General features: G+C 50.2%; 2 protein-coding genes, 1 long non-coding RNA gene and 3 pseudogenes across 5 annotated transcripts; 2 read left to right on the forward strand and 4 right to left on the reverse strand.

Annotated features, from left to right (window-relative positions):
- Positions 1-19,217: 19,217 nt before the first annotated feature.
- On the forward strand, positions 19,218-82,959 carry LOC140502747 (glutathione hydrolase 1 proenzyme-like). 3 transcript variants are annotated; one of them, XM_072606716.1, is made up of 16 exons: positions 19,218-19,491; positions 30,411-30,716; positions 67,477-67,554; positions 70,469-70,620; positions 70,896-71,063; positions 72,575-72,705; positions 72,881-72,967; positions 76,569-76,761; positions 77,083-77,240; positions 77,995-78,144; positions 78,529-78,665; positions 79,623-79,810; positions 79,962-80,089; positions 80,478-80,590; positions 81,979-82,092; positions 82,646-82,959. In XM_072606716.1, exons 5-16 carry the CDS (start codon positions 70,900-70,902, stop codon positions 82,790-82,792), a joined length of 1,710 nt encoding a protein of 569 aa, XP_072462817.1. In that variant the 5' UTR covers positions 19,218-19,491; positions 30,411-30,716; positions 67,477-67,554; positions 70,469-70,620; positions 70,896-70,899; the 3' UTR covers positions 82,793-82,959. The 3 variants fall into 3 exon arrangements, with proteins under 3 accessions (XP_072462817.1, XP_072462818.1, XP_072462819.1); XM_072606717.1 differs by having other exon boundaries at positions 70,469-70,549; XM_072606718.1 differs by lacking the exon at positions 19,218-19,491 and having other exon boundaries at positions 30,525-30,616.
- Positions 23,679-25,171, reverse strand: LOC140502754 (heterogeneous nuclear ribonucleoprotein K-like; annotated as a pseudogene).
- On the reverse strand, positions 72,904-76,569 carry LOC140502783 (uncharacterized). Its single transcript, XR_011966565.1, has 3 exons — positions 76,367-76,569; positions 73,595-73,704; positions 72,904-73,013 (listed from the first exon to the last, which is right to left on the reverse strand). It is a non-coding gene; the product is annotated as an uncharacterized lncRNA (long non-coding RNA).
- A 3,195-nt stretch (positions 82,960-86,154) lies between the features above and the next one.
- CHCHD10 (coiled-coil-helix-coiled-coil-helix domain containing 10) lies at positions 86,155-88,608 on the reverse strand. Its single transcript, XM_072606761.1, is given in 5 exon segments — positions 86,155-86,313; positions 86,491-86,632; positions 87,967-88,141; positions 88,341-88,500; positions 88,503-88,608. Coding segments are annotated over 5 exon segments (588 nt in total). The 5' UTR covers positions 88,594-88,608; the 3' UTR covers positions 86,155-86,293.
- A 12,801-nt stretch (positions 88,609-101,409) lies between these two features.
- On the reverse strand, positions 101,410-106,353 carry LOC140502773 (small ubiquitin-related modifier 2 pseudogene; annotated as a pseudogene).
- A 7,212-nt stretch (positions 106,354-113,565) lies between these two features.
- LOC140498794 (uncharacterized) overlaps positions 113,566-117,780 on the forward strand; it is a 10,598-nt pseudogene continuing 6,383 nt past the window's right edge.

Here is a 117,780-nt window from a genome sequence, read left to right on the forward strand (position 1 = left end):
GGGTCACCCCCCCTCCCCCAGCACTTCCTTGGCTGTTAGACCAGCCCCAGCTCCCCGCTCTGTCTGGTGCCTAGTCCAGCTCCCAGAAGGTATCTAGGCATCTAACCAATTCTGCCTGAGGCCACTGAGCCAGCCTCCGAGCAGCCCTACCCTGGTCCCAGTGGGCTCACAGACAAACCAGAGAAGGCTGTGGAGTTCTTGCAGACCTGTGACTTGATGCTTTGGGGTGAGGGCTCATTTGGTCAACAAGCACCGCCACTCTGGTGGCACACGATGGATGAATGAATAAAGCCAGTCCTGCTCACAAGGAGCTGAGATTCTAATGGGGGAGACTACAAGGACATAGAACTGCCGACAGAATCAGAACTGGATAATTGGGGACAGGGAGAGCCATCAAGGAAGGCTTTGTGCAGAAGATAGCGCTTGAGTGTGTCTTAAAGGAAGAGACAGTAGAGTGTGGAGGTGAGGAGGGAGTGCTTTCCAGGCGCAGGCAACAGCCAGTGTGAAGACTTGGAGGTGGGAGGTGTTGTGTTGGCTAGATCACTCGCAGTGCTGCAAAGATGTGTGAGGTTGGGTAGTAAAAGGTGGACCGGTCTGGGGAGGCCGGGTTAGCCAGGTCACTGAGATTTGCTGAGCTGCCCAAGGCTCTGGAGAACCTGGGGCTGGTGGGCAGCTCCTCACTGAGCACTGTGCTAGGCACCAGTGAGGCAGGAGTGAAATTTGGCTTCTCTCAAGGAGGTAAAACATGTATGTGGATGCGTTTAAGTACATACCTGCATGCAGTCATTTTAGATAAAGCAGAAAGGTGAGGTTGGGGCAGGCTCTGGAGGGCTTTAGAAACCAGATGTATCCATTTGAGCATCCATTGAAGCTGGTTTGGAGGCCAGGCGCTCGGTTAGAGCGGCCTTAAAGGAAATTCTTTATGTGCTGGCGTGGAAGATGGACTTGTGGAGGGGAGACTGAGGCAGAGGGATGAGGGCAGGGAGGGAGGGGAAATATGCAGACAGTGACAGGGTCAAGTCTGGGGGCCTGGAAGATGGGCATAAAAATGGCAGGTCCTCAGGAGGGGATGCTCCCGACTTCCAGCACAGATGTCGGGCTCGTAAGGGCATGGGCGTAGCCAGAGACAATGCTCAGAGTCAGTCGATGGAGGCAGTTGGGAGGCCGGTGCCCATGGGTCTGAGGAAGCTGTAAGGAGACTGGCAAGGTGGGGGGGGGCAAGCTATGAAGGATCCTGGAGAAATGGGGAGCCATGGAATGTATTGAGTAGGGGGGGTGACATCATCAGACCTGGGCTTTGGGGGGTTGGGGAGTAGGGAGGGACTGAAGCTGGCAGACCCCCCACCTCACCCCAGCCGCATAAGGTGGTGAAGGCTGAGTGCAGAGTCAGGGACCATTTGGGAGGTGCTGCAGAAGGGATGTTCACAGACCTGGACAACCTCACACCTGGAGATATGCCAGGCACTGTGCTGAGGATCCAAAGGAAGGCCCAAAAACAGCCATAGAAAAGCAGCAGTCTCTGAGAAAAGTAATGAAGTCTGGTCACTCCTAGATTGGGGGCTGGAGGGTCTAGGGAAGGGCTGTCCCTTTGACTGATAAGGAAAGAAGGCAGCGTTTGGGATCTGTCTTGGACACACTGGGACGTCCAGTTGGAGATGCGACACTGGAGGTCACCAGAGAGGTGAGGCAGGACAGGCAGCTTGGCCACACTGTGGATAGAGCACCAGCCCTGGAGTCAGGACTGCCGGTGCAGTAGGACAGAGGGAGAAGAGGATCATGGGACTTTCTCAAAGGCTGCAGGGGGTGAGGATGCTAACAAGAGGCCAGGAAGTCAGACTTGGGAGGGTCCAGGGGAGAAAGTGGGTGTCAGCAGCTGAGGAAGAAAGTGGGAACTCAGGAGACAGAGAGGAACGCCAGCCCAAGGGAAAGGGTGATGGCAGACCTGGCCAAGTCTCACTGTTGGGAGAAGGACTCTGTCCTCCCGGGGGCTCCTGGATCACGGGTGAGGGGGGTCAGTCAGCATCACAAGTCCAATCCTACATCCTAGCCCTCCTGCTGGACCCCACCTACCCAAGGCAGCCCTCCCTCCTGAGCAGGGCCTCCATCAAAGCCCACCCTGATCACTCTCAGGGCTGGTGGCCAGAAAAGGGGGAATCCTGCCTTTGGGACCACAAAGGCTGCTTCAGCAGCACTGAAACATCTCACCAGAGGTGGGCTGGTCTGGCCAGCTGGGGGATAGACAGTTTCATCCTTCTTCTGAGTCATGACAGAAGAGTCCAGGGCTGATGTTCTTCACTCCAGAGGATGGAGCTGGGAGCTGCTGGATGTCAGCAAGTCCAGAGTTGGAGAGGCTGGCGGGGGAAGTGGTGAGCTCCCTGTACTTGGAGGTCTGCAAGCAGGCTGTGAGGGGTCTGGGTGTTGTGGAAGTGGCATCTGGCCTCCAATCCAGTGTTTTAACACTAAGTGCTCATGTGATATCAAGCCTTGGGGTTTTGCACCAAGTCTGAGGATTCACGCTTGTCCAGGGTTCACAGTCTTTGGACCCTGATGAAACCAGCTCAGCTCAAAAGGTGCCTGGATGCTCGGTTCCAGTGTCCTTCCCCTTCCATGGCACCTGCTCTCTATATGGTTTGATTGACCAGCAGCTGCCCTACCGTGGGCTCGGGCCTCTGGACCAGTGTCCTGTCAGCCTGTCCTTGGCCATGCCTGGGCTGCTAGTCCCCTGGACACCCCTGCTGAGCTGCTAGAGAACAGGGGCTCCTCCAGTGAGGTGAAGGCAGCACTGGCTGGGGACATACCATGTACACCCTCATCTTCTCTTCCATGAATGGGCCTTTCTCCAGCCAGTGAATCCCATGCTTCCTCTCTGGGTGACCCTGGGGGCCAGCCCATGAACCTGCTTGTGCTCATCTGTAATGGGGCTGTCCCCTGGCAGGGCAGGAAGTGCTCCCCTCCACAGAGCCCTGTGCCAGCTGGCTGCCCATCAAGGGGCTTGACTGTCCAGCCTGGGGAAGAGGCAGGGAGGCCTCGCACTTCCCTCCACAAGGCTCCAGGTGTCCCTCTCCTTCCCTCACCCCACCCCAGGCAGTGCAGCCTACATCAGTCCCAGCCTCCAAGCATGCCCCCATCCTCCTTCCTATCCTGTTCCCTCCCAGGTCATTCTGGGTGCAGCCCATCCTGTTACTCAGTGACGTTCCTAGAAGACACTCCATCCTTTTAGGGCCCCAGCCAGCTGGGCCCGATCATGCCATGATTCCCCGAGCTGGCTGGAGCTCAGGTCTGAGACCTTGAGTCTACCCTGGTTGCTGAAAGGCTGGCTCCCAGCCTCTGCCTTGCCCTGCCTCAGGACTGAGACCTTCAGCTCTTTGGGGCCACTGGGATACTGGCCTCCTGTGTCTGGCTTGCTGGGGCTCAAGCCTGGGCCTCCCCTGCTTTATAGGGATGCTGAGACATGGGTGGCCTGCCGACAGGGTTTGACTTGACTTAGACCTGAGAACCCTGCCCCTTCAGGGCCCTCTGGACCCCTGTCTCTAGCTTGCTGGGGCCCAAACCTGGGCCTCTGACTTCTTGGGGCTGCTGGAACGGTGGGTCAATTCTTTGGCCATTTGAAGGCTCACTCTAGGCTGGGCCTGCCAGGTCTACAGCACAACCCTCCTCCGGTCATTGCTGAGGCTCTCTGGGATTCTACTGACCCTGAGTGTTCCTGGGGTTGAGGGAAGAGAGCCTTCTTCCCCTCCAGATTTCTGCAGGAGACACTGCCCAGCCAGGCGGGAGGCGGGACTCCCTGGGGCCACCTCCCCAGCAGGGGGTCAGTGGGCACAGGAGGTACTGGACAGACCTGAAAGAGGCCTACATTCCGCTAGAGCCTGGTGCCTTCTCCCCCTCAGAGCCTGGTAAGTGGCCCTCTCCGAGCTTATGGCCCCAGCTTAGGAGGCCCTGGCTGCCTCTGTAGAGGGATGGAGGCCCAGAGAGACAGAGGGAGGACAAGAGGCGGGGCCCAGGGCAGGAGAGCTGAGGTGCCAGCCTCCTCCTCCTCGGTCCCCAGGGTCATTAATAAAGCGTCTGTGTCCCAGCTGAGCCCCTCCTTCCCTGCCCCCTCCTCCAGCCTGGCTCATGACCGCCCTTTTGTTTCCCTCTCTTCCCACTGAGTTCCCTCCTCCGCTGCTGCTGCTGCCACGTCCTTGGTACCCGCCTGGCTGGCCTGGGATTGATTCACTGGGCTCATTGCTGAGCCACATGCCGAGGCCTGGGCACCAGGAGAGGCCCAGATGGGGCCCCGACTGCTGCTGCCACCTCCTGCCAACACACACAGTCACCCCTGCCTCTCCGTTCCTCCTGCCCCCTGGGACTGTGCCAGGACTTAGCACTGGCTCCCACAAAATCAGCTGGCTTCTCAGGGTGGCATGTGCTGGCAACTTGGCCCAGAGGCAAGATACCTTCCCCTCTTGTGGCCATCTTAGCCCAGGGGCACACCTTGCTGCCTCTTCCCTCTGCTGCATCTGTGGCCAAAGCACTGCCTTCTCTGCACCTCTTTCCTCCTCTGGAGGATGGGGGCATTTTCCAGCTTGAGTTCATATTTGAAAGTAGCCCAAGGATGCTGGGACACTGTCTTAGCATGACTCCTGGGAGAGGACACCTGTGGCAAGCCTGGGCTCCCTGCCCTGTGCTGGCAGTGCCAAGGAGGGAGGTGGAGATAAACCTCAGGGATTCCTAAGTGGGCTTGAGCAGCGGAGCCCAGTGGGATGAGGGAGGGGCATCCAGAGACCTGGGCCCTGGCCCTGACTCCTGTTCCATCGCCCCCTCCACCCCGGGGCTCCTGCAGAAGGAAGCTTGGGGAGGGAATTAGAAGGAGCTGAGAAGTGTGAATTCGCACCCCCCCCCCCCCCCCCGCTCCCCCAACTTGTGTGGTTTCCCAGCCAGAGGGCTGGGTTTCCTCCTCTCAAATGGGGGTGAGGGGGTGGCCTAGAACAGAGCCCGGAGGGGCCTCAGCGGAGGGGATATCGATGAGGGGACGGTCTGAGGAGGGCGGGGATTACAGTGGGCCATGAGGGGGAGCACGGAAAATGCTTGATTGCAGACGGTAGACAAGACCCGGGATTCTGGGCTAAATGCCGCCACGCGATGGTGGGTATGTCACTGACGCTGCCTGTGCCTCAGTTTCCTCATCTGTAAAATGAGGGGGTTGAATCCATGACTCCGCATAACCGAGTGAATGACCAGCGACTGCTGGGGCTGCCAGCCCGGTGCCCCGTGGGCCAGGTGGAGGCGCCAGGATCCAGTGATTCGCTGCGAGCCGAACCCCGGGCAGCCCGCCTCCTTATTTGCCTCCCGCCCGGTAAGGGAAGGCGCCTTTCGGGCTCTCGCGGGGGGCCCAGGCAGATCCCTGGGCACTACCCACACCTGCCCACGGAGGCGGTCCCCGTGAGGCGGGGGCCGGGAAAGGGAGGGGGCGGGGCAGCCGCCTTTGCCAGGCTCTGTGGCACTCACGCACCTGACAGATCTCTCCCTGCCTCGGGCTCCCCTCCATCCCTGCTGTCCTTGGTCCTGGTCCATCTTCCCCTGGGGCTGATTCTCTTTCAGAACCCCTTCCCCCAGCTCTGTTTCCAGGGCGTTCAAGGCTTTCGCGTGTGGCCCCCAGCCTCCTCTTCATTCCTGCCCGTTGGGCACACCTTTACCCAGTCCTGGTCTGGGTGAGGCCCAGGGGATGAAGCGGGACCCCGGGTCCCTCCCCTGCTCTCCACCCTACCCTCCCTGCACCCAGGAAGCTGGCCCAGCCTGAGGGAATTGAGCGACCTGAGAGGGAGACGATGCAATCCCGATGGCAGAAGAGCTGGGCTTTGAAGGACAGAGAAGGAGGGGTGCATTCTGGGTAGAGTGTTCCCTGGGGTCGGGAATGGTCAAGGCAGCGGCGGCCCTATCATGAGGGACCTTGTTTCCCAGCCCCCTTCCCGGCCTCTTCTCCCCACCCCCTTCCTGGGGCCAGCGATCTCCATAACTACCTTGGAGGGAGGGGGGAGGAGGTCGAAGGAGCCTCCCCACGAGGCTCATGGGAAACTCATGCCTTCTTCCTCCCTGGCCAGCGCCCCGCCAGTCTGCCACGAGGCAAGCCTGGGCCTCTCTGCTGCTGTCTGGACTTTCCAGGGCCTGTGGCCAGGTGGGCAGGCGGGCAGAAGGGGCGTGAGCAGCCAGAGGCTGCTCTGAGAGAGAGAGAGGGTATCCCAGAATCCCTGCCTCCATATGATGGGGTTCTGTCCCTGTGCATGTGTGTCTGATCACCCCTAAGGCAGACATTGCAATGAGATCTGTGCCCACTCCACAGAGGAGGACGGAGAGGCCAAAGAGAAAGGGGCAGGGCTGTGCGTGTGGGCTGGAATGCTCACTGAGGAGCTAATCTAGAGGACAGACAGTCCCAGCCCTGTGGTGGGAATTCTGCACAAGAGACTACTTGGTTATGCTTGGTGCCCTCCCCACAACCCTGGTACCCTGCTGGCTCCCCAAGAGACCTCCCTGCTGTGGATGCTCCCACTATACAGCTTGGAGCTTTGGGGTGACCCCTTGTAGGGAGCTGCTTCTGAGGTACCTGCCCTTGCCCTCTAGGCCTGCAGGTGGGCAGAGGTAAAGATACCAGGGCTGGCCAAGTTCTGCCAATGGCGGCTGTACTAAAGGTGTTATGGGGAGGCCTGTGCCTCCAGTTTACCTGCAGGGAACAGCACAGGCAAAAGCACAGAGATGGGAAATGAAGTGGCATGTGTGTCGTGTGTGTGTGTGTGTGTGTGTGTGTGTGTGTGTATGAGAGAGAGAGAGAGAGAGAGAGAGAGAGAGAGAGAGAGAGAGAGAGAGGAGAGGAGAGAAGAGAGAGAGAGAGAAAGAGAGAGAGAGAGAGAGAAGAGACAGAGACAGAGATAGAGAGGTAGGGGGAAGGGAGAGGGAGAAAGACAGAGTAAGAGAGAAAGGAGATAGTGAAAGAGAGGGAGAGACATAGGAGAAAAGGGAGAAAGAAACCACAGGAAGGCCTCTCTGGTCAGATCTCTGAGTGTGGGAAGGGGAGGGACTAAGGAATGATGCTGGAGTATACAGAAGCCCAGCTGGTGTAGGCTTTTCAGCCAAACAGAGGAGGTTGTCCTCAGTCCTGAAGTACTACGGAGCCATAATGGTTCATTGAATGGGGAGGGATATCTTCGGGAAGATGCCTTTGGGGTCTGGGTGGAGAGTGGGATGCAGAGGCTCCCTGGGGAGGAGCTACTGTCAGGTATTTGAAGGCATGGAGAGGAGGAGAGGCAGCCCCAGACTGGAGCAGATGAATGTCCTGACTTTCAGAAAAAGGAAAAGAATGGCTAGGTGGGGCAGTGCAGACCTAAAGCTCTAGGGTGTGTGATGGAATGCATGGTGAGGGAGCATCTCAAGGAACCAGCCCAGGTCAAGCCAGAGGGAGGGAAGGGCATGGTTCTGGCCATTTGGGAAGTCAGTGCCTCAGGAAAATAGTCTTGTGGAAAAGGAAAGATGTGGGTTGGGCCAGGGGGGCTTAGACCTGACTGGAGGATGGTCACACCCAGAGGGGGCCCTTTACAGCTAAGAAGGTGCGTGTGGCAGGGGGTCTGGGGGATGACCCTGCACCAAAGTGGGCAAGGAACTTCATCATGTCAGTAAAGTGGCCAAGACCCAGAGCCTGCGAGTGAACAGACCTCACTGGACTGAATTCAGAGGGTAAAGTCAGAGGAAACCACAGAGATTTTCTCCCAGGCTTGGAACAAGTGGGAGGCCAGAGGCTGGTGGGTCAGTCCCAAGGTTCATGCCTCGGGTCAAGTCATTGGAGACTTGGAGTTGGCAGAACACTTGGCAGAGCCTTGAGGGGCAGGATGGGAACTGTCACTAGTCCCCTCCAAGGAAGCCTCCCACAAATGTGCAATCAGTCTCTCACCTGTTAGAGCAAGGGCTGCTCAGATCAAATGCACATTGGCAACATCTCCTCTCTGACCCCTGTAAAGAGGCTTCCACACCAAAAGGCAACCTTGATAATTCATGTTCCTTCCAGAAGTTCAGGAGTTCTCATTGCCTCCAGCCATGTCCCCACTCTGATTGCATTGGTAGCTGAGTCCTCAGAGGACAGCTGACCACTGCTACCCTTGGGTTCTAGGAGTAACCCGTGAAGGGCTCTAGCTCTTTAGCATCATCACTCACGAGCCCCCACTGGTGTGCTTCCCATGGATTATCAGCCAGACTCAAGAAGCTTTTAGAAAGGGTATTTACTAAGCAGGAACAGTAAGAAGAGTGGTTCTAGGACCAGTGTCCCCAAACTGAGTCCCTTGCACTCACAAGGCTCCTGGGGAGTTTGGGTTCAAACCATAGTAGAATAACAGTAAGATGCACCTATAGGAGGAAGCCTGTGTGGCCAAAGGGAGACTCAGTGCTTGATTAGGGATGTTCTCATCTCCTTTCATGGAATCCTCATGAATCTCCCCCTTGATGTAGTTTTCTGGGGGCTCGTCCTAGCATTCTGAAGTCGTTTGTCCTTGTGTTTAGTATGTCTCTGTTGTCCCTCAGCTGCCAAGGCAGAAGCTACTGCTGCTCCAGGGTGTGCAGTTCCCAGCTCCATGACAGAACCTTTAGGCCTTCTGACTTTCCAAAGTCCACAAGGTCATAAACTGATTAATTATGACTCTGGAAACTCTATTGACTTCTCAGGGCTTATCTTTGCCCTTGGCATGTCTCTCTCTACTCCCAGCTGGATGTCATATTTCCTACTAGTCATGGTGAATGAGTATGAGGGTAGGGGGTAGGAGGAGGGTGCTCTTTCCTCCCTCCTCTTTCGCAGGGACCTGGAACCCTCAGCTCCTGAATTTGAACTATATCAACTGGCTCTGAATTAGCTTGTTGCCTTACTCGGCAGACTAAGAAGCAGGACTTGGTCTCCAATCACTCACAAGGTGTTCCCTGCTTCTAGTAAATCAAAACCCCTATGGTCCTCTCAGACTGATGGAAGATCTCTTCGTACCTACTTTCCTTTGATTTGAGCCATCGTACTGTCTCTCTGTGGCCGTCTTGGGCTGCCCTTCTCCCTCTCTCCTACTTCTCTGGGTGATCTCATCTGATCCCCATTTAGTGGCCATCTCTCTGCTGATTTATCTAGTCCCCTCCTCTCCACTGACCCTCAGCAGAGAGCATCTCCCACCAAACATTCCAGGGCTGACCCTGACCTCAGTCTCTTTTTCTCTAAACCCTTCCTCTTCCTGTCTTCCCTATTAATGTCAGTCAATCGGTCGGTTGGTATTGATTAAATGCCTACTATGTGCAGGCACCGTGCTAAGTGGAAATAGAAAGAGGCTAAAGGCAGTCCCTGCCCCTAAGGGGCTCAGGGAGTAGTGAACTGGCTTTCTATGGAACAGCCCCACACTCCCATCCCTCAGACTGCCCCCTCTCCTCCCCCCTTCCCCCCCATTCAAAACCTTGCCAAGGCCTGTGGAATTCCCTTTTGTAGCCTCTCTCAAATGTGCCCCTGCAAGGCCATGAGTTCCTCTGCCTGGGGAACCCTGTGCCTCTCCCACAAGCATGGGGCATTCTTGATGCACTATCTGAGTTTAATCAATCATTATAAATCTTACAAATGGGGCAATCTGGGCCGGCTCCCAGACTGTTCAATTGGTCCCTGAAAAGAGCCCAGGAAAGCCTGGTGGGGTCAGAGAGCAAAGTGTCACGAAGTTTGGCAGACTTTCTGGATTTCTGCATAGGAAGGAGCTCCCTCCGAGCCTGGGCTTTGGTGAGCCGATGTTGGCATGTAAATGCCCAAACATGAGGTGGTGTCCAGGTTAGAAAATGATCACACACAGGCTACCGTCTTCTTGTTATATCTTTGACCTGATGTGTTACCAGAGTGATGACTCAGCATCTGAACTGATGATTCAGTATCTGATTTATGATCGCTAATGGTCACCATGACTTGGCGTCTTCCTCTCACAGGGTTTAAGTTGAGGGCTTTTCACTCCCTGCTGAGGTTTACGGCTTTTCCCTTTTCCCTCTCCTGACACTGGCCTGGAGCAGGCCCTTGGCCCCTCATCCCTGCACCATGGCAGTAGCTGCCTGCCTCAGTCTCTCCTCATTCCCCTCCTGTTCCTCCTCCATTCAGCTCCCAGAGTGATCTCCCCAAAGCCCAGGTCTGACCATGTCACTTCCTGTGCATTAAGCTCTGGTGGTTCCCTGTGGTCTCCAGAAGCACAGACAGAATGCTTTCTCTGGCCTTTGAAACCCTTCCTAGCTCCCTTCCCAGTCTCCTTACTGCAATCTGGCAGCCCCAGCCTCCTGGCTGCTCCATGAATAAGCCTCTCTGTCCCTTAGCTCTGGGCCTGCACCTCTCCTCCTCCTTCACTCCCACTACCAGCCTCCTGCCTTCCTCCAAGTTCCATGAAAATCCCACCTCCTCCAGGAAGCCTCCCTGACCCTCTTCATTCTAGTACTCCATGGCTCAGTGGATAGAGTACCGGGCCTGGAGTCAGGAGGACCTGAATCCTCAGACACTTACTAGCAGTGAGACCATGGGCAAGCCCCTCTGTCTGCCTCAGTTTCCTTACCTGTAAGATAGGGACAATAATGGCACTTACCTCCCAGGGTCGTTGTGAGGATCAGAACAGGGCCTGGCACTTAGTAGGCACTTAGTCAATCCTTGTTCCTTGTGACACTTGCTTGAGGGCACCCAGCACTCAGCACAATGCCTGCCATGCAGTAGGCATTTAATAATGTCTGTTCCAAGCTGGCCCACCTCAGAGGGAGGGCATGACACAGGGTCTATGCTGGTCTAATTGAGTGGATGATCCTTTAGGCTGGACAGTGTGCAGGGACATCTTTTGAAGTCAGGGTATGTAAGAAGTGATGCAAAGAGCCAGCTGTGGTTGGAGGGGCAGTGGTGCTGGGACATTCCAGTCGTCTGCAAGTCTCTGAAGTCTCTGGGGAGGCTTGGCACCAGAGGACAGACCAGGGCACAACATGGCAGACGGAGGATGGAGGAATTGATCAGGGTTGGAGCCTGCATTTCAGGTTGGGGAGATTCCTCCACCCCCCAGGGCTGTCCCAAACTCTCTGGGGAGGGGGGTCAGGTGGGCCAGCCTTTTCTTCCTGTCCATGTGGCCCAGGGGTCCCTCCCAGGCCTGAGATCCTCTGATTCTTTAGGGGGTGGGTAGGTACTCTGAGCAGAGTCCTATGGTCAGACACCTGAGGCATGTGGAGGTCACCTCCCAAGGCAGATGGTTGTTGGGGGTGGAGTGTTGGGGCTGCGTTCAGCATCTTGGGGGGAGGAGGAGGGAGGCATTCCTCTCTAATAAATTAGCTAGAAGGGTGATACATTAACTCCTGGTGACCCATTAAAACACGGGACTGAGAAGAGCAGAGCAGTGTCCTGGGCAAAGGACCTGGAGAATCCAGGGAGAGTCAGAGTCTCCGACTCCTTGGAGGGCTCCACTCAGGGATTTGAGCTGAAGTATGGGCATCAACCTTTGGACTGGGCCTCAGCAGCCACATGGGAGAGATGGGGAGAAGTCATTGGATGCCCTGGTCACAGGCCAGCTGTCCCCCAGCTGGACCTATGCCAGAGGTACACTTTCCTCTGCCTGCCATGCCATGCCCAGGCAGCCTTGGACTAGGCCCCCCCCCCCCCCAGGGCCTCTGATGTGATCACATTCACTTTTCTAAAGTGTCTTCCTGACTACCTAGACACAGCTAGTGGATAGAATATTGGACCTGGGGTCTAGAGGGCCTGAGTTCAAATCTCCCTCAGATGCTTCCTAGCTGGGTAACCTGGGTAAGTCTCTGAGCCTCCATCTATCTCAGTTTCCTCATTTGCAAAACGGGGATAATAATAGGACAACCTGCCAGGGTTGTTGTGAGGGTCAGTACCTGGCATGTAGTAGGACCTTAATTCATGCTTATTTTTCCCCTTCCTCACCTTCAGGATGGCGGGAGGATGTACATTTGGGGTGAAGGTTGCCCACTGAGGTTGTAGGTGGAGTCCTCCTTGGGGATGATTCTGGCTGGGCAGCTCCCCCAGAGAGGTGGTGCTCTCTACTCCCAGGCTCCTACAATCAACCCTGTGAGTGTTTATCTTCCTAAAGAGGGGCTCCTAAGGCCCCTGGTTGGTCTGCTCTCCTTGACAGCCTGTCACTAGATTTAGCTCTTATAAAATATCTCAGATTATCCTCATGGAGACAATTGGGAGATGTGGCCTAGGAGATAATACAAGTACACAGCATAAGGTTTTCAGTGGAGGGTCCCAGGGATCAATGCAATGCTGGTTTTAGGCTGTTTAGTACTTTTGTCAATGACTTGGAGGGCTTAGTCATATAGTTTGCAGATGACACCAAGCTGGGATGGATAGTTAACACCCTGTATGATGGTCAGGACCCAAAAGGCTCTTGATTGGCTGGAGCTTTTGGCTGAAAAGAATAAGGTTAAATTTGGCAGGGGTAAATGTAAAGTCAGGTATGCTTAAGCTGTGTAAAATCAGTTTCACTAATATTAGACGGGGGATGTCTGGATAGATATAAGCTGCTTTGAAAAGGATCTGACATGTCAGTGTACTATAATCTTAGTATGGATCAATAGTGTGGTGGCTGTAAAGGTCATGTCCCCAGGCCACCCTCTGCCCTGGTTAGACTTTATCTAGAATCCTTTCTTCAGTGTTGGGGGGGGGGGTCATCGCTTAAGAAGGACTTTGGGAAATTGCCATATCCAGAATAGGACCACCGGCACAGGGAAGGACCTTGAGTCCACAGCAAGTGAGGATCAGGGTGATGGACCCGGCATGTTTGGGCTGGAGAAGAGGAGATTCCTTGGGTACATGATGACTACACTTCGATGTTTGGAGGGCTGCCCTTGGGGCAGAACCAGGAGGATGGGGGGGAAGCTGTAAAAAGGTAGATCCAGGCTGGCTATCGGGAAAAGCTTCCTCCCAAGTAGAGGCTGGATGACTACTCATCAGATGGGTCATAGTGGGAATTCCTCTGGCATGTGGGTTGTATTCAACGTCAGTGAGGTTGGTTCCTTCCAACTCTCAAGGTTGAGAATCAGGAGAAACAGAGGAAGGGCCCCAATACTTTGATTGGACCCTTTGTGATGAACTCATCAGAGGCCATGGATCTATCCCCCACTATCCTCTCTTCCCCCATCCTTATACCCCTCTTTTGAGTATGGGAAAGCCACTGTCCAGCAAGGCCCAGGTTGTTTTTCCCACCAATTCTCAGAGGGCATTCTCCTTGGAGGGGCAGAGGACACCAAACTGGGAGGGGGAGTTAAACCATGATGGTTGGGCTTCAAAAGAAGGCGCCAGGTTCAATGGAGACCTTGCATTGTGACGCCTAGTTCATTTCAGCCATGATGATCATGGTTGTTCAGTCTTTTTTCAGTTGTGTCCCACTCTCTGTGACCCCATTTGGGATTTTCTTCGCAGAAATCCTGGAATGGTTTGTCATTTCCTTCTCCAGCTCATTTTACAAATGAGGAAGCTGAGGCAAACAGGGTTGCGTATCTTGCTCAGAGTCACTCATCTAGTAAGTGTCTGAGGCTGCATTAGAACTCAGACCTTTTTGCCTCAAGGCCCAGTGCACCACTACACATGGGGTGTTTGCATAGAGAAGATACTAAGCACTTTACCAGTCTCTGATGATGCTGCCTATGGCCTCCTTCCTGGGCTCTGGTCTCCTGAGCACTTCTGAGCTCTCACCTGCTTCCTTGTTCCATGTCATCTCTGAGGGATCCAGCTTTGGCTCCCTCCCGTTCCATTCCCTTGTCTGTGCTCATGCATAGCCTTTGGGTATGATGGCCAGCGGAGGTTACTCTGGAGGACAGTTGAGATGGGGAGTCCTCCCCACTCCAACCCTCCTGCCCTTTTGACTGAATCTGATTCCACCCCAGGTTCCTGCCTTGGCCCTGACCTTCTCGTGAGGTCCCCATAGGGGGAAACTGAAAAAGCTCACTCTGGTACAGAGCCATCTGTATGTTTAGAGATCATGTTATTAGCACATCAAGGTTTTCATCTGGAATAAAAGCCTCAAGGCCACCTGGCTTCCTTTCTCTACAAAACTTTATTTTTAAAGTGTAGAATACACATTGAAAATCAAATCCACAAATTCTTGGAGCCTCCAGGCAATCTACTGATCAGCAGACTCTCAGGCAGCTGAATTCAGTGGAACAGTTAGACACAGATTTCCACCCTCCTGCCATCACACAGAAAAGACACTAGGGATACTAATCAAAATATCCCGTCTTTATTGAGTAAGCCTTTACTTCAAGATGTAAATAATTACTAAGCAAAATATAAAATAGCAAAGAACTTGTTAGCAGTGAACCTGTCGCCTGATCCAAACTGCCACCAAACCACAGGGAAACACTGAGACCAGACTCCTCCAGCTACTTGTTCATCCGTCTGACCATCTGATCATCTGAAATCCACGTTCCAGGAAGGCGTTGTTACCTCGGGTGTTGTCAGCGTGACAAATGCCTTCCACTTGATAGCAGTCCTGCCTTGATTTTATTACTTATTTGGAGGACAGACAGCTGTTTCTTCTGGACATGGGGAGCTAGGGAGGAGATGAGGAAGATCCGTTGGAAGAGCCAGGCTTGTTTATCCTGGAGAAGAGAAGACTTGAGGAAGACTTGAGAGCTGCCTTTAAGTATCTCAAGGACCATCATCTGGCAGCAGGGTTAGCTTGGGTCTGTGTGGTCCCAGAAGGCAGGACAGGGGCAAGGGGCGGCTGGATGCATGGCAGGAAGAGCTTTCTCACAATGAGAACTGTCCCAGTGTGGGAGGGACTGCCCTCTTTGGAGGCCTTCAGTCAGAGGCTGGACACCCACTTGTTGGGGCAGGACTCTTTGAGGTGATGAGAGCTGGCACCAGGGTGGGGTCAGGGACAGAGGAGAGAACAGGGCATATCTGAGAGATGCTGCAGAGGTACAATGGACAGGCCTTGGTACCAGATTAGGGATGAGAGAGTGAGGAACCCAGGATGACTCCAGGTTGGGAGCCTGAGGCACTGGGAGGATGAGGGTGCCCTCTACAGCTATAGGGAAGGTAGGAGTATGGCAGGGTTGACCAGAAGCCCCCAAGGCCATGTCCAGCTCTGTGGTTCTGCTCTTCTGGGCCACTGGTAAGCTGGAGTGCAGGGTGGCATGGCTTGAGCTCTTTGACTGTCATCTTTGGGGGAGGGGAGCCTGGGTAGCAGGGGCAAGAATGGGACAGGATAGAGACGTCCTGATCTCTGCACTCCTGGGGAATGAAGACCCTCAGTTCTTGTCCTTCTTCTCAGGTATTTCCTTGGGACATTTTGACAAGGATAGATATCTACTAGTGTTTGAGATACAAAGAAGAGGGTTGGGCCAGGGGATGAAGGGATCCCTTCAGTGTGTGGCCCAGAAGGAGGGTGGGTGACTGATGGGTCTTCATCTGTGTCTCCTATCCTGGACTGTAACAGAAAGAAATAAGTGATAATGGAGGGAGGGGGCACCGTCAGGGGGATGGTATGAGCAAAGACACCAGAAGGGAGAGTCCAGACAAAAATGAGTGGGGAAGGTGGATAAGGGGGCAGAGAGTGTTGGAGCCTGAGCCCAAAGGTTTCAAAGCAACGGTGTGTGAGCAAAGCAGTGATGTGGTCTGAGGAAGGCCTTTAGGAAGGTGCCATGGGCCTTTGTCAGAGAGGGGGAGTGACATGGAGGGGTTAATGGGCAGTGATGGCTTCTCATTGGTAGACCAGTGTGGTGACAGGGCCTTCTTCCAACAGTGTTGAGTGATACTGCTTCCAGATACCAACCAGAGATAACAACCATCCAGCAAACATTCTCTATGGTCCTATGCCTTTTACAAGGACTTGGGCAGGGGAGGGAGAGGGCATATGGGAGGGAGGGTAGAGATCATGAATTTCACAGCTCTGGGGGAGGACAGAGGTGAAAGCGACAGATAACTGATGCAGACAAGAGGCCGGGGTCCTAAGATCACTGACTACCACCATTTTATCAGCATTCTTAAGAGACTAAGGGAGGCATCAAGGGGTATGACTAAGGATGTAGCCTTCACTGACCTTGTGAACCACAGTCATTACGGGCAGCCCTGCCCTTCAGTGAACTCTGTACCCAAGATCACACAAGCCCAGGCACAAGACCTTCCTAGGGACACACCCAAGGCAGGAGAGAGGGCATGGATGACCAGACTCTGAAGAGGCACCATTCCCTTCCTTCCAGAGCTTCAGCCTGGGCACCCTGGCTTTGACTTTCTGTCTACAAGAAACCTCCTAGGGGCTAAAGAGACTGAGGCCTTTCATAGAGCACTACTCATAGCAGTCCCTACCTTCCATCACCCACAGCTTTATGGTTCTGCCTCTCTGGTTAGGGTAACCTACCTAAGGAAGGGAGGAAGAAGTCAGCGTTGGGGTAGGGGTTGTTAGTGCAGGCATCCTGAAGAGGAGAGGGCTTGGAGCAGAGTCCTCCTAGCATGGAAATTGGCTTAGTAAAGGCTGGATATTGGCATGTCCAGGATATGACTGGTGTTGCTCACAAATGGACCAAGATGGTATGAGTCTGGGGAGACCTCAGAGGAAGAGGAGGAAGTCAAACCTGAGAGTATGTGAAAGGCCTTGAATGCCAGGTTCAGCTGAAGAGACATAAGCCACCCAATGCCAAAACTCAAGGCGTGGCTTTGGTTGGGATATCTGTAGCTCCCACTCATCAAAAGGAAAAGGGCCTGCTAACAACCCGCTCTGTGATTTAGGCTCTGCTCTGCCAGAAACAGTTGTGTTTATTCTAGATCTGAGTTGTTCCTGCTTAGGGAGCCAGACAAAGGAGCTGAGGCCCTTCTGCCTCTGTGAGACATCAGTCATGGAACAAGCATTTAGAAAGTGCTTGACCCTACTGTACTGGGCTTACCAAGACAAGGAGGAAGAAAGACAGCCCTTGCCCTCATGGCCCTCCATCAAATGGGGGCACACTGTGCAAACGTACTCTGTACATGTGGAGGGGAGGCTGGGCAAGGTCTTCTAGGAGGCAGGGCTTTGGTTCAGGTTGGCACCTGAAGGAGGCAGGGGAGGCCAGTTGGAGTGCCAGAAGGAGGGCATTCTGGGCATGAGGGACAGGTGGAGAGAATGCCCGGAGATGAGGGACTTGTTCCTGTTAACTATGAGTCTGGGTCACTGGATGGAATGATACATGTTAGGGAGCCACATGTGAGAAGATTGGAATGGTAGGAGGTGGCCAGGTTGGAAAGGGCTTTGAATGCTAAGCATCTGGTGGTGCAGGGGACAGACATAAACTAGCTGTGTGAGCCTGGGTAAGTGACTTAGTGCTCCTTGCCTCAGTTTCCTCATCTGTAAAGTGGAGATAATAATGGCATCTGTTCTCTCAGGATTGTAGTGAGGATCAAATGAGACAGTAATTGTAAAGCATTTAGCACAGTGCTTGGCACATAGTAGGCACTCCATTACTGTGAGCTATTAGAGAGAATGATGGCACTGAGTAGGGAGTGACATGGTCAGGACCAGGCCTGAGTGGAGGGTGAACTGGAGGGGGCGGAGACTGGGGCAGACAACCCCCACCAGCTACTGACATATAGTCCAGGGGTCTATGCCAGGGTGAGGGCAGCGGAGGGGGAGTGTTGGAGACAGGCTGCAGAGGTGACATCAGCAGGCCATGGTGCCATATTGGATCTGGGGGGTGAAAGAGGAAGGAGCCCGGAATGAGCCTGAGGGCCCAGGAAGATGGGGGAGCCCTTGACAGTGATTGGAAGGTAGGAGCAGGGAGGGTCTGGGGATAAGATAGAAGGTTTGTTTTGAACATATTGACTGGAAAGTGTTCACTTTCACTGGATGTCCAGGTGGAGATGTCTGAGAGGCAGCTGGAGACAGGAGACTGGAGGTCAGCAGAGAGGTCGAAATAGGAGAGGAAGACTTGAGAGTCAGCAGCACAGAGCTGGTCATTCAATCCATGGGGGCTGATGAGACGACCCAGAGCAGTGGGACAGAGGGAGAAGGGCAGAAGGCCCAGGACAGGGCCTGGGGGTGGTCCGTAGGGTAGGCGCAGAGTCAGGGGAGAGGCCAGAGCAGAGGGATCCTCCAGGGGAAGATGTTTTTGTGGCCTGCCTGAGAGAGAGGCTAGGCTGGAGCCAGGCCTCATTTCTAGGACTCTTGGATGAGGGAGAGACTCTAGTTGGGGAATGTCTTTCACAAGAGTTCCCCTCTGAATTCCTTCCTTCCAGGCACCTATTCTTAGCTCACATTTCCCATGGATGGAGCCTGTCCCCAGGAGGGTCCTGGCTCCAGCCTCTCCAGGTGGGTGCCCAGTGGGGCATCTGGCTGCTGCCCCCTTCAGGCCAGAAGGCAGTTTGGTGACGCCCTTACTCTGTCCTTTTTTTAAGTTTAGTTTTAGTTTTAAACATTCACTTTTATAAGATTTTGAATTTTAAGCTTTCTTCTCCTCCTCCCCCTCCTTCTAGCTCCCCTTTCCCTTCCCCTTCCTTCCTATCCCTCCCTCCTCCCCCTTTCCTCCCATTCCCCTTCCCCTTCCCTCCTCCCCCTCCCCAAGATGTACAATCCGACACAGGCTCTCCAACTTGCCCCATTCCAAAGAGAGACCCTCGCCTTTGTTCCATCCATTTTTCCCAAGGAAAAAGCCAGGAGGCTGTCAGGCTAGAGCAGTAGAATTTCCTAACAAATGAAGGGTTGGGTTTTTCTGCCTTGTAACAGGAGCCATGCAAGGACCAGGACAATAGACTGAGGGCTGGAAGGCTGCTTAGACATCACTAACACCCTCATTTAACAGATGAAGAAATTGAGGCAGAGAGATTTACTGCCTTGCCAGGGTCACAAGTGTAAGAGGAAGGATTTGAACTCAGATCCTCCAGACTCCTAGTCCTGCACTCTAGGCATCCCTCCTCTTCCCCTTCCTTCCTCCTCCTGCCCCTCCTCCACACTTGCTGCCCCCAGGCCACCAGAGATGAGGTTGGAGTCGATCTTGTGTTCCTGGCTGCAGTCCTAGAGGCCGAGGGGCACCCTTGGGGTGTGGAAGGCCAGGCCTTTGCCATGGGCAGCTAAGTCTGGCAATTGGTTCAGTTCCCTCAGTATCTGTTCTGCCTGAGTTTCCAGGCCCAGGCAGGACAGGACAGGACCTGATGGGACATGTCTCCATGACCACCCATCCATGACCACAAACACACACCTGCACTGCCTGGGCAGGAGATTGTGGAAAGAGCTGGAGGGAACCCAGGACACCGAGATCCCTTGGCAGAAGCACTGACCTCTCTAGCGGTACTGATAGTGGCAAACCTGGCTGAACCCCACATTCACTACACTACATGTAATTATCACCTGCTGCCAAAACCCCCTAGGGCCCTCTACCACCCTTGGGCAGAAGACTGACATCTTCCTTGGACAGCTCTCTGGGAGACCTCCAAGAACGAGCAGTTCACCACCTGATCGAGCAGCCCTCAGAGGGCCCCAGCTCCACAGTTGGCATCATCCCATCAGGCAGGAGGTTAGTCCGTTGAGGGGCCCTGCGAGCCAGGCAGGGGATGGAACCAATGGGATGGATTTGGCCACCATGAGAAGGGGACAGACAGAGTGCTAGGGAGCTCAGGTTGTGCTCTTGCTGGGCCAGCGGTGCCAATCCTGTCCCCTCCATCACTCTCAGACCCATGTCTGTAAATTATGAATCAGCAGCGTATGGAGGCAAAGTTTGTCTGAAAAAATCTGGGGGCTTTAGGGGCCTATAGACTCCATGACTCAGCAGGGTAGGGTCTCCCCCAGTCTGCCTCTCTTCCTTTTCCCATGCCTGGTGGATTCCATAGGGCTAAGGCAGCAGAAGTTCAGATCTGCTGGGTCAGGCCAAGACATGGACTGTTCCTGTTGTTCAAGGACAAGCTTCAGATGGCAGGAGGCCACAGATTCTGCGGTGAGCTCAGGGAGGCTTCATCCCAGAGGACTGGCCTCCAGGGGATGCAATGCAGGAAGCCGCTGCTAAGTCCTGAGTGAAGGAGGCAGTAAACCTCAGGCCCTTGGCAGCTTAGGCCTAAGCTTGGGGGCTGGTCTGGCAGAAGTCTAGGTCAGTAGTGAAGGGAGGAGTGGGGAGGAGGAGGAAGAGGCAGCCTGATGTGCTCAACTCTGGGCAGGGGCCCACAGACACTTGCTCAGTTCTGGACCCCCAGTTGTGGAGGAATTCTGATATGCAAGGAAGGGTCCACAGGAAGGTGGTGGTAGGGAGTCCAAGCTGAAGGTGCCCTGCAAAAGAGAAGGCTGGAAAAGTGAGGCTGTGATGGCAGGTAGTCCTGTGGTTCTGCTTGTTGTGTCTGAGAGCTGCCTCATCTTCCTGAGTTCAAATCCACCCTCAGATACTTACCAGCTGTGTGACCCTAGGCAAGTCACCTAACCCTGTGTGCCTCCGCAGTATCTTTGCCAAGAAATCCCCAAGTGAGGCTGTGAAAAGTTGGACATGACTAAAATGACTGAATAAAAACTAGTCCAGCGCCTGACATACAATAGGTGCTGGAAGGGGCAGTCCAAGGAGAAGGTGACTTCTCCCTCCCTGGAGGATTCAGAGCAGAAGCTGTGGATGACCCTTCTCAGGTGCACTGCTAGACGTATGAGAATTCTTGTTCAGGATCCTTCCTATGTGGGGTTTCTGGGATACCTTTATTTGTGAGCAGAATTTCTAGGGTGCCCCCCAAACCAAAAGATATGGAGCCTGACTTTGGGAGCAGGAGGGCTATTCTAGCCTTCCTTATGTAACAGGGACTCATGCCTATGAGGCAGATTGATGCTTGAATTCAGGGTGATTCTACATTTAGAAGGACAGTTATGAAGTGAACCGTGCTTGTGTCCCCTAGTTAGGAAGAAAAACTCTCTGATAATGAGCTAGGGGTTGGGCTCCCTCCCAGCCCTGTGCTAGGAAAGGTCCTTCTTTCCCATTGTCTCTCCTGCCACAAACAAAGGGTCACCTGGCAACATGTGGACAGGGTGGGCCACAAGTGACTAGGAGAAATCATATCACATCTGGGAAATGTACTCTCTGAGTAAATTTAAGGAAAGCACATATAGAAGTAAGGCTGGGGTGGAGCAGGGCAGGGCAGGGTTTGCTTTCCCTGTTCCTCTTTCCTGGCTTCTGCCCCTTAATGAGGAGTGCTCCAGATGAAACAGATGCCCAGTCTAATCTTGAGTTAGGTCTCTCTCTTCCCAACCAGGAAGAGTCACTGTCCCTGAGAGTTTTGTGGCCCTTACCTTGGGGATGACATTCCTCCCCGGAGTTTGGTTTTTTAGTCCCCTGCAAAATCAGCTTCCATCAGGACTGGTGTCTGTATTTGTGTAGCACTCAAAGCCAGCCCTCCAGGAACTCCCAAAGTTCATAAACCCAAAGTCAAGTCATGTGCAGAATATATGAGCATGTTTCACAGTGGCATGTTTGTGACAAATAACAGCAAATAGCATAGAAATGGTCACATAGAAAAGCACCAGGAGAGACCAAATAGCAAACTCAGACAGTTAACAAGCAAATAGGATTCTATGCCAAGCCAGAGCTCAAACTCAAGAGGCAAGGGATTGCCAACATCTGCAGCTCTAGCCAAGGCTCACTTTGCAAGAGAAAACACCATCCCTCTTGTCTGGTCACTTGGGACATCCTTAGGAACTCACCTTGACCCTACACCTGTGCTAGTGGATGGGAGGGGCTGGTCTTGTCCACGCCCACCTGCCCTAGAAAGGGCTCAAGCTGCCAGGAGCATTGCCTAGGGACACCCCTGGGGAGGAGGGAGGACCACAGGGCACAGAGTTCTGGGACTAGAATCAGGAAGACTTGAATTCAAATCCAGCCTTGGACATTTACTAGTTGTGTGACCCTGGGCAAGTCACATAACTCTGTTTGCCTCAGTTTCCTCAACTGTAAAATGGGAATAATAATAGGGCCTACCTCCCAGATAGTATGAAGCTGTTGTGAAGTCAAAGGGGATCATAATTGTAAAGTGCTTAGCACACAGTAACCAAGATGTAAATGTTAGCTACTGTTGTGATGATAATAGTGATGACCCGATGAAATTGTCTGTCTCCAAGAGAAGGCCTTACTTGGGCTAAAGTCTTAGGCACAAAAACGTGTTACTACTGATTTCAGTTGTCTCCCCTCACCTTAGATGATTACTGGGGCGTGGGACAGAGGGGGTCTTCTTACCTTGAAACGTCTGTCTGTCAGACTCTTACAGTCTTCTCATGACTAGAAGGTGAACTCTTTTTTAGAGTCCATTGAGGTAAACGTCTCCCAATCTCAATCTGCCCATCTGGGAGACCAACTCACTCACCAACTGGCACCAAATGGGAGTGATGAATTGTCTTTACTGGGCCCCCACCACTCAGGGGCCACTTTGTCAATGGGCGAGTTCCATTGGTCAGGGACCTGCATGTTCCTCGAATGCCAAGATGTGGGAGTAGGGCTCTGTTAGCTGGGGGCAGGGCTCGACAATGAACGTGAGCATCGGATCGCCATCTATTTCTTTCAGCATTTTCTGGCTGATGATGAAGCTAGGTGATGAGCTTCTTGTGATCCCTCTCTGGACTTAGGGACAGACTGGTCTGTCCTCAGAGACCCCAGAGCACAAATCAACAGGAAGGTGGTGGTCAAAGACCAGCAGACGTAAAGCCCATGGTGTTCTTGGTAGGATCGGAGGCAGGTGCCGTTCTGGTCCCTAGTTATGGGTCCCCTCGAGGATGGCACAGTGTTGTCCTGGACAGCTCAATGCCAGTCAGAGCCAATATCTCTCTGCATGTTGTATTTCCCGAGTCTCTCCCTTGGTCTGAGTGAATCCTGGCAGGAAGACCATACTGAGAGAAACTTCTCCCACGATCCTTGCCCAACATTGGAGACTTTCTGGGTCGTGGGGGTTGTTTGGGGGTACCTGTAAAGTGTCCATTGCCACCAGTCTATGACTTATGTTCTTGTTGTCTCTGTCCAGAGATGGGAAGTCAGGCAGACGAATTCTAGAGGTTTGCTTTTAATTGCGTTCTCCAAGTAAGCACTGGCGTCGGCAGCTCTTGGTGCACCGGGAGCCCAAGCCTCCGCCTCTTGGTGACCCCCTCTCCCCACCACATCCAGGTCTGTAACATCTGTGCCTTGTGCTCATCCCAGATTCACACGGAGCAGCAGGAACGTGAAGAGGAATCCACCCAGTATGGAAGAGCTTCCAGACACTTTTATTTGGCTTATTTATTTTTAGGTTCACTAAATTTATTTAAGAAGTCATAAAACATTTCTTACAAAAGAGCATTACATTCTACATACTGCTCTGAATGGATGCCAGGGACACCTGGGCTATTGATATGCTTTCTCCCCTGTCTCGCCCTGCCTTCCCTCCCCGCCCAAAAAATTATAGTGACCCTGAAGCAAGATGTTCACAATAGTTAGAGGAGGGGGAAAATATACTTTTACCACCACCAATAAACAAAAATAAAATTTACTCTCTGCTGCTGTTTCAAATGTTAATGTTAGTTTTGTACGCCCTTCCCCCCTCTGCCCCCTTTGTAAGGAACTAAAACATTACATCTGGGGAACAGCAAAGATTTCACTGTGCCTCAAATGCAGAACACCTCGGAAGCAGAGGAATGTTGGTTTCTTAACAGAAGCAGATAAAAAAAAAGATGCAGAACTCCTTCAGTTCTTCACTGGTCTTAGAAAAACTTCCCAGGACACCACTTTACACTATAAAAAAGAAAAGCTATCTTGTACTAGAATCCTTGGGCATCTGCATACTGCTTCACCCTGTTTTGCAGTAAATACTACGCATTCTGCATCAGGTCCTGTGTTCCTGTAATGCTAATCATTCGATCCTCAGATCCCTCCAAAGGCTCATCAGTTTTGATTGACGCTCCACATTCATGACATATTTGTTTGATTTGCCAAGAATAGATCCAGCCACATCTTTGGGAATAGTTATTTGTGTTGTCATGGTTACACCAAGATCACCGTGTGAGCCGCGGAACCCTGCATAGGAATAATTGTATCCAGAGCCTCTGCCATTCAGAAGGACTCCATGTATCCATTGCGGAGTCCCAAGACTCATCATCACTAAAGTCAACCACACCATCGTCATGATCACTGTGTCTTCCTCTTCTGTGATAAGTCATAAAATCTCCTCCTCTAGGGGTTGGTGGAGGAGGATGACAAAGACTTCAAGCTCTGCTACCACCCCTGCCACAGGTCCAGGAGGAGTTGTTGGGGGTCCTCTGCAAGGGCTCAGATCATCATAATTTCTTCTAGATGGGGGCATAGGATGCCCACCATGACCTGGGGGCAATTCTCTCAAAGCCTCCTTTTCCCTGCATGGGAAGTCCTGTGGGACATCCTCATCAATCATCAAACATCGTTGTGAAACCACCATAGTCATAGGTTTCATCACAGAAACTGGGATCATGGGGTGTGTGTATCCTTTGATGGGAGACTCAGATATAAGATCGAGTATTTCTGCACTCCACAAGCCTCTTGGGCTTTCTACAATTAAGCATGACTCTATTCATGTAATGAGGAAGGAATTGCTGGAAAAGCTTGATAGTTGTCTGAGTGTTTTCTTGAAGTTCTTTGATTCTTAGCACCTTTGACCCCAATAATTCCTCCTGCCAGACTCTGGTGAATGAACGGTCTTAACCCACAGCCAGTCATGTCCTTGATAGTGCTGGTAATTTAAGCATTTCAGAGCATCAGATTTGAGCAGGAGCTGGCTGCTTGCAGTGATGGCAACTGCAGGCCTTCTTCCAAGGTATGGATGATTTTCTTCAGAACTTACTTCTCCAGTTGTTTCAATATCTGCCCAGACACTCAGTATGTGCTTGGAGCCCCTGCTGTCTGGGACTGAAACCCTGGCCTTGAAGTCTCTACGAAACACTTTAATATTTTTGTCTCCTTTCTCAATCACTGCTCCAGTGTCCTTGCTTTGAAGCAAAATGTGCACTACCATCTGGTCAGTGTTTCTAGATCTTTTAAAGGCCTGCTTATCCTCCGTATCTTACCAAATTCACCATTGGCTTCAGTATTGGGGAAAGTTTCCTCTGGCTGCTCAGTCTCCATTTTCTCAGATTAAACAGGTAGACAATCTATAGGTTTAAGAGCAAGAGAAATGCTAGCCAACAGAGGTTGATGCTGTAGAGAAACACAGAGGATGATTCTAGATGCTTTTAGTGACATGAAGAATAGACCCCCTGGAAAGTCATATGCAAATGGTCCAGGAAGCAATGGTCAAAACATGGGTGGCAGATACAAGGTGGAACAGCAACCGTAGGGATACAGAAACTACAAAGAAGGGTATGAGGATGCTTCTGAAGGAGAATACCAAGGACAGCTCTGGTTTCCTTGGACCTGAGGCACATTCACCGTCATTTGGGGAAAATTAGGGTTACTGACTTGACTTTTGTTACAACTGAGGAGAAAACATCCACAGCCGGGCTAAATACATTGGAGAAGGGATTCAGAGGCAGAGTTCAGCCTGGGCCCATCAGGCATTGACAGTGGCCTCATCAGCAATTCCAGTGAATTTTTTTTCCCTGCCTGGTATCATAGGACCTCACACAGGAACAGCTAAAAGTTGGGAATGTGTCCTGGACAGTGAAGCACAAGTGGTCACTGTGTCTCAGTCATTTCATGAGACACAGATGAAGAAAGTCTCTTTTCTGCTTCTGGGAGGAGCTGGCTTTGGAGGATTCAATCACAAAAAATGCCCATATTTTAGAGACATGGACGTAGTTGTGGAATTTCCTGAAGACGTTGCCCTTGCTTTGTCCAGACCCTTTGAGCGGCAATGGAATATCAGCACTAATTGGAACCAATTCCAGTCTGTTCAGAATAGTGAGTATAGCAAGCAGTACGCTAGGCCTCATTTTGACCATCCACAAAGCCTGCATGGAGTGCAAGGAGTGGTGCTGTCAGGGGAAGCTTTTCTGCCTCATCCAGCGGCTGCTTCTCTTCTTCATGCTGAGAAGAGCTTTCACTGTGTGACTCAGGGAAACTGGATCTATCTCTCTGCTTTCCAGTGACCTAATGAGACTAGCTTTGGGTTGTTGTTTTGATGCCACAGTTACATCCTCCCCATGACTTCTCTATGGCCTCACTGTCCATCACTAGCGTGGCTGCTATCTGCTGCAGCTGGTTCAGGTTTTCCTTAACCTCTCGAATAGGTGAGAACCTAAATATCTTTTCAAGTTTGAGTCTTCGTTGCTCCTTTGGCTCATTGGAGGCACCATTTGATTAAAGCCTTCCTCCACCTCACCCAGAGGGCTGAGGGAATGTATGTATCACAAACTCATGTCCAATAACAATTTCTTCTCTGATGTCTTCTGGTAACTTGTTATATTCCTATGGTTCTGAGCATTCCCATGGCACATCCATAGTGGGTCAGCCTAACCCTAATTCTTCCAAGGTGGCCTAGCCTTCTGCCCCCTAACTCAGTGACACTGATCTCTCCAGACAACTCCAGTACCCTTAGCCCTATACACAGGCCTGATGGACACATCAATATTTTTAAGGTGACAAGAAGATCTGGCCAATAACAATGGGAGTGTCGCATTCATAGTGCCAATATTTAACTAATTCCCCAAGAACACACAGCTGACTAAACAGTCTAATCAAATCTGGCATCCAAAAGTCCTAGCAAACAGTATTGGAGCAACAGTTCAGAAAATCACAGAAGTCATCAACCGTGTGGCATTCTCACCAGGGGGCCAAATACGAAGCATCACCATACACAGATACTTGGGCGTGGCACAAGGGTCCTAATACATGAGGTTAGAAAACAAATGGATTCTAAACCAGCAGCAGAGAAGACAAATGACCTCTGGTCAAGAAGTAAACCCAGCTGGCAGAGTGCTCCTGATACCGTGATTGGCACAAGGGAGGGTCAGAAAGCTGGCCCCAAAGTTGGAGGAATGAGTCAGCCAACAAGCATGGATTAGGTACTTCTGGTGTGCTGGGCACTAGCTAAGAGCTGGGGATACAAACACAAGGAAAAACAGAAGAGCCCTGCTCTCAGGGAACTTATATTCTAATGGGGGAAGACATAAAAGGAAGATATAAAGGTATGGGGGGAAAGGGGCCAAAATGAGTGGGGGCAGGGTAGAAGAAGTCTGGCGTGCCACCTAAAGCTGAGTGGACCTCAGTGGCACTCTCCTCAAATGGAAGGTCTGGGTGGAGCCATTGCTTTAGGGGGAGAGGCCTCAAGGCTGGAGGGTACCCCCAATGTGTGAAGTACAGGGTTGGAGCAAGGCTTCAGCTTGAAGAACAGGGGCCTGGGCAGAAAGAGTCCTGAGGGTCGCCTTGGCAAGGATAGGGATCCCTTTTTCCTTGGGAATAAAGAGTGAGAAAGTGAGGGAACACGCTAGTGGGATGCCAGGGGAGGAGGAAAGACTTGGGGGGAGGGGTGGGAAGCTTGAGGTAGGAAGTGTGGCTACTGTGGTCCTCATGGTGGGCAGGGGGAGGAGAGGGCTCCGGGAGAGGCTAGAGGAGAGACAAGGGGGCCAAGAGACCCAGATCCAGAGATTTTAGAAACAGCCATGCAGGGAGGCCCAGACCCAGACTTGGCTCTTCATTATTATCCTGAGTTGTTTGGACACTGCTGTTCCAGGGGGAGCAAATTGTCTGTCTATCCTGCAAGGGTCTTTCCACAGAAACCCCGATTCCTGCTATTTTACTCAGAGTAAAGCTGCGGGGCTAAAATCAGTTTGGATGTTTGGGGAGAGGAGGCAGGAGGGGGACAGAGAAGCCCTTTCCAAGGGAAGTCCAAGCCTGGAGCAAGGAGGGAGACTATGAGTGGAGGCCATCTGGCCTCTGGGAAATGTGGGACTCAGGAGACAAAAGGGAACTTTCTTGTTGATTTAGGCGCCAGCATTAGTGTTCTAAGAGGTTTTCTGCCCTTTCTGTGGAGTGGAATGACGGCTGTCCTATCACCAGTATATTCACAGTTACCTTGAGTGCCTTGCATGGGTCTGAGAACTCTTAGTGGCAGAAGTTGAACCCAGGTCTTTCTGATAACTAGTCTGGTTCCCTGGTATCCAGGTCAGGTTAGCAGCTACTTCCAAGCAAGAACCCAGTTCCACTACTCTGACTTGAGGTTTGGGCTCAAGATCACAGAATGTCTGAGTTGGACAGCTTCCCTGCTGTGGTCCAAGGGTATCCAGCCTCTACTGGAAGCTTTTGAAGCAGGGGAGCTCACCACCTCTCCAAGCAGCCCATTAGCCCTTTCCATTTGGGGAGAGTTCCTGTTGGTAGCCTCAGTTTCCCTCTTTGTCATTGTTTAAGGATCTGGCTTAAGATCCCAGCTCTGCCATTCACAAATTGCTTCCTGCTGGGGGCCTCAGTTTCCTCCTTTGTACACGAAGCAGGTTGGGACAGATGAACTTAGAAGGCCCTTGCAGTTCTGATCTTGGATTCTTTGGTTCTCCCTGAGATGCTCAGGGCTGCAGCCTCCAGGCCCTTCCCCTGCCTGAATACCCTCCTGTGGACACTCTCTAGACAGGGAGGAGAGGGGTTGGGGGCATGGGTGAGGTGGGGGCGAGGGTGCTCTTCAGGTGAAGTCTGAACATCTTGATGACACTAACTGGTACTTCAGGGTTGGCCAGGCCTTTGCAGATGGTAACTTGGTCAGCCATCCAGCACTGAAGCCTGTAAATATGCCAGGTGCTGAATGTGCTGAGCTCTGAATATACAGCCACAGGCAAAACTGGGCCCTGCCTTCCAGGAGTGCAGACTGAGGACAGCCCAGCAGGCATCCCACCTGCTCAGCCCTGGAACCTGGGTCCTGAAGACACTAACAGAGTGCTGGGTACCACTCAGACCCCCAGATCTTCTTCAGAAATGCCAACCACTGATGGGTTCTCCCTCCAGGCTTTCTTTTTCAAGTGGCTCTTTTGAAGCCAAGGTCAGACTGAACCAGAGGGGGACCACAGATCTCTGGAGGTCTCTGTCTCCCTGGCACATTCTTAGCTACCAGGATCTCTTCCTACCCAGGCCTACCCCTGGGGCTATGGTCTGCAGGAGGGCTAGCAACTGGGTCTTCCTCTCTCCTCCTCCTACACCTTTAGCCTTCTTTCCTGTGGGGAAGTGGAGAAGCTGGTTTGGCCACTTTTCAGGCCCAACCTGAGGCTAAATGAGCAAAATGGGGTGGGGGGGAGTTCTAAAGAGCCTGGCTTGACAAGCGGTCAGTTGGCAGCCTCTGGTTCCTTATTTCCAAGGTTCCTTCCCAGTGGCCCCAGCTCCTCACCCCCAGTGACTCCCTCCCCATGCCCTCCTCCCTCCAGGGGGCCGGGGCTGAGATGCTGAGTTGGCCAAAGTTTGTCACACGGACACTTGGGAGGGAGATGGGACCAAGTGGGTGCTTGGGAGGGAGCCAGGACAGTGCCGCTGGGGGGGTGGGGGTGGAGGGAGGCAGCTCCAGCACTAGCTGGCCTCAGTTTCCTCCTCACTCACATCCAGACTTCAAGGGATGACCTCAGGGTGGTCTGGGCTCCCTCTCCCTTCTCCTCCCCCCCTTCTTTGGAGAGCCTGGAGGGGGTGGGGTATCTGAGGGCATTTTGGGAGCCTTGGTTTTCTCCTGGAATTGGGAGACCTACAAGAGCCTGGGATCTTTTTTTAATCAGTTTTTCAAATCCAGAGGATTGCCAAGGAAACCAAATATATTGGAAGAGACATTTCGAAAAGCAATGTCAGCTACTCCAGGTAAAAAATCCAGGGTCTGGACCCTGACTGGCCCTCAGATTTCAGGATCTCCACGCCCCCCCGGCCCTCTCCCCCCGCCCCCGGCCGCCCCGCAGGACCGCTGTTTCCCAAATGCTGCTGCACTGAACTCCCTGGCGAGAATCAGAACAGCACAAGTGGGAGGGACCATCTGCCCAGAGATGGAAACTGAGGCCCCAAAGGGCCTAAGGTCACTAGAACCCACACCTGGAGGGTGGAAGCCAGACCCCTTCCCATGGCACCAGATCAAACTTTGCAAAGTTATACTTGGAAGGAGGAATGAAGAGGAGGGAAGGCAGGGCCAAGACTGGGGGGGCGGGGAAGGGCAGGGCAACCCCCTCCTGCAGGCTGGCTAGGGCCTGGGGTCGGAGCACGGAACATCAGGGAAGACCTGAGGGAGGACGTGTGACTTGGAATAGGCCTTGAAGGCCATCACAGGCTCAGAGAGGAAATCTTGCAAACAGCCTAACTCCGAGAAGGAAGCAGGTGGCCCGGAGGGGGCCACCTGTGTCCGCGCTCAGTCCGGAGGGGGTGGGGGGTTAGTAGCGGAGCCAGAAGCGGAGGCGGCGCTCCGTCCCGCAATGGACTGGAAGGCACCCTCTTATCTCGCCCCTTCCCCAGGGCAGGGCCAACCTGGCCCCGCCCCGCCCCGCCCCTCTCCCTACCTGACTCCGGCAGAGCTCACGAAGCACTTTGGTCCCCAGGGCGGAGGAGAGGAAACCTTCCAGGACAGGAGGCAGCCGGTCACCAGGAAGGCTAGACACCGGCGGACCTCGCGTGCCTGCGAATCCTGGCCGCAGTGGGAGCCCCAGCAGGTTCCAGGGAGCGAGCCAGCCTACGGCCGAACCTCCTACGCTTCTCCACCGACGGGACTGTGCGCCGGGTGCTGACTGTGAGCGGCCAACCACAGGTGACTCGATCCGTCCGTTCGTCCTTCCCGGGCCCCCGCCGTCCCAGCCCTGCGATCAGTGGTTAGGTCTGTCCCTTCCCGCCTCCGGCTCCTGTTGTAGGTAAGTGCCCCCTCCCTGCGGCCAGCCACAGGTGCCTCTTCTCTCCTTGCCTCAGTGCGTCTCTCCCTTCCCGGGCCCCCAGCCTGGCCGGGTCGCCCTCCCTATCCAGTCCCCGGGGCGTCCATTTGTGCTGCGGCTTAGTCGGCTGGTTCATCCTTTCCCACCTCCGCGCCTATTCCTCTCCTTTCAGTCCGAACCCCCTGTCTGAGCGCCCTCATCCACCCTAGCCTTCCCCTCCCTATCCCGGCTGTCTGTGTCTGCCCCCGAACTCTTGATCCGCCCCTGCAGCTTTCTGATTGACCTTTCTCCCTTCTCCTCCCTTCTCTCCCCTCCCCTCCCCTCCCATGTCCTCCAGTCTTGCCTGCCTTGAGCTCCTCATCCTCAAGCCCACTTCGGGCCAGCCCAGCTGCTTGAGGGCAAGCCTTCCCAGCCTTCCCCCCAGTCCGCTCTTCTGGCCACTGCACGTAACTGAACATCCTTGCTTCTCCTCTCCTCCCAGGCAGGGTTCCTTCAGCTCTGACAGAGGCCCCTTGTAGGCCCCTGGCCCTGGCCTATTTACTCCACCCTCCTTCTGAAGGTAGAGGAGAGACTGAGGTCTGGTCCCTTCCCCAGGGAGGGGTTAGCCCTGGGCTCAGCCTGGCCTCCGTTGGCAGGATCCTCGAAGTCTGTTATTTGTGATGACCAGCAGCCTCAAGAATGAAGGACTGGCTGGGCCAGACTGGGGGCAGGGGCCTGGAGCAAGCCTGATTTAGCCATCCCCCCTTTCCCCCTTCCTCACCTCCTGTGAACTGCCGCCTGGAGCTGGGGGATTTGCTGAAATCTGTTCTTGGCGGTGGGAGTAGGGTTGCCCTGGGGGCTCCAGGTGTATCTTGTGTGCATAGATATCTGAGGGGCTCTGTGTGCGTCTCATCCCAGATCCTGCAGGATGATCCAGGAAGGAAGTAGCCTAGTTGGGGGCTGAAGTCAAATTCCAGATTCCTGGAATGTTAGCAAGGAACAGACTAGAACAGTGAAGGAGTAGGAGGGCAGAGAGAGAGAGTGTGCCATCCCCCCCCCCCCCCCCCCCCCCCCCCCCCCCCCCCGTCGTTAAGTGGCCATCTGTCATGTCTCCCCCACAACAGACCCTTGGGTTGAGCCCTGTGTCAAGAGGGGGATAGAGGCCTGCCTTTGAGAGACTTACATTCTGCTGGGTGTGTGTGTGTGTGTTTGCATGAGTGGGTATATATGTGTTTGTGCATATGTGCATTTATATGTGTGCATGTGTGTACATGTGTGTACTTGTGTGTTTGCATGTGTGTATTTCCAGGTGAGTATTTGTGTTCCTGCACTTGTGTTTGTATTGTGTATATGTGTTTGTGTGTATGTATATATGTGTATTTGTATGTGTATGTGTGCATTTGTGTGTATTTGTATGTTTGTATATGTGTGTATTTGTGTTCAAGTGTGTATATTTGTGTGTGCATTTGTGTGTTAGTATGTGTGTGCATGTGTGGCAGGGGCAGGATAGGCCAAATACAGAGAAGTCAAGTGCTCTTCCTTGTATCCCTGGAGCCTAGCCCAGTGCTGGCACATAGTAGGTGCTCAATAAATTCCACGGATGGATGCTACGTTAAAAAGGAACACCCAAAGGCATCTGCTGGGAATGGGAAGGGGATCTGGAAAGGTTCTTGGGAGGAAATGCCCCTTGAGCTGAGCCCTGAAGGAAGTACAGAGTTTCAAGAAGAGAGAGAAACCTTTGTCATTACTTGAGCAAATATGGAATCAGCCTGGAAAGATGAGAAGCAAAGACATTTAGGTTTGACCACAGTTGCAGTAGAGAGTCATGGAAGCTTCAGGAGCAGGAGATCAATGTGGTCTCACCAGGAAGACAATGTTGACAGTGACTGGCCATGTGCAGTGTATCGCCAGTCTGATGCTCAGCTGGGTCACACTGAAGGACAGAGCCAAGCTGGGAGCTCCAATGCATAGGGTGCCCTGGTGCCCTGAAGAGGACTAGTGGGATGGGCTCAAAGGCTGAAAGAGTGAGCTCTGAATTTGAAATGCTCATGGGACATTCACATGGAGATACCATTGGAGAAGGCCATTGGAGATGTGGGGTTAGTGTATGAGGGAGACGAGGGTGCTCATTCATTCTCTATCTAAGACCTCCTCTCAGCCAGCTCCCCTGCCTGCAGGTACATGTCCTAGGCGATTAGCAGAGTGCCTGGCCTGCAGCCAGAACTTACATATTCATCCTCTCTGCCTCTGCCTGTGTCTCTGTCTCTGCCTGTGTCTCTACCTCTGTCTGTGTCTCTTCCTCTGTCTGTGTCTGTCTCTTTCTTTCTGTGCCTCTGTCTCTGTCTCTCTGTCTCTGTCCATGTCTCTGCCTCTGTCTGTGTCTGTCTATGTCTGTGTCTCTTTCTTTCTGTGTCTCTGGCTCTGTCTGTGCCTGTCTGTGTCTCTGCCTCTGTCTGTGTCTGTGTCTCTTTCTTTCTTTGTCTGTGTCTGTGTCTCTGCCTCTGTGTCTGTGTCTCTGCCTCTGTGTCTCTGTCTCTGCTTGTGTCTCTGTTTCAACCTCTGTCTCTGTTTCTCTCTCCCCGTCTCTTCCTCCCTCTTTTGCCCTGCCACTCTCTGTCTTTCTCCCTTTCTCTTTTCCTCCTTTCCTCCTCTCTCCCTATCTCTTCTTCCTTCTCTACCTCTTTCCCCTTTCCTCTCCCTTTTTCTCCATCCCCATCCCTTCACTCTCATTTCCCCCTACTTTCTCTCTCCCCCCCACATATCTCTACCTCTATTCTTTTATCTAGGAGTCAACTGCAGAGAGGTGCCAGTTGAACCCATGGGATCACCAGGTGAGAAGGTACAGAGAGAATGGGAGGCCAGGCAGAGCTTCAGGAGATGCTCCTGGTTAGGAGGCAGTAGTGTGGCTCATGAGCCAGCAAAGAAAACTGAGCAGAAGCAGTCAGACCCAAAGAAGCGAGAGGTGTGGATTTTTGGCCATTTTCTTCTGGTGACGAGAGAGAGAGAGAGAGAGAGAGAGAGAGAGAGAGAGAGAGAGAGAGAGAGAATCTTGATTAGATAGAAATGAACAGTTAAGATACAGATGGCTTCCTGGAAGGATCTGCTTGAGAAGGGGAGGACAGCTCCAGTGCTGCAGCCAGAGGTGGGGGGAGGAAGCTTCTTGAGGGCAGAGATGAGCTCATTCCTTTTTTGGGTCCCCAGCACCTAGCACCAAGCAACTAGGTGCTTGATTGCTCAATTGATTGTGGATTGACTAATTGATCTAGGTGGTTTGTAAGCAGCCTGGGAGGAAAGGGTGGATAATGAGAGACTGAAAATTGCTGCCAAAGGGAAATGATAGAAGAGGCAAAGCCCTGGTAATGATGAGAGGCATGAACAGCAAAACTGGCCTTGGCAAAGACAAGGCCACCTCATACCCTAAGATTGGATAAAGGAAGGGAGAGAATGGGAAGCCATGTTGAGAGGCTAGGGAGGAGAAGGTGGTCCAGATAGATGGCCTTAACACCCCCTTTGGGGTGTGTGTGTGTGTCTTTGTGTGTGTGTGTGTGTGTGTGTGTGTGTCTGTGTGTCTGTGTGTCTGTGTGCTTACTCTCAGGATTCTAGGAGTAACCATGTGGCACTTCATTCCTAACACTGTAGCTCACAAGCCCCCGCTGGTGTGCGCTTTGTAGACATGTCAGTAGACAATTAGATTTTAGGAAAGGCACTTACTATACCCTTCCCCTCCCTTAAAGCATAGGGAGCACTCTCATACAAATATGTGTTGCATGCATGGAAAGTCAATCCATGTGGTCAGCACCAAAATATGATGGTAGTAGGATTCTCATTGTCATTGAGATCACATAGAATTCCTGCTCCTGGAAGTTGTTTCTCCCTCCATGGAGTTGTGGAGTAGCTCCCATTGGGTAGAGCTCTCTGCTGGGTGGACCATTCCTAATGTGCTTCCTCTTGTGCCCATGCCCTTCTTTCCACTATGATAGGGCACACTCATTGAAGCACTGTCTCTTGCATTCACATTTGTCCTCCACATGTCTCTTTGATCCTGACTAGATTGTCTCTAGGATCTCTCCATCAAAAATAAGACCACTGGTGGGGAGTGGGACATATAACACCCTTCTCTGGGCTCCTGCCTCCACCTCACCATTACCTTCTGGTACTGATAGAATGGCTTGTCTTCAATCTTTCCCATCTGAGGTCCTTCCACTAATGGGCTGCCCAACTCCCTCATGCTCTTACCCTGATGACAGTAATTCAGGTGGTGGTGGAATCCTTACTCTTACAAAAGGATGAGGTGAGGTCTTGTACTCAGAGGGGATGGAAGGGATAGTGTTAGTGACTTGAGGGGCAAAAAAGATGAAACTTAGAACAAGGTTGTAAGAGTCAAGCAAAGAACAGGAAGAACATGGAGGGCTCATTGGAAGTAAGGTCCCCTGTGCCTGGGTGGACCCAGTAGTACCATTGAGCGGCTTGTTCCATCCAGGTTCAGAAGTGCTGACAAAGGAGAGAGGGCTGGATAGAACAGCAGCTGTAGTCAGATAGAGGAATGTCTTAGGTCTTACAGACAGGTAATATTTGTGGGCAATGACAAGATCGAGGGTAGGAACCTCCCTGCACATGGCTGGACTTCAAGGAAGACGCAGGTACTACATCATGAGTCAATCAGTAACTATTTATTAGGCATCAATTATGTCTTGGATGCAGACTAAAAGTGAGAATGGTATTGAAGAGGATATCAGCAAGGAAACTGTAGATTGTGGAAAATGGACGGAGAATGATATGAGGACCAGGATCCAAAGAGGACCAAAGGAGAATGTCTCTGGAGGGAGAGAACCCCAAAGGCGAAGAGGTTGTTGAAGCCCTGTGGAAGTAGGGGGTCTGGGAGCAGCAGTGACAGAAACAAGCAATGAACCTGTTCTTCCTCCTGAGCCTGTGGTGGGTTTCTGGAAAGAAGGGAAAGACTTCAGGGAGTATAGAGGTCCCTGTTCTAGGTCTTAGGGAAAGCGACTAGGGGGTGCTGCAGAGGATAGAGTGCTGGGCCTGGAGTCAGGAAGACTCATCTTCCTGAGTTCAAATCCAGCCTCACACACGTCCTAGCTATGTGACCCTAAGCAAATCACTTAACCCTGTTTGCCTCTGTTTGCTCAACTTTAAAATGAGCTTGAGAAGGAAATGACAAACCCCTCCAGACTATTGGCCAAGGAACCCTAAATGGGGTCGTAACTGAGGGAAGCCTGGATCTCAAAAGGTAGCTGACCAACCAACCATGGTGGGGCTGATACCCACTCTTTCTTGGAAAATCTGGCACAAAGATTTCCCTCCCTTTTGGCCACTTCCTTTCTTCTCCCAACCAAAGGAATCTATTTGACCTTTTGTGATTGTGTCTGTCTTTTGTTTGGTTAGGAATATATCATTTCCCTGTAGTTGAGAGAAGTACGTGATCTATTCCTATTCAAATTTTTTTTATAGCGTGATCTTTAATATTAAGACCACATATCCACTTAGAACATACTGAGGAGTGTGGCATATAAAGTGTTGGTCAAAGCCTCATTTCTGCCAGACTGCTTTCCAGTTTTTCCAGCAGTTTTTAAGAAAAAAGGAATTTATTTTCTAGGTGATTTATGTCTTTCATTTTATCAAAGATTGAGTTATTGAGTTCTATTGTTTCTGGATCTCCCTTGTCCCATCTGCTCCACTGAGCTTTCTCTCTCTTCTTTCAACCATTCTGGATGGTTTTGATGACTGCTGCTTTATAATAGAGTTTGAGTTCTGGAAGTGCTTTTCCCTCTTCATCCCTACCTCTTTTCATCATTTCTCCTTCTATTCTAGATATTTTGTTTTTCCAAGTGAATTTTGTTATTATGTTATTATCTTCAAGGTATTACTTAGTAATTTGATTGATATTGAATTAAAAGTATAAATTCATTTAGATAGTTTTGTCATTGGCACAGCCTAGCCATGAGCACTGAATATTTCTCCAGCTATTTAAGTTGTTCTTTGGTTCTTTAAGGAGCATTTTGTAGCTGAATCTATACAAGTCTTTCATGTATTTTGGGAGGTTGATCCCTGGATATTTTATACACTTTGTCATTATTTGGAATAAGACTTGCCTTTCTATTGCTGCTTTTTAGGTTTTGTTATCATATAGAAATGCTGTTGACTTTTGAGGGTTTGCTTTGTAGACTGCAACTTGGCTGAAGCCATTGTGTCAATTAATATCTTTGCTAATTTCCTGGGATTTTCCAAGGAAACCATCATATCATCAGCAAATAGGGATAATTTTATCTCCTCTTTGCCTGTCTTTATGTCTTTCATTTTTTTTCTTTTGTCTTATTGTAGCTGCTAGCATTTCCAAAAGGGGAAGGGAAAGCATTTATATAGCACTTACTAACCCTAACCCTAAAAGTACTTTTTGCAAGTAATATCTACTTGATCCTTACAACAATCCTGTGAAGTAGGTGCTGTTATCCCGATGTTACAGCTGAGAAAACTGAGAGATAGGTTAAGTAGCTTGGCCAGGGTCACACAATTAGTAAGTATAATTATATCAAATTATAGTGGGGGCAGTGGACATTCTTGCTGTAGTACTATATTTACTGGAAAAGATTCTAGTATATTCCCATAGCATATGATACATGCTTTTGTTTTTAGATACATGCTTTTTCTGATTTTAAAAAAGTCCCTCTATGTCTATGCTATGCAGTGTTTTTAGCAAAAAATAGTGCTGTACTTGGTCAAAGAATTTTTCTTCATCTATTGATAATTATCTGATTTTGGATGTTTTGGTATTTAATATGATTAATTATGCTGATTTCCATAAAGTTGAACCATCCTGGCATCCTTGATATAAATTCCAGTCAGTCATAATGAATAATTTCTTGAATAAATGTTTGAAATCTGCCGGATAGAATTTTGTTTAAAAATTTGTCATTAATTATGTTGGGAGAGGGAATGAGGGACAATTTATATGTATAATTATATAGTTTTCCTTCTATGTTTTAATCTTTTATGATTTAGGTATTAAGACTGTATTTGTGTCATTAAAGGATTCTGGCAGGGTAATTGCTTTCTCAATTTTTGAGAATTATTTGGGTACTATTGGTATTTTAAAAATTTGATAAAAGGGGCAGTGAGGTGGTGTAGTGGATAGAACATAGGCCCTGGAGTCAGGAGGGCTAAAGTTCAAATTCACCCTCAGACACTTCTTAGCTGTGTGACCCTGGGCAAATCACATAACCCTGAATGCCTCCAAAAAAGAAAAATATTTGATAAAATTTTCCTGTTTGTTCATCAGAGCCAGGAGATTTTTTTCCTTCTTAGTAACTAGATCTATTTCCTTTCCTGAGATTGTGTCATTTAAGACCTCTATTTTGTCTTCTGCAAGTTGGGGAATTTTATATTTTTTTAAGGTATTTTTCTATTTCTTTTATGTTTTCACTTTTGTTGCCATGTAAATAACTATTCTGATTAGTCTGTTTCTTCTGCTTTTGTTATGATTTTACGTCGCTGATTTGCTATTTTATTGATTTTCTTTTGTCCTGTTCTTTTTAATCAGATTAGCCAAAGGCTTATCCATTCATTAGTCTTTTCAAAGAACCAGCTTTTAGTTTTATTTATCATTTCTATGATTTTTGTTTCCAATTTATCTATTTCTCTTCCTCATTTCAATATCTCCTACTCTGAGCTTATTTTATGTTTATTTTTTGGCTTTTTAATTCTTAAAAATGAATGTTCAGTTTATTGATTCTCTCTCTTTTGTTAATGAATGTTTGTAGGGATATGAGGCCTGAGTTAGCTGCATCCCAGAAATTTTGGCATGCTGATTCCTCATTATAATTTTCTTTCACATAAATATTAACTGTTTCTTTGATTTGTTCTTTGACTCACTCATTATTTAAGATTTCATTGTTAAGTTTCCATTTGGCTCTGGGTCTTTTGTTTGTGGTCCATGAACCAATGGCTATTTTTATTACATTATAGTCTGCAAAGGATGTATTTGTTGTTCTGTCTTTTTACATTTGTTTGCAATATCTCTCTGCCATAAGACATGGTCAGTTTTTGTAAATGTTCCATATGGCTCTGAAAAATATGTATATTCTTTGCTGTCATTTAGAAGATACTGTAAATTATTTAACTCTAGTTAGAAGATACCATAAGTCTTTTAACTGTAGCATCTCACCTCAGACACTTGACATTCACTAGCTCTGTGACCCTGGGCAAGTCACTTAACCCCAATTGCCCTATCCTGGGTCATCTCTAGTCATCCTGATGAATATCTGGTCCCTGGATTCAGATGGCTCTGGAGGAGAAGTGAGGCTGGTGACCTGCCCAGCCCTCCCTCACTCAAAACAAAGTCAAGTGCAAGTCATGTCATCATTGCTCTGATGGCATGGTCTTCTTCGGCAACGAAGGACGAACACACACTCCAGTTCATTCAGTTCTGTATTTTCCCTTTTGTTTCTCCTTGTGTTAGACTTATCCAAAACTGAGAAAGGGATATTGAAGTCTCCTGTCATTTTGGCATCACTGTTTATGTCTTCTTAGAGCTCAATTAATGTTTCATTTGTGAATTTTGATGGTAGGGCATTTGGATCAAAGAAGTTTATTGCTGATACTAGTTTGTTCTCATACTTTTAGCATAATATAGCTCTCTTGTTTATCTCTTTTTATTTTTTTAATGCTTGTTTTTGCTTTGGCAGATAGCATGATTGCAATTTTGGGGGTTCACTTGATGCATAATAAGTTTTTTTCCCCATCATCTCAATTTTATTTTGTACATGCCTTTGTTTTTAAATGTATTTCTTGTAAGCAACAGATTTTTTCTTAGTTAATCTGTTACACCTTTTCCTTGGACTGTTTAAACCATTCACATTTGAAGTTATGAGAATTAGGTTTCTGTTTTCCTCCATTTTTCTCTGATGTTGATTTTTTTTCAAATTATGATCCCTCCCCCCAATTCTGCTACAAACGCAGTACTGTTTTTTCAGTTCCTTTAACTTAATCTTTTTTATGATGTCCCAATTCCCACTTACTCTCTCTCCTTCACCTCATTTCCCCTCCCATTTAAAAAATCCCTTTCCCTTTGGAGTTTTGTTTATTAGTTCCTTTTTCTTTCCTGCTTTTATCTCATTATTTAATTCTTCCCCTACTTTTCCTCTCAGTTAATAGGTTCCTCCTTCTCCCCTTCAACTAATTCTGTTCATTAGTTTTTAAAATTTCATTTTTTTGTACACCTTTACAGAAAGGATTTTTCTCACTCTTTTTTTTTCCTTCCTTCCTTCCTTCCTTCCTTCCTTCCTTCCTTCCTTCCTTCCGTCCTTCCGTCCTTCCTTCCTTCCTTCCTTCCTCTCATTCCTAGACCCTCATTGCCTGATTCATGACCACTCTAATTATCTAGTCTCTCTCTAGTCTCAGTATTCTTTATACAATCAAAGCCTTGCAATCTCCGTTCTTGGTTCTCACCTCTAGGCAGTTTTGGCCACTACCCTGTAGGGCTTGCTCATAGATTCCCCTTTTCCACTGTCCCTCACTCTCAGAACAATTCCAATTTCTGCAGGTAGCAGAGAGGACACTGCCCCATGGTAGAACTCCCTTTCCCCTCTCTTTCCATTTCCAGATTATTCAATCTATCACTGATCTATACCATTCTCCTGGTTACCTTCTTTCCTAATTTGCCTCAAAATCTCCCTTGGCGCTCCCCAGGTGCCAGTCGTGTCCAGGAGCTCCGTCCTCCACCTCCTTCCAAGGTGGGACAAGTAGAATTTTCAAATTCATCTGACTACCCCTAACTCAAGATCCTCATCTGTCTTTATAGATCATCTTTCTACTCACAGGAGGATTCATTAGTGGAACTCCTTCCCACTGCCAAAGGAAGCCCTCCCACTTCCCCCACCATGATTTTTTCCTCTTGACCCATTCTCTTGGAGCCTTTTCTCTTCCTGAGAGACCACAGGATCAACTTCCCCTTATTTCTAGCCCTTGATTCCACCCAGACATCACACTCCCCTCCATCTGCCTGCTTGTCTCCCCCTTTCCATGCATCCTCCCATTGTTTCCATCTGACCTCCGTCTTCGCCCCTGTTTCCATATGTACTGTTGACCTGAAAATTTCATTTAAAAAGGCAAACAGGCTAAATGAATATTGTTCATTCCCTTAAAGCTAGCAGTTTCATGTCCATGGAGCCAGAAGGAAACTTCTGATTGCCTGATAGTAGAATGACCAGGTGTAAATACACTTTACCATGAGAAAGGAATTTTCTTAGTTGTATTAGTTGTAAATTCAGTGAAACAAGGCAATTAACAAGGTAACTGACAAGAGTCAGTTGGAAATCAAGATCCTAGAATGTCTGTTTTCTTCTGTCTCTATATATCAAGATAAGAAAAAAATCCCACCATTGTGGTTGTAGGCATCCTGTCATAAACAGGTCTTTGAAACTGCTGACACAGGAAAGGGCATTTTTAGAGCCAACCAAAGCAGTCTGATTGATTACTTCAGATTCTGGCCCTTATTAAAAGTCCAAAGATGATATTAAATGTTATAATTTCCTCCTTTTAGTCAAAGGCAAACTAAAGGCTTCGGTGGTAGACCAAAAAAGGTGTGGAAAAACCTCTAAACAACCAATCCTGGGTATGCAAGGGGCTCAGATAGGGAAGGAGCTGTTCTTCGTGCAGGTCTTGTCTGAACTCTTGGGAAAACTGTCCACATCTGATGTCGTCTTTTTCAGGATCCTTTGAGATTGGAGGTCTCCTGTGGGAGATGTCCACTCAGGATCAGGGGCAATGGATGTGACAGATGGATCCAAGAGTACATATAGTCAGGAAGACCTGACAGGGGCTCCCAGAAAACTTATGATTTGCTAAAGAGAAAAGAGCACTACACAGATAACTCTAAAGGCAGATAGGAATGCTTAAGTTTCCAGCCACACAGGGCTAGGTTCAAACAGCACAATAAAGTTTTTCTCAAACATTCACAAAATTGCATTTTTACATTAAGTCAAGTACAGATTAAACTTAGATGGCTCCGAATAGACTAGTTTGGAGAAGGGAAATGTACATGTTACCAATATAAACAAGAACATTAAACATGAACCATACAAATCAATGCAATCATTATTTCCAACATTAACTAGCATTAAGTTCCTTATATCCCAGTAATCCATTCTTAATGTCCAGTTAAACATCACTTTTTGAATCCCAGATGTCTCATGTAGCTATCTGGTGCCTATATATCCTTTCTTTGACAATAGGTTTTATTCTTGGGACAGTTCAAAAGGGGAGTTCTGCTTCTCTGGTTCAGATCTAGGAGCTCCCAGATAATTCTCGTAATATAAATTAGTACAATCCCTTCAAATTGGTTCTCCATTTTTGAAACTCAGAGAATTTCAGCTTGTGTATCATCTACTGTTCTATCCTTACCTAAATCCTGAACCTAGAATAAGAATCTTTTGAAATGTGAGAATTCAATCATAAATGAACTCATCTGCCTTTTAAAAATATTGGACAGATACTTTAACAAAGAAGAAATAATTTTATTTACTTTTCCCACTATCTTATACAATTTTTGTGCAAAAATCCAAATTTGAGAGCTTATTAACAAAACATGATAAATTCTAGAAGTCCGTCACATACTTCTGTATATAATTCTTAGAGGAATCGGTCTGATCCTGTTGCTTTTCCTCGAAATGTGCTATCCTATTTAATTTGATATCTATCACATTATATTTTTGTCTTAGTACCTGGTCTAATTGTTTCCTCCCTTGGAGGACGTTATCTCTATATTTATTTATTTGACCAAGATTATAGGCTAAAATTGTAAGCTGTTCATTTTTGTATCCCATTACAGTAACTCAGAGACATTCCAATTTCCTTTTGTTATTTAATAGATTTAGCCTCGTAGTTACAGAACTTAGAAATTTGCTATAAAAGAAAAAGAGGGACAATGTCATATATCGTATATCTTCACAGAAGGAAAGAGCTGTCTTAGCTCTGTTTGATTCCAGGAGTGAGTCATTATCTGACAGCCAGTCGTGGTCACTAGGTGCTGAAAGCAGGCCTTAGAAGTAATCAGGTGGGAAATTTTCCTTTTTCAGAAAGAAAATAGTGAAATTAGGAAATAGAGTTAGGAAGATCCTACCTAGGCCATGTCCAAGGTCATCTCCAAAACCTTTCCAGGCATCCATTTTTAGCAGTTCTTAGCTTGCAGTACATGCCAACTGGCTTTATGATAACTTAGACAACTATTCCTGTAATCAGAGCTAAAACAATAGTCAACTGCAGTCTCAGTTTTAAATAGCAAATATTGGCTGGTATCCTTCAGATAGGGCCATCTCCAGTTTGATTGAGCTGTTCATTATCAAAGCAATTTCTATAATTTTTCTTGTCTTCATAAAATACTTCCTCACACTCTCTAAACATACTTAAGCAATCTAAAACTGATCCAAAAGTATCCAGAACAACTATCTAGGGACAAGAGGGGTTTAGATAGCTCACCTTTGTTCCCAAGCCTTATCTGCCTTCTATATTTTAAATAAAAACTTTATTTATCTTTCCAAATCTCTCAATCCAGATTATCCAGCTTTCCTTTAAATCTTAACCATAAAACAAGATACTTCATAAGTTGTTACTTTTTGCTAACATAATTGTACTGGAATTTCATTCCAGCTTAGATAAAGCAAAGAGGTTAATGGCTAACCTTATAGGTTGATGGGTTTGTGTCTTTGTTTCAGGAGTTTGTTATTTTTCCCTAATTATACTCACTCTGGAAGAATGAAATACTTTAGGAATGAAATCTTCTACATATGATAAGTTCAAATCCTTTTTTTTAATTTTAAAAATTTTAACTCTTGCTTGACAACAAATTCAGATCAAAACAGCAAAATCTCTTCTGCTTTATAGCTCGTTATGTTAATTTAACAATGAATTAACTTAAAAACTTAGCAGACCTAAAAATCACACAAGATTTTTCAAGGTATTTCTTCTGAAAGTATTTCCCCTTCTTTAAAAAACAGTTTAAAATTTATTCTGATGTTCACTAAACTTTTATGAAGAAAATTAGTTGGAAACTTTTAAAATGATAGATATCTCTTTCTTCCTCCTTAAAGCAAAAATAAACCTTTAAAATTGGAATTCATCAAAACTAAGTTGGTGTAAAGTAACACAAATTCACAAAGTATTATAACAAAACTAACTTCTTAGTTATTACAAAATTCCTGGATATCACAAAGTTCCTTAGTCAAAAAGGTGTTTGTAACTGAAAGGAGATTTAGTTTCTAGAAGTCAAGAATGACATATCCAATTAATCTAGCCTTATCTCAATAACAAATTTTCCTTAAATATATCACTAGAAATTACATACATTCTGACATGTCGCATAGATAGTTTGTAAAGCTTCAAATGAATACATGTAAATTTATCTTTTAGGTAAAACAGGCTTGAAAATCACACCCCTATTTTTTAAAAAAGGATTCTCACTTGCTCAATAGGAATTCTACAACATAGAAACTTTTGCAGTTTATAAGAACTTTAGGTTAATGCACTTCTAAATCACTTTGCATATTATGTGGAAACTATAACTTTAAACTGCTATATATTTTCATAATAGTCAAGATTTCAAATGGAAAAATCTGCTATCATGGTAAATATCAAATTATTTAATTTCATCACATCCTTTTAAAAGTCCAATTCATATTCAACAAGATCCAAATTAAAATTACTTTGACAACATTTCTACCTCACAGTGGTCTCTCAAATTTCACAATCTAAGGGAAATTCAGAAATACAATATTAGAAATACAGTTTTAGCACAAGCAATAGATTATAGATGACATCAATTGCATTTCCAGATTATCACATGTAGAAATTATTCATCTTATTAATTCTGGTAACTAAAGCCACTTCAAAGTTGACAATTACATTAGAGAGATAATTATGTTGTATGTAACCTATGCCAATCATTATGTTAAGCATTTTACAGTCATTATACCATTTTGATCCCATAACAACAACCATTGTTATTTTCCCTTTACAAATCAGGAAATAGGTCAAACAGAGATAAAGCACATTTTTGCCACTGAAACTGAGAAGTGTGGAGTTTACCTAGAGCAGAGAGGCTCTCAGTGGTGATAATTCTTGTAGGCGGGGTGTAGGGAATGCTCGCCACAGGCTGGATACATTCACCTGTCCCTTCTCCCACAGTGGCAGAATTTACTGAGGCCAGGGCGGTTTGCAGCTACTGGGATAGGGTGGCCAGAATGTATAGGACCTTAGTGACGTTTCCAAGCTTTACCTAGAAAGGGTGGGCTGCCAGGTGCCCAAAGGTACAGGACTATTAGAATCACTGCCATTCTAAGAATTGCTGCCCCTACACTTCCTTTTGCCAGTTGGGGAAGGGTGATTTGTTTTCCCTAAACTTCTCCTGCATTCTCTTCTCTTAATCTGATCTGGGATGGGAGGGATTAATATGAACCCTTGTGGCTGTTAAAAATCCCCATTCTGAGATACTCGCTTAACTCTGGGAGGGAGTGGGGAATGCTAAGTGATCAGGATTGGGAAGGGTTGTTTTAGCAAGGTGAGCTCCTGGACCCACCCACAGTCTCAGGAATTCTTTCCAAGTAATTTCAGATGATCAGTTTCCAAACTTTTTAATGATTAATCCCAGAACCTACAGAATCTGCTAAAATATTTTAGCTAAGATGAACTACCTTTCCATTGTAATTCCAACTTGGCCAGACCAGAACAACACGGAAAAGTCTTAAAATTTTGTTTGTTTGTTTCCCTAGCTGCAACCCTTACAAGTCTCTGACTGTTGGCATTTTAAATTTTACAAGACAACAGACTCATTCACAGCACACATGACATAGACAGAGATGTACACTGACAGACAAATTGACAATTAACGACAGGACAAATACAAGCAGAGTTCACAATTAACAACAGAGACAGGGGGAATCAGAAGCTTGTTAGAAATCCCCATCATAAATTGGCTATTGTTATTCCGAGGAAAGGGAGTTGCAAGGATTCAAGACCTGACAGAATAAGGATGGATCCTGCAACCTTCGCTTGGAGCACCTCTATGGTCGTTGGAGGGGGAGCCTTGGCACCCCCGAAGTTTCTGACTGTTTTAAAGGGACAGGCCACAAGGGAATAGGTTCAGGCTTCTTGTCTGTAGGTGGATTGTAACTGTCCTCCTCAAGACCAGAGCCCTTAAGGAAAAGTGGGGAGGAGGAAGGAGGAGGAGGCATTGGAGGTTGAACAAATTTATCCTCCTCAGAGCTAGAGCAGGTAAAGGAAGGCAAGGATTTAGGGTTAGCAGTCATCCTCCCCAGATCTAATCCTTTAAGGAAGGGGGAAGAAGGAAGGAGGTGAGGAGTAGGACTGAGGGAGTGAAGAGGAAGGACAGGCTAGAGCCTGTCCAAGAGAGGATAAGAGAGGAAGGTGTGGTAGGGGGAATTAGCCAGTACTCAGCTGGTGCTGAAGCAGCTTTGGGAGCCTTAAGGGAAGAGGCTCCTGTCTTTTGTTCTCCCTCAGCCATTTCCACAAGCCCAACATGAAACACTGCCACTGCTGGCTAGACATTTTGTTGGCCTTTAAACCTAATTTGGTTTAAGATAAAGTAACTTTGACCAGTCTAAAAGAGCCCTATCGTGGCCAACATAATTTGGGCTATCTTTAGTTAATTGACACTAGTGCTAGCAATACTTGTACTAACTTTCCTAAGATCGATAGTCAAAGTCAAAGGAGTGCTAAGTACTGCAAAGCAATTTAACTTGAATTGGTCCCTGCCCCAAAACTAGCTTAAAGGGAATTTGCAGACTTCAACGAAAATAGTGGGAGTCCTTTGGAAGCTGGGAATAGGAGGATTTACCCAACCCCATCCAGGTTAAGGCTCCAGGAAAACTGAATCCTGAGGTGCCTGAGTCTTTGGTGTTGGCGAGGTGCGGAGCTGTTCTCTCCTAGTCCTTCAATTCCATCTGAGTCATGGCACCATAACTGTCGACTGAAAATTTGGTTTAAAAAGGCACAGCCAAACCAACGAGTGAGCAGGACAGAAACACCGGCAGGGTGTCCACAGCGGCAAGCTTCCCCAAAGGGCCAAAGACAGAGTGACAGACGGGGAATGTAAATACACAGAAGTGGAAGACAATCTAGAAGAAGAGATGCAAAAGCAGTTTGGCCATTTTGTTTATTCCCTTAGAACTAGCAGTTACATGGAACCCCTGACTGCTTGATAGGATGACCAGGTTTAAATACACTTTACCATGAGAAAGGAATTTTCTTAGTTGTGTAAGTTGTAAATACAGTGAGACAAGACAATTAACAAGGTAGAGTCAATTGGAAACTAAGATCCCAGGATGTCTGTTTTCTTCTCTCTCTGCATATCAAGATAAGAAAAGCATCCCATCACCCTGGTTGGAGACATCCTGTCACAAACAGGTCTTTGAAGTTGCTGACACAGCAAAGGGTACTTTTAGAACAAATGAAGCAGTCTGATTGATTACTTCAGGCTTTGACCCTTATTAAAAGTCCAGAAATGATATTAAATGTTATCAGTACATTTAGAAAGGAGTCTCTTACTGATCACTTGTCATTACTCTTGCTGTCCTTGGCTGTTGCATTTATTCACTCCAGCATTTCTGTTGTTTGGGGTATTTGAGAAGCAAATCACATCTTTTGGGCTTGCTTTTTTAAAGATATGTTTCAAACATCTCTTTATTATTGAACCTCTTTTCATTTATTATTAATATCAGATTTGCTGAGTAGGTCACCCTGGGCTGCATCCTGAGCTCTGCTGCTCTTCAGAACACGTTATTCCATTTCCTCCTACATTTCCTGGTGGGTACAAAATAAATTTGCATTATTCAGATGTCCTTTCCTTTGCATTTGGAGATCTTTCTCCTGCTGGCTTTCAGAACTTGTTCCTGAATTGGATTATTAAATTTAATCACTTTGTGTCTTGGAGTTTGCAGCTTTGGTTCTTTTTTTCCCTGGAGGACATCTGTGAGTTCTTTCCATTAGAGTTTCCTTTTCTATGTTCCAGAGTTCTGGGGAGCTCTCTTGTGCTGTTTTGTCCATCACGGTGTAAAGGTCTTTTGTCCTGTTGTGTCCTGGGAGGTCTGTGATCCTCAGGCTGCCTTCAGGAGCCTGTGCTTGGCTTGCAGAATGAGCATATTTTCTTTGATTGTTCTTGTTTTTGCTTCTTCTAGATTGTCTTCCACTTCTGTGTATTTACTTTCCCAGTCTATTGCTCTGTCTTTGGCCCTTTGAGGAAGCTTACTGCTGTGGACAGGGGCAGTGTTTCTGTCCTGCTCATTCATTGGTTTGGCTGTGCAAGCCAGAAACTCTGCTCTTGGAATCCTCATTTCTCTTTAAATCTCTCAGGAACAGCAGGTTGCGGTGCCACGTTCCTCTCACGTTTCCTAGGGTCCTCTGACTCAGTGACAGCTGGATCATTTTCCTTTTTCTCTCAGTATTTTTTCATAGATTCCTGACCTTGTTCCTCTCTTCCCCTGTCTCAAGATCTGTGCCTTGTGGTGGAGGGGCTTACATAGCATAATGAGACTATGAGAACCACAAGGAGAGATAAGAAGATTTTCTTAAGTGAGCTATACAAAGAAATAGGAGTAAACAATAGAATGGGAAAGACTAGGTCTCTTCAAGAAAGTGAAAGATCAGGGAAAACTTCATGCAGAAATGAGCAGGATAAAAGACAAGACTGGGAGGAACTTAACCGAAGCAGAAGAGATTCATTAAGAAGAGGTGACAAGAATACACAAAAGGACTGTACAAGAATGAATTTAACCCACAATGTGGTTACCAATCTAGAACCAGACATCTTGGAGAAAGAAGCCAAATGGGCCTCAGGAAGCATTGCTAACAACAAGGCCAGCGGAGGTGATGGAAGTCCAGCTGAGCTATTTAAAACCCTAAAAGATGACGCTATTAAACTGCTGCACTCAAAACCCAGTAAATTTGGAAAACTCATCAGCGGCCACTGAATTGAAAAGATCAGTTGATTTCCCAATCCTGAAGGAGGACAATGCCGAGTAATATTCAAATTACTTAGCAATTATACTCGTTTCACACACCAGCAAGTTTATGCTTAAGATTCTGCAAGCAAGGCTTCAGCAGCATGTGAACCAAGAATTCCCAGAAGAGCAGGCTGGTTTTTAAAGAGGCAGAGGAAGTACAGACCAAATTACCAATATTCACTGGATTATGGAGAAAACGAGGGAGTTCCAGAAAAAACATCTACTTCTCCTTCATCGACTCCACTAAAGCCTCTGACTTTGTGGATCACAATGAAATGTGGCAAATTCTCAGAGACAGGAGGATCAGGTCATCTTACTGGGCTTCTGAGGAATCTGTATGTAGGTCAAAAAACAACAATTGGAACCAAACATGGAACAACTGATTGGCTTAACATTGGAAAAGGAGTATGACAAAGCTGTGTATTGTCACCTTATTTATTTAACTTATATGCAGAGTACACCACGTGAAATGCCAGATTGAATGAATCAAAAAGCTGGAACTGAGGTTGCTGGGAGAAATATTAACAATCTTAAACGTGCAGGTGATAGCACTCTGATGGCAGAAAGTGAAGAGGAGTTAGAAGCCTCTTGGTGAGGGTAAAGGAGAAGAGTATAAAAGCTGACTTGAAGCTTAATATTAAAAAAACTAAGATAAAAAAGAGGAAAGGATCTATTTGTACAAAAATATTTGTAGCTTTTGGTGGTGGCTAAGCATTGGAAACCAAAGGCACACCCATCCACTGGGAAATGGCTAAACAAACTGTGGTATGAGAATGTAATTGAATATTATTGTGCTATATGGAATGACAAGCGGGATGATTTCTGAAAAGCCTGGAAAGATTTACATGAACTGATACAAAGTCAAGTGAACGACTCCAGGGGAATGTGATACATAGCAACAGTGATGTTGTTTGATGAAGAATTGTAAATGACTTAGTTATTCTCAGCAATACAGAGATCCAAGGCAATCTCAAAGGGCATACTACCCACCTTCAGAGAAAGAACTGCTATGGATTGAATACAGACTGAAGCATGCTATTTTTCACTTTCTTTTTTTTCCTTTTATTTGAGTCTTCTTGCACAGAATATCTAATATAGAAAATGTTTTACATAATTACACATGTACATCTTATATCTGATTGCTTATCATCTCCGGAAGGGGGCAGGTAAGGGATGGAGAGAGGGATAGAACTTGGAATTCAAAGCTTTAATAAGAAATTTAAAAAAACAAACTAAGATCTTGGCAACTGCTCCCATCACTTTCTGCAAACAAAGGGAGGAGAAATGGAAGCAGTGTCATGTTTTATATTCTTGGGTTCAAAGATCACTGCAGATGGTGATTGAAGCTATGAAATGATAAGATGCTAGCTCCTTGGAAAGAAGACTATGGCCAATCTGGACAGCATCCTGAAAAGCAGGGATATCACCTTGATGACAAAGATTCATGTAACTCAACCTATGTGTGCTTTTTTTTATTCCAATGTATAGCTGAGAGAGTTGGATTATGAGAAAAACCGAGTGCCACAGAGTGAGCATTTTTGAATTGTGGTGCTGGAGAAGGTGTATGAGAGTCTCTTGGACAGCAAGGAGGTCCAGTCAGCTAATATTTAAAGAAATGAATTCAGGCTCTTCACTGGAGGGCTGTTGTGTTCGTCCTTCGTTTTGGAAGAAGACCATGACATCAGATAAATGATGACATGACTTTTCACTTGACTTTGTTTTGAGTGAGGGAGAGCTGTTCAAGGTCACCAGCCTCACTTTCTCCTCCTGAGCCATCTGGATCCAGTGACTAGATATTCATCAGGATGACTGGAGATGGTCCAAGATGCAAGGGGAGACCTTGGCCTTTTTAGGCTAAGGCCTTTTCAGGTAGTCACTTAGAGGGAGGTAACACCCATTCAGTGAATAGGCCTCTTTAAGAATTAGTCAAGAAATGGCCCCTTTAATGAGCAAAAGGAGAAAGAATAACTAGATCAAACTGGGAGGGGAAGAGAAACAGTTACACTTGTTAATCACTCTAAGCCAGAAGGGTCCAGAAAGCACCTATTAAGTGGAGCTTGTTGTCCTCCGCTTCCAATCCTGAAAGCCATCAGTTGTTCCATGTTCAGTTCTACCTGTTGCCTCTTGGCCCTCAAACAGATTCCTCCAGAGACAAGTAAGGTGATTTGGTGCTCCCATCTCTTTGAAGATGAGCCACATTTTGTTGTGATCCAAACAGGCCAAAGCATTATGATGGTCCATGAAGAAGAAGTAGATTTCTTTTTCTGAAACTGCCTGATTTCATCATAATCCAAAGAATTTAGGGTTAGGTTTGGCAATTTGGTGTCTACTTCCTCGGCTTCTTTGAAAACCAGCCTGTTTTTCTGGTAATTCTTGGTTCACATTTTGCTGAAGCCCAGCTTAAAGAATCTTAAGTGTAACTTTACTGGCATGTGAAACATCTCTTGGAACGATTTTCTTGAAGAGATCTCTTCTTTCCCTTCTGTTATTTTCTTCATTTCTTTGCATTTCTCATTTCAGCAGACTTTATCTCCTTCTTATTCTCTGGAATTCTGCATTCACTTGAGTGTATCTTTCCCTTTCTCTTTTCTGTTTCCCTTTCTTTCTATCCTCAGCTATTTCTAGAGCCTCATCAGACATCATTGTAGTTTCTTGTTCTTCTTTGGAATTTTGTTTTCGCTGTCTCTTATTCAGTGCTGCAAATCTCTGTCCATGGTTCTTCAGGCACTCTTGTCTACCGGATCTGATCTCTTCAATCTATTCATCACCTCCCCATGTTTGTTCATAAGGGATGTTATTTAGGTCATACCTATATGGTCTGATGGATTTCTCTATTTAAAGGAAACACTCATGAAAATATTTTGCCAATGGTGTCTTTTGAAGGTTAATACAGTTATCTTATTCTGTCAGCTATCATCCTGGCAACTGCCAGCTGACCACAACAACTCTGTTAGAGGAATGAGTCCCACACACGCGTATACACACGCCCACACCCACACACATATATATACATATACACACATATAAATCATGCTCTCACACAAAAGCAATATTTTTGAGTAGTGCTGCAGTTGCTTAAATATGTTCCTTCAATCAGAAAAAATACCTGGCTTCCACTAAGTAGTTTAGTAAGGAAGGAAACAAACATTAATTAAATACCTACTATGTGTCAGGAACTATTCTAAGTGCTTTACAACTATCTCATTTGATCTTCACAACAACCCTGGGATGATTATCCCCCTTTTACAGTTAAAGAAACAGAGGCAGACAAAGGTCAAGTGTCCTGCCCAGGGTCACACAGTACCACGTGCATTTGAACTCAGGTCTTTCGGACTTCAGGCCCAGTACTCACTCTATCCACTGCCCCACACAGCTGTTTAGGTACTAGGGTAATCTGACTCAGTAAGATCGTAGATCTAGAGCTAGAAAAGATCCCAGAGACCATGTAGTCCAATTCCCTCATTTTATAAGTGAGGAACCTGAGGACCAGGGAGGCTAAGAGGCTTTCCTAAGGTCGTACAGGCCGTAGGCATCAGGGCTGGGATTGGAGCTTTGGTCAACTATCTCCAAATTTATCATTGTTTCTGCAGTTCTGGACTTGCCTTTTGAGGCAAGATCTCTGCCTTCAAGTAGGCTTTAGTCCAGTTCCAATTTTCTATACCACCACAGCAGCAAGTAATGATCACTTTGTAGTTGGGTTTTTAGTTTTTTTCTACCATTTTCTTGGATTTTTTTCCCCTCAATTTGGCAAAATAATGGCAGATAACATAGGAAAGGGCAAAGTCACTGGACGAATATATCACCATTTCACTGAAATTGTTAAAGTTTTCCAGCAAGTCTTTTATAGATTCCTATAGTTACCATGAAAGATGCTACAAATGTAAAAATACTTGAGTTTTAAAATTCCTGGTCCAAAACAAGAACCTTTCAAACTAATATCAAAATCTATCCAAGTCATTACACTACTAGATGGATGAGAAAAGCAATATTGTCTTTTACTAAGGTCTCTACATGATGGCAGTTAACATTACTCTTCTGTTAAATGTGTGATACTCACTTGGGCCATTTTGTCACAATGATCTATTAAAAAAATTTGAAAATAAATCAAGGGGAAAGAATCTTGACTAGACTCTTAGAATTCCCTCTTGTTTTTAGCTTAACAGTTGGTATCTTGGCACAACTATTGAACTAAAAAGAAATTCTGTTCCTTTTACTACAGCACCAATTATTCTCCAAACATTTTAATAACAACAAATCATATTTTGAAGGTGGCAAAGTGTTTTCTTCTAGCAACCTTGTGAAGTTGGCAGAACAACCATTATTACTATTCTACAGCTGGGGAAATTAAGGTTCTGGGAAGTAAAATACTTCTTAACCTGGGGTCCCTTGGGGAGGGGTGTCTCAGGATAGATTTCTGAGGGGTCTGTGAACTTGGATGGAAAATATAGAATCTCCGTTTCAGTACAATTGGTTTCCTTTGTAATCCCAACCATTTTATTTTATGCCCTTCAAAACATTATTTGGAGACGAGCACCATGGGTTTCAGACTGTCAAAGGGGTCCAGCACATACAGAACTAGACGGTTAATCTGACTCTTTAACCACTTTCTGGAACATTTATTTAGAGGGCTGCAGATATCGTGTTGAGCATAATGGAGTCAGGATATGGCAGATAAAAGGACTCTAAAGTAATATCTACTTCAAAACAGAGAGACAAAGGCTTAGAAGAGGACAAGACACTCAAGTCTCGAAGTGCTCTCTTAACTGAAAATAAAAAGGATGCATGAATAGTGGATAACAATTATTCTCTAAATTGCCAGGAAGTAGCTACTTTGTATTGTAATCAGAGTAAGATAAGCAATAATATTAGAAATCCTAATGTCTGCCATAAGGCAAATGATGCTGTAAAGGCAGAAGGATCCTATAACCAACAACAAGGAAGAGGGAAATAGAGTTTGATCATCTGTGTAACAGCATTTACTTATGACTGGCTAAACAGGTAGGATAGAAAGGAAAACATATCTACTTGGAATAGCAGGAAACCAGTGACTAAACAAAGCATTTTGGACTGAGGCTGGATTTGAGTTTACATCTTTATGACTTCCAAGGCAGTTAGGTGGCCCAGTGGATAAAGTGCCAGGCATGGAATCAGGAAGACTCATCTTCCTGAGTTCCAATCTGGCCTCAGACACTTCCTAGCTGTGGAACCCTGGGCAAGTCACTTAACACTGTCTGCCTCAGTTTCTTCATCTGTAAAATAAACTGCCCAAAAGTAAAAGGGGAAAAGGAAGGCATCTCCATGAGTACACAGTGTCAAAGTCCAGAAAGTCAGAAGCAGAGTCAGGAGGGAAATGGAGATTGCGTCACCTGAGCCTCTGCCCAAAATGGAGGCCCCAGGAAGAGAAGGGGGCCAAGATAGTAGGGGAATGTTCCAGGTTGAGAAAGCCACAGGGATGGCTAAATGTTCCAGGGCAAGAAGGCCTGGAGTGCTAAACAAAGTTGGAAGATGAGGAAGGCAGTGGCAGAAGAGTAGTTTTGAAGTTAGACAGCCAGGAACGGGGCCAGGAGGATGTCACAAAAGATAGAATCCAGGACAAGTAAGAACAGAAAGGAAAATGAGTCAGTCATCTGGTGAGAGTGAGAGATAGCAAATGGGCAAAATGAGAACAACCCTTGGTTCTGTATGATATTAAAATACCTAGATCTGTATCCAAAAGAGATCAAAGAAAAGGAAAAATGATCTATTTGTACAAAAATACTTACAGAAACTCTTTTTGTAGTGTTAAAGAATTGGAAATTGAAGGATCAAATAAATATTGAAGCAGAAGCTTAAATAGTTTGGTCACGTCATGAGAAGATGTGACTCATTGGAAAAGACCCTGATGTTGGGAAACTGCCAGGCCTAGAGGCCTGAGGGCTACCGAGTCTTCTTACCTCACCTCCCGAGGTCTTCGGTTGGCCAAACCGGATGCTCGTATGAGAGAAAGGACGTTCCAGAGTCGAACAAGGGTTGAGCTTTATTTCAGGGTCTAGTTACAAGTGCAGGGGAATTCTTCCTTAGGAGGGAGTGAAGAATCTCCCAAGGAGGCAAAGATCTTACAATAAGAGATTGGAAGTAGTAGTGTAAGTGGGGAGAGAGGGGGAGGGGAGAGAGGAGAGAGGAAAAGCGGAGCCTTGTTGTCCTGTCCGCTCCGCCCAAGAGAACTTTCAGGCTTTCCTGATCCTACTTAAACTCTTCAGCAGCATAGTTTGCATCTGAATACCGTGCTGTTAGATAACAATAGTGTGCCCAGATCCGGGACAATCTCGAGGGCGGGGAGAGCTCTCTCCCATCACGTTTCTCACGGGAAGAGGCGGAAATACACGAGATAGCTCGGTTCACCTCGATTCCCAGCCATTTCCTGGGGGGTCTCGTGAGAACTCTAAGATTTAGAAGTTCCCACCTTTACCCGCCTGAGACTGTCCACGTGGAATTGAACTTCCAACCCTAGCAGGAAACATTGAAAGCAAAAGGAGAAGGGGACGGCAGAGGGTGAGATGGAAGATAGTATGGCAGAAACAATGAACAAGAACTTGGACAAACTATGTATGGTAGATATGGTGGTGGTCAGAAGGGAGGCAGACATGACGGGACAACTCAACAACAAGGAGCTTGTTCACTAGAACTGGAGGCCATGTTTCCTTCTGCTGTTAATGGTGACTCATCTTCTGATGTTCCAAGTCTTTGAGAGTCCTTCTTCCTGAGATCTTTGGTAATTTCATCTTATTTTCCCCTTTTGTTTACTTCCTGACTCTCTGCCCTCTCACGTCTCCTCCCACTCTGGGCAATTCACAGATCACCAGCCTAGATCTTTGCCCCAACTGCCTACTGGGTGGTCAGAAGTTGCCCCAATGAGGTGCAGGGCTATTTTCCTCAGACTCTTCCCCCCCCTCCCCAAATATCCCAGGGCCTGCCTTGTTCCCTTTGTTGTTCAGTTTTCTGGCCCAGCACTGACAGGTCAGAGCCTGCTGAACTGGTGGTACTCCCTTGATTTATATAGTTTAGGTCTCCAGATCCAGGGTACGGAGGGTGGGGGAAGGGGACACTTGAGCTCTGTTTCAAGTCCAGACACATGACCTGTTCTTTTCCTCTGTTTCTCCATTCTCCTGTGTTCGGCCTAATTGCTGTGGGTTTCCCGAGTCTTCTTACCTTAGTCCAGGCCTTCAGTGGCCAGACGGATAAACATATCGAGAGAAGAGACTTTCCAGAGTCAAACAAGGGTTAGGCTTTATTCGGGGTCTTGGTTACATGTCCATATGCAGGCGAGTTTTTCCCCAGGAGAAAAGGGACCCTCCTCCTCCTTAAGGAGCAAGGATCATATAGCAAGAGGATGAGCGTGGAAGAGGGGAGGGACCCTCTTCCCTCCAAGGACCCCACCGCAAAAGGGGGGCTGCCTCAGGCTTTCCTGTCCCTACTTAAGCTCTCCCAGCCACATAGTTTGCACGTGAATACTGTGCATGCTCTCAGCCCCTAGCTAATTAACAACAGGTATGCTCAGACCACGGACCAATCTCAAGGGTGGGATGCTCTCCCCAGCAAGTTTCCACTGAGAAGAGGTGGAAGTACAAGATAGCTCATGTTTCACTCCTCAATTCCTAGCTGTTCCTTGGGGGACCTCGTGAGAGCTCTGAGGTTTAGAAGCCCTCACTTTTACCTGCCTGAAACTGTTCACGTGAAAACTGAGCTTACACCCCAACACTCCTGTAAGATGTTTTGCAACACAGAACTCTGTCTAGTCTGAAGCCTGACTCTCCACAGCCCTGAAAAGAAGGAAGGGGGTCAGGGAGTATTGTTGGTTTTTATTTCAAGCTTGTGGGTTGGTCCCTGACTGGGTTACTGCCATCTTGCTTCAGGTAGGGTTATGGGTGGTGGTCCAAGGGGTACTGAGTGAGTTCAGGGTAAGTGTAAGTTCATGGGCTTTTTTTTAACCTCCTTTTATATTCTGGATATCCTAGACCCTGAAGACAGCTGATGTTGCTTTATCTTTGGTGCAGTATTTCTGTTATGGAGGGGTTTGAGAGCTTATGGGGATCAGAGAAAATGTCTAGTATACCATCTCATTGGTTGATGACCCAGGCTCCTGTCAAAAGTCATTGATTTCTGGCTTCTCCAATGTTTGCTCATCTCTACATTTTCCTTGTCATTTAACTTTCTGTTCAATTTTTCCAGCTTTGAAAGAGGAACATTAAAGTCTCCTACAGTTATTGCATTATTATTTTTTTTGCAATTCAATTTCTTTTTATTTTATTAGATACAATTTCATCTGTTGCACATCTCTTTAGAATTGATATTAGTTAATTTCTGAGGGTTAAACACAATATAATCTTAACTTTCTCCGTCCCTCGATATTGCAAATTTTTGTTTCTGCTTTCTCTGATAGCATAATGATGAATCCTGTGGGATGGGGAAGGAGGGCACAAACATTGATTAAGCCTATTATGTGACAGGCACTGTGCTAAACACTTTAAAAGAATTTTATTTGATCCTTACAGATGAGGAAACTGAGGCAGCGACAATGAACTGACCCAGCTAGTAAGTGTCTGGGTACAAATTTGAACTCAAGTCTTCCTTGCTCCAGTTCCAGCACTATCCATTGCACCATCTTGGAGGGCAAGGATTGTGTGTTTTTTGGGGGGGGTTTGCATGTCCTCATCTGTCCCACTAGTTCCTGGCTTATGCTAGGCACCTAATGAGAGCTGGTTCAGCAGAATGAAGATGGTGTCTGAGATGCTGCTAGAATTTGTGCAGCAGCAGCTGACCACGGGGGGCTGGAGCTGAGGTGAGAGATAAGGATAAGATGGATGAGGAGATGAGGGAGTCAGGGGTAGAGAATGGCAGCTGAAGAGGTCACCAGGAAAGGCCTACAAGCTCCCAGGATGGAGCCTTGGTGGATGAGCACACTGAGGAGGCAGAGTGGGAAGGGACAGGAGACTGAAAAGGAGCAGTCAGACAGGACCCAGGAAAACCAAGAAGGAGCAGTAACCAGGAAGGCCTGGGAGGCCATGGCCCCTGGAGGAACTTGATGGTGGTGCTAAAGTCAGCAGAGAGGGCAGGAGGAGGAGGACTGAGAAAGGGCTCGCCAGGAGTAACCTTGGGGAGGACAGTGACATCTGAGCTGCCGAGGAGCCAGAGTGCCCTGGCTGAGTCTGGCCACTGCTGTCCAAAGGACCAGCCTTGGGGCTACTGGGCTTCAGGGAGAGCACGTCAGACCAGCTAGATGGCTTAACTTCCTCTAACACTGTGGAGTCATATAGGAGAGGAAACAGTTAAGGTTGATGGTGGGGATGTAACCCAGGGTTGGACTTCGCCAAAGTTTCACTGCTGGGAGGAAGGACAAGAGATTACAAGGAGAAAGGAAGCTGAATTGGCCAACCCTGTATTTCATCCTGGGAAGGGAGGAGAGTGAGGGGTTGGATGAGGCTGAGAGATGAGAGAGAGAACTTACAGGTATAAGAGATGGGGAAGCTGAGGCTACCCAGAGAGGAGAAGGGGCCTGGACTAGTCCATGGTCAAGGTCTGGCTATGGGTAGTGGCAGAGGTTCTGGGGGCAGTGCCTGGGGCCAGTGCTTAGAGATCCTGTCCCTCCTGGAGAACCAGCTGTTGGGGAGACTTTGTCCCCCACCTCTGCCCCCAGGCTCCAGGAAGATTGACAGCTCCCCTTGCCTCAAAGCCCTGAACTAAAGGTCAGAGTCTGATTGGGGAGGGAGAGGGAAGGGGGGAATGAGCCGGGCTTTGAGGAGGCTAATGCCCTCTGCCCTCCTTCTCTGCTCCCGAGGGCACTGCAAAGGGGCATTCACACCCTTGTGTAGGTGTTAATGGGTCACTTGGAATTAATGCCTTACCCTGCCCCTAACTCACCTGCCAAAATAGTTTCCTGGGCTCCCATTGGGTCACATGGTCTTCAGGTCCCTGGTGGTTTCTAGGCCGGACGCTTCAAGGTGAGATGGACCTTAGGAACACCTCCTTTAGTTCCTGTAAATCTGAGAATCACCCAGGCATTTATTAAGCCCCTACTAGGGGTCAGTCACTTTCCAGGGGACTCTGGGAGAGCCTCTGATCATGTGGCACCAGTGAAAGGGGTGTGGCCAGCTCACTGATGACTGGCACTCAGAACCAAACACAGTCCCCAAGAGGAGGGCTGACCAGGGCTGAGGACAGTCAGTCAGGTGCCTCCCTGGTCCTGGAAGCCAAAGCTTTGGGGCTGACACTCCACCTGGATCCCCAAATCATCTTCAAAGTGCCTGTTGCTTCTCCCTCCTTCCCCAATCTGAGCCTTTTGGAGCTGATTTGTTCAGACCCATCCTGAAGCTCCAGCCTGTCCAGAGCCTTTTCTGTCCTGACTGTCATCTAGTCCATCAGTCCCTGAGCATTTATGAAACACTTTCTGTGCGCCTGACCTTGTGCTATGCTCTGCTGTGAGTAAAAAAGAAGGCACAGCCAGAGGCCCTGCCTCAAATACATGCAAACAGCTCCTTGGATGGATGGTGATCTCGAGTGGAAGGCATTGGTAGCTGGGGAATGAGGGAGAGTTCCTGCAAACTGAGTCTAGGAGGAAGTAACCTTTGGGCTTTTAGCCAAGTCTCTGACCACTGCATTACACAGCCCATACCCCGGAACACCCCCTGGAGACCTTCTGCCCTGTCCACAAGAACCCATTACCAGAGACTCTTGGAGTCTGGCCATCCAGCTGGGGCTGAAACCATTCAGAGTTGCTTGGGTCAAAAGCCTTTCCAAAGCCTGAGTAAACCCAATCTATGTGGCCCCTCCCCATCCATCAGCGCCATCCTCGAGGGAGTCCCTAGAGCCAGCCTCGAGGAAGGTAGGAATCTGTTCTCTGGGGAGGGTATAAAGTGGGGTTTGGGCACTAAGGACTATGAAACAACCAGGTTGGCAGGTGGGCAGGGCCAAGAGCTGAGCCTCAGTGAGAGGCTCTGAGTGGCAGAGGCAGGAGGAAGTGATGGGGGGTGGGGCAATGTTGGGAGAGATAAGGCTTTGAACCCGCCATCAAGGAGGCCTTGGGCCATTGAAGAGGCCTGTTTTCCTGGAATGTGGAGATGTGTGTGAAGGAAGTAATGGGAGGGAAGAAAGGCTTGAAGGCAGCTTTACCACCAGAGACATTGGATATTCTTGGGGTAGAGGTCAGGTGGGCCCTTTGGCAGCTCTCTCCATGGGGAATCTGGTTGGGAGGGGCAAGGAGATGCTGGAAGGGGGGAGACCTGCTGCTGGATGGGGGTGATTAGGGCTTGATCTCGGGTGGGACCCTGGGGGAGGTGAGTCATGTGACCTGGCACACAATTAGATATGGGAATGAGGAAGCCTAAGGAAGACTGCTACTAATGAGTAACACTACTGCTATGATCCCCATTTCTACAGCTGAGAAAACTGAGGCAGGAAAACAGGTCAGGTGTACCTGTCTCCAGGCCCAACACTATCCACTCTGGCGCCCCCTAGCTGCTCATTCAGGTAGAGTGAAGGCTGTGAGTCTGCGTGATGGGGAAGATGGTGGTGTTCTTGGTGATAGCAGGGAGCTCAGGAGAGGAACAGGAATGGGGTTGGGGGGAGATCATGAGTTTTATTTTAGATCTGTTGAGTTTTGGGGGCAGTGTGAGTTTGAGGTGTCTAATAGGCAGCTGGTGATATGGGATTGGAGTTGTGGGAAAACACTGGAGCCTCATATTTGGACCTTGGAGTCCCCAGCAAAGAGATGAAAACTGAATCCCCGGGAGTGGATGAAATCACTAAGGGAGAGAGCGGAGGAAGAGAAGAGAAGAGAAGAGACCACAGGACAAAGCCTTGGGTGGTACTCAGGTTAGTGGGAGTAACTTGGACGAAGATCCAGAAAAGGAGATTTTCCAGGGGGCCATCGACAGGCAGGAAGGGAACCGGAACAGGTCAACAGCAAGCCAGAGAGGAGAGAGTGTCTCAGAGAAGGAGCTGAGGGACACAGCAGAGAGGCCAGGGAGGAGAAGGGTCCAGCCCACTGGAGCATGGGGGGTGGGAGGGTATGGCCCATGTTCTTGGTGCAGTTCAGGCAAATGGGGAGTGTTTCCAGACTGCCAGGGAAGGAGAAGTAAGGAGGAGTGTGCGTGTGTGAGGAGGAGAGAAAAGCATGGCTAGCTCTTTCTGGGACCTTCTGGGTGTCCTTCAGTCCTGGGTTTGAGAAGTCTGATGTTGCATTCTGGAGAGAATGTGGGTAGGAATGGTGGAATCCCAGAACGTCAGAGGTAGAAAGACCCTGAGTGAGCGGGAACACCCAGCCCCTAAACCAGCCCCAGTGCCCACTCAGTTTTGGAGTGCTCAACTAGAGTCTTCCCTTTGGAGTTCCTGGCCCAGCCTGCTGGGGCCAAGCAAGACCAAGGCTGGTCCCTTCTCCTCAGGGCAGTCCCTTCAGATACTTTCCAACTGTCCTGCCCACTGCCCCTCACATCTGCGTCTTCTCTACAGGTTAATGAGCTCAACTGAGTCCCTCCAACTGAGGATGGGGACTCAGGGAGGGGATGGGAGCTCAGTGAGGGGGATGGTGGCTCAGTGAGGAGGATGGGGGGTCAGTGAGGGGTATGGGGGCTCAGGGAGGGGATGAGAGTTCAGTGAGGGGGAGGGGGGCTCAGTGAGAAGGATGGAGGCTCAGGGAGGGAGATGGGGGCTCAGGGAGGGATTGAGGGCTCAGACATTCAGGGGGGCTCAGTCAGTGAAGAATTTGGGGGGCACTTGATGAGGAGGCAGGAGCATAGTAAACACAGAAGGCTTTGGCAGGAGTTTGGGCTGCTGGGGAGGGTGGTGCAGATCTGGGGGCCCCCAGCCTGGCGCCAGTGAGGAGCTTGGGCTGCCCAGACAGTGTAGGCATGGACTCATGGAGGGCATGTAGCAGGGTTCTAATGAGGGGTAATTAGGAGCACTGGGGTGCTGCCTGGCACAGCTCCCCTGCCCACATGGGCTCCACCCCAGTGGACTCTGGGCTTCCTGTCCCCAAGCTAGGCTTGAGCTGGCTGCTGCAGTAGGGCCAGGCTCTCTCCTAGTTAGTGCCTTCTGTGGTCCCTTCTTCACCTCTAGACAGTGGCTTGGGCTTGGATGACCCAGCTCCCTTCCCCCTCCCCTTCTCTTTTTCTGACTGTCCTTGCCCAGCTCCTGACTCTCCTCCTGTTTCTCCAACCATCCCTTCTCCAGCTTCTAGGCCCTGGGGGGAGGGGTGGTGCACCCCCTCCCTCCCTCCCAGACTGTTCTCTTGGTGACCTCACCACTGTCTCTCATTGCTTTAATCATTACTTGCATGCAGGTGCCTCCCAGATCTGTATCATAGCCCCAGCACCCCCGGAGTTGGAGCCAGGCACACAGAGTCCTGGGAATGAATCCTCGAAGCGTTCCCTGGTAGGATCTGGCTTTAAATTCTGCCTTGGACACTTACTGCTACCTCCACCCTCCTCCTCATCTATAAAGGGACCCCTTTGGTTCCCACTCCCTGACTTAGAACTCTCCTCCCTTGGATCCTGGAGATCCCCTGAATGGGGAGGACATCCTACAGGGGAAACACTCCATGGATGGGGAAAGCTCTGTTTTCATGGAACTTTTCCTGGGAGAGATCCTTAGCTTCCCTTTTCCACCCCTCCCCCCATTGCTGTGCAACTCCAGGGAGGGCATTTGGTGTCTCTGGGCTTCCGGATGTGGGAGAACAAGATCAGTTTGTAGTTTTGGTGGGAATTGTAGCATGGGGAAGGGCAGAGCTGGTTCTTTCTTTGGCTCTGGGAGGATGCTGAGGGGGATCAGGTGGAGCTCTATGGGGCCAGCCCTGCGGCTGTGCCTGGAAGGAAGGAAGGAAGGAAGAAAAGAGAAATTGATTGGAGGAGACACTACAGAAGTGAAGTTGTCAGGCCTTGGCATCATATTGGATATGAGGGTGAGAGAGAAAGGAGTCTGGGAAGCGCCTGAGGGTGGAGGCATTGAGAGAGTTTTTAGGGGGGAAGATCATGAGTTCTGTTTTGGGTGTGTTGAGTTTGAGAGTTCTACTGGGCTCCCAGTTTGTGGTGTCCAGGATAGGTGAGGAGTGGTTATTTGGACATAGCTTTGCCATATTTTTATATTCATTCATCCTCCATGCCTGCCTGGCTCCCATCTGCTGCACATTTCTTTGGAAAATTTCACCTCACCTTCCTTTCTAAAGGTGTCTTTTCCTCTCTCTTCCCCAGAGAGCCATCCCATGAAACAAAGAGTAAAAACAAGAGAGGGGAAAAGGCTGATATTAAAAAGAGCTGGTCTTTCTCTAGTACTTTACACAAAGGTTGTTTGAAGCTCTCCACAGCCCTGGCAGGTATCTCCATTTTATAGGTGAGGAAATGAATAGGGATAGAGGGTATGAGGTGTTCAGGGAGGCCCAGCCCCTCTGAGTTGTGGGCTGCTCATCCACTTTGGGTGTCCACCTCTCTCCCAGCTCTCACCCATGGCTCCAAGAAGTTGTGGCATGCACAACAGTCACCCCTTGGTGGCTGGCAGAAGGTAACCCATAGGCCTCAAATCCGTTGGTGAATCAGGGAGATGTGAAGACTTCCCCTGGGAGAATGGGTGGATGAGAACAATTTGTCCAATGGCCATGAAGGCGACTGAAGCAGGCGCTGTGGAGCACTTAGAGCTTGGTCATGGAAGATGCCAAGGTCATCCATTGCATCTCGGGCCATCATCAGTCAGCTTGACTTGTCCTACCACTGGACCTTGATGACTCTAGAGGAGAAAGTGAGGCTGATGACTTCACTCAACTCTGCCTCACTTAAATCCAATTCGTGTGCAAGTCTAGACATCACCCCATGATGTCTTTGGTCCTATTTCAAAACAAAGGGCAAACAATAAAAATAGATGAGGAACTGGAGCAAACAGAAGATGGAGGATTCACCCAGCTGGTTAAATGTCTGGGGTCAAACATGGTCTTCAGGACTCTACGACCAGTGGCTCTGGGCACTGTGCTGCTCCCTGGCTATAGCTCAGGAGGTTTGCCATCCAAGGCCGATGGTTTGCATGTAGTGTTCCCCACCCATAGGCCCCCCTACCTCTGCCAAGGAGGAAGCCAGGCTCATTCCCTCATCTACCCTGCTTTCAGTTTGGGAGTCTTGGCCTCCTGGTTCTGCTGCCTTCACTCCCCTTTGGTTCAGAGTCATTTTCCTAGATGTCTCCCCATCCTAGCCATGGGAGTGGGGTTCTTGCTGCCCCATCTGGAGGCTCAGCTGCAGGAGCCATCTTCCCTGGACAGACAGGCACTAAATGCTGTGGCTGTTGAGATGGGTTGTGATGTGGTCTTTCTTTCTCCCAATCTTGGATTTAATCTCAGGATTTTGTCCAGTCTTTCAGATGATGGCAGCCCATCATCTCAGGACTGGAGGGTCCTCTGAAGAGTGTTGCACCCAACTATGTGGGAGGCAGTCATGTCAGTGACTGTTTGGCCCACCCAGTGGGTGGTCTCAGAGGTTCCAAAGAGTGCCCCAGCATCTCTGTAGTGACCTCCAAAGGATGCTTGGGAGTGGCCAGCTTGTCCTGAGCCCCTGTGGCAGACCCTGCATGTTGCTAAGCATCCAGCTGGTGGTGGCTCCCACCAGAAGACAGCACAGGTAGACATCTCTTCCCCAACTCGAGGTCTGTGCCTGGGGCTTTGGAAGCCTCCTCTTGTGGCCATTGTCTTTCTTTGACCCCCAAGGCCAGAGGACAGTGATTTGGGAGATTTCACAGCCTCCAGTGAGGGGGAGTTCAGGGGCTTCTCTTGGCACTGGCCCCCTTGCCCTGTTTACCTCCCATCCTCTTGCTTCAAGGTACTGCTGATCTGAATCTTCCAGACTATCTCAGCCTGTTACCCAGCCAGCTGAGTGCCATCTGCTGCTGCCTGGAGCAGTGTGTCCTGGCATCTCATACTCTCTTACGTGTACCCAGTGTCCTTACTGGATGGCAGCTCTGCCCCTCCTAGTTGGCAATCCTCCCCTCCCCTGGGCTCCAAGGCCAATCCTTCTCCTGGGTGGCATCCATTCTTGTGATGCACACTTGTGACAGTTGGGAGCTCACCTACTGAGCACTGCCCCTTGGCTTTCCAGAACATTCTTAAGAGAAGAGATTTGTAGGATTCCTGAGGCCTCAGGCCTGGGGGCGGAGGGAGTGTCAGGGACATGGTCTGCTCCTCCAGACCTCAGTTTCCCACGGTTCTCCTCTTCTGAGTTTGTGGTCCCTCCTCAAGGAGCAGGGTTCTGGAGCCATCTCCAGGCCAATAGCTGAGGGTCAATAAACAGTAATTAAGGGCCTACTATGTGCCAAGCGCTGTTTAGTACCAGAGATACAAATTTGAAAAAGACAGGCAGTCTGGACCCTCAGGGATTCGATCTAAGAGCAGGCACAGTAGAGGAAGAGGGGGAAGTGGGGGGGCGGCCCAAGCAGTGGCCACAGTCTGAGCTTACTGAGTCACCTGGCCCTGTGAAAGAGCAGGACCCGAATACAAACGCTAACTCTCTGCCTAGCTTCCCTGGGCTTTCTGGAGTCTTCTCGCCTGGGCTGCAGATGTGTGGCTCTGACCCCAGCCCTACCACAGGCAGACTCTTTCTTTGGAGTGATGTGGTTCTGCCTCTGTGGAGGTCAGCCGGGGCTGGCCAGGCCCAGGCAGCCCCAAGTTCTGGGGGACTTCCTGGCCCCCCCTCTCCTCAGAGCCAGGCTTCCTGGAGGAGGCAGGGTTTGGAGAGAGCCTGCCAGAGGCGGGGCAAAGAGTTTGAAAGGATGGGGCAAGGAGAAGGCTGATGAGGGCCCTATGGAGGCCAGAGACCTCTGTGGTCTTTCTGGAGCCTCCTCGATTGCTGGGTGACCTGGGGCTCGGCCATTCATCACCTTCTTTGGACTAGAAAGGGAGGTATCGGTCAGCCTCTGACACCCCAGCTGCTCCTAGATTTGATGGGGGAAGGGTACATTGCACCTACCGTGTGTAGGCTAAGCACTTTGCCACTCTGAGTCCATGTTATAGATGAGTTGGGACAGGGTACTTGGAGCCTCCTGGCCAGGGCCCAAGACCCCCACGTGCCTGGGGCTGCTCCTCCAAGGGGGTCCCTGATGGTGGCCTCAGGCTCATGTCCTCTCCCCATTCATCCTGCTCTGCCTCTATATTGGGACCATCTTTTATTTTGCCAAATGATTGGACCAATGCCTCCCCCAGGGGGCAAACTGTCCCTGCCAACAAAGAGAAAAACTGGGTGGAAAATCAATGAACACTGTGCTGGTGCCTGAACTGCAGAGGAGAGGATGGAGGAGGAGGGGAGGGGAAGGGAAGGGAGGAGGGAGAGAGGAGAGGTGAGGAGGAGGCCGGCGCCTGTTAGACTCTCCATCCTTGGCCATGACTCTGGCCGCACTGGATTTGGAGTGTGTCTAGTGGCGGGCCGTGGGGGTGCGGAGTGGAGGGGGTCATTTGCTCCTCTCCTCTGACTCCCCGGCTCTTGGGGAGGGCTCAGGCTGTCAGCATTCCGTTCTCCCCTATCCGGCTCTCAACTTGTGGTCAGAGTTCCCAACTCGCAACCCCCCATTTCTCAGCAGCGCTGATTTTATTGGGACAAAAGCTTTCCACCTTTGTTTCACCAAAACATCTCTGCTATGATCTCTGAGACACCAAGAGTTAGCGCCCATGGGAGCCGCTAAGACCTGTATTCGAATCCAGTCTCGGATACTGACTTGCTGGGTAACCTTGGAGGTGTCTGTTGGATATGGGAAGCATTTGCCATTTCCTCTACCAGCACATTTTCTAGATGAGAAGACTGAGGCAAACAGGGTAAAATGATTTGCTCAGGGTCACCCACCTAGAAAAGGTCTGAGGCTGGATTTGAACTTGGGTCCTCCTGACTCCCAGGCCTGGAGTTAGTATTCCCTTCCTCCCCCCCCTGTCTTTCTCTCCCCCTCCCTCCTTTCTTCCATCCCTCACTCTTTCCTCTCTGTCTCTGTCTCTCTCTTCCTCCCTTCCTCCCCCCCCATTTGCTCACAGTCTCTTCCCTAGCTGGAAGTGGGAAAGATGTCCTCAGTTCATCAGCGTTCCTTTGGTTTTATTTTTAGAGGTGACCTCTCATTTTGAGGAGGGCCCTTACATTGTGAAACTCTAAGCAGAATGTTCATGTGGCCTGAGCCCTAAAGGAAATTGGGGGGGGCAGCAGGCCAGGATGTCCCATGGGTCTTCCTGTGCACCCTGACTTTCTAGGGACGCAGGCAGAGCAATCTTGAGACCCAGACCATGGGCTGACCAGGGGCTTAGCTTCCTTTCCCACAGGTGTCTGGGACTGTCCTGGGAGGTTAGGTGTCTTTGAATGGATTGGGGGCATGTGATGGGGGAGCATGTATGTGGATTGGGGGGGAGTCCCAGTGTTTCAGGAGCTGGGCGCTGAGTCCACCTCCTCTACAGGCTGAGCACGGCCCCCTCTGCCTTTGACTCCTCCCTTGGGGCAAGTTTGGAGGCTGAGCTCTGGGCCAACCCCTTAGGGATGCTTCTGGGCTGGTTGTTCAGGCCCCAGGAGGCTTAGCTGAGTCTCTACTGGGCCATATCCTGTGGAGTCTTTCTCAGTTCCTGGGGTCCTTCTCCTCCCCTCTGGGCTGGGCTCTGGGACGCTGAGGTTCACAGCTTCCTGCTCTGCCCGGTCAGGCCACCCTGCCCCCCACCCCCAGGATGCTCTGAGCAGGCCCCCCTGACCTTCACTCCCACCCTTCCCTCTCCACAGACTGCAGCAGACCAGGGTCTCTCCCTGAGGAAAGGGGGCCTTGGGAGGCCCCACACCCACCGATTTCCCAAGGCCAAGGTAAGTGCCTCTATTTTTCCAACTGGGCTGGGAGGCTAGAGACTTTGCTGTAGGGTCCTGGGCCAGTCACTGGCCTCTAGGCCTCCATACCCATCTCCCAAGACTGTTCTGAGAGCCTTCTCCAAATCTTTGGGTGGCAGGGAGAGGTGTGCAGCTCCCCCTCCCCCAGTTAGATCTTTCTGGAACGGTGGAGGATGTGTGTCTGCAGGGAGTCCCAGCTGTACTCCTGGCAACATCTGGCGAGTGGGGGCAGGGCAGGGATGTGGAGCCGGGGATGGGGGAACCAGACCCACCCCCTTAATGCTGAGCAGGAAGTGGCAGCTGGATCCCTAAGCCAGAGCCAGGGGTGGGGCTGGGGCTGTGGGGGTCTCTGATGCTCCTCTGTGAAACATGAAAAGAAGGGGAAGGGGCAGCTTCCACCCGAACCAGGGCCCTGCCTGCGGGGGGAGGGGAGCAGAGGAATCCGTCAAGATGTCCACCCACTGTGTGTCAGATAGCTTCCAAAGAAAAGGACCAGTGGGCCCTGGCCTCAGTGTGCACGCATGCCTGTACGTAGACAGGAACACACAGCATAGATACAGTGTGGTCTTTGAGGGGAGCACAAGCAGTTGTGGGGGACTAGAAAAGTCTTCATGTCTGAAATGGCCCTGAGCTGAGCCTTGAAGGGAGCTAACACTGGGCACCAGGACTAGTTAGTGCAAAGGCATGGCAATGGGAGATGGTCAGTCAAAAGTCCACTCTGTCAAGTAAGAGGTGAAGTCAGTGTGGAAGGCTTGGAAGACTGGAGTGGCCCAAGTTGGGATAGAATTTAAAGAGTGGCCAGAGCCATTTTGTGTTGGATATGGAGGTGATAGGAAGCCACTGGAGTCTACTGAGGAGCAGACAGGTGAGGAAGCTGAGGCAGGAGGAGGACACAGGCCTCCAGGGAGAGTCAGTGTGGGAGCTGGGCCTCAAGTCACCCTTTCCCACCACGACAGATGGGGCTGCCCTGGGATAGGGGGCACCAAGTCTGGAGGCCTACCCCGCATCCCCACCCAGGTGACCCTGTCATCCCTAGCAAGGAAGCAGCTCCCCTCTCCTTGGACCCCTCCGAAAACGGGAAGTTCACCACCTCTGGAGGCAGCTCCTTCCACCCTATGAGTTCCTTAGGAAGCTCTTTCTGCCCTCCTGCACTCTCCCCACCTTTGCTGCTCCCAGTCCTGCCTTGGGGATCTCTTCTTCACAAGACAGCCCCTCCTCCAGCTCTTTCTTCTCCAGGGCAAATGTCCCCAGTTCCTTCAGCCTGTCCTCATGTGCCATGGCCTCCTGGTCCTTCCCTACTCTGGCCATCACCTTCAAGCACTCCCACGCAGCCTTATCTTTCCCTCTTTGGGCTGCAGCAGCTGCCCACCCCATGCCAGGCCAGCCACACCAAGCCAGTTGTGCCAATCCAGCTGTGCCAGGCTGGCTCCACCAGGCCAGCCATGCCACTGACCAGTGGAAGGGAGCTGATCCAAGGCTCCTCCTTTGGGGGTCAAGTTACTCTTTCCCATTCTGTGCCCCAGATGGAAACAGAGACTGGTGGGCAAGGATGCCATGCCTCTGGCCACTAGGCATCCAGGTAAACCGCCCATGAGCTTCAATGGGAGCAGGCAGGCTTGGCTGCCTCCCCATCTCCTTTTTCCCAGGGGCTAATAGGACTGATCTTTGTTGGGGAGGAAGGACCTGGGCCTCAGACCCAGTGAATGTCACTGTCTAGCCCCCCACTCTACCCCTCCAGGGTTAAGGGAGTAGCCCCAGCCCTCCAGGGGCAGCCAGGGTGTTGGCAGCAAACAACTTGGGAATAGAAAGGGAAGAAGATACAGAGATGCAGAGTGAACAGAGTGACTGGGGGTGGGAGAGGCCTCAGGCAAAAGGTGAGCTGGGAATTCAGTGAGGGTAAGGTGAAGGGGGCACAACCTAGACAAAAGTTCAGAGGCTGGAGATGGAGTGTTGGGCATGTGGAACAGTAAGGTCAGTGTGGCTGGACTGGGAGGTGAGGGCGGCTGGCAAGGAACTTGGGCCTTAAGTGCCCAGCAGAGGAGTTGTTCTTTCCCCTGTGGGCATGAGAGAGCCCCCAAAGTTCTTACAGCCCGGCCCCCTGGGCAGGCCTGGCCTGGTCCAGCTGACCTTGCCTGGGCTTGCCTCTCTGAAGCTGCTGGAGATCTGCCCCTACTCTGGGAGGAAGGCTGTGGTCAGTCTGGGCACTGTCTGGCCTGGGGTGGGGTAGTCTGAGGGTCAGCACTACTGAGGGGGACTGCCAACCTTGTGTTTTCTCTTTGCCCACTTCTGAGGCCCACGCCTGAGGCCCATGCCTGAGGGGGTGGGGCTGCTGGTGCCTGGCAATGGCTGAGCTTCAGGGCAGGCAGGATTTCTGGGTGCTGAGGGGGAAGCGGCCCCCCATGGGCCCTCTGGGACAGCTCCCTCCACCCTGTGTCCATGCCATCACATGGAGTCCTCCTTCCCCTGTGCCCTGTGTCCTGTGCCCTATTACATGCTCTTCTCTGCTAGGTGGGGTCCACCCTCACTTCATAGGCTGAAGCTCACCCAGCCAGGTGCCCAGGGCGCAGGGCACCATCATGCAGCTGCAGGGGCCCCTGGAGAGTGCCAGCCTCAGACTCCAGCTTTATCTTTTCTCTTTGCCCCTCCTCAGTGCTGCTGGCATGAGCTAGGGGGGACTGAGGGGGGCCAGGGTTCAGGGGCAACAATCCTGGGGGGCCCCAGGGCCCAACTCTGTCTCCTCTCTAGGAGCTGGGAGAGGAGTGCTCTGTATCCTGGAGAGGAAGGAGTCAGACGGTCCTGTTCCCCTTCTAGGCCTGGACATCCCCACCCTCACCCTGTCTCATTGCAGGCCCCAGGGCTCCATCCACCCAGGACCATCTCTCTGGCTTTGCAGGCCCAGGTACCCCAGTAAGCCCGGGATTCTGCTCTCAGGTGACGAAGCAGGAGGGGCCCAGAGCTGAGACAGGGCAGAAAGGTGAGTGGACGTTTCTGGCCCCCAGCAGCAGCTTGGGTGAAATCCTCTGAACCCTCCAGCCTGTGTCACAGGTAAGTGTCCCCCAGAACTGGACCCCACTTTGTCCTGTGCCCAAAGCCCTGCCCTCTAGGCCCCTGCTGCCCCCACCTCCACCATGCTGCTGCATGCCTCCTCAGCACGTCTCCTAAGGGCTCTCTCCGTCCTGGAGCTGCTCTTGTGGCCCCAGGGCCTGGGGCCCTACCCTGACCCAAGCAGGACCATGGTGGGAGCCACTTCTCCTCCCTCTCTCTTCTGCCGGCCCAGTCAGGGCCCCTCCCAGCCTTGGCTTCCCACTCTGTCCCCTCAGAAAGATGAAGAAGCAGCTGGTGGTGGGGCTGGTCCTCCTGGTCATTGCAGTCATTGTGGCCCTGGTCCTGGGGCTCAGCCTGCAGCCTCGGGGCAGCCCAGAGCCTTCTCATGTCTACAGGAGAGGGGCCGTGGCAGCTGATGCCCAGAAGTGCTCCGAGATCGGGAGGTGAGTCCATGCCTGGCCAAAGCCCCCTGAGCCTGGCTGCAGGTCTGCCTCCCCTCCTGGAGATGCCCAGCCCTCATCCAGGCAGCCCCCCTGCCCCTCCACTGTCCCCTGCCAGCAGCCCATCATGCCACCCATCCTGGCAGGGGATCGCTGATCCAGGTGCCCAGGACTTTCCCCACCCACCTCATCCTGTCTGCCTTAGCAAACTTACTGGGGCTTCTGGACAAGTCCTTTCTGCTCTCTGGGCTGCCTTAGTTTCTCCTCTGTGGAATGGGTTTCCTCAGTGATTATATCCTGGGATTGGAGCTCCTCTTATGAAGGTTGCCAAGGGCTGACTGAGCAGATGACCTCCTGCTGTTTGGCCTGTCTTTGTCAGGCCCTTGAAGCTGGTGCCAGGCTCTCTGGGGCTGCCAGTGACCCAGGGACGAGGGGGGTGCTCTTCACACTGGGCAGGCTGATGGGCCCATGGCATCCATTTTTTCCTGCTGCCTAGGGTTGGGGCTGGAAGAAGGACCACCTGTCTGTGTCTGTCTGATCCCCCCACACCCTGGTCAGTCTGTCTGACCCCCTCCTTGGTCTGTGTCTGTCTGATCCCCACACCCTGGTCTGTCCCTGTCTGACACCCCTCCCCCCATCTTGGTTTGTGCCTGACGTTCCTCTGCCCCCATCTTCCCATGCTTCTCTGAATTCCTTGCCTCACCTTCTCCCTGATCCCTTAGGCACACCCCCGGCTCGGCCCCCCTTCCCCGCCCCGCCTTGTCCGTGGCTCCCACTGTGCTCTCTGGTTGCAGTGGAGTCAGAGCCAGTGGTCCTCGCTTTTGTCCCGTTGCGTCAAATTGCTTTAATGTTGCCATCCTTGGGCTGCCTCGGGGCGGGGCACGCTGAACCTGAGTCAGGAAGACTTGGGTTTGAATCTTGTCTCACAAAGTCTGCCTCAGCTCCTTCCTCTGTAAAATGGGGATGATCATTGCACCTCCCCCGGTGGGCTTTGCTGATCTTAAAGCACTCTGGAGGCTAGCGATGACCCTCTCATGTCACACAGTGTGTGGAGATGACCATGGGGCCCGCCCCGGGAGCCTCTGTCAGCAGTACCAGGGGCTTTCGGGTTGAACCCAGAGGTCACGAGGGCTGAAGCTAGGTCTGTGTTGGGATGGTCTCATTTCCTCCCTTCCTATTGTCATCATTCCATCCTTGTGGGAGCAGGCAGAGCCATGAAGACTTGAGTGCCATCTGGAATTCTGGGCGGTGTGCCCTCACTGCATCAGCCACTGTTTGTGAACATGGGTATGGTCTTTGAGCCTCTGGAGTGCTCCGTGTGGGGCTGGGGCAGCCCAGAGGAAGGCCCCTTCAGGGGATTTGTCTTTCAGCTTGGCTGTAGGGTCCTCGCTCCTAGACCTGAAGGGTCTCTGCTGCTTTCGGACTGGTGTCCCTGCTGCTCTGGATGGGGAGGGGGGAGGAGCTGGCTGATGAGGGGGCTCAGGCTCTGACCCACTCCTCTGGCGGCTGTGCAGGGACGCGCTTCAGGATGGCGGCTCAGCGGTGGACGCAGCCATTGCGGCTCTCCTCTGCATGGGGCTCATGAACCCGCACAGCATGGGCATTGGCGGGGGTCTCTACTTCACCATTTACAATAGCAGCACTGGTGAGTCTGAACAGGGTGGCTCTGGGAGACCACCGGGCAGCTCCAGATGAAGGCCTGGCCCATCACTGAACAAATGGGGAAACTGAGGCACAGGGTGGCCCAGGAGGTGTCAGACAGTACCTCTTGGGACCAAAGGACTTCCCTGGGGCTGAGTCCCTCCACTCTGTCTTTCCAGGAAAAGCTGAAGTCATCAACGCCCGCGAGGTGGCCCCAAAACTCTCATCTGTCAATATGTTCAATACCTCGGAGCAGTCCTCGAGCGGTGAGTGAGGTCGTGTAGACAGATTGTCAGGGGCGTGCCTAGTGTCCTGGAAGGAGGGAAAACTCAGGAGCATCAGGGGGGCCAGAGTCATGAGGGCACGGGGACCCCTAGACAGTGACATCTGGGCTCCCAGCATGAGGGAATCCACACATATATACACACAGATGTGTGTGTACATGTGTGATACATGTGTGCACACAAAGGTAAGCACACTACAGACATGCACACATTGTACCCCACACATGTGCTCACACATACAAAGCACACATGTATACACTGCACACCACATGTATATGCACATGTGTGTGTGCACATGCACAAACGCATCCATGTGAGCATGCTCATAGGAACACACCACACAGCACATAGACATGCACGCTCACAGGAACACATTGCATCACAGTACATACACAAATTCACACATGTGTAAATGCACACATCTTTGCACACTCACATGAACACACCACCGTACACACATGCACACATGTGTGCACACTTACAGGAACACACTATGCACACCACAGTACACACACATATACTCACAAAAATGCACACGTGTACGCAATCACAGGAGCACACTGCACATCACATGGACACACACATACACAAATGCACACACACACTCACAGTGGGGACTTTTAAGCTCTCCAACCCTTCTGTATGGACAACCTTTGGCTTTTCCATTCCCTTCCTTTGGGGCTATGTGTCTCTTCCCTGCCCTCCAGCAGAGGCCATTCCTTGTATAAAGGAGGAAACAGAATAAAAAAAAACCAGAAATGCCAGCTGTGCCAGCTGGTTACATTCAGCTCAGTTCAGATAATGAGCATGAGTGCCGAGAAACTCTGTCCATATGTAAGGGTCAGGAAGGGATTCCTCCAAACTCCGCCCTCACCCTCCCTTCCTCCTCCCCTCCCACCCCAGGCTCCCCCCAACCCCCACCCAGTTCCTGCCTCAGGCAATGTAGTCACAGCAGTCATCCTATGGTATATACCCCCAAAGAGGTACCCCTGGCCTTGATGAGGCTTCGTAAAGACAGATGGATGGGACTGAGCCTCAGACAGCTTTGAATAATGAGTCTTTGGATGAATTTCTGAGATCGAGTGGGAATGGGGACCCCTATTGAAATAAATCCCTGCAGGAGGTAGAAGGGGGAGAGAAGAGAGCATTTCTCCACCCACTCCATGGCAGCTAGGTGACTTTGAAAGGTCACTGCTGCATCCAGTGGGGAGCAGGGGCACACACTCTTAGAGATCAAGGTGCCTTTATGTTGTTTGTGTCCCAGACCCCTTGAGGAGTTATTCTGGTGAAACCTATGAACTCCCTCTCAAAATCTTGTTTTTCAATGTAGAAAGTAAAATACATAGAGTTATAAAGGAAACCAAATATAATAAAAAATTTTTTAAAAAAATTTCACAGAACCCCAGTTAAGACTCCCTGCTCTAGACAGACAAGGATACAGAGAGACAGTCACTTGAGGGCCAAAGTAACTTTATGATTAGGACCCTGGCAGCAGAGAAGAGAACCTGCTATGGAGCCCAGCACGAAAATTCTACAAAGAGATAAAAGGTTTCCAGGTCTTGTAGACCCTTTGCTACATGTGTATCCTAAACAAGTGGCTCACTACTATTGTACTTTTAGTCTGAGCTCATCCTTCCCATGGACACAGTATGTATTTGTGAGAGAATGCACCCCCAGGTTTAGGGGGGGAATGTTTGATAGCTACTGCTTTTCATCTTATTGAATGCCTTTCTAAGAGCTAACTATCTATTAACTGATTGTTAGGGGGAAGCATGTTGGTGGGGGCTCATGAGCGACAGTCATAAGCTCACTTTCAGAACCTGAGAGTGGAGGAGTAGCCAAGACGGGGTGCTACACTGGGGGCAGGGCTCCCCCATGGGTTTGTACTCCTGCTGCTGCTGCTCACTCATTCGAGGTCAAGGTGCAGAGACATCATTAGGATACTAAGAATAGCAGGCATTTCTGGAGAGCTTTAAGGTTTACAAAGCACTTTGTAAATATCTCATTTGAGGAAAGGTAGGTATTATTATCCCCATGTTACAGATGAGGAAACTGAGGCAGACAGTTTAAATAATTTACCCAAGATTGCCCAGCTAATAAGAGTCTCAAGCTGAATTTGAACCCAGGTCTTTTTAACTCTGGTTCCAGGGTTCTATCTACCATGCCACTAGCCCTCCTGAGTGAAGGGGTCCCTTCCTAGCAGAGGGATTTTGGAGGGAGGGTATGAGCAGAAGGTGGCATTGGAGCAGCCTTGGAAGGAACCAGGGATTTTCTGAGGCAGAGGAGAGGCGTAGGGCACAGCCAGAGCAGAGGTGTGGAGATGTGACCTGAACATCGAATATCAAGAATTGTCACAGGGTTACTTTCACTAGTGCAGTAAAGGAGTAACTGCTGAAAAGGCAGGAGGGGGCTTTGAAGGCCAAGCAGAGGATTTTGTATTTGACCCTGGAGGCCATAGGGAGCCTCAGAAGGTGATTGAGCAGGGGATGACACGGTCTGACCTGCACTTTAGGGAAATCCCTTTGGTGGCAGCTATTATAGTGGAGGGGGAGGGTAGTCTGCTCCAGAGTGGGGGCAGGGTCCGAGGAGAGGGCTCAGTCGAGAAAGGTTGGCCAGACTAACATCTAAATAACTGGCCACAGTTTGGAGCTGGGAAAGGGGCATCCACACCCAGTAGCCTCCAGGGGTCCCATTACCTCCCAGATTGAACCCCTCCCTGTGACCCTGCCCCTTTCCAGTCTTCTTCATTCGCTGTAGTCCAGTGACCTTGGCCTCGTCACTGATCCTCCCACAAGACACTCTGGCCATCTCCCACCTCCAGGCATTTTTCCTGGCTGTGCCCCCTGCCTGGAATGCTCTCTCTCTCCCCTCATCTACACCTCCAAGCTTCCCCTGCTTAAATCCTGCCTGCCATGTCTTTCCTCTGAGGATGACCCTAGTTCACCCCATCAGCACCTCATTTGTCTGGAGTTTGTGTGTTAGCCCCCCCCATTAGACAGGGCCCCTAACTGTCTTTTGCCCTGGCACAGTGCCCGCCTAGCACGTCTTGGTTTGACTGGGAGGATAGGGTGGCGCTGCCCTTGGAGGTCCTGGAGATGCTGGGGAGATGGAAAGACTTGGTCCAAGAGAACGAGCTAGGTTTTAGACAGGCTGGGTGTGAGGTGTCCGCTGGACAGACTTCAGACTGGAGATGTCTGAGATGAGGTCAGCAGAGAAGTGGGGGCCGAGCCAAGGTCATCCAAGCTTGGAGGCTGATGAGGTCAATCTCTGAGAGCAATGGGGCACAGGGAGGTGGAGAGGGGGGGACATGCTGAAGGTAGAGGGTGTGGCCTGGAGGGGGCGGAGCCCCAGAGCCGGAGAGGGAGGGGGGGAGGGACTTACCCAAGTTAGAGGGCTTGGCTTGGAGGCGGAGAGCCTGGGGAGCCTGAAGGTGTCCCCAAATCCTAGTGGGAGCTGACCATCCCAGAGGAGAGGCCAGCCTTGCAGGGCAGACTGACCCTGGATCCAGGTCCAGACGTCCTGGGCTGGAGGACGTTGTGTGGAAGGCTCTGAACGCTGCTTTGATTCGCCCCTCCCCCTCCAGGAGGCCTGTCTGTGGCTGTCCCCGGGGAGATCCGTGGCTATGAGCTGGCCCACCAGCGGCATGGCAAGCTGCCCTGGTCCCGCCTGTTCCAGCCCAGCATCCAGCTGGCCCGCGAGGGTTTCCCAGTGGGCAAGGGCCTGGCGAATGCTCTGATTAGGAGGCGGGAGACCGTTGAGAGCACGCCAGACCTCTGGTAAGACCTACCACAACCTTTCAAGGTGCTATTGACCATTGCTTGTGGGATATGTCACTGGCCCTCTGCCCCTGCTGTCTGGCTCCCAAAAGGTCCTGGCATGAATCCGTCTCTGCAGCTGCCTCCCCTCTCCTAGCCCCAGCCCAGGTCTCTGGAGGAGCCTTGGGCCTGCCATCCACCCTGATAACCCCTCCAAGCTGGGGGTGACCCATCATTCTCTGGTTTGGGCCAGCTGTCTGTTGGCATGGATGATCAGGGATTACTGGCCCCCTCCTGAGGTAATGAGAGATCTTCCTTTACTCCCACCTCCCCAAACCACAGCAGAGTGTTTTGTCGGGATGGGAGGATCCTGCGGCAGGGCGAGACTGTGAAGATGCCCCAGCTGGCGGTTACCCTAGAGAAGCTGGCCTGGGACGGGGCGGACGTCTTCTACAAGGGGAGTGTGGCCCAACAGATCGTCCGAGACGTACAGGCAGACGGTGAGGCTAAGGCGGGCCAGGAGCCGGGGGCTCTTAGGGGGCCTGAGGGAAGGGCTTTGGGGCTCCCTGGTGTCCTGGGTCTCCCTGGTATCCCATACCTGAGTGCCTCTGAGGTCTTCAGCCTGCTCAGAGCAGGGCCTCCTGGCCTGCTGCATGGGAGGGAGTCTGGAAAAGAGAAGCCTTGCCCCCTGGGGGGGGGGGGGCAGAACTATTACCATACCTCTCAAGGGCTGCCCCATGGAGAAAGGACAAGGCTTCTTGGTTTGGTGCTGGGGGCAGAACCAGGAACAGTGGAGAAAGCCAAGTGAGGCCAGATGTTGCCCATCAGAGTTGTCCCAGCGTAGAAGGGGCCACCTCCAGAGGTGGTGGCCACCATCATCCCCTCCCTGGAGAGCTCTCTCCAAGAGGCTGGTCTCTCAGCACTTAGAAACTTGGAGAGGGAGATTTTACTTAGTGTGGGCTGGATAAGATGTCCCAGTCTGAGTTCTCTACCCAATGCTGAGATCTCCTGGGACCCCATGTAGACACACCTGCAGCCTCTGCTGGACAGGGAGCTCACTACCTTTCAATCCAGCCCGTTCTTCTTTGGAACAGCTCTACTTGCTAAGAAGAAGAAAAGGGACCCCCTCCATCCTTGAAGGATGACCCCCCCCACACACACATGCACCTCCTCTAAGCTAATGCTGCTGGAACCCCCTGGCAATTCACAACTACAGGCCTCAATGGAGACATGGCCTCTCTGTTCCCTGCCCAGGTGGGATCCTGAGTCTGGAGGACTTAAGCAGCTACCGGGCCGAGGTGATCGAGAACCCCCTGAACCTCAGCCTGGGTGATTACGTCATCTACACACCCAGTGCTCCCTTGAGTGGCCCTGTACTCATCCTCATCCTGAACATCCTCAAGGGTGAGCAGCCCCTGCTCCCCAGAGTCATCCCTGAGCAGCCCCACTGAGGGGCTGCTGCTACTGCTGCAGGCCAGGCAGAGGGCTTCTGCACATGTGGGAGTGGGGGAGGGGCAGTCCAGCCACCAACAAGGAGCCTGGACTTGCCTGGCCCTTCTGCTGTTAGGGCTGCTGACCAAGCCCATGCCAACCACTGTCCTGACCTGGCGCTCTACCCCCAAGCCCCAAATACTAACCAGCAGCTTCCCCTCCCCTCTGGTCTCCAGGATGGGCAGGGGCTCCATCAGGGCAGACCCCTCTCCTTCCTCAGGCCCAGGCACCATGTCTGGGGAAGTGGGGGACAGTCGGCCTTTCCTGAGCTGACTTTCCCACTGCTCCCTGGACCAGGGTACCACTTCTCAGAGGCAAGTGTGGGCACACCAGAGCAGAAGGGCCTGACCTACCACCGCATCGTGGAAGCTTTCCGCTTCGCCTACGCCAAGAGGACGCTCCTGGGGGACCCCAAGTTTGTGAATGTATCTGGGGTGAGGAGCCCCAGAGAGTGGGGGAGAATAGAGCTGACCTGTGGGGCTGGAGAGCCTGGGATTTGGATCCTGCTCCTGAAGCCAGTTGTGTGACCTTGGGCCAGTCACTACCCCTCACTGAGCCTCGGTTTCCTTTTCTGTAAGGCCCTGGGGTATCATGTGGCTCATGAGAGGAAGGACATGAAGTTCTTTGTAGACAGTGCGATGGAACTGGTGTCACTACTACTGAAGGAGGGCATCCCAGGGAGGGTAGGCCTAGGCAAAGTCATGGAGCGGGGAGATGGACTGTCAGGTTCAGGGAGCAGCTCCCAGGCCAGTTTGGCTCGAATGTGTGAATGAGATGGTGAAAGGGACAACGGTGGTTGGAGGAGTCTGGGGGAGGGCTTTGGGTATGAGCCCTAGAGATTGGCCCCTGACCTTGGAGATGAAGGAGGGAAGTCACAGGGTCAGGATACAGCTGGATGGAAGGTTGGGGAGCAGGAGGACCAGAAAGGAGATAGGATGGGGGAGGAGGGCCTGCCCCAGGGGCCCTCACCCCCCTCACTGAGTGCAGTGGGATCATCCTGGCCTTGAAGCCCCTGCCTCCCGGAAGGTTGAAGCTGCCCCTACGTACAAAGCACTTTTGTCCCCGAGCCTCAGAGCTGGCAGGACATTGCCAAGAGACCTCCGAGCCTCTGAGAGGGCAGTGACTTCCTCAGGGTCACCCAGTGGATAGCTGGCTCCAGTCCAAGCTCTCCATCCATCATGCCAGTTTGTCCCTCCCCCGTCCTACCCTCCCTGCTGACCACTGAGCTGCCCTACCTTCTCCTTATTTGGGCTGAGCTATGGGTTAGCCTGCGGTGGGTGTCACTGATGAGGGGCTCCTTGGCCTCTGGCTGAGAGAGAGCAGTGGCTCCCTGGCCTCCGGCCTGTGGCTGCCTGGCCTTCCTGCTCCTTACTTCAGGGCTCTTCCAACAGGTGATCCAGAACATGACCTCAGACTACTTTGCTGACCAGCTCCGGGCTCGGATCACAGACAACCAGACGCATGAGGCTGAGTACTATGAGCCTGAGTACTTCATGCCCAATGACGGGGGCACGTCTCACCTGTCCGTGGTGGCTGAGGATGGCTCCGCTGTGTCTGCTACCAGCACCATCAATCAGTAGTAGGCACTAGGGACATCCCTGGTGGGGTGAGGGGGAGAGGCCTGCTCTAGGACAGGTTAGGGTCCCAAAAAGTCAGTCCCTCATGGGGGCCTGGGCGGGTAGGACCAGTTCACCTCCTGAGCTGCCTCTGTTCCCCAACTGCCTTTGAAGCTTTGGCTCCAAGATGCTGTCCCAGACCAGCGGCATCGTGTTCAATGATGAGATGGACGACTTCAGCTCCCCCAACATTATCAACCAGTTTGGGCTCCCTCCATCCCCTGCCAACTTCATCGCACCAGGTACCCCTGGTGGGGCCGGGAGGGAGGTGAGGGGAAAGAGAGGAGGCGGGCCACTTGTCCTGACTGGGTGACTATGTGTCCGACTGGGGTGAGGGTATATGTGTGTGTGTGTGTGTGTGTGTGTGTGTGTGTGTGTGTATGTGTGAATGTGTGTGTGTGTGTGTGTGTGTGAGGGTGGGGGGTACAGGGCAAGTGAGAGTGAGGGTGAGGGGGTATGTGCATGTGTGTGAAGTGTGTCTGGAGTACAGGGACAGGCAAGTGTGAGTGTGTGAGGGGATGTGCATGTATGTATACAGGACACACCTATGTGTGCTCACAGTTTCATGACATGTGCCTAGTTCACATGAGACCACATCTGTAATGTATATGCCATGTATGTGGCTTGCAGGCAAACAGCCTCTCTCTTCCATGTGTCCAACGATCGTGGTGGGCAAGGACAAGAAGGTCAAGATGGTGGTTGGTGCAGCTGGGGGGACACACATCACTACAGCCACAGCTTTGGTAGGCAGCCCTGGTAGTGGGGCAGGGCTAGTGCATGTGGGTACTTCCTGGACCCTTTGAAGCCTCCCTTAAGTCCTTCCCAGTCCCATGTTCACCACTCCAGATGGATTCTTGGATAAGGATTCTCAGTGTGGCCTTGTCTGACCCCTTGCCCACCCCACTGTTTATCTCCACTTGCCCCGACAAAGGCAGGAAGGTATTTGTCCCTGACACCCCAGCCCAGGAGGGCCAGGTGCCCAGGGAAGGCTGAGGAACATTGTGAGTGTGGGAGGGGGCCTTGAATGCCAGGCTCTCAGGAGTAGGGTGGCATCGAAAGGCTTTGAGCAGAGGAGGAATTTGGACAGATCTGTGTTGATGACAGAGGAGGGGGTAAGGGTGAGCAGGTGCCTGAGGGCGCTGACAGAGCTTGGGCCACAGAAAACCTGCAGCCTCCTCATGCTCTCCCCATGCCTCCTGCTCATGCCCACCCTGTGCCTCTCTCTTAGGCCCTAGGCTTCCTCTTGTGCCAGGCCTGCAAGGTGGGGCATGGGGGGAAGGACTCACACATTCTAGCCAAGCATTTGGCAAAGCCTCTTGCTCTGATCTTCAGGAGGAAGCAGGGGGGAGTGGGCATTCAGGTGGGCATCTGGGTGGGTGGATCCAAGGGCTTCTGCCAAACGGGAACAGAGGCCTTGAATGGCTCAGGGTCTCCAGGGGAGTTCCCAGAGATCAGCACCTTGGAGAGAACCCCAGGGGATAGACTTGGCTTAGTAGCCTTACTGGAGGGCACAAGCCGGTCTCTAAGGAGATTTGAAGGGGGTGAGAACAGGGCTTAATTCTCTGCCAAGGCCTGTGAGGGTGCAGAGTCAGTGGATGGTCCAAAGTAGGCCCGGGGTCAGCAGCATGGTGGGGCTGCCCAAGAAGCCCAAGGGATCTGGGGTGGGACTGGGGAAGTGGGAGCCCATACTACAGCCTCCACCCTCCTTGGACCTGGGCTCTGCCTCCAATTTCCAAGAGGAAAGACAGTAAGAAGCATGTGCCTCAGAGAGCGAGCTCATTCTCTCTCACTTCTGGACTGGGCAAATGACTGGGAAGCTGATCATTGCTCCTGGTGATGCTCCCGGGCTGAACTGGACTCACTCCCAGGGAACAGCCCTTAGGGCCCCTCCTGTCCTTGCTAAGAGGACATAGAATACCCCCTCCTCAGGGGGCAGCTGGGTGTCCCCATGCAGCCCCAGATGGTCCTGGCAGGCCCATGGGGCTGGCATATGGAAGGTCATTTACCAGCATACACACTGCAGTCAGATCGTGCCAAGACCAGCGATGGCTGCTGCCCCTGGTGGGCATCGCTTGGGAAGGCGCTGGTCCTGAGACCTCCCCTACACCTGCCCTTGTCCCTCCCTCCCCAGGCCATCATCAGCCACCTCTGGTTTGGCTACGACGTGAAGAGGACAGTGGAAGAGCCCCGGCTTCACAACCAGCTTCTCCCCAACATCACGACCCTCGAGGACCAGTTGGAAAAGGTGTGTCAGGGAGAGGGGGCCTTCAGGGGAAGGGGGGACCTCCAGAGTCCAGGCAGGATGCAGAGCCCTCAGTTACCATTCTCCCCATGGCAGAAGGGGCTTTGAGCCAGAGCAAGGGAGAGGGAGGGAGGGAGAGAGAAGCAGAGAGACAGAGACAGACCGACACAGATACAGATACAGATACAGAGAGAGAGAGAGAGAGAGAGAGAGAGATACAGACAGACAGACAGAGACACAGGGACAAAGGGACAGAGAGAGACAGACAGAGACACAGAGACAAAGAGACAGAGACAGAAAGAGACAGAGAGACAGAGACAGAGACAGAAAGAGACAGAGAGACAGAGACAGAGACAGAAAGACACAGAGAGAGATAGAGACAGGCAGAAACAGGTGGGGGCCTGGGACCAGCCACAATCCCTCCCCTCCCTCCCTCCCTGGCCCCAGATGCTCCCTTGTGGAGTAGGTGTATGTTGGGAAGTTGGGATGGGGGACCTGTGATGTGCCAGCCTCGGCCCTCATCCTGCTGGGCTCAAGCTGCCCTTCTCTGTTCCAGGCCGTGGGGCCTGAGCTCAGGGCCCGGAAGCATAACACCCAGACCGCCGAGAACTTCATCGCTGTGGTTCAGGCAATTGCGAGCACCCCTGATGGTTGGGTGGCTGCCTCTGACTCCCGTAAGGGGGGCGTGCCTGCCGGTTACTGACTGAGCTAGGCCTCAGGCAGCTGCTGGGCCAGGCAGGAGCCCTAGGACTCAGGGACTCCGAGGACTCATCCCAGGGGATGAGGGGCAGGGCAGGGCAGGGCAGGGTCTCCCTGGTTCTGTGTTTGCCACAAGCTGCTGATTCAGGCAATAAATGTGCTGGACCCACCTGCCAGACTGACCCTGGCCCTCCCTGCAGCCTCCCAGGACCTAGGCTGGAACTGTGTCTGAGGGTGACAGTGGGCACCAGGACCAGGGCTGGCATCATGTGTGAGCATCATCGGGAGCACCAGAACTGGGACTGGCACCATGTCTGAGGGTCATTGGGGGTACCAGGACTGAGCCTGGCACCACATCTGAGGGTCATTGGAGGCCCCAGGACCTGGATTGGCACCACCTCTGAGGGTGATCATGGGTACCAGGACCAGACTGGCACTATGTCTGAGGGTGATAGTGGGTACCAGGACTGGCACCATGTCTGGGGTTCATTGTGGCTTCCAGGTCCTTGCCCTTTCCAGGAGCAAATACTGGGGCCTTTAGAAACCCCTCCAGGCTATCCCCCCTTGGGTTGTCCCAGAATTCTAGAATGTCTCCAGTAGTTACCCTAGCCCAGCCCTTTCCTGAACAGAAATCCCCTCTCAGTGCTCAACCTTCTTCTCCGGGAAATGGAACTTGTGCTCGGAGAACAGGGCGATCCTGGACTCCCTGGGACAGTCTTGTGCCTCCCTAGAAACCAAAGGGGCCTCTAAGATCCAGCCCCAACCCTGTGAGCTTCCTTTGGGGATTCGGTTTCCACTGGCTGACAGGAGGAGGTCCTGCTAAAAGCCGTGCCTTGAGCCAGCCTACCCTGCCCAGGCCTTCTGAGTCCTAATAACAGAGTAAGGAGGGAGGAACTGAGGCTGTCATGCCCAGTGATGCCCATAGTGGCACAGGGAGGGGGCAGAATCCAGCCCTGAGAGGCCCCTGTTGGGCCTGGGCTCAGCCACTTCCTACTTGCCCTGAGCTCCTGGCAGCCAGGAAGGCAGGGCTGCTCAGGGACCAACCAGGGCCCTCTTCCCAGGAGCCAGACAACAACAGGTGCTGGCCAGAGAGAAGGTGATCAGGTCCCTCTGAACCAAGGCCAGGGGCTTGGGTCATTCATTCATGGAAGGGAAACTGAGGTTGGACTGATGTCCCAAGATGGGACAAGTGAGGGGTTGGGGTAGGGAGGGACCAGGAGGAGGCCTAGGGCAAAGGGGAGTGGCTGCCCAGTGTGCCTCAAAAGGAGACAGCCCAGGGGAAGAAATGCCCACGTTGTGGGGGGCAGGGAGCAGGGGCAGCTGCTTTGCCAGCTGTGCCAGTGGGACCAAGTCCTCTCTGCTCCACCTCTGCAAAATGGGGGTGTGGGCTTTCCGAATCTCTGGGCTGGATTGAAATGAGGCTGATCCCTAACCCTGGCCTGGGCTGACTCAGCTGCCTGACTGGGCCCTGACCCTGGTCGACTCTGACTCAGCAGCCCCAGACTGAGCGAGCCCTGAGGCTTGGCCCATCCCAGCCTCAACCACTGGGACCTGGCTGTGGTGAGACTGAGCCTCAAATCTCCATGTGGTCCCAGGACCAGACTGAGACGAGACGCGCCCTGAGGAGAACTCTGGTCCCTGAACCCCATGTCTGGTATAGACTGACCCTGGCCCCCTTGGGTTACACCCTTAGTCTTAGCAGAGGTTTGATGTCTCCTGGATCCCAATGATGGCATGGGCCAAATTGCCCTAAGTCTTGCCCTAGCCTCAGACCCAGTGTGGGCTCAGCATGACCCTGAGTTGGCCCTACCCTGACCCTTGCCAGAGCCCTAGCACCACCTGCCCTCCCAGTCCCCAGTGCCCACCAATCTCAGCTCCTATGTCAGACTTAGCCATGGCCTCAGCCTGTTCCCTGCTGCCCATTCACTGGGGAGTCCTCCATGGAAGGCCCAGGTAGGGTGGAGTCTGGGGAAGCAGAGCCCCTGGACTGCCCTAGCCTGGCCTCAGAGCATGGCTACTTTTTGTAGATCTGGGTGACCATAGGCCATTGCCCACCTGGTCTGGGCTTCTTCCTCCCTTGATGCCAGGGGGCTGGGGTTCCCCTAGAGCCCCTTGCCCCAGGGGCACAAAGGCTGGCCCAAGATGACTGCCTGTAATCCCTGCTGTTCACCACCTTCCTCGCTGGGCTCCCAACCTGGGCTCAACTAGCCCCTGGCTGAAGTGGGAGGGACCTAGAAAAAAGTTGGGGCTAGCCAAGAAGGGAGTGATGAGACCACTGTCTGAGACTGAGATCCTACTATGCCCTCCCTCCTTTCCTTCCTTCAGCTCCTGTGTCTCCTTCTCTTTACAGCCCTGTTCCTCCACTCATCCTTCCTTCCATCCTTGATCACCTGGCCTTGGCCGACCCTAGTAGGATGGTGACTGTGTCAGGCCTGGCACACTGCAGGAGGCGGGCACTTTAGAAGCATTGGTCAAATCCGACTGAAGGGAAAGGCCCAGTTCAGTGGGACTTTGAGATAGAGACAGGGGAGGACTACTGATCCAGGAGAGGTCAGGTTATCTGGCAGAGGGCAGCCATCAGTGCACAGCTGGTCCCTATGGGTACCTCCCAACCTCCACCTTCTTCCTAGGGGGTGGCCCCTAGGTGGGCAGGCAGCCTGGGCAGAGACAGGAGGCAGAGCCTGAAAGGCAGGGGCCAACCCTGGCCAGCTCTTTCCTACTTCTCTGGGTCCTGAGGCAAAGTGAACCCCAGGCTCACATGGGCCAGCCCCAGGCCCAGGTCCAGTCCTCCCAGCCCTCCTCCTTAGCCCCAGGCTCAGCCCCCCCAATCCCCCGCAGCCCAGGCCCAGTCTCCTCCAGCCCAGGCCCAGCCCCCCCAGCCCAAGCCCAACTCTGAAGCTCCTCTCTGATCTGCTGTCTCCATGTGGGGGGCACAGGAGTGGACAGGACTTTAGGGTAGTGCCTACACCTGGGGCCTGAGTGCCTACCCTGCCCAGGGGTATGCCTGAGGATCCTATAAGAACTCAGCCCCAACCCCCGGCAAGCCCTCATCACCCATGGTCACCCAAAAAATAAAGATTCAGTGCATGGGAATGGTGGGGATGGATGGGGATGGTGAGCAAGGCCAGGCAAAGCCCTGGTCAGGGAGGCTGGACCAGCCATGGCTGGCTCCCCAAAAGCCCAGAGAGCAGCAGCTCATGCTTTTCCAAGGACAGCAGCCTGAGAGGGCAGGCGGCGCCAGCCCCCGCCCCTGGTGTCCATAGTGGGCCCTGGATGGGGGGAGTGGGGAAGGTGGGGGGACTGGGAGGGATTGAAGATATCAGAGGTCAGGAGGTCCTTGATGGGCCAGACAGAGCCGGACACAGATGAAGGAAAAGAGATCCCTTTAATTGGATCCTTCCCTAGAACATCTCCAGAGGGGACTGGCTCCTGTCAGCTGATCTCCTGCTATGGGCAATGGAGGTGTTGGCAGAGGGGGGTACCCCATGGAGGGCTGTGTCTGGCTTCACAGAAGGGTGGTTAGGCCTGTGAGGAGAGGAGCTCGTGGGCAACGGGGATGGGCCATGATGTCCTGGGGGGTCTTCATCCCTCTGCTGAGGGTCTGCCCCCCCAACTGTCCTGCGCCTACCCCACCCCCAGGCCCTGTCCCAGCCCCAGCTCCCCCCAGCCTCTCCCACCCCAGCCCCCTCTCTCCCACCTCACCATAGCTGCACTGGCATTGCTTCAGAGCCTCCCTGAAGCCCTCACACAGGGTCAGATCACTGTGGCTGATAGAACAGTCCAGGAACTGCTTGATTTCATGGTAGCAGGGCCTCAAGGGGGCTGGTGGTGCTGCCTGGGGGGCCTGGGGAACCCCAGGGAGAGCCACTCAGAGAGGGAAGAGAGCTGCCCTTACCCTCAGCAGAGAGGGAAGGGACCTATCCCTCCCCCCAGCAAGCAGCACCCACCCACCCTCAGCCTCTGCTCAGAGACCTCCAGGGCACTGGACTGGGCCCTCCAGGCTTTGCCTAGGCTGTCTGCTCTCCTCACCTCCACCTCCTTGCCTCACCTTTCCCCATCCCCCTTAAGCCCTACTTGGCTTCTCTGCCTGGGTCTCCTACACACCTCAGACTGGGAGCTCCCCGAGGTCAAAGCCTGGGCATTCAGCACACAGTAGGCACTTCACCAGCGCTTGCTGACTCAACCCCGCTCCTCCCATGCTGCCTTCTCTATGACTGCTTCCCAGAGGCACGAAGGCAGCTTTATGTGGTGGTTGGGGTTCCTTTCAGTCCTGTCTGATTCTCTGTGACCCTGTTGCTGGAGTGGTTTGCCATTTCCTTCTCCTCTGTCAGATAGGGAAACTAAGGCCAGCAAGGTGAAGTGACTTGCCCAGAGTCACACAGCTAGTGTCAGAAATGAGCTCAGACGGGAGTCTTGCTGGCTGCGAGCCCAGCGCTCCATGGCGCCCCTCGAGGGCGTCGGGGAAGCCTCGGATCCTGGGGGTGGGGTGGAGGTGGGGGAGGCTTTCTCAGCCATGGAGCGCGCATCATTGAGCTGAGGAGCTGGGTGCAATCCTGGCCCTGTCCTCTACTGCCTCCTAGCGGCCCTTCTCTGGCCTCCCTCAGTTTTTCTATGTGAAAAAGGGGAGGTCTGCTCCAGAGTTTTAGAGGCCGAGTGGAGTTGGGAGGCCAATTCCTAACTCTGATACTTTCCAGCCAGTGTGTGTGCAAGTGAGTATGTGTCTATATGTGCCACTGTGTGTGCATGTGTGTGCATGTGTGTGTGAAAGCGTGTGTGCGAGTGTGAGAGCATGTGTGTGTGCGTGCATGTGTGAGCGTGTGTATATGCAACTGTGTAGATGCATGTGCGTAAATATGTGCATGTGTGAGTGTGTGTGCATGTGTGTTTGGGGTGGGGTGGGGTGAAGTGGGGCTGGGTTTACGTCTCTGTAAGCCTCGGTTTCCTCAACTGTAAAAAGGGCCTAACCATAAGCCCTACCTGCCAGAGTTCTGCTGTTCTGGGCACCCCACTCAGACTCTGCGGCAATGGGGGATTAGGGGGAGAGGGGGGAGGCAGGGGCCCTGGCGGTCCTTACGCAGACCCCTCCCCCGCCACCTTGGGCCTGGCCCCTGGCTCCGTTTGGCAGGTGCCCGGTTCTCTCCGCCCCCTCCAGCCCCAGCCCAGCTCTCGCAGCCTCACCTGCTCCGGGCGGGGGCTGCTGCCCCCGCTCAGGGCCCCCGTCAGGGCACTGCCCACCACGTGGCCCACGGCCGAGCCCACGGCCACCCCCGCCGCGGTGGATGCCATCTGGGACAGGAGGCCTGGTTGGCCGCCGCTCGGGGCTGGGGCCGGGGCTGTGGGGGGAGCCGGGCTGCTGCGGAGGGAGGGAAGTTCAGGGGGAGGACCCGTCTGCCTTTCTCCTCCCCCCCCCGCCCCCAGCATTGATGACCTTCATGACCTGGCCCGCAGCCCTCAGGCCCCCCTCCCCGCAGTGCCCAGGCCGCCCCCCACAACCCCCAGAACGCCTCCCGCAGCAGTCCCCAGGCCGCCCCACCCCAGCCCCTGGGGCCTACCTGCCCGATGGGGCAGGCGCAGCGGTGCTGCGGCTTCCACGAGGCATGGCGGGGTCCGAGGGACCAGGATAGGCCAAGCCCGGAGGTGACAGCGTCCTAGGCTGGGGCTGTGGGAATGGGGGTGGGGCCTGGCCGAGGGGGCGGGGCCCCTGGGAGGCTGACCTTGTCCTTTCCCTAGTGGCAAAGACAGCTGCTTGGCCCTGGGCACCGGGCATTCCTGGTGCTGACGTCTCCCCAGGACTGGTAGATCCATGGAGTGGGGCCTTGACTAGCTGGCTCCGCTCCCTTGGGCTCCGTGGGCATCCTCGGCTTCTCTGGCAGAGGGGCTAGCCCTGCCGTGCCCTGCCGACTCCGGGTAATATGCGTCCTCTATGGGGAGGTAAAGCCAATACAGGAAGAATGACGACGTTCCGAACTGATCGATCATTCGTTGCCAACCTCATTAAATGACTAAAAACTTTACTGAGTTAGAAAAAATAATAACAGAATTCATTTGGAAGACCAAAAGGTGAAGAACTTAAAAATGCAAAGGAAGGAGATTCAACCGTATCCGGCTTGATGTGATAAAGCAAGAGCAGTGTTGAAGGGGAGCATGGATGATTTGGATTATTTTAAATTAAAGTTTCCTTGTATAAACAAAACCAGGGTAGCCAAGAAGAGAAAGAATGTTAGAAAATGGGGGGGACCTTTCCTAGACAATCTCTGAGCTAAGATGTGATTGGGTTGGAATACGACTGTGGTCTAGGGAACGATGATGGGGGTGATTTAAAAAACATGGAAAGACTTGGACCTAAGAAGAAAGATGCCATCCACCTCAAGAAAAACACTACAGGTGCAGAAAAGGATAGTACAATCTGACATACATGAGTATACGTGTGTCTACCTATCTGTCTGTCTATCTATCTATCTATCTATCTATCTATCTATCTATCTATCTATCTATCTATCTATCTATCTGTCTGTCTGTCTGTGTCTCTGTCTGTCCGTCCGTCCGCGTCCGTCCATCCATCTATCTATCATCTGTCTATCTATCTATCTAGTCTTCTTGGGAGGGGGAGAGGGAGAAAAAAATCAAGGAAAAAGGGCACAGCAGAGAAGAAAAGAAAAGCTGAATGACTTTGAAAACATTGTGTAGAATTTATTACATCGGTTTTCTCCAAATGGAAATTAATTGTTTTGTATTGAATCCTCTTATATTTCTTTTTTTGTATGAAGATAATTAGCATTTATTCACTTGTTTTTAGGTTTCAACATTCACTTTTATAAGATTTTGAGTTCCAGTTTCTCCCCTCTCTCCTCCCTCCCCAAGATGAAATGCAATCTGACATAGGCTGTACATGTACCATCATATTAAACGTATTTCCACATTAGTCGTGTTGTAGAGAAGAAGCAGAACTAAAGGGGAAAACCACAAGAAAGGGAAAAAAACCAAAAAGAGAAAAAATAGTCAGCTTCCATCTGCATTCAGACTCCGTAGTTCTTTCTCTGGAGGTGGATGGCATTTTCCATCTTTAGTCTTGGAATTGTCTTAGATTCTTGCATTGCTGAGAAGTGCTAAATCTATCAAAGCTGGTCATCGCACAATGTTGCTGTTACTGGGTACAATGTTCTCCCGGTTCAGCATCACTTTATTTAAGTCTTTGCACGTTTTTCTGGTCTGCCTGCTCATCATTTCTTATAGCACAATAGTATTCCATGACATCCAGCTACCCCAGCTTGTTCAGCCATTCCTCAATGGATGGGCATCCCCTCAATTTCCAATTCTTTGCTACCACAAAAAGAGCTGCTACAGGTGGGTCCTTTCCCCCTTTTTATGATCTCTTGGATACAGACCTAGAAGTGGTACTGGTGGATCAAAGGGTATGCATAATTTTATAGCCCTTTGGGTGTAGTTCCAAATTGTTCTCCAGAATGGTTGGATCAGTTCACAATTCTAACAAAAATGCATTAGCATTCTGATTTTCCCACATCTCAAATATTTATCATTTCCCTGTTTTGTCATGTTAGTCAATCTGATAGATGTGATGTGGTGCCTCAGAATTGTTTTAATCTGCATTTCTCTAATCAATAGTGATTTAGAGCATTTCTTTATATGACTATCGATAGCTTTGATTTCTTCCTCTGAAAACTGCCTGTTCATATCCTTTGACCATTTATCAACTGAGGAATGACTTGTATTCCTATGAACTTGACTCAGTTCTCAATATATTTTTAGAAACGAGACCTTTATCAGAGACACTTGCTGTAAAAAATGTTTCCTAGCTTTCTGCTTTCCTTCTAATCTTGGTTGCAATGACTTTGCTTTTTAATTTAATGCAATCAAAATTATCCATTTTGCATCTGATGATGTCCACTATCTCTTGTTTGGTCATGAATCCTTCCCTTCCCCGTAGATCTCCTTGCTCTCCTAATTTGCTTATAGTATCTCCCTCTATTTCTAAATCATGTACCCATTTTGACCTTAGCTTGGGGGATGGTATAAATGCTGGTCTGTATCTGATTTCTGCCATACTGTTTTCCAGTTTTCCCCACAGTTTTGTCCAATAGTGTCCTCTTGCCCCGATATCTGATGCTTTGGGGTCCGTCAAGCACTAGGTTACTTTGCTTATTTGCTCCTGTGTGGATCTCAGTCTTTCTCTTTCTTACCAAATTGTTTTCATTATTATGGCTTTGTGGCGAGTACTGCTAGGCCACCTTCCTTCCCATTTTTTCATCGATTCCTTTGATATCTTGACCTTTTGTTCCTCCAGATGACCAATGATCTTCTGCCTAATCCAATGGAGCAGTCTTCTTCAGCTACCCGCCCTCTTTCACCCCCATATTCAATTTGTTGAGGGTTCCCCACATCCTAGAGAGAAAAGAGTATCCAGGAGGAGAGAGGTCAAGGAGAATGAGGAAGGAGAAAAGGCCATTGAATTTGGCAGCTTAGAGACCACTTATAATTTTGGAGAGAGCAGTTTGGGTGGAAGGTTGACATCAGAAGCCAGATTGTAAGGGTAGGAGAGAAAGCTGAGGAATTGATTGTAGATGGCCCTTTCACTGCTTCTAACCACAAAGGTAAAAGGCTAAAGAATTGTGAGATACACAAATTTAGAGATATCTCCCTCCCAAATGGTCATATGGACCATTTATGTCCGACCTATGGTACAGTCTTCCCAGCTTGTATTGGTCTGTTCAGCCACAGTCTTGACCCCAACATAGTAATTTCACTTTGGTGTTCTTGCAGCATAGAAGACAAAACCCAAAGCCATCAAGGGACGCTAGCCACAAGAATCAAATGAGGGTTATTTCTGAGGATGGAGGAGACATGGGCATGTTTATCAGAAGTAGGAAAGATCCAGTAGAAGGGGTCAAGCTGGGAGTGTAGGATGGGAGACAGTTATGCGGGGTGGGATTCAATGCCAGGCAGAAGACTAGCTCATTCATTCATTCAAAGAATGCTGAGTACCTAATATGTGTCAGAACCATAAGGTTCTGTTTGGCCCAATTCTGTCACATTTTAACACACCTACTAGGCAACAGCACTAGAATGTTCCAATAGCGTCACAGATTCAATGTGTTCTATCACCATAGTCTTTCCCTGAAACTGGTTCCTCTTGCTGGTGACCCTGATTCCATACTATCTCTGCCATCTTCCCCAAACTCCAAGCTTAGGCTGTCATCCAGGGAGGCAGCTCCTATGGACAAGGGACCAGTCATCCCCACCAAATACCAACCATTTGCCACTCATAGGATAGTCAACACAGCCTAACCAAAGGAACCAGGCACTCTGAGGGAGATACTGGAGACAGCGTGTGCCAGGAGCGTCAAACCACCACTTCTGCCTTGACCACTGTCTCCCCTCAGACTCTGAGCCCAAGATTCTTGGGAATGGCCAGGCTTCCAGCCAGGGACCTCAGCCAACCTCCTGGAAGGCAGGCCTTCTGGAGAGGCGCCTGAGGACTGACCGCTCCTGCAGGAGCTACAACCACAGCTACTGAGGACTCCAAGGGGAGAGTCCTGGTCACCAACCTCCTTGGCCTGATGATTCAACCACAGAAGTGGATAGAATTTTTATCAGTGCAGATGACACAGGGGAAAAGGCCTGACTACCTGTTTGGCCACTGCATCCTCAGGACCATGCCCTCTGACACAGAAACCTTTCTTCTCAGCAGTCTCCTCCATAAGAATGGAAACCCCTGCAAAACAGGGGACTGTCTGACTGTTCTGTTTTATCACTTAGCACTGTGCTAGGCACACAGTAACCCCTTAATAAGGATTTCACTCATTCAATGTTACAGTTCTTTGCACATGACTCTTCATCTCCAGACTCCATGCCTTTGCATGGGCTGTTCCCCCATGCCTGGAATACCCTCCAATCCTACCTTCTTCAGGAGGCTGTCCTCAGTGCCACCTCCAACTGCTAATGCCTTCCCCTGTGAAAACCCCCTCCCCTTTACCCTGAATCTCTTTTGTATGAACATGACTGTCCACAGTCTACCTTCCCCATTAGGCTGTGATCCATTTAAAGGTAGGTGCTAGTTTTGCCTTCCTTTGTCTCCTCAGTTCTTGACACACAGTAGGTACTTAATCAGTGCTTGCTGACTTGACCTGACTGAGGCATGGGGCCTGAACTTGGCAGCCCAGAGCAAGGGAGGGGCAGAATCAGAGATTTCTGTTTTTTTTTCCTCTCGCCTTTGAGGCTAGAATTCAGGATGCAGCAGTGGGGAGTGAGGGGTCCTTTCTTTCTTACCCATCCCTTGGGGAGTGGGCTGTGGTACAGGGGGTGAGAGAGAACCTTGGACATCTGAGTACAGACCTTCAGGAGACCACTGGGTGGCTGGCTTGAGTACAGCGCCACCTGGTGGGCACATCACATATCTTGCTCTCCCTTGGCGAGGCCAGAAGGGAGACCCTGTTTGTAGGGACTGTTGGTTTCTGGCTGGCTGTGCTTTGTATCACATTAGATGTCCACAAGAGCTCCAAAACCTTCGTCATGGGAACATCCCAGTCACTCCCTGGTCATTACTGACCTTGTTACTTATCAGTAGTAGGTCTCCAAAGGGTGTCCTCTTGGGGTGTTCAGACCAAAAAATAAAGGGATGCTTGCCAAACCTCTAGAAAGGGAGGCAGTGATTGCATGGAGCCAGCTTGTCCTGTCCAAGAGCTGGAGGACTCACACTCACTTCCTTTTGGCCAAGATCACTAAATGAAGGAGAAGGGGAGGGAGAAAGGTGTGATTAGAGTGAAGTACCTGCCCAGCATGCTCTCCCTATTCTCAACTGGTGGGGCTCAGGACTGGGCAACTCAGAATGTCTGCTAATGGTTCAGTGCCTTCACTGCACCTCAAGGATCTGAGTTTGGCCTGTTCTCAATACTTGGCTAAAGGCAAAAAGAGCACACTCACGTAATTTGAAGATGACCTAAAGCTGGCATTAGTGAGAGTTGACAGAAGATTAGATGGTAGAGCACAGATCCAAAGGGCCCTCAACAGATGCAGAGCCTCAGGGTCACACGTAGCCCACTAGGTCCTCAGGTGCAGCCCTGTGACTCAATCCAAACTTCACCAAACAAATCTGCCTAATCAAAGGATTTGTTCTCTAAAACTTGGACTCAATCATAAGGCCACACCCGAGGACCTAGAGGGCCACTTGGAGCTGCAGGTTCCCCACCTTTGGGTTAGAGCCTGGGATTAGTCTAATAAAATGAAATTTTAAAGGGATAAGTGCAAATTCTTGCACAAAAGATCACCTTTACAAGAACAAGTTGAGGTCGACAAGGATAACAGCAGTTTTCTCAAAAAGGATGTGAGGGTATGAGTGGACCACAAGCTCAATAGGAGCTAGCAGGAAAATATGGAAGCCAGTCACCTTGGCCTGTAGCAAGAAAGGTACAGATTCCCGAAATGCAAAGGGGGATGCTCTGTCCTCTGTCCTTGATCCTCGTTGGACCTTTGGTCAGTTTTGGGCACCACATTTTCGGAAGGACATTAATAAGCTGGAGAGTGCCCAGTGTAGGGCAGTCAGGAAGCTGAATGTCTTTGCATTCATGATAGGATTCACAGAATTTGGTATGTTTAGCCTAAAAAAGTGGGGCCTGGAGCTGCAGGATAACTGTTTTCAAGTATTTAAAGTCTGTTATGTGAGGAACCCGTCACTAGGTGGCGCCAATAGTGCACAGAACTCCTGGTCTGGCGTTAAAGAGACCCATTTTCCTGAGTTCAAATATGACCTTGGACGCTCACTAGTTGTGTGACCCTAGGCAAGTCACTTAACCCTATTGACCTCAGTTTCTTCCTCTGGAAAATGAGCTGGAGAAGAAAGTGGCAAACCAGTCCAGTATCTCTGCCAAAGAAACGAAGACTTGAACGTGACTGAAAATAACGGAACAATACTCACACGTGAGAGACACAGCAGACTTATTCGGTTTGGTCCCAGAGGGCAGCAGGAGAACAGGTGGCTGGAAGTTTGGCCAATTCAGGCTTCACTCGGGAAACGCTTCCCCCTCTAAGGAGAGCTGTCCCACCATGGAAGGGGCAGATGATGGAATGGGGGGCCTCCAGCAGAAACTAACTGGTCACTGATCCAACTAGTCAGGGCTGGGTTCGAGCCCTCAGATTCTTCAGTTTGATTGTGATGTGGCCAGGTTGGCCAAAGAGACCCTCGCCCTTGGAGCCTGAGCAGAGACTCCCCCATCTGGTCCTAGCATTCAAAGAATTGCATGGAAAGCTGGTCTGACGGCACCTCCCCAACCATCATGGCGGAGATAACTGGCATTATGATGATGGAGAATTCCCTACTTGGCTACTGGGCTGGTCAGCTGATGCCTCAGAAGCAGCTGACAGTAACCCCGAGGCTTTTCCTCTCACTGAGCCTTTGCCTTCCTTCCAGAGGGGGTGCCAGGATTGTTCTGAGCTGCTGGGGAGAAGAAGGGAGAAGCAGCCTATTTCTTTTTTTAAAATAATATTTTATTTCCCCCAATCACATATAAAAACAATTGTAAACTTTTTTTTAAGTTTTGAGTTCCAAATTCTATCCCTACCTCTCTCTTCCTTCCCTTTCTCTGAGATGATAAAGAATCTGATACAGGTTATACATGTACAATCATGTAAAACATTTTGTGCAGGAAGACAGAAAGACAGAAAGAAGGAAGGAAGAAAGGAAGGAAGGAAGGAAGGAAGGAAGGAAGGAAGGAAGGAAGGAAGGAAGGAAGGAAGGAAAATGAAAAATAGCCTGCTTCAGACTGTGTTCAGACAACATTGGTTCTTTCTCTGGAGGCTGATAGTATGTTTCCTCATGGGTTCTTTGGGATGCTCTTGGATCATTGTATCCAATATTAGAATATCGAAGTCATTCATAGTTGATTGTTACAATGTTGCTGTTACTGTATACAATGTTCTCCTGGTTCCACTCACTTTGCATCCGTTCACAGAAGTCTTCCCAAGTTTTTCTGAGAGCATCCTGCTCATCATTTCTTATAGCACACTAGTACTCCATATATAGCGTATGTGCACCACAGTTTACTCAACCCTTGCCCTGTGATTGGGGATCCCCTCAACTTCCAGTTCTTGGCCACTACAAAAAGAGTTGCTAGAAACAGTTTTTTACAAAGAGGTTCTTTCCCCCTTTTTTCTTTTGTGCTTATTCTTTCCTGATCTTTAGGTGTGGATTTCAGGGACAAAATCCCCAGATGACTACATGGGTTGGGAGACAAAGGGCCCACCAGTAAGTGGAGTCAGCCACAGGAGCCCCCAGAGCCAGGAGGTGGCTCAGCTGTAAAGGGGAAATGACCATGCCCAGGAAGCCACCTTGTGGGCATCACACAGTCTGCACAGGCTGCAGAGTGGCATCTGAGCAGCTTAACCCAGCAGTAACTAAGCTCCCAGGGACACTGAGGAGCCTCCAGGCAGCAGCTGGTATCCTCCTCTTCCCCAGACCCGCGGCAGTAGAGAGGCCTGGCTCAGCAGTGGATAGCTCAGCCAGTAGAACCGCACCTCCAATGAACTCCATGTGGATTCCATCCAGGAACGAAAGAGCATTCGGGGTCGGGAGTCAGGAGGTACCCACCCTGGTTACATATATTCTCCACATGACGCTTTCATATTGAGTTCACTCTCTCCCAGTGATCTTTTCTGTGCAAGGGGAGAGAGCTAAACCTAACCCCTTTCTCCCCTCTTCCTTCCCATTCATCTCCCTCACTCTTGTCTCCCATGATGAGGGGGCATCAATCCCGCCCTCCACCTGCTCAGAGGACCCCCTTCCACCATCTCCTCCATCAGCTCATCCCCTCTGTCTTCTCCTCTCTGTCTCTTGTCCTCAATCTCTTCCACTCTATTGGATCCTTTCCTACTGCCTTACAAACGTGCCCACAACTTCCACAATTTCGAAACCCCTCTCTTGACCCTTCCGTCCTCACTATTTAGTGTTCTGAATCTCTTCTTTTGTAGTTAAATTCTTTGAGCAGTCTGTCTACACTGGTGGCTCCACAGTCTCTCCTCTCATTCTCTTATTAACGCCTTACAATCAGCTTCCAGCTTAATCATTCCATGCAAACTGCCCTCTCCAAAGCCACCAATGATCTTAGTTGCCCAAACCCAGTGACTTTTACCCCATCCTTATTCTCCTCGGCCCCTTGGCCCCCTTGGGCACTGTTGGGCGCTCTCCTCCTGAGTGCTTTCCTCTCTCTGGGTTTTCAGGAACACCCCTCCCACTCCTACACACACACACACACACACACACACACACACACACACACACACACACACACACACACACATCTCCCTGCTCTCCTCCTCCCTCTCTGGGACTTCACCCTTTTCAGACGAGTCTCTCTGTCCTTGGGTGTCCCCTCCCCTCCAGCTCTGGCTGACCCTTCTCTAACTCCCCTGCTGGACTCTCCTCCAAGAGCATCCCTCAGGGCTTTGTCCTGGGCCCTCTGCCCTTCTCCCTCTTGGAGATGAGATCACAAGGTGATCTCATCAACTTCCTTGGATTGAATGACCATCTTTAGGCTAATGACCTGCAAATCTGTCTTTCCTGCCCTGCCCTCTCTTCTGACCCCCTATGCTACATCTTTCAATTCAATCCAATACACATTAAGTACCAAGTATGTGCCATGCTCGGTGCTAAGTGCTGAGGATCCAAAGAAGAAAGAGACAGTCCTTCTCTCAAGGAATTCACAAGTGAATGGGGGAAGCCAAGATACAAAAGGAAGCTGAGAAGGGAGGCTCCTGCAGGTGCCCAAGATAGGGACAGTGTGCGTGGTGGAACAGAAGCTGGGCAGTCACAGGCAAAATTCTGAACTCCCCTTGAAGGAAGGTTATGGGAGGAGGTTAGTGCCCACTCCCAGTCCTCTGGTCCTCTAGTCAGTCCTCCAGTCCTCCAGTTCTCCGGTCCTCCAGTCCAGGGAGAGCAAGAAAGTGTGGAGAATTGAAAACAGAGTCAATTAGTATTTGGAGGAGATGGGATGTTCCCTGGAGTCAAAACTAAGCAGAGGTGCTGCTACTGCTGCTGGAAAATGGAGTATCTCCAGCTGCCTCTCAGACCTCTCCAACTGGGTGTCCAGTGGTCATCTAACACTCAATGTGTCCAAAACTGAATCCATGATCTCTCTCCTTCCAACCTTCCCTATCACTGTTGAAGGCTCCCTCATCCTCCCAGTGCCTCAGGCTCCCATTCTTTAGGTCATCCTGGACTCGTTTTCTCACTCCCTCAATCCAATATGGCCCCAAGGCCTGGCCACTACACCTCTGCAGTGTCTCTCCCATATGCCTCCTTCTCTTCTCCAACACTGTCCACACCCACCTACCACCTGGATTATGGCAATAGCTTTTGGGGTGGGGGGCTGCCTGCCTTAGTCTCTCCCCACTCTGGTCTGTCTTCCATTTAGTCACCAAGGGGATTTTCTAAAGCCCAGGGCTGATCATCTTAGCCTGCCCCTCCTTACTCAGTAAACCACTGTGGCTCCAGATTGCCTCCAGGATCAAATACAAAAGGCCCTGCTGGACATTCAAAGTCTTTCATAAACTAGCTCACTCCTCCCTCTCCACCACACACTCTTGGGTCCAGTCGCCCTGGCCTTCTGACTGTCCCATGAACAAGAGCCTGCGTCCCTGGGCTCCTAGCATTTTCTCTGTCTGACCCCGATGACTGAAACACCTTAACTGCTGAGCTGTAGCGCTTTCTTTAAGCCTGGACTCCTCCAGGAAGGCTCCTCAGCCCCTCTTAATCCCTGGGCATCTATTCTGCTAATTATTTCCGGTTTTATCCCGTATGTAGCTTATCTGTGCATAGCTGTTCGCTTGTTTTCTCCACCATTCGATTGTAAATTCCTTGAAGATAAGAGTTGTTTTTTTGTCTCTTTTTGTAGCCCTAGCACTTAGCACAGGGCCTGGCACATAGTTAGTGCTTAACGTTTATTGTCTGACTGTTGGACAGAATATATTATACCAACTGTGTTATTTTCAATAATTCCCAACTGTCTGTGTAATGATGGGAAGGAAAATGATGTGAGCTCAAGAAAGACAGTATGAGTGGAGTCCATGCTCTGGGGTTATTATCCCAACTGCTGCTTGGTGGTAAGTCAGGTCCCCAGAGAGTGGTTCTTACTTCTTCCCTCCATATTCTAGAGGACTCAGAACATGGTCTGGAGGTGGTCTTTCTAACGATGCTGCTCACAAGCTCTTATTGCTGTGGTCTTCTCTGATCACCAGCTGAAATCCATTAGCCAGCCAGACTCAATTATCCTCCAGAAATGAGTAGGAACAGTTAGCGCAAGATATTTGCTCCCCTCAAATCCCTGGGAGCACACTCTCCCCCAAGTCTAGGGCAGGAGTTCTCACCCTGAGGTCCCATTCAATCATTTCAGTCTTGTCCAACTCTCCCTGATTCCCTTTGGGGTTTTCTTGGCAAAGATACTGGAGTGGTTTGTCATTTCCTTCTCCAGCTCATTGTTCAGATGAGGAAGTGAGGCATATTGTAGATCCTGGGTTCTACAGACTTTTAAAAAATAATTATGTTTCAATATAATGAGTTTCCTCGGCAATCCTGTGTATTTTATTTTATGCATTACAAAAAGTGATCTGAAAACCATACTTCACCATACTAACTACCCAAGGTGTCCATGACACTAGAAAGGCCTAAGAGCCCTCAGGATAGGGGAAGGTAGGCCCAGCAAAGAACATGCCTGGCCAAGGGAGTAACTCACACCTTGGGAAGCCCCTTTGCTGGAAGATCTTCCTCCCTTGTAGGGGCCTTCATGAGATGTTCTCTTGAGCATGGCACAGCTCTCTCCAGGCTCCTTGTAGAATCCCAAAGCTGCCCTTTCCCCAGGTGTCTAGTTTGCCCACTGATTCCAGTATAAACAGTGCCACCAATCATTGAAGTTCTAAGGACATGGTTAGGTCTCCAAGGAGAAGTCTGGAGCCTTCAACCCTTTAAAGTTTAAAAAGATTGATTCCTAACAGGAGGATAAGGGAGGGGAAGGAGGCTCCACTCCTCTCCTACAAGTTATCCTCTCTAAGAGGCTCAGGGCTGCAATCCCAACTAGTTTGTCGTTTTTGTTAAGACCCAGAAGGTGTAACTGAAACAATTCCAGTGTACTCTGCGTATGCAGTCACTCTATTTCATCCAAGCATTGCCCCTCATCTTCCGCTTGACTGCAAAAGTTCTTTTGCGCCTCTTGTATATGAGATAATTTACTCCACCCTACCTCTCCCTTCCTATTTCTCCCAGCGCATCCTTCCTTCTCACTCCTTAATTTTATTTTTTGGGATGTCATCCCATCATATTCAACTTACACCCATGCCCTCTGCGCCTGTAGACTCCTTCTAACTGCCCTAATAAAGAAAAAAATCTTAGGAGTTACAAGTATCATCTTCCCATGTAGGAATGTAAGCAGTTTACCCATACTGAGTTCCTTATGATGTACCTTCTTATGCTTTTCTTGAGGACTGAATTTGAAAATCTAATTTTCTGTACAGTTCTGATTTTTTCATCAGGAATGCTGGAAAGTCCTCAATTTCACTGAATGTTCATTTTCCTCCTGAAAGATTATACTCAGTTTTGCTGGGCAGATGATTTTTGGTTGTAATCCTAGCTTCTTTGCTCTCTGGAAGATCATATTCCAAACCCTCTGATCCTTTATTGTGTCATCTTGACTGTAGCTCCATGATACTTGAGTTGTTTCTTTCTGGATGCATTGCAGTATTTTCTTCTTGATCTGGGAATTCTGGAAATTGGCTATAATATTTCTGGGAGTTTTCATTTGGGGATTGCTTTCAGGAAGTGGTCAGTGGATTTTTCCAATTTCCATTTTGCCCTCTTGTTCTAGAATGTCAGGGAAGTTTTCCTTAATTATTTCTTGAAATATGATGTCTAGGTTCTTTCTTTGATCATGGTTTTGAGGTAGTCCAAAGATTCTTAAATTATCTGTCTCTGATCTATCTTCAAGGTCAGTTGTTTTTATGATGAGATATTTCACACTTTCTTCTTTTTTCCATTTTTGACTTTGTTTTATTGTTTCTTCATGTTTCATGGAGTCTTTAGCTCCCACTTGTCCAATTCTAATTTTTAAGGAATTATTTTTGTATCTGCTTTTTCATTTGGCCAATTTTACTTTTCAAGGAGTTTTTTTCTTCAGTAATTTTTTTATACCTTTTTTTTTTAAACAAGAAGTTTATTTAAACAACAAGATGTTTGACTTAAAGGGAAAACTATCTAGGATCAATTTCTTTATAGTAATTTATCCCTACTGAGAGACAGAGATTGCCCTACATGTAACAGCTACTTACAAAAAAGTTATAAAATCATCCTTGGTTTTACAATGATAAAAGAAAAACATTGAAATTATCCAATCAAACAAGGTATGCAAGGATTTTTTTGTAGGTTTTTTTTTTTGTTGTTGTTAAACAGTGAGAGCAAAATAACTTACTGGAATATAAAGATAAAAGTTGAATGAGCATGCCACTAATGGAGAAAAGGGATATTTTCACAGAACCAGTTTGTTTTTTCCCTTCCCCATCTCCATTTGATGTTGATCAAAACATACCATAGGCCATTTAGTTAAAAAAAAAAAATGCATTATGCCTATGCACATACACCAGTTACTTTATGTACAATAAAGGAATGGGGGAAGGGAATCAAAGAAGAGAGAAAACTATACTGCAGTAGTCAGGATGTGGATGAACCAAATCTTGGTTTTCTAATTGTGAATGTATTGTCTTCCTTCTGGAGTACAGTTGTAGATTTTTTTTTTAGTAAGCACCTCCTGTCTGCTGCTGGAATACATCAATTGTATCTTCATCCTCCATTTCCAACTGTGCAGGTGTGTCTGTTTCATAGATTGGTTGCCCATCAAATCAGAATCTGATCTGCCTCATTGACAAACCCTGTCGTTCACAATAGGCTTTCATTAGTTTACTAAGTGGTGTGTGCCTCTTAATCTTAAATTGCACCACCGAACCATCTTGCCCTGCCACCTTCAAATGAATGTGGTTGTTGTTTTCAGTCTTGACTCCTTCCTTCGGCTTCTCGTCAGCCATGGCGAGTCCGGGGGTCTCCTCAGCCACCGCTTCACAAAAGAGGCACCAGGACGGTCCGCTCCAAGGGAACGGGGGGAGAAGCAGCAGCGGCAGGAGCAGGAGCAGGAGGAGGAGGAGGAGGAAGAGGATGGTGGTGATGGTGAGGAAGAGGAGGAGGAGGTGGAGGAGGAGGAGAAGGAGGAGGAGGAGGAGAAGGAGGAGGAGGAGGAGGAAGAACTATACCTCTTTTTTCATTTGGCCAATTCTGCTTTTAAAGGAATTATCTTCAGTGGATTTTTGTGCCTCTTTTAACATTTGGCCTATTGTGATTTTTTTTAAGGTGTTATTTTCTTCAACATTTTTTGTGCCTCTTTTACCAAGCCATCGACTCTTTCTTGTATCACTTTCATTTCTTTTCTCCATTGTTTCTCTGCCTCTCTTATTTGACTTTTAAAATCCTTTTTGAAGTCTTCAAGGGTCTGAGACCAATACACATTTTTCTTTGAGGTCTTGCATGTAGCTGCTTTGATCTCATTGTCTTCTTCTGAGTTTGTGTTTTGATCATCCCTGTCACCATTGTAATTTTCTATGGTCAAGTTTTTTTTTTTTTGATGTTTGCTCATTTTCCAGACTTTTTCTTGGCTTTTAATTGCTCCTGGTGTAGAGAGAACCCTGTCCCAAGCTTCAGATTTTTCATGCAGTTGTTTTCAGAGATAGTTCTGGGACCCTGTAAGTTTTCAGTTCTTCCAAGGAAGTATGATCTAAGGAGAGGTGTGGTTACAGCTCTGCTGACCTGTGCACTGCTCTGGGAGTGACCATAAGCCCTCTTCTCCCCTCTGTTCCTCCCTATCCTTCTCACCTAGGACTTTGACCCAGAACTTTGTATAGTCAATGAAACAGAGTCCTGCTCCTATTACCAGCAAAGGATCTCCTGTAATCTCCTTCTGATTAGTTGTCAAACCCCTTTCCCATCTGTGGGCTGAGAAGCCCATAGTGCTGCTGGCTTGCGGAGGTATTGCCTGTGCTGGACAGCACTCCACTCTCCACCATGTGAGATAGGCTTTTCCTACTGACCTTCTAAATTGTCTTGGGCTGGAAAATTGTTTCACCTCATCCTTTTGTTGAGTCTGCTGCTTCAGAATTTGTTTTAAGATTTTAAACTTATTTTAAAGTTTGAAGGAGAATTTGGAAGAGCTCATGCAAGTTCCTGCCTTTATTTCTCCATCTTGGCTCCACCCCCTCAACTCCACTTCATCTAATGGTTTTCCTTTCTTTAACATTTCACTAGATTATTCACACTTACTTCAATATTCTTGACTGACTGACTTATTGATTGATTCAGGAGATATGTTTTCACTTGGAAAAAGGTATCATGTCCAGATTCTTCTGTTAATTCCTTTAAGTGGAGTGGGATGCCTGGTTCTATAACAACCCCCACTCTTAGACTAGAAACCCCTGTCTGTCAAAGATGCACCTAAAACTCTAAGGGGAACAGGAACAGCCACCTTCTGGGAGGGTCCCTGTGAAATCTGAGAAGGTGCTTGGCCAGTTCATCCCAGGGCTAAGCCAATCTCTGTGGCTACAACTGATCTATCTCTGCAGTCACACAGTCGTCTGAGAGGCACAGAGATACCCAGGGTCACTATGTTTGGAGCATTCTCCTCTAGAGAAGGGATGTGGCCTAAGAGGATCTCCTCTGGTTAGATTTCTTAACCATTTCATAGACATGATAAATACCCCCACCGTGGCACTAGGTTCAGCAGCCCCATACCTGTACTGACCAAAGGGCTTCATCACTGTGTGGCTGGCACATGGTCTGAATTAAGGAAGACTTCCCTGTGAGTAGGGAGGTCCCCAATTCCCAAATGATTCATTTGGACCACCCTGTGACTGAAATTTCCATTCCAGACAATACACCCCAAACTGGGACATGCATCTCTGTCTGAGGACATCTGAGAAAGGGGCTAGCACTTTTTCCCAAGGCTGGATTCTGAGATAGTTCTCCCCGTTACTCCTGTTTCTACCCTCTGGGGTCAAGCAAAACATTGACATGAGTCATACCTTGGAGGCCTTAAAGAAACACACGTTGTCCTCAAGAGAAAGCCCTGAGCAGAAACAGCAACAGTGTACAACATTCCCAACCTGGCTGGGACATAAAAGGTAGAATCAGTGGCACAGGAACATCAATGAAGGAAGAAACTGGAAAGGGAGGTTATTGGTGGAAGAAATTGAAAGGACTGAAGTTACCTCTCAGGGCTAAGGGACATCCCACACAACATCTGTGCCTCCCCCAGCTGTCCCTCCCAGTAACTCCACTTGCTTCTTTTACCTAAACATTTTCTACAACCAAATTTTTGCCTCAAACATAAAGAGGGTAAGAATTAGTTAGAGAAACACAAAAATTTAAGCTTGGTAGTGAGCCAAACATCTATCTGAATGTGGGGCAGCTAGGTGGTGCAGTGGATAGGGTACCAGTGCTGGAGTCAGGAGGACCTGAGTTCAAATCTCACCTCAGACACTTGACACTCACTAGCTGTGTGACCTTGGACAAGTCACTTAACCCCAATTGCCTCATCCTGGGCCATCGGCAGTCATCCTGATGAATATCTGGTCACTGGATTCAGATGGATCTGGAGGAGAAGTGAGGCTGGTGACCTGCACAGCCCTCCCTCACTCAAAACAAAGTGAAGTGCAAGTCATGTCACTATTTCTCTGATGGCATGGTCTTCTTTGGCAATGAAGGATGAACACATATACACTGTCTGAATGTTAGGAGTTTTCCTAACTGAGGGCTCTGAGCTATTGTGATCATATTAGTAACTTTTCATTGAATAAAAGATGCCATAAAATCAGGAAGAGGATGCATGAATCTGAATATCGTCATATTATTCCTAGACTAAAAAAGCACTAATTTACATCATCCAGGATAAAGGCAGTAGGAAGGAGAGGGCAGTGACTAGAGATGTTTGTGCCCTAACATCCCTCCTCTTCCCAGAAGACAGGAAAAGCCTAGAAAGGATTCTGCTCTGCCTCAGCCCAGCAGGGTGGAGGAGGAGGAAGAGATTGAGTTCTTGCCAGGAACACCCACTAGGACAAAGCTTCTAGGGGCGCCTCTGAGGGCTGATGAAGGAACAGACCAGATAACATGTGCAAAATGCTTCCTCAGTCTCCAGGCTAGTATTTACTGTTGTTATTGGTACTGGAGACCTCTGAGAGAGTGGTTCCAAGTGGATGGTGTGCTTGGAAGCCAGATTGCCAGGGACTCAGAAGTCAATGGGAGGAGAAAAAGGAAGCAACACGTGCTGGCATCTTTTCCGAGGCATTTGGCTGCAAAAAATAAGAATTGTGTTCGCTCTGGGAAATAGCCAGGTCATGGGGAAGTTTCACCAGGATTTGGGAGGGGATGGAGAAAACAATCACTCCAAAGCTAGTCATGTTAACACAACCCCAGACAAACAAAGAGGAAGGAGGGTGCAAAGCTGGAACCTCACTCTCAATGGAACTGGCCAAAAAAAGGAAGAACACACATGCCCACACACATACATATGCCCATATGTACACATATGTACATATGCACATACATATGTGCACACACATACACACGCAGGCTTGAATGTGGTTGAATTGCCAAATACATTTCACTCTACAGGGTAATAGGCAAGAAAGAGGAAATGGGGAATGTAAGGGAGGAGAGAATAAGTGAGAGATTCATCCTGGGCTAAAATGGAATTCCTACTGTAGTGAGGAGGATTGTTAGAGAAGAAGAGGTGAAAAGGAAAGGCAGCTAAGAAGCGAGCCCTGGGCTCAGGAAGCTGGACTCCCGATCCTCCTCTTTCCACTCTAGCATTTCTAAGGCCTGGGAAACTCCTCCCCACGAAGAGGGGACTTGAGGCCAGAAGCATACACTTCCAGGAGAAAGCGGGTGCAAAATGAGGCACCTCTTTTCTTTGGCCCTTGACAATGCTGGAATTTCTTTGAATTAACTGTGACAGGTTCATTGGAAGGGGTTTTTCTTTCTTTTTCTATTGTGAATTGGGAGGGAAAGAAGGTAGACTTTTGTCCACTGAAGAAATAAAATTAACTTTGCCCAATTGATAAATGGTCAAAGGATATGAACAGGCAATTTTCAGAGGAAGAAATTAAAGATATCTATAATCATATGAAAAAATGCTCTAAATCACTTTTGATTAGAGAGATGCAAATCAAAACAACTCTGAGGTACCACATCACACCTATAAGACTGGCAAACATAACAGAACAGGAAAATGATAAATGTTGGAGAGGATGTGGGAGAGTTGGAACACAAATTCATTGTTGGTGGAGCTGTGAGTTCATCCAAACATTCTGGAGAGCGGTTTGGAACTATGCCTAAAGGACTACAAAAATGTGCATACCCTTTGACCCAGCAATATTGCTACTAGGACTGTATCCCCAAGAGATCATAAAAATGGAAAAAGGTCCCACATGTACAAAAATATTTATAGCAGCACTCTTTGTAGTTGCCAAAAACTGGAAATCAAGGGGATGCCCATCAACTGGGGGAATGGCTGAATAAATTATGGTATATGAATGTAATGGAGTACTATTGCACCAATAAAATTAGCTTTGAAAATGAAAATTTAGGTTGAATGCAGATTAGAAGGGAAATTGACTGGGGGTGGGGAAAACTTTACAGAAAGTTTCTCTGATAAAGGCCTGGTTTCCAAGATGTAAGGAACTGACTCAAGTTTCTAAAGAATCAAAGCTTCTGAACAGGCAGTTTTCTAAGAAAAGAAAAACAACAATTGGCTAGCAATTGGCATCTATAAGAAAAAACTCTCCACATCTCTGATAATTAGAGAAGTGAAAATGAAAGCAACTCTCAGGTTCAGTCTCACATGCCTCAGATTGGCAAAGTTGGCCAAAATGGAAAATGACAAATGCTGGAGGGGCTGTGGGAAAACAGGCACATTAATATGTGCTTGGTAGATGTGTGAACTGATCTAGCTATTCTGAAAAAGCAATTTGGAACTCTATTCACTAAACTTTCTATCCTAAAGACACCAAAGAAAGAGGAAAAGGATGGATGTGCACAAAAATATTTATACTATCTTTTTTTTGGGATGAGAAAAAAATCCTGGAAATGAAGGGGGAGAGATATCAATTAGGGAATGATTAAACAATTTTATGGTATATGAAAGTGATGGATTATTATTGTCTGGTAAGAAATGATGAAAGGAAGTTTCAGAGAGGTGGGGGAAGACTCTTATGTTGTGATGTGAGCAGGAGAACAATGGATACAGTAACAAACTGATTGTAAAGACAAATGACAGAAAGACAGAAGAATTCGGCTCAATACAATGACCAGCTACAATTCCAAAGGACTCATGATGAGGCAGGCTTTCCATCTTCAGACTGAGAGGTGGGGGACTCGGGGCAGAATGATACCTACATTTTGAGACATGGTCAATGTGGGGATTTGTTTATTTCTTACAAGGATTTTGTTTGTTTCTTTTTTTTTCCTATGGTGGGGGGAGATGAGAAGAAAAAAGAAATGCTTATTAACTGAAGACAGCAAGAGGCATAAAGCCAAAAAAGGGGGGAAATGTGGGAGATTTGGGTGTGTTTGTAGGTAGTAGGGAAGGAGCCGGTGGATAAGGAGAGGATGGATGTTGGAGAGATGAGATTGCCTTGCCTTTGGAGGCTGGAGGTGGGGGTGGAAGAGGTCAGGGATGACCAGGTGTTTTATTATCTAGTGACATTATTAGGGTATCAGAAATTATCTCAGTTTCACTCAATCGATCAGTCTTCAGTTATTAATATTCACTACGTGTCAGGCACTGTGCTAAGCCCAGGAGATGCAAAAAGAGTAAAAAGACAGTCCCTGCCAACAAGGGACTTACCCTCCAACAGAAGAGACAACTAGCAAAGAAATCTGCACAAACAAGCTCTCTATGAGATAAACAGGAAATCAGAGCAGTGGGTTGGGAATGGCTTCTTGTAGAGGATGAGATTGTAGTTTGTCCTTAAAGGAAGTCAGGGAGGTTTGTAGGAGGATCGGAGGAGGGAGCAGTGAGGACCCCTCCCCCCATGGGGGACGGCCAGGGAGAATGTCCATGGTGGGACAATCGGGAGGCCTGGGTGTGTCAGGCAGCCAGGTATAAGGAGACTGGAAGGGGTGAAGTTATGGGGGGATCTGAAGGTCAAACAGAGGGTTTTGTATTTGATCCTGCAGATAATAGGGAGCCACCGGGGTGTATTGGTAGGGAGGTAATGTGGTCAGACTTTGATTTAGGAAAATCATTTTAATGACCGAATAAGACTGGACCTGAGTGGGAAGACTGAGGCAGGCAGACTGTCCCCTCTCCCCTGTAGCTGCTGCCATAGTACAGGAATGAGACAATGAGGGTCTGCCCCAGAGTGAGGGCACGGTTAGAGGAGATGAGGGGACATATGACCTCAGCAACAGACTGGATATAGCGGATGAGAAATAGTGAAGAATTCAGGACTCCTAGGGTGGAAACCTGAGGGCCTGGCAGGATGGGGTGCACTCCACAGTCACAGGCAGCTTGGAGGAGGGTTAAGGGAGAAAAGATCATGAATTCTGCTTCAGACATACTGAATTTAAGATGCCTATTGGACGTTCAGTTTACTATGGATGAAAGGCAGTTGGAGAGGCAAGATTGGGGGCCAGCCAAGAGGTTGGAACAGGACACCTATGGTTAGAGGGTGTGATCTGGGAAAGGTTCCAACCAAAGAGACAGAGGAATGGCCAGAGAGGTAGCAGCAGAACCAGGAGGGAGAGGGGAGTAGGGATGTCCTGAAAAACCTAGAGAGAAAAGAGTATCAAGGAGGAGAGAGTGAGCCAGTGTCCAGGGATGCAGAGAGGGCAAGGAGAATGGGGATGGAGAAAAGGCCTTTGGATTTGGTAACTTTGGGGAAAGTAGTTTCTGGGGAATGATGATGGTGGAAGCTGGATTGTCTAAGGGGTTAAGAAGAGAGGGCCAGGAGAGAAAGTGGAGGCATCTAGAGTAGGTGGGCTTCTGGGATTTGCTGACAAATGATAGGTGAGGTGCAGGGATAGAAGGATCCAGTGAAGGGTTCTGACGATGGGGGCACACGAGCAGGTTTGCAGGCAGTAGGGAAGCAGCCAGGAGAGGGAGAGATTGAAGATAAGTGAAATGGGGGAAGGGGATGACAGGGAAGTGGGGAGACCTGTTGGAGGAGACAGGAGGGAATAGGATCACTTGGACAAGTAGAGGGGTGAGCCTCGATCAAAAGTCAGCCACTTCATCATAGGGGATGGGGATGAAGGAGGAGAGAGTGGCCGAAGGCACCAGAGTGATAGATGATGAGGAAGAGTAAAGGAGAGGGAGCTCAAAGCTAATGGTCTCATTTTTTTTCTGTAAAATAGGAGGCAAAGTTCTCAGCTGAGAGAGTGGAGGGAGGGAGAGGCATAGGATGTTTGAGGAGGGATGAGGTTTGGGAGAGAAAGTTGATAAGGGATGTATAGTAGAACTGCCAGGCAGTAGGGAGGGTCCAGTTCCCAGGATTCTAATTGGGTCGTAGATATGAATAGCATGAATCTCAAAGAAAGAGGGGTTTCTGTGTGGAGGCAGAAGGAGAACCTGGAGGTGGCCATGGGGAGCAAGGGGTATTCCAATTCCTCTCTCTCAACCAGTGAGCAGAGAAGTAGTGAATGTTTAGCCAGTCACGGAAAGGGAGGTCAGAGAGGCTGTCATTGGTGTATTCATAAGAGCTGGTAGATGGCAGGAGAGGGCCAGGAAAAGATTGAAGATTAAGGGAAGCTTGTTGCCTACAGAACAGGCATTCTAGAGGGCACAGTGGAAGGGCTGGCTGCTATTCTGTTCAAGCTTCAAAGATAATGGGAATGAGGATTCAGGAGATGGGTGTTGAGTGAGGATTGAAAAATGGGCTATAGGAGGTCAGTCACCGGGATGCGAAGGTTGTTGAGATGTGAGCATGTTCATCACTTAGTGGAGGACATCGCTCCTCTTGCCAAAGGAGGCTGGAGGCCTATGGAGAAGTGATCAGACAGGGATCTGTATTCACGGCCCCTCTGCCCTCCAAAGGCTGCAGACTAGTCAGGAAGAGGGCACAGCAGATAGAAGTCAGCCTTGCCCAGAAGGAGAAAAAGTTTCAGCCTCCACCAGCTTTCCACTTCCCTCAAGGGACAGGCACAGCAGGGCATGGAGGATGCAATCTGCTCTCTTGGTCTTACTCCCTGACTCAATTTACCCAAATTGTTTCTGCTTCCTCAGAATTCCTGCTACACCACAATATCATTCTCTCACATTCCTCCACGAGAGCCTTTCCCCAATTGCTGAGTATTCTCTTTGCTTCTGTGGACCCAGCTTGGTGGCGTGGGTAGCTTCTATAGCTCGTATAGGGTGCTTTACATATGTGACCCTACTAGGAGAGCTGAGTGTACATGAGGCCTCTCTTTGAGCCTCTCCCTCGTTTGGGATGCATGCTGGGAAGGAATGCCCCGAGTGAGCTCATAGGACAAAACTGTGGGTTAGGGTCAGGGGCATTTCTGCCACAGTTCCTGATTGAGATGCCCAATGCCTAGATCCAGCTCTGCCAACAGTGGGCCATCATATCTGTATGCCCACAGCCCTTCCAACACTGGCAATTCCCATTGAAACATGGATGTACTAAACATGTGCAGATGTTCCCTGCCAAGCACACATGTGACTCAGCTTGCCTCTTGGACATGTTAGACATGACATACTCCTAGGCTACTTTAAATTGTGTGGTGGCCCAGCATTGAATGGACTGGGTATTTGTCATGGCATGGAAAATCTTGGAGGGGGGGGGTCCTTCTGTCCTGCCCCTATCCCATGAGGACAACAGGGGAGAAAGGAGTTGTACCATTTAAAAAGAAGAAACTGTAGCCAGCTTGTTCTTGAAAGGTCCAGAGATTGTCAGGTCAATGAATGGAGCTGCCTGGCAGGAAGGGAAGGTTCTCCATGAGAGAAACCGACCAGCTGGACGAGGAAGGGCCTGAGCTCCTGGCCTGCAAAAGACATGGACTTTGAGGAGACAGTGCAGAGCCGAGGTGAAATGTAAAGATGGCAAACTGCTTCATGTTCCAACTGGATTTCATAGTGGTCTCCCAGCAGGCTACAAGAGTAACTTGAGCTACTGAATCCCGTTTTCAAGTGTTTCCATAAGGTAATTTTTGTTGTTGTCAATTTCAGTTGCGTCCGCATCTTTCGATCCCATAGGGATTCTCTTGGCAGAGATACTAGAGTGGTTTGCCATTTTCTTCTCCAGCTCACTTTATAGATGAGGGAAACTAAGGTAAATGTGGTTAAGTGACTTGCCCAGGGTCTCGCAGCTAGTAAGTGTCTGAGGCTAGATCTAAACTCAGGTCTTCCTGACCCCAGGTCCAGTGCTGCCCCCAATGTATTCTGGGAATATCCTATCCTTTGTCATTCTTCTGTATAGGAAATACATACCTGTCCCATTCATATTCGTATCCTACAAGGCAGATGGGTGGCACCACAGCATATAGAGCATGGAGTCTGGAGTCAGGAAATCTGAGTTCAAATCTGACTCAGACACTAGCTTTGGGACCCTGAGCAGGTCACGTGACCTTGCTCACCTTGGTTTCCTCATCTATAAAATGGGAACAATAATAGTACCTACCTCCCAGTGTTGTTGTGAGGATCAAAGAAAATCATTTGTAAAGTACTGTACTGAACTTAAATGCTTTATAAAAGCGCACTATTACTGTAAGAACTCTGTCATTCCCTCTTTGGAGAGATCTAAGCTTCAAATAACTTGTCCCCAGGGGTTGGATACTGAGGCACCTGCACAGGCTGGAGCACAAATTAGACCATGGTCCGCCATCTTTGTGCACAGAGGGAGTGGGGCCTCCTGGGTCACATGAGACCATGGTTCGCCATCTTTGTGCACGGCCCAGAGCACAAAGGGAGTGGGGCCTCCTGGGCCACCATCTTTGCAAGTCTGCAGAGAGGGAGGTGAGGCCTCAGCTTTGTGCATTTCTCCAGCTCCTGGCCTTTTGCAGAGTGTGTCTTTTGGAGTTCTTTCGTTGAAAAGTCTTCCTCTCCTTTGGCACATTCCTGTTGGGGATGGTTCTTGCCGCCTTGCAGCTGGGACTCTTTGAGCACCACAGCTTCCAAGGAGTCTGGGATGCAGGGGACCCACAGGCCAACACAGACATCATGGACCCAGGCCAATGGCAGAGAGCTGGAGAGAGTAATCTACCTCTCAGAAAGGAAGTAACTGAGGAAACAAAAGACGCAGGCTTGGAAGGGCCTGGCGATGAGGCCATGTGGGTGACCACTCTCCTTTGGGGGGCAAGGAACTTGGCCCAAAGTCATGTTCTGCTGGCAGAGCCAGCACGCTTCCCCTGGACCTCAATGCCTCCTAGGGAGACAGTCTGGCATGTGGCAAGATAGGTGCAGACAATCTAGCAGTCCCTACAGAATAGAACTGGCCTTGGGGGGAGAAGTGGAACCCAGGGGAGAGTCTAGAGGCTCTGGAGGAAAATGGGACCTAGAATCCCAAGGAGGAGGAGAAAGGTCTTAGAGACCTGGGGGCACTGCCAACTGTAGCAGCAGAGAGCCTGCACCCACATGGAGGAGCTGGAGAGACAATGAGTGCACGTCTGGGAACTACCAGAACTGGAGTGACGTCCCTCTCCCCTTCGTCAGCCATGTGAGTTATCCCCCAGTTCCACTGCGGAAACCTCTGGAAGTCTGCCATATAGCAGGCAGAGGAGGCCAGAGGTGAGAGGTGAGGAGGTCAGAGGCTGGAAGAGGAGGCCAAAAGGGAGAAGGGTCAATCAGAAGTCATAGGCAGAGGGTATCACAGAGAGGAAAAGGCCAGAAGCTAGGGGGGACCCAGGGAAGCAGGCTAGAGAAGGCTGGTGAGTAGAGCTGAGGCCCAGGGAGGAGAGAAGAGGCCAGAGGAAGCCAATGGAGTCAGAGCTGAGGAGTAGAAGTGGCAGAGGCTTGACAAGACTGGACAAGGCGGCCAGATGCCAAAGGCCAGAGCTCAGAGGCCAGGGTGGGACAGGAGAGCCCTGGAGCTGTGACTCAGAGAGAGGCGAGCAGGCCAGGAAGGCAGAGGCTTGGAATCCCCAAAGGCCATATACTGGGGGCTCCTTCTGCTCTAGTGCCAGGCCTAGCTCCTTCTGTGTGTGAGTGTGTGGCGTGGGTGGCCTCTGGAGTCCTGGTGGGCCAGGTCAGGCCTGACAAGTGGCCTTCTGTGGTTTCCTGTTTGGAGGTTATCCAGAGTCACCCTCCTCCCCACACCCCCAGCGGGGCTGTCTAGTCCTGGGTCCCAGCTGCCCTGGCCCCTTCAGCCCTGCCTTTGACCTCCTCAACTCTATGCCGCATCCTGGCTCTGAGCCCTCAATCTCCCCAGGCCCCATCCTCCGGGGCACCCCAGTGGGGGGGGGGGCTATCTGTTAATGATTAGGGCTGCATAGGGTGCCCTCCAGATGTGGGGGGGAGGGCAGAGGCAGGCCTCCCATGGCTCCCCCCTCCGTGTCCAGAGGTGGGTAGGAGGAGAGGTAAAGAGAACAAAAGGCAGGCTGGGTGCTGATGGAGGGGGGCAGGGCCAGGCCCGGGCCGGGGAGGCGGGGAGGGGGGCAGAGCCAGGGGAGAGGGGGGCCTCTAGGCCCCAGCACCAGGGAGGGAGGAGGGAGGGGGAGGGGGAGCCTCCAGACCTGGGGCTGGGGGGAGGGGCGGGCCAAGCTGAGCCTATAAAGGGCCGCCGTCACCCCGGCTCCGGGCCCGCCCCGCAGGCCCCTGGCGCCCGCCCCGGGATGGCCCCAGCCCCGGCCCGCACCGTCCTCTGGCTGCCGCTGCTTCCGCTGCTGCTCCCGTCTCCGCCCGGGGGCCTGGCTCGGCCGCCCCCGCCACTGCCCGTGAGTCTCAGGCCGGCCCCATTCCGCCCCCGCAGCCCCCACTGAGTGGAGAGCGCCGGGGAGATAGGAGCGCTCCTTGCTGCGGCTCATCCGTTTTGGGGTGGGCTCCCAGATCCCCCAGCCAGCCCCCTGCCGCCGGGCCCCCAAGCGCTGCGCCCCGCCTCACTGCCCTGTGCCCTTGTGGGTGTCCTCCCTGCCTAGGGCTGGCCCGGCCCCCTGCTCCTCCTTCTGCCCCTTGAAGGTCCTCCCCCTCCTCTCCTCCCGCAGCCTTTCCTCTGGGGTCCCTTCACCTCGGTGCCCTTTTCCCTCAGCGCCCCTCCCCCTTCCCGGGGGTTTTTGGGGATCGGGAGGGGGAGGAGCAGGAGAGGGAGGAGCAGAAGGGGGAGGAGCAGAAGGGGAGGAGCAGGACGGGGAGGAGCAGGACGGGGAGACTTGGGGCTACCTTTGCCATTCCGCCCCCAAGCCTGCCCGGGCACCTGCTGGGGCTGTCGCCTCCTACTCCATCTTCGGAGCCCCCCCACGGCATCAGTGGTTAACTGAGGCAGCCTGTGGCCAAGAGCTGTAGGCTGGGAGCCAGCCAGGGCCCCGGGGCCCATAACAGGTGTCTCTGTTCCTGTGTCTGTTCACGTGGTACCCGCTGCAGTGTGCTTGCCCTGGCTCTGGGTGAGAGTGAGTGCCCACCATGGGTGCCCGCGGGTGATCATGGTCACTGACTGGCTTAGAGGAAGGTGCTGTGGAGGATTCCTGGGAAGAGCCCTAACTCCGGAGACACTACGATGCTCCTGCCCCATCCCCAAAGACATGCACTGTTAAGAGATAGCTGGGAAACCCCCTGGCTAAGCCTTGGCCCAGCTTCATGTCAGGGTGGCAGAGGCAGAAAAGTAATGGGAGGAGGGTTCTGGGGGCGATCCCAGGGGGCTCTTGGGGCAGGCTTGCCCCAGGGAATCATCTCAGTGTGGATGGATTCCTACCAGGGTTAGATCTGGTACCAAGAGACCTAGGTTGAATCCTGGCCCTGTCATGTGCTCCCTGTATGATCTGGAGCAAGTCATGTCTGCTTTCCCAGCCTCAGTTTCCTTGTCTGTACAATCAGTGTAGATATACTTGCAAGGCTTCTGTTATGGACTTTGAATGCTTGGCAGAATTTACGAGGCATGGGGGTGGGATGGGGAAGGGATGTCCTCATTCCTGAGACATGCTCAGATTCAGGAGGTCATTTGAGAATCCAGGTATGGCAAGCCATTCTGCTTCCCAGAGGGGAAACTGAGGTCCCCAAAGGGGAAAGATTGTATTCTGGCATCCTCGCTTCTGGGCAAGCTGCCTGTCTGACCATGGGATCTGGTCTCCTCCCTCCAGGCAGGAAGGCTGAACCATAGAGCAGTTCCACTCAGCTTCAAAAGGAAATCCCAAGTTAGAAGAGACCATGCCATGGGCTGGGACTAAAGGAGGATGGCATCCTGTTCTGGTTCTATGTGGCCATCTAACATTCAGGCCCCCTGGCACCAAGTGTAGGATGCAAAAAGGCCTCTGGGTATGGGCAGCTAGCCAGCAGACACTGGTTTGGCAGCCCAGGTCAGAAGCCCCCTGAGGCCTTCTGCAGTAGTGTGAGGGTAGCCTGAGTGGTGTAGGTGGGCAATAGAAAGTGAGGGCCTGGGCCTCTGGGGGAGACTTCTGGCTGGGCAGGCAAGTGTGCAGGCAGGTAGACCCTGGACAAAGGAGGGAGGGAGGGGCTAGGCTGCAGAGAACATCAGAATTGAGGTTAAGGCCCTGAATCCCAGCTTCACCTCTGTGTGCCTCTGGGCAGGTCCCATCTCCTAGGACTCAGTTTCCCCTCATTAAAAGAGGGAGTTGTACTTGAGTCCCCCTGGGGTGCCCTCCAGTCATGGCAATAAAGAATGCACTCGTGAGTGGCTCTGATTGGATGGTTACATGGTGCTTTCACTTTGACAAAGGAAATGCAACAGATAAAGGACTCTCCCTTCTTCTGGCCTTAGCATCCCCATCTCTACCCACTACTCTCCAGCCACCACAGGTCGGCCTCACCTAGAATGCCTCTACCAGTCTCCACCCTCCTACACCATCTGTGTTTGGGTCCAAGCTCCTTGGAACCTCCTCCAAGAAGCCTTTCAGGATTTTCCCACCTCCATTATGTGTGGTTGCTTTTTTAGGGCACACAAATTTATGCTGGGAATTTCTGGTTCTCTGAATTGGCAAGGAACTCGAAAGCAAGGAACTCCTCCCTTCACAGGGATTCTTTCTACAACTTTGCTGCCGTGTGGCTCTCTGGCCTCTGTCAGGGGAGCCTGCCTGGTGGGGAAGGCAGTGCATTTCTCTTAGGAAAACCTTTCACCGTGTTGCTCTGGTGTCCTCACTTCTGTATGGCAGGTATAGGGGCAAACTCCACTCATTGCCATCACCTTGAGTCCTAAGGTGAGCCACGGGTATGTTATTATTGGTTGCTACAATGACAACAACGTCTTCCATTAAACAATTAGCTCTGAGTCCCCGACCCCATTTTATTAAAGATCACTTGTTTTTCAACTGTAGAAACTTCTTTTCCTTAAAGTGTGCAACTACTCTATGTCTATCTCCTCCCAAAGGCTGAAATGAACCATCCAAGTTGCTGATGCTACAATTTATCAACAATGTAGCAAGCGGTGGGAGAAAGCTGTACTTGATGGTTTACAATGTTTCAGAGAAAGGTCCTGGACTGACATGGAACCTTTGCCTTGTGGAACGCAGGGCATCTCTCAGCCTTCTTGGGAAAGCTTCTCTTGGTATCTTTGCTCACAAGAAGCCTCCTCTTTCTCTCTGTTCCTTCCTCAGTCTCTCTTCCACTCTGACAGGCAATGATATCTCCAGCAGGACAGTTAACCAGCCGATCTCTCAAAATAATATGATAGCCTTTTAATTAGAAGGCAGCCATGTCTACTCTGTGGAAGGGTGACTGAGGCAGGTGTGACATCTGAGAGCTTCCATATTTGGCAGGTCCTGCCTAACTTTCATCTCTGTAGCTCAGATACTGAGTACTGAGCCCTGCCCACAGCCGGGCATGATTAAGGTTTTGTGAGTTGAACAGAATTGAGCAGAGAGTTTCAGAGAGCTGGTGAGCGGGGATGGGGTGGTTTCCTGCTAGTCAGAGCTAAGATTGAGGTTCAGCCCAGGGCAGCTGGGGCAGGGAGAAGAGGGACCACTCGGCTAGAGAGGAGGGAGCACTCAGTTCATTGTTTCCTGAGGCTTTTCTCCCCTCTGTACAGGACTCAGCACTCAAGGAGGATGGACCCTGGCTTGAGGTTGTTGCCAAGGCTGCAGCCTCCAAGTCAGTCCTCCCCATGCAGGCTGCCCCTCGGTGGGGACACAGCTCAGGGCCGCCCCCGGTGTGGTGTGCCCAATCTGCCTCATGGATTGCGCCTCCAGAACCGGCAAAAACGCTTTGTACTGTCTGGTGGGCGCTGGGAGAAGGTCAACCTCACCTACAGGTAGGGAGGTGGTATATCCAGAGGCCCTAGTAATGGGATGGCACACGTCTACACTTAGACACTCTGGCAGAAGGGCCTTTCTTCTATATTCCTTTAGATGAGGCTGAGGAGGACCTGGGAGGAGGCTGCCCTTCCAGGAGGAGGGGGGTGGGGACAAGGAAGAGAGGGTAGGAGGGGGCCAAGCCATCACTGGTTTCATGCTCTCTCCCCCCATACACAGTCTTTCTGTACAGACATTTAGACAAGGCTAGAGGCCTGCCATGGCACCTGGAGGTACCACAGGTACAGAAGCACCAGGCCTGGAGTCAGAAAGCCCTGAGTTCAATTCCAGCCTCAGACACTTATTAGCTGAGTGACCCGGGGCAAGTCACTTAACCTCCATCTTCCTCAGTTCCCCTCAACTGTAAGATGGGATTCATAATAGCCCCCACATCAAAGGCTGTTGTAATGCTCAAATGAGGTATTTGTAAAAGCTCTTAGCCTAGAGGCTGGCACAGAGTTGGTACTTAATAAATGCTCATCTCCCTCCCCCATCCCTCCTTTCTTCCTCCCTCCTCC

This window comes from Notamacropus eugenii, chromosome 4 (assembly GCF_028372415.1).
Source record: "Notamacropus eugenii isolate mMacEug1 chromosome 4, mMacEug1.pri_v2, whole genome shotgun sequence".
In the NCBI taxonomy this organism is placed as follows: domain Eukaryota; kingdom Metazoa; phylum Chordata; class Mammalia; order Diprotodontia; family Macropodidae; genus Notamacropus; species Notamacropus eugenii.

Bases quoted from the DNA above. Each gene is read 5' to 3' on its own strand.
- LOC140502747 (XM_072606716.1), top strand. From the start codon at position 70,900: ATGAAGAAGCAGCTGGTGGTGGGGCTGGTCCTCCTGGTCATTGCAGTC. The intron at 72,706-72,880 runs GTGAGTCTGAAC...CTGTCTTTCCAG, and splicing joins CATTTACAATAGCAGCACTG to GAAAAGCTGAAGTCATCAAC. The intron at 78,145-78,528 runs GTGAGCAGCCCC...TCCCTGGACCAG, and splicing joins CATCCTGAACATCCTCAAGG to GGTACCACTTCTCAGAGGCA.